At 44.1% G+C, this 139,869-nt stretch overlaps 1 protein-coding gene across 3 annotated transcripts; it reads left to right on the forward strand.

Moving 5' to 3' along the window:
- Positions 1 to 42,085: 42,085 nt before the first annotated feature.
- tnrc18 (trinucleotide repeat containing 18) lies at positions 42,086 to 120,905 on the forward strand. 3 transcript variants are annotated; one of them, XM_072676349.1, is made up of 30 exons: positions 42,086 to 42,295; positions 43,594 to 43,933; positions 66,856 to 67,002; positions 74,249 to 74,353; positions 75,053 to 76,768; positions 79,530 to 79,632; positions 81,185 to 81,390; positions 81,869 to 82,015; positions 82,305 to 82,492; positions 84,309 to 84,708; positions 85,442 to 86,425; positions 86,942 to 87,093; positions 87,692 to 87,825; positions 87,958 to 88,101; positions 88,192 to 88,372; positions 89,281 to 89,653; positions 89,987 to 90,247; positions 93,797 to 94,033; positions 97,008 to 97,396; positions 97,791 to 97,919; positions 99,937 to 100,081; positions 101,822 to 101,939; positions 107,904 to 107,979; positions 108,476 to 108,584; positions 109,258 to 109,374; positions 109,985 to 110,143; positions 110,447 to 111,753; positions 114,072 to 114,308; positions 115,837 to 115,911; positions 116,040 to 120,905. In XM_072676349.1, the coding sequence occupies exons 2-30, from the start codon at positions 43,723 to 43,725 to the stop codon at positions 116,244 to 116,246; spliced, it is 8,757 nt and encodes a 2,918-aa protein (XP_072532450.1). In that variant the 5' UTR covers positions 42,086 to 42,295; positions 43,594 to 43,722; the 3' UTR covers positions 116,247 to 120,905. The 3 variants fall into 3 exon arrangements, with proteins under 3 accessions (XP_072532450.1, XP_072532452.1, XP_072532451.1); XM_072676351.1 differs by having other exon boundaries at positions 99,940 to 100,081; XM_072676350.1 differs by lacking the exon at positions 42,086 to 42,295 and adding an exon at positions 42,417 to 42,928.
- Positions 120,906 to 139,869: the final 18,964 nt, after the last annotated feature.

Consider the following 139,869-nt stretch of genomic DNA (forward strand, 5'->3'; position numbering starts at 1 on the left):
AGATGGCACTGTTACACAATGATTCTGCTATGCTAGACACTTCACGTTCAGAGTAGGTTGAGCACAAACAGCATTATTATTATATTAAATGCATTTCTGAGTTTATTACACATGCTTCAGTTATTTTCACTCGGCCCCCTCCACAATTACCTCAGTAAACAGCAGCGTCACGTTGCATGAAACTGTTCCTTGCCTCATAATAAGATACATGAATAATGGATGCAGCTGAGGCATAGTGTGTGTATGTATTTATTTTCACGCTCGACGTGGCAGGAGGACATCAGAGAAGGCCTCTGCAGCTTGAAAACTGGCATATTATTCATACAGAGGTTTGCATGTATTGTCGACATGCCAGACTCCAGACTAGGCGATCCATTGCACAGTGTGCTGTATTCTTCTTTTAACCCCTTCCTCAGGTCCAGCATTGCTGGCTATGGCTGGACACTCTTTGTCACAAGTCCTGTCTTCTGGAAATACCTTTAAAGAACAGAACCAGCTAGATGCCTTCAGCTTGGCTCAATGAGTGGCCCAGTTAAGGCAGTTTAAAAGGGCCTACAGAACCAGATGGCCTGCTGTGTTTGTGCAGTGTGTACCTAGAGTATGTGCAGCTTTGAGTGAATTGGACAGCCCCAACACGTCGCCTGCTTTCCTCACTGAAGGATGTAATAAAGCGCAGCACCGTTGCTGACAGCACTAACCACAGATCCATGTGCATGGCCTTACTCACGGTACATCGGCGTGGAGCCACCGTGTCACACATCATCAGCAGGCCTTCCGGACCACACCGCGGCCTCTGAATTGTTCCATTCCACTGCAGTTTACTCACCGGAGTCTGGCCCATCGACATCAGAGGACGATGCAAAATCTCTGACTGGAAGGCATTAAAGCATAAAGCTTACAAATAGCTCTGGCGAAGGGGATATCAGTAGGATGCTTTGGCAGAGCTTGCAGAATCAATCCCTGTGCCTTAGAGGGTTCAGGCAGATCTGCCTGTAATTTATCTAATCTATTCCGCGATAATTTATTCCTCTGAAGTCTGCTGGGTTGGAGATTGGCACCTGTCCCGACTGGTTATTCTCTTAATAGTCAAAGTGCCATGAAAGCGTTATTGAGATTTACTTCAATGCTGCTGGAGGACAGTGATGGACATTATTAAACCATCTCAAAATGTCTGTATCCCGGGTTTTTTATCGTGTGAATGATGTAGGTGGTGGAGAAATTCGAGAAGTTCTTCAAGTGTTACCATAGAAGAACGATGCCAGAAGAATGAGGGTCTCGTTCACCAGTGTCTTCCTAAGAATTGCCTTTAATTAGTTCTTGAGAAAAGTCTTAATGTCTAAAAGTCTAGGTCAGATTCACACTGTGTTTTTGAAGTGCAGAACTGTTCGCTGCTCTGCTCTTATAATATTGGACCTCAATAAACTGAACAAATCCCAAATAAGAAAACACTGCTGAAGTAGGTTTAATTGTTGGTGAATGAGATTCAGTGTTTGGAAAAGACTGGAATTTGTCCTGGTCCTGCCTACTCTTCTGCCTGGGGTTACCCGACCTGGCCCTCCACTACCCCACTGCCCACTGCGATGCTGTCCTGCTCTGGATCTTCACACTGTTCCACTCATGCCTCACTGCATAGCTGTGCAACTGACTGTTTAATCTGCATGGACTTTCACATCATCACTGAGCACTTGTTCTATACACTCACTCACTCAAACCCTCATCATTTATGGCTGGATGTCATATTTGCTGTAGCTCTTTCTCACAATTTCTGTCCAGGTATTCTTATTTCTGGTATCAGGTCCAGTGCTATTAACCAGAGGAGGATGGGGTTCCCCTTTTGAGTTTTCCTCTTGCCACTGTCGGATCTCTCTAAAGCTGCTTTATGAATCGAATTTGGGAGTAAACGATAACTTTACAACCTTCGAAAGAACCTTTACGTTGGTTCTCTTTAAGTTTAAGGCTTTAAATGTTCTTTATATGCATGCATGGTTCTCTAAAGCAGTGGTTCTCAAACCAGTCCCCAGACTGTCCCCGTTTTCCACACATCCCACTCTTGAAAAGTGGCTCTTTAGGGTGACTCAGAAATGAAATGCAGCAATGGGAACTATGGTTCCAGAAAACAACATTTAAAGCTTAAATGGTTCTTGCTTGGTTAAATAGATCTTCTAATAAAAGGAAAACATCTTGTAGATGGTTCTGTACAGGATGATTTGTATGGTTCTATATAGCACCAAAAAGGAGGTTGTTTAGAGAATTATAGAAACCGTTTGGCTAAGAGAGTATGTGTGGACCACCGGGGCTTTCTTGAAAACGGTTCTGAAGATCTTTAAGAAACCAAACCTTGATCTTCTCTAGGACGGTGAGCCCCTATGGGACCCCTAAGTCACCTTTATGTTATGGATGTAGGCCTATTGAAGACTTTGTCACCTTTTTCCACAATATCCTGCTATTTTCAACTATAAATAAAAACGTGAGCTTGTGTGTGGACCACCTGGGCTTCCTTAAAGACCAGGACTGCTCTGAAGAACCATCCAATGAAAGATTTTTAAGGTACCTAAAGTGGATCTTATCTGGCACTTCTCTAAGTAATTTTTCTGGCATAGGCCTATGCAAGGCTACATTGATCAGCCATAACATTAGCACCACTGACAGGTGAAGTGAATAACATTGATTATCTTCATCTACAGTGGCGTCTGTCAAGGGAAGAACATATTAGGCAGCGAGCAAGCATATAAATGGGCCATCTGTGATGGCTAGACAACTGGGTCAGAATATTTCCAAAACATCAGGCAGGTCTTGTGAAGTGTTTGCAGTAAGCTGTGGTCAGTACCTCCCAAAAATGGTTCAAGAAAGGACAACAGGTGAAAAGGCATCAGGGTCATGGTCCCCTAAGGCTCACTGATGTGAACCGTGGAGGCCCACCTCACAACTTACAGGACTTAAAGGATCTGCCGCTGACATCTTGGTTATCCTGACACATACCACAGGGCACCTTCAGAGGTCTTCCGGAGTCCACCTCGAATCATCAGATCTGTTGTAGCATAACAGAAGGGGCATATTCAAAATTAGGCGGTGTTAATGTTATGGCTGATATGTCTATATGTCACAACAGTCTCCCTGCAGATAAGTGAGCTTAAGCCTTTGTCTCAACTGAACACACATTTACAACAGAAGCCTGTCCTCGTACCCCAATCAACCACTGACCAGTTCACAGTAACCGACTTTGAAAACTTGGGATGAGTTCCACTAGAACGTTCTGCATGATACATATCGTACACGCGCTCGATGCAGAGTTGGTCTAATTACAGCGAGTCCACTGGGGCACTGGATGGCTGGTAACTGGGTTCGGTCACAATGAAGGCGCTAATTCTGGCCTAGCCGCAGGAGGCTGTGCGCTGCCTGCTCGTCCTGTCGCTGATCATTTTTCACTCTGCTCCAGTTCCGAAGCGCCGTGCTTTGAGCAGCCTGTACGGCTCAGGAGGAGATGGATTGTCCCAGTGGAAGTGAAGGAGGCCAGGACACCCAATTCATCACCCAGACTCATCTTCCATCCCCGTCCTGTGCTGTAACCGTACACGGCCTCCTCCTGTCCCCTCTACACGATCACACGTAAAACCGCAGGTACCGAGGCTTCATGGCCTTCATGACCTTGGGCGAGAAGTTTTGTTGAGAGGCGTGTTAAAACAACTAGCTTCTTTGTGCCGCTCTCAGGTCAGGTCAGCAGTTGTGTTCGTTCAGTTGAGTCTCACCCACATTCTTCCACGTTTTTTTCCCCCCAGCCATTTGTTTGTTGATGTCTCTGTCGGGCCACTGTCGCTCTGCGTGTTGAGGCGTGCATTCTCCTGGAACCCCAGTGCATTTCCAGATAGCGATAGGGTGCTCTCCTCACCGAAACCTGGATTCCTGCTCCGATTTCTCACACACTCCCTGACAGACGGCAAGGACATAGCGAAGGACGGACACACACATCTTCACATACACACATACCGCTTTGATAGTGTCTCTCATAGCTTTCTATATCGGGTAAGTATCATTATTCTCAAGGCTGTGCGAGTTGTTTGGTGTCTATCATGTTCTGCTAACATTCATGTTCTGAAAAGACGGCTATCTGCTTCCTGCCGGGACATGTCCTATGTCCTATCTCTGTGTGACCACACTGCTCGTCCTTGTTCGGACCTACTGTAGAAGGAAAACAACTAAACATGCAGTGGCCAGGGGTGTGCAACCACTGGCAGTGCAGGTGGGGCAATCGCATCAGGGCCTGTAGCATCCAGTAACTTCCTAGTATCTTTCTTGGAATCTTTATCGCGCTACATCCTTAACAATAAGGTTGCTTACATGTGAAAGATTGGATGGGTGGAGCCTCATGAATATGACTATGAATATGAGTAGCGATGCTGGGCGAGGCTGGCAGCTGGCCCGGTGGCGATGCTAACACCGTGGTAGCGATGCTGGATGAGGCTGGCAGCCGGCGTGGTGACGATGCTAACGCTGTGGTAACAATGTTAATGTTGCAGTAGCAATGCTAACACCCTGCAATACTGTTGCTAAAACCATGATAGCAATGCTAACACCTCCATACCTATGCTAATGTCTTGGTAGTGATGTTAACACCACAATAGCAGCCACTTCTAGACCGGCCCACTAGGCGGTCTGAGACTCTCAATGACACTGACACTCAATGGAAATCAATGTCCATGTCCAAGTCATTTAGGAGCATTTCTATTGGTCCATTCATCACAACATTTTGACACAATTCCAAGACAATTCCTGACAATTATATTATTCCCGACAAAATAGAGATACCAGGTTTTTGTGTGCTTTTTGCTTTTAATTGAAGTTATGAAAATATACACCCATGCTGCTTTGCTCCAGGAAAGTGAATGTAGGCCTGTAGAACCCAGTTCTCCATTATTTCACCATTATACTACTTTATCCAAAGTCTTAGACTTGCTTTCTTGTACTTGTTGTTGTTTGCTAGTGTCGAGCAGGGGAGGATGAGATCCCCTTGGTTCCTCCCAGTCTTGGTTCCACTCAAGGTTTCTTCCTCTTGCTTTGAGGGACTTTTTCCTGCCACTGTCACCACTGGCTTGCATAAAACAGGCTCAGATCCGGATCTCGGTAAATCTGCTTTGTGAAAACATCCGCTGTGAAAAGAGCTGTGTAAATAAATATTGATTGAATTGAATTGAAAAGTCATTTAAGGAACACAGCTGGACCTTAAAGGCCACGATGATGGTATATTTACATTGTTTGTATCTTGGGGGACTGAAATAGACCCTGACAGAAGAGTTTCTTTTTCTGTGTACTCAGAAAAAAAGAAAGGGTTTTCAAGGTTTCCTTAGTAAAGCCAGTGATTCTGTGCAGAACTGTGACAGTTCAAAGAACTATGTGAAAGCACAGTCTACTGTACCACAATAACTGGCTAAGATTTTATTTGCAGCATCTTGTGCAATGCAATAGTCATAAGACCACTGTTATTGTGTACTGTGGGTTTTACTCTACACCACTTTCCTTCTATGCACTTCTATGCACTTCTATTCTAAAAGGAGGGTTTTCAAGGGTTCTTTAGTAAAGGCAATGGGTATTATAGAACCATTCAATTATACTGGATAAGGACAAAAGTATTGAGACGCCTACTCATTCACTTCTTCTGAAATCAAGGCTATTAAAATGAGTTTTCCCTGCATTTGTTTGAGTAACTGCCTCCACTTGGAGGAAGGCTTTCTTCTACTAGATTCTGGAGCATTGGTGGTAGGATTTGATTGCATTCAGCCACAACAGCATTAGTGAAGTCAGGATGTTGGATGATCACCACCCCACCACATCATCATCATTATCGCATCATCATTAACTCCCCAACTTACCCCAAAAGTATTGAATGGAGCACCTTTCATTATTTCAAGGCCCCTCTTTACACCCCTCTAGCTCACGCCTGGCATTATGCAGGAGCCGATAGGTTTGTGTGGATCTGCTCCAGAGAGTCCTATTCTATTGGCAGTACTTCAGTACAGGGACTAGTACTAGTAGACAAAGTAGCTGAATGCATGGATTAGAAGGGCTATCAGAAAAACCATCAGATGTTCCATTTCAGTAAATTCCTAATAGCGTACTTTACCCCCTGGCCTTCATTAGAACATCAACTTGTGTAATTTTGCAGCTGACTGAACTTCTAATCATGTAACTCTCTGAAGGTAACTGAACTGCAACTGTTTTTGCCCATAAGATCAGCGTTCCTCCACCGGCAGTGGAGGTGGAAGACCTGCCGAAACCAACCAGGTTGCACTTCACCGGAGATGTCATTGGCCGCTCTGTAGAAGCATCGCTGGGTTTCTCAGCGGCTGATGAATGTGCCACTCTGTTCAGTCACTGCGAAGAGCAGCTACCCATGAGCCAGGCTGGCTCTCTGACCTACATCCTCCTCATTCATCAGCTGCACTGATGCACACTTGCTGTCTGACATGGGAGAGAGAGCTTGTTCCACATGGGACTCTCTCTTGGCAGGGAAGCTCGCAGTGAGGATCGGAGTGCTGGAGCAGATAAGGTGCAGCGAATCAGTCATCCCAGCGCTGAGAAGGCCTCATCCAGGCATTGTTAAATGTTTAATGATATGTCAGACACCAGGGCACCAATATTATGACTTATGCCTTTTCAGCTGGCGATAAGGGCACGGAGAAGCCCCATTTTTAGCCTTTCCGATGGATTCTTAACGACCACAGTAAATGTAGCTGCCGCTCTCAGGCCTACAATATTAAACCGCATTTGTGGAAGGAATGACATTATGAACCTGTGTAGTTCACACAGAGCTGGATAATGTTTCAGCTGCGTTTGAACGCTTGTAGAGGGCTGAGAAACTGCGTTACTGCGCCCCTCAGTACAACATCCAAACGTCATTACTCTAACAATGCTGCTTTAGAGCAGTTTCAGTCATTCATTTGGTTTGGAGAGATAATCTGTACGATCGTTGTCGAATGCAGCCAGCAGATGGGGTGCTAAAGTTATTACGCTCTCTTTTACGGCGCTGGAGGAATGAAAAATATTAGTTTTAGGCCTGCTGAGTGAGAAGAGGCCTAACTGCTACCAAAAACAATGAGCCCAATTGCCCATTTTAGACAGAATAACACAATTGTTATTTTTCATTAATAGCAGTATTCTGTTTCTTTATAATTCAGAGTATTTTCAAAGCGGTTGGGATGGGATGGAATGACATGATCAGCAACAGCTGGTATCTTTATTCTGCTGTACTCAAGGCTGTGCGAGTTGTTTGGTGTCTATCATGTTCTGCTAGCATTCATTTTCTGAAAACAACGGCTATCTGCTTCCTGCCGAGACATGTCCTATAGGATATCTCTGAGAGATCACACTGCTCGTCCTTGTTCAGACCTACTGTAGAAGGGAAACAGCTAAACATGCAGTGGCCAGTGGTGTGCTGCACTGGGCAATTGCACTGGGGCCTGTGGTGCCCAGTACTGTGTTTAAGAGACCCTTTACAGCAGTATATTTAGGATGGGTTTTGAAGTTCTGTGGGTGGGCCCCTCCATCTGTTTATGGTGCAACGTGTTATTTTAGAGCTACAGATTGTGGCCTTCTGCAAATTCCTTGTGTGCATTACACCAATTCCACCCTTTACACTACATGTCCAATTGTTTGTGGACACCACTTCTAATGAATGCATTCAGCTGCTTTAAGTTGCACCCATTGCTGACACAGATGTGCAAATGCACACACACACACACAGCTTGTTTGGCCCCTGTAGAGAAGTACTGCCAATAGAATAGGACTCTCTGGAGCAGATCAACATGAACCCATTGACACCATGCTGCCTAATGCCAGGCATGGGCTAGAAGGGGGAAAAGCCACCCAGTATTGAGCTGTGGAGCAGTGGAAGAACTGTGTTATCTGGAATGATGGATGTTGGTGCTCCATCCAGTACTGCTGGGATGAGTGGGCACGTTCAGTATGATAACTGACTGATTAATTACTTTAATTAATTATTAAATAATAACGAAGAAGAAAGAAAGAAGATAAAAATGAAAATTGTAAAGGCGACTCAAATAAGGGTTTAAAATTTGTTTTAGTGTATTTTAAAAAACATGCTGCTAGCAATTCAATCTGGATGTATCAGATATGATACAAAATAAAAGTCATATATGCCAGGTGTTTTAATTAAGGTCAGAGGATCAATTGATTTTAAACACCTGTGGCAATGGGAGTGAATAAAACACCTAAATTCAATGATTAAGAGGTGCGTCCCAATACTTTTGTCCTTATAGTGTACTCATTTGAAATACTACCACAACTACTACTATGGGCTGTGGTTAGAGCACTGGCTCATTAATTACAGGTTCTATGCCCAGGTCTGCTAAACTGCCAGTGTTTGGCCCTTGAGCAAGGCCCTTAACCCTCTCTGTTCTATGGGTGCTGTAGCATGGCTGCCCTCACACACTCTGTCCCCAGCTTTCTGAGCTGGGATATGTGGAAAGAAGAATTGTAGAATATTACAATTATAGTGTAATCACAATAAAGGTACGTCATCCCTGTATTGGGATTTTACACCCATGACTCATGGATAGCTATGATAACGAGATATTCCTTGAGGTCGGAGCGGAAATATGACACATGGCGCGTACCTGTCTTTACTCCACTTATATTACAGTGCAATAAGTGTGGCTAAACTGGCACACTGACTCAACAGTATCTTAATCAATACAACCATGGCTCATTTTCAGCAGGACTAGGCTGCTTTGGTCAGTGCTGTAATACGACGCGTCTACGTTTAGTAACTCACCCCGAGAGCCAGGCATTCCAGAGCGCCAGTGCCCAATAATACTGCAGTGGACCGCATACAGAGTGTCCACCAACAGCCACCTCACACCCCACGCCAGACCTGTGAATCACACTGCAGTGCAAGTCAAAGTGCAAAAGTGCACTCCATGGTTGGAGAGCATTTCCCCACAACCCTTCCCATAACACAGGGTAAAAATATCTGTCTTTTAAACATGCTACAGTGATTGTGAGATCTCCGAGGAATTGGAACCACTCATTTAATTGGCTCCTACTCTGAAGTATTCCCGAAAGTGACTGTGCTTTCGTGTAGTTTCCCTCACAGTGACAGATGTAAATAGAGAAGTATTGGCCTGTCAGTGACTGTTTTGACTCTGAAGCACACTAAAGGGCTCATGCTGCTTGCACTCTCTCTCTCTCTCTCTGTCTCACTCACTTTGGCTCACTCTTTCCCTCTTTTTTTCCCACAGACTGTCAAATCCTGCCTTTCTACTTGTGGATTAGAAGATAAGCGCATGCAAAAGTTTGACTTGAAGCGGCAAATATAATCAGGATTATGTTTTACTTGTTTGGCTCTGAATACAAATCGAGTTCCCCGATCATAATTCAGGTGCTGTTCGTGAGTTTTCGAAAATAAAGCCCTTTATGAATAACAATGGCGCGGCATTGATTTGGGATATCGCTTTATTGGAAGTGTTCCGTTTCACTACACATGGCATTAGTCGTAGTTTATAGGCTTTGGTGAAAACTCAGGCTTATATGGGATTATCTATATACTTTTGTAGCGCTTCAGAGGCTGGCTGCGGGTTGGATTATGATTTGGCAACGGGAGAAAAGGGGTAGAGATTAGTATGACCTCAATTTTAACTCATGTGTGCGCAATATGGGATTGAATTTCTGATCAGAGAGGGAGCGGATCGTATTCCAGCATAGAACCAAGAGGCCTTTCCTTTATCTGGACTGGGGCCTTCTGTGCATGGCCACTGTCGGGAGATTACATTAGAGCATGCAAAGCCACACTGCGAGCAATGGGTGAATGGGATAGATTAGAAACGCTATACAATCAGAGAGCAAGTGAATGAGAAAGGTATACCTATAGAGCCAAGCTCCGCAGCACTGTGGAGAACGTCAGCCGCTAGTCCTGGTCCGTCGCTTCAGGCTGCAGGTCACTTTCATACAGTGCAGCAAAACAAAAACATGCCTATTTTCTTTTGTTAGACTGAAGGTGGTTTAATAAAAGCTCTAATAAAAGAGTTTTACAGCTGAAAGAAGCCGTTGCAGACAGGAGAACTGTAATTTTGTTTTTCAGAAAATTATTTTAAACCCATTGATTTCCCAGAAACCCAGTGTTATGCTCATTTCCTGCACTTGCGTTAAAGACACCCCTACTGTGAACCAGCTGGATTGCAAAGTCTATGGTTGTGTAATGTAGCATTTGTTTTTCCTTCTCTTTAGTTTCTACGCCAGAAGCCTAATGAGCATTTCGGATTTCTTCTTGCTCACTCTCTTTCCTAGACTCTGGCCTTTCCTTACACATTTACACATTTACTCAGCTTCAATGGTCTCTTTAGCCTAAAATGCCACCAGCAAGACAAGCCATAATTCAAAATGCTGGATTTTTTTGGTCTTACTATATCTTTACAGATATTTTATCACTAGCCTAGCCTTTGTTGATTTACATGAAATTTCTACTAGTGAAGAAAATACTGGTAAGAAGTTCAATTAAATATCCAGATATCTACACTGTAATTTTGACCAGTAGAATACTCATTTTATATTTATTAATAACACTTTTATTGGTCAAAAACTAATTATAGACAAAAAAAGCTATATTGTAAAGCTCTGAAACTGCATATTAATATAATAGTCCAAACTAAATTAGAGAAATCTTGAATGACACTTTTTCTGAATTACAGTCAATGGTGAAGAAATCTTTGGCTAAGACATTTTTGCCATTTTTAACATTTAAAAATGTAAATCCATGTAAGTCAATGGAAACATATGACTAGTCAAAATTACATTAAAAATATATCATCCTGAAAACATGACTAGTCAGAACTGCTTCATAAATGGACTTTTTTACTGGTAAAAATATCATTAAAGATATGAGAATTTGAGATTTCATGTAAACCAATGGTAAAATATGACTAGCCCAAATTACATTAGAATATATCGCCCTGACCATCAGATCTTTATAGATATGAAGGCGTTAGCCAAGGTTCTACCATAGACTAACGCTATGTCACCTTCACCTTGATCAATCATCAGCACCCACCTGTCTTTAAAAGACTCACACGCCTCTCTCTTCTGCTTTCAGATGCTGATGCTTCGTCTTCCCCTCCTTTTTTCCCACCGCCACCAGTTTGGTGCTGCCTGGGTACCCAGGGGGGTTGGCTCCATCCCTGCCTTCCATGTACGGCTGGATCTATGAAGGTCCAGATGTTTTGAAATCCAGGGCCGGGGCCGGGGGCGGTGCTGGGCCTATGCCCAAGACTTTAACTTACATGCATTGTTTCTTTTTACTGGTAACATTTTGGCCAGGTTAAAGGTTTGATCCCTGTGAGCTCACCTCTGGAGTCTTCGGGGTGAACTGTAGATCTGATATTTCCAGAATAAACTGCATTACAGAGATCTTCAATTTGAGATTTACTAGTAAAACTGAGTCACAGCTTGTCTCACTGGTGGCACATCCATTTGTGTGTGTGTTCCACACTAACAAGCTAATGAAACCTACACCCTGCAGAACACAATGGAAGCTGCTTCTTCCAGTAGCTCTGAAGCCTGAAGGACAGATTCGCCCGGCAGTGCCCGTCTGAAGGCTATGTGCTAGGAAAAGCAGGACAGTGCTCTTTTACTGAAATTATAAACCTGCTGACGTCACTCCCGCCGAGCCAGAGGTTGGTGAACGACTTTTTTATGAATCACAGTGGCTATAACTCATCTTGGGTCAGGCTTCACACTTCAGCTAATGTGCCTTTTATTATTCTATAAACCCTGTTTGCACTCCTTATTACCTGTAGTTTCCACATAAGTACTGTCCCTTCAGTTGCATGCCTGCCATACTTCTCGCACCACTATAATCTCTCTGAGCAGACTTCTATACAGCTGCTGGAAACCTGAATCCTGTCTCTGGGGAGTGCTGTGGGGCTGCACAGTATGTTGCCTGTTCATCAGTATTGTGATAAAAGCCTGTTTAATACTAACATACTAAGACTGCAGCATGCAGGCAGGCCAATTACATGCTGGTATCCTGTGTGCTGTGACCAGTGGGGCCAATCAGAGGTCCAGACAAGTGTTTCTAAGGGTGCTTTTGATGCAATATGGTAGTCATGCAATTTGGTGCAAATTGGTGCAAATTGGTGGACAAATTAGTGCAGAACAAGGTCCCTACAAAAAAAACCCAGTCTGGCTAGCTCAAGCTGGTCAAGCTGGTTAGGCTGGTCGACCAGCTCAGCTCTTGACAAGCATAGATTATGTGGGTATGTCTTCATTCACATGGGTCAGCTAGTCTACCAACAGACACTCAGCTAAGTCAAAGCTGATCAACCACCATGAGCAGGGTGATCGACCAGAAGAACCAAGCTGGTCAACCAGCATGACCAATGTGGTTGAGCAGTATGACCAACATCATCAAGCTGGTTGACCAGCATGACTAGCAGGACCAAGGTGGTCAACCAGCACGACCAGTATGACCAAGGTGGTTGACCAGTATGACCAGGGTAGTTGAACATGGTGGCTGACCAGCATAACCCAGCATGACCAGTTTGAACAGGTCAACCAGCTTGGTCAAGCTGGTCATGCAAATAGACCAGCTAAACCATCAAACTCAACATACAGACTAAAAAAAAATGCTATCCTGGTCAAAAGTTAAGGTAATCAACCAGCTTAACTAGCTGGTTGACCAGCTTTTTCAACCACCTTGACCATCAAAGACCAGCTTAGATCATCTCTAACCAGTGACCGGAAAAAGTTAGCTGTCATTATACTTGGGTCAGGGTCAGCCTGTCTATTGTACCCCCTGGAGCAGAGAGGGTTGAGGGTCTTACACAAGGACCCAACAGTAGCAGCTTAACGAACCTGGGTATCAAACCCACAACCCAGCGCTCTGATCACTGAGCCACCCATGCAGGTCAATGACATCATGTCACTTATTCACCCATGCATTTTTAATGTAGCCTAATGCAGCATACCACTACATCCATCACAGGTGCTCTATAGTAGCCTACAGAATCCCAGAACACAGGTGTTTGATCTATATTGTGCATTTCATTAGTGGCTTTTCATACAGTTACACACCTCTGTGAGCTCGTACATTTGTAAGTGTGCTTATGTGTTTTATCTACCTAATAAAAATGTCATCACAGTTATTATTAGCTACACTACAGTGTAATCTATGGGGGTGAAATGTGTGGAGGGTTTAGTTCTGGAATATCCTAAAGGTCAAGGCCAGTGTATTATTTACATGCTGTGTGTATTTGTGGTGGTCTCTCACACCTAAATGAAGTGCCTGTTGGTAAAAAAAAAAAAAAAGCTGTCCGTCTAGCAGGACAGCTCATGTTGTGACCTGTTCCCTGCAATTCTATGAAAGTATGAGTGGTGTGTCAAAATCACAATAAAATAAAAGTAAGTAAAAAAGGCTCAACACTTTGTACTGCAGGCTCAGTGTATCAAACTGAATTGTCTATTTTTGTATCAGGGGGGCCAGATACAGCCTTAGTCACCAGGGAGTGACTACAGTTGGTTCTACAGTTATGAGGTTGGTTAAGTGGTTGTTCTGCGAGCTCGAGTGGCGAGTGGGCCTGGGATGGCAGGCCTCACTGCTGAGCCTTCCGGATTTGTTGTGGGCTTGTTTCAGCAAACACTGACAGAGAGAGGTGACTACCTGATGACCCTTATGAAGACCTTACAAAGTAGTGGGTGATTAGAGTGTGGGTGAAGGGGCTGGGCCTTAAACTTTCTTCACAAGATAGGTCTAGGAGACAATGGCCGCTGCTGTGTCCTGCCTACAACAAAATGAGACTGAATGTTTGTTTACATTTTATTTATAGATATTAACATTTAATAGAATAAGAACTGTAATGTAATGACACCAATAAAATATAAAATAGGCACTCAGTGGTTAAGGTCTCATGAGAAGAACTTGTTTTATGGAACACAACTTTCTGTAGTTTGTATAATTGTTATATACTGTATGCTGTATTTTATTCTAATAGTTTTAGTGAGAATGAGTAATGAGTTTTTTAATGAATGAACTAAAACCAGTTAATATTAGTTTTTGAGTAATGAGTATTTACATGTAGTTCTGAAATGTATAGGTGCATATATATATATATATATATGCAAGTTTTGGGCACCTATGAATTTCAAAACTACATATTACTACAGTACTACATTCTATATATATTGCTAATGAATTCCAATTTCTGTAGCTGCTTCTGTAAACACCTCTGGATGAATGGACCAATAGAAATGCTCTAAATGACTCAGAATATACTCTTATTTTACATTGACTTCCACTCAGAGACTGGAACATTTTTGGCTTCTCCTGTAAAGTCAACATTTTGGAGATACGTCTTTTTCATTGGACAGCGACAACAACATATATATTCCATATGTAGTACTATAATATCTATTTACATAAAAAATATATAGTACTACATCCGAGTTGGACTGGTGAAATGAAAAGGATAGAATATAGAAATGATAAAAATAACAAAAATGCAAAATGTGCACAGTCACAAAACAGAACAGCAGCAAACTGTAAACAACATCAGCAGAATGTGAGAATGAGCACTGGGTATAAAGTGATGATGGAAGGCGTGCAGCAGCAACATTTAAACACTCTCTCTTTCCTGCATACAGGGAATACCTGGGCAGCCCCTCAAAGCACACTGACAGCCAGCAAGTATATTTCTTCCCATTTGATCAAATTCCTGAGAGAAAATATTTTTATTGTTATAAATAAGTGTCACTGATGTGAAACAGCACTTTTTTTCCTGTGGGTATTTTCACTACCTAAACAGTCACTTTTTTTTACGTCTGAAAAATGAAAATGACTATTATCTGATGTTTGAATAAATAAACAAATGCCGTGGTGAGATTGGATATTCATATATTCTAAAAACCTCCCCACCCCTCTCACTCCCCCCCCCCAGGTTGGTTTCAGACCTGTTGGAAATTCTGATACTCGAGTGTGTCAAAGTAAAAACTGAAGAAATGCAGTTTTCGTGTTTGAGTCATGGGCAGTCTCAGTGTACACTGATAGAAACTGATGTGGAATTTAAATGTGTGGGAACTCGAGTGACTGGCAAGAGAAAAAGATAAACATGCCCTGGCCTTTGAGATTTGTAATGAGGAATTTGAAAGTCTAAATGAAAATAGAAGCCTGACTCTGAAAAAGGTAAATAATTCTGCAACTTGCAAAATACCGCTGTGTGGCTGCTTACCATCTCCACCTGAGTGTCATCTTACTACACTGGTTATCTGTGTCTCACCAAATCACTTATAAGGTGCTACTAAGGTCCCATTAAAAACGCATGTACAAACCCACTCAGAGCCCATGCCCACCTGGAACCCACCTAACCCACATTCCACCCATGTGAGCTCCCCATGAGCATGTTTGAACAGGGGATGCGAATCGGGTCGCGACAACACTCATTTGATTAGCGCGAAACATGATGAGAGTTGTCTGTAATGTTTCCTGTTTGTAATCACTCATAATTTTTTAAATGTAAATGTCATTTATTTACATATTTTTTTACTATAATGGATTACAGTAACTGTTTTGGATTCTAATTATTCTAATTATTAACAATATATTCCACCACAGCCCAGCCTACAATGTCTACAATGGTTTTTTAAATTTTTTTATTTACTATAAATTCTTGCTTTTGATATTTTTATCAAATTTATCCACATTGGTTTAATACACTGTTAAGGTCACGCTAAAACCCTGAATCTCAAAAATGCTGACTTTACAGGAGAAGGAAAATGACTTAACTTTCAATGGAAGTCAATGTAAATGTTTTTTTTTTCAGTCATATTGAAGCATTTCTATTGGTCAATCCATCATGACTGTTATAAAAAAAACAATGGTCAGATTCAACCTATATCAATCATTGAAACCTGATACTTTACTTGTGCTACAAAGAATCATTTTAAAGGTTTCTTAAAGAACCATAAAAAAGACAGTTTCCTTCTAAACAAAGAATCGTTTATTTAATCAGATCAAGAATCATTTGTGCATTAATCTGGTTCTTAGAGTCATCGTGGTTTGGTCTAGAAGCGCTACCTTCTTAAAGAACCTCCTTGATTAGGTAAGAAGGTGCAGACACTGAGGTATTTGTGTGTGAGTGTCTCTGGAGATCAGCCACCACTTGAAAATGATCCAAACAGTTCTGAAGCCTAACAAATGTCGCTCAGCTTCAAGGAGCTTGAATCCATCCATGATGCCCTGAGTAATCGTGTATTTTTGGAAGAAACCATTTCACGGTAAACAACGATGAGGCTTGGCTACCTGTCTCGTGTACTTGAGGCTTGTTTCAATCTCGCTGCCATATTCAGTGTCACTATAAAGCACCTTCAAGGATGTCTGGGATTCCTGTGGAAAATTGCATCTGGCGCTGCAACTGTTCAAACAAACACAAATCTGGAGAAACGATTCGACGACAAGGACAACAGCCCAGCTTCCTCCTTCTCTCTCCTAATAAAACACGGTGATGAATCTTGAGTGCAGGATTTTGACATGCCTTTCAGGGTGGGGGCGATTTCTGTTTGCCATGTGCCATAGCTGTTCTCTGTGCTCTGTTAAAGAGAGTAAAGGCAAGGCTAGCATGACCCAGATTTCAGCCAGCTGTTTCAGTGATCTGGACACAGCAAACACACACACACACACACACACACACACACACACACACACACACACACACACACCCCAGAGAGGAGCAGCAGCAGCAGCAGGGATGGAACCGTTCAGTTCTGGGAGGAAACACAAGAGTGTGGTCAGCATCCTCAGAGACTTGGGCTTCACTGTCAACTGCTGGAAAGTCAAAAGTGTCCCTCAGCTTTCAGTTTTGACCTGAATAATCTCCCCATTTTCCCATTATTATTTTTTTCCCCCTGAAAACCATCATTCCACGCCCAGCGAGCCATTAAACTATTAGCGTATACAAAAAAGGGCAAATGTCTGGGAAGCCACAGCGACACGGGTTGGGATATTTTATTCATGTGAAAGAGCAGAGGGAAGGCGGGAAGGCAGGAAGGCCGGTCTGTGCCAGTTTGTGCTGGCCAGAGAGCCTCATATAGCAGCATGAGTAATGAAGATTTCCACCCGTGCTTTAGTATGACTGCACCCGTTTTAGAGAGGCCAGATCCAGAGAGGAGAAAACACCACGGGCACTGTCTCGGCGATGCCAAGTGCTATTTCCGTAGCTGCTTCAAAAACCGTACACGACAGCTAGTCCCTGCAGATAATGAGCTGCAATTAGATAATGTGTTGCTTGCATTAAGGGAGGCGAGAGCTGCAAAGTCCTGCGAACACTAGCCTCACGTTCAATCCCGTTTCGAGTGGAGAAGTGGTCGAGAGAGAGCAAGAAAGAAAGACAGAGACAGAGAGAGAGAGAAAGAGAGAGAGGGCCCAAAAAAGGAGCAGGGTGGTCACATAACTAAGACCCTGAATGTGTAAAACAGGCCATGGGTGAGAGTGACTAATGAGCCTCAGCCAGGGCCTCAATATAGGCCACTGGAATAGCAGCAGAAGCCTGCCGTCTCAACCCCCCTCACTGACTGAAGACACATCTGGTGCGACGGCGTCAGCTGGATATGACCCAAAGACAACGACAGTTTCATTACAGCCTTTCAAACATTTGTCTTTTGAGCCCCGGCTCTGTAGAACTTGATTTTGTGCCTAGCTGAGTGACGCACGGCAGCGGCCTGCGACAGCGTTTCCGCAGGGGAAGCTAATCCTCACGAAGTGCTGAAAAGAATGCACAGGTGTTAGCAAAGAGCTTTGTGCTCATAGATACGCTACATGGACAAAAGTGTTGGGACACCTGCTCGTTCACTGTTTCATCTGAAAATCAAGGCTATTAAAAAAGAGCTTATCCTTCTTTGTTGGAGTAACTGTCTCTTCTGTCCAGGGAAAAGTCCAGGCTTTCTGCTAGATTTTGGAGGAGCATTGCTGTGAGGATTGGACAAGATAGTTAGTGAGGTCAGAATGTAGGTTGATGATAATGATGAACCCCATTCCAACCTCACCCCCAACTCCCCAACTAATCCCAAAAGTATTGGATGGAGCACCATCCATCATTCCAGAGAACACAGTTAGGCAGCATGGTGCCAATAGGTTCATGTTGATATGCTCCATAGAGTAGTACTTCTCCACAGGGACTATACAAGCTGCGTGTGTGTGTGCTTTTGCACATCTGTGTCAGCAATGGCTGAATGCATTCATTAGAAGGGGTGTCCACCAACATATAGGAATATATTTGGACATATAGTGTGCGTGTGTTTACTAAAATTAGACCGAAACAACCAGAAGTTTTGCTTTTGCTGCTGTAGATGGTCTAAGCTGGTAGTTGATGGTCAAGGTGGTTAAATAGCTGGTCATCCAAGCGCAAACATATCCTTGTAAGCTTGTTATCCAGCTATGGCTCTTGACCAGGATAGCTGGTCTAACAGCAGGACCAATACCTGCTCGATATACGCTACAGTTTTTTCCTCTCATCAGAAAGGCAAATGCAGTGCAATTATACACACCCCTGCGGTGGGCCATTCCTTTCCCCATTTGCTCTTGACTGTCGACTGCATCATGAATTACGCATTTATGCATTACTAATAGAAAATGCACACATCTAAGTGAAAGGCTAGCTCTCTATGACTCAACTTTTACTACAAAATAACGTTAACTGATTCGCCACACCATGTTGTTTAGGTTATTTATGTAGGCTGTTGTGGGAAATAATGCTATCTATCTGCTAACTTTAGCTAGACAACATCTTTCCAGGTGGTTCCCTGTTGTTGGAGGTCCCTTGCAATCTCTTTTTGCTATTTGCTGTGACCTTCACTAGTAAAAACACACAGTTTGCTAACTGTGTATAAAAGAACTGAGAAAAGGCAGATAGCTAGTGAAATGAACAGACGTTAAAGAGGTTATAAGGCCTGCAGATCAGAGAAGGTAGTGGCATGTGAGAAATAAAGCTTGACATTTCGGCCTAAAAATAATAATAGTAACAGTCTTTTAATGTCAGCAATAGCCCAGTGCTCTGTTAAGTAATACTAAACCCACATTATGTAGCATTTTTACTTTAAAATAGCAATTCAGTTATTCAGTGATGGTTCTGTATCTTTCAACTTGCCCAAAAAAGCATGTGTAAAGCGTGTCCTGACTATAGACGGAGCCCCGGAGCAAGAAATGCCAGTCTCCCATATATTTCTGATTTAACTAGTCAACATCAACAGTTTGATTCGTAGTGGATGTGAGAAAGGACACTGTAATGCTCCAACTTTCTTAAAAGGCTACATCCCCCCCCTCCACCCCAAGATGAGCAGGTTCTCAAGTGCCTTGTAAAGTTGTAATGCGAGTGTTGTGCTCGTAGTTATGCTTGGCTCTGGGTGAGCGCTGTTCTTCATGCCCAATAATGGCATCCGTGTTGTGGTGGAAAGGAAGGCCTGCCATTCTCTGACTCCAACACAAACCACACGTGTGAAAAAAAAGAAAGTGTGTGGGTGTATTGAGAGCGAGACTGCCGAGCAGGACTTGTCCTTTCATCGCTCTTCTCTTGTTGTTTTTTTATTTTTTTGCACGTTTGCACAATAGCAAGCATAGGAGAAAACCACGTCCTGCACTCAGCTTCAGCAGATATGTTCAGGAAATGTAAAACATTTCCCAGACCGATTAATTATCTGCTCGCAAATGTGATCGATCATGAAAGGACGTTGTACAACAACGCCTTTTCTTCTGCGCTAATTACTGCTCACGCTGCTCCTAGTCTTGTTCTTATGTGGGGATTCAATAGCTGGAAGCCTCATTATATTCGACAGTATTTCACCATCTGAAGCGTCTCATTTCTCCGTATTCCTGCACCTGCCCTTAACCTCTTGACTCCACAGTTAATAAGGCTACCCGGCTCATCGTGGGAAAACGCTATCCTCCGTCAGAAACAATGAAACACTGAGCCGGTGTGAAATATCGAGCATTGGCGTGTGCATTTGAGATGTTTTCAAAAGCATCCAGGTTTACAGAGACTCAGGCATCCATCTTCCTAGTCATATAGCTTTCTGGAGATCAATAATGCAAAATGACACTTTTTATATTCGGGCTCAAAGCTAAAGCCTTCTATTTTCTGTGTGATTTATTCCTGTGGCAGGAGCTGTCACCTTCCATCACAGCAGCTTTTATCACTAAATAAAAAACCTGGATTATAAATCGTCAGCGTCGCAGGTCACTGCAGCGCAGCGCGGTACGCTCGTGCTGCGCAAAAGCAATTCTGCTCTTCATCTGACCAATTTATTCAAAGCACCACTCTATCATTTAACATGGGAGAGGTGAAGTGACCTCATAGAGGCAGGTGCCACTGAGTTAATGGCCAACAGTTGAAGCACATCAACACATCACATCACATTTCCCAGAATTCACGGCCAGCCCCTCTTACCATCCAGCTCTGAGTCACCCTCCTTCCCATAAAAGTCTGCTCTATGTTCCTGCTGGCTTTTATGTTCACAATTCAAAAGGGAGTATCATGTTTCTTTCATCGCCGTTCTTTAAAGAGATGTTTGGTTCCACAGTTTGCTACAGAGAAAACTCGCATCACACAGTCCTCAGATCAGCTGACTCTTGTTGGAATTTCGCTGGAAGGAAAACAAAATTGTCCTCGTAGTCCAGCTCTGTAGGCCCGGTGTGACTGTGACTTGGGCTTGGTTCAGTTTTCCACACCGCTGCTCTGTGGTGCAGGGCTGTTGACTGGAATGATGGCAGTGCGCTGGGGTTTGGGTTGTGATTTGAGACAACTTGGCAGTGTCAAAACAGGACAGTCATCTGTAATGACCTATATTAGTGTCCCCGTTTACATTTCTCACCGCAATTCAGTTCATTTGCATTTATTTGTATATCTCCTTATACAACTGCCATCGTCACAAAGCAGCTTTACAGGAATCCAGTAATCAGACAAGAGATGGAGGAAGAAACCAAGACTCACAAGGGGGGACCCATCTATCCTCCTCTGGTCAGAACTGTTTAGAAATGATTGATAAAAAGGTCACCGTACCACCAAGACTATGAAGACTGTGTCCGTGGCAGAGACTCAAGAGACCTGCAGTGAAACGCCCCGACTAAGCCCCACATTTCCATTCCAATAAAGCTTATTGATCACACGCCTCTGAAGTCTGACTTTCTGCAGCTTTACAAAACTTCTAGACAACGACTCCTCATATTTTCCTCCATGAAGCTCATGTTGATGCTCAGTAGAGCACAGAGACGCTCCTTTAATAGAGCTGATATTACTGAAATGCTTCATTTTCAATGGGCAGATCTGCAGCTGAAACAGGAGCCTAGTGCAGCCCAACATTTTTTAACATCAACATTTTAATAGAACATTATAATATCATGTATTAATATTAATATAGAACATTATTGTCATTATGGATTTTAGAAAAATGTGTTTTTGGAGAGGTGGGGTAATGCTCAGGTTATATGATTTTGCCAGATTTTTTTATTTTCTCTTGTTCTGGTATCACACAAATCATAAATATTGTTTCAACACACTTTAATGACTAACCCGAACTTTAAATGTTTGATGAAATAAAAAATATATATATTTCCATTTCTAGCAACTCAATTAAAGTTTTAGTTTGGGTGACTTAATTTTTTTATTTGACTAAATTCTCCCACCCAATTTTTTAAATTTCTCTGCAGCTAGCCAGCCAGCTTAATAGGCCATTCATAGCCAGTCTTTAATAGCTTAATAGGCCATAGCCAGCCAGTCTTTCATAGGCCATAGGTTTCCACACATATGTTTTGCTTTTGTAATACCGTCAGCTCTGCCAGTTTTGCAGTTGTATGTAGCTACAGTTCGTAGGCTTGAACTATTTGTTACCTAGGTAGCTAGCCGTGCTATCTATAGCTGGTTAAATTGAGTGAGTAATCATCCAGTAACTGTAATAATCATGATCCCACGTTCTTACATGGTTGTTTCAATTGTTTTACACTCCTGAGTCAAACAGACTCATAACTCATAACATCAGTGTCTTGTGATTGCATGAGTATCCTGTACTTACTGACTTTATTGAGCCGAGTGTGATGAAACAGTACAGAATAAACAGAGCCATATTATCCAATATTTGCTTTGTCTGACATTACTGGGAAAGAAGCTTGAGTTGGGGAGGAAAAGGTTTTTATTTGGGGTAGTGCAATGCTCAGAGTTACTCAAGAAACATTTAAATTAATCTTAGGATATGTTATACAGCTGTATTTAAAATTATTATATCTTTAAAAATGTGCTTTTTTAGCTTCAGTCAACTTAAACATATCTGTTCATGTTAATATTCATGTTATTTAAACATGACCATAAAAAGCTGTTTCATTATGTTTAAAATATTGTTTTGGATCAATGTTATACAGCTGGCATAGCTCAAAAAGACTAATGCAAAATGTTGCCTTCATATGTTTGGTTGGCTTAATTCTAAAAAGCTTAAAAACAACTTGATTTGTTAAGAATATCCTGTTGACTGTTGACAGTTATTAAGTTCATATTATTTCAAAACACTTTCTGCTGTGAAACACCACTTCACCATATATAAACACCCTGTGAATCAGAAGATGGCACAACTCAGGGACAGTTGCTTTAATTATTTTTTAGAGTGCACCAATGAGATCTGGAGTTTCTACAGTAAAACTCCAATATTATTATTATTATAAAAAGAATTATTGCTGTCAGACCTGCTTTTAAATAACATGATTAGGTCTCTTAAACTTGTCTCTCAGCACAGCATTTATATACATACATTATCTGAGCTGCTGCCTGGAATGATGGCGGTACACCGAGTTCATGCAGGCAGTGTTTCTCAACACGTGCAAAGAGAGCAAACAAAATGTCGAACAGCGAGTTTGCAAAATGTATTTGTCAAGTTTATTCAACTGCAAGCAATCATTTTCATGAGCCCGTGTCGTTGACTGTGATAGGCTGCTATTACCGGCTTTATGTGGTTTCTCACAAACGGCTTCTGCAGTTGTTCTTGAGACTTGAAGTGAGTGCATCAAACCAAATCACCTCTGTTGTATGTGATTGATGACATAAAGCACAATGAGTGCAAATCAGCAAGATTGATGGAGTCCAATAACAAAACCCCGAAATGACTGTCATTTGTCCTTTCCCTGTGGATCAATGAGCGAACAATGCTTTTTGAAAATGTCATTGAATGGTTTTGTTCGACTGCTCGGTTGTCAAGGCCCCAGTCACAAACAAGAAATACAAATGCTCGATCTGCTGGATGCGAAACCCGTTCAATCTCTGTCTGGTTGTCTTCGTCCTGCACTCTTGGCACCGCCAGGACCGCTCACCTTCTCGTTATGGGCTGTTAATGAGGTTCTCCAGCCCACTCAGACTGTTTTAAGCGAGTGTATCGTTCCATTCTGTGAGAGATTTAACGGCACGACACCTGATTTGTGAGATTGGGAGATTGAGTCATACTGTCTGTTCATTACATTAACGTCCGTCGATTTGGCTGCAGCTCACCAGCAAATGCAAGCAGCCCCTCTTTACTAAATTACTTCCAGTATAATCCTCCTCCTCCTCCTCCTCTGCTGGGTCAGTGAAGACTACGTCCACTGTCTTTACCTGAATGCTGAGTGAGAAGGAAAGCAAAAATGTGGGTGTCCTCGGATAGGCCCAACACAAAGGGACTGTTTAAAAAATGACTTTTCCTGAATTATATTGAACGTCTCGAATGTTGTGGTAAATGAGGCACTTCTACATATGCATGTCCTCTTGCCGAGCTAACTGGTAATAGGCTCCGTTTCTTAAAGAGGATCATCCGGGTCAAACTGAGTGGATAATTAACTTTTCCAGAGGACGAGATGCTTTCTTTGGAACTCACATAGCATTTTGCATTTCGAGCAGTTTCTCCGCTGACTGAGCATAAAGAACCGAGGAGCTGAAGAACTGCTTCTCAATTAGTGCTTTATCTTCAACACTCCATCTCACAGACAACTTGACCCCTTCTCGAAGAGTTAAATAAACTACTGAGGGAGATTGGGTTCAGAACTGTGCACCACAGTGTCCTTTGGTTACTTTCAAGAGAGTTATCTGGAATAACCCATATTAGGAGACTAATTAGTCATTTTTTGGTGTTGTACAAATTACCTGCATTTTAGTTTCTCACTGCAGTTCTACACTGTTACTGTCAGATTACAAAAAGAAAGACTTTACAGGAGATGGAAATAAACCGTCTCAACTTTCAACAGACGCCAATGTAAAGATCTAATTCCAGGACATTTTGGATTTGCATTTCTGTTGGTCCAATTCATCATGAAATTCTGATACAATGTAATGAACAACTGGCAGACTTCAATTATGTCAAAAGGTGAAATGGCAAAAATGGAGATGCAAGGTTTTTGCGTGACAGTGACGTATGAATCATACAAAAATAGTTTTAGAAAATTGGAGAAAATATTTGATCAAAGCTAGAGACTTTACAGAAGAAGGAAAAAAATGCCTTAACTCTCAATGTTGTCTGACGGTTGGTGTGGCGCAACAGATAACACCACTACCTGACAGTGAGCTACCACCATGTGGGAGACTGGGGTTCGACTATGCTGCGCTACACCAATAAGAGTCCTTGGGCAAGACTCCTAACACTACATTGGCCCACCTCGGTAATACGAATTACCTTGTAAGTCGCTCTGGATAAGAGTGTCAGCTAAATGCAATAAATGTAAATGTCAATGGATGTCAGTGGATTTTATTACAAGTCATATCGGAGCATTTCTATTGGTCCATTCATTATGAAATTCTGATACAATGTAATGAACAACTGCCAGATTCCAATTTTGTCAAAAAGTGAAATGGCAAAAATATAGATGCAAGGTTTTTGCGTGACAGCGACAACATACAAAAATACATATGAATAAATCATACATAAATAGTTTTTGAAAATTGACAAAAATATTTTATAAAAACAAGAGCCTTAGATCTTAACTCTAAATGGAAGTCAATGTAAAATATTTCATTACAAATCATCTTGAAGCATTTCTGTTGGGCCATTCATCATGTATTTTTGACAACTGCCAGCTTTACAGTAGGTCAAAAAGTGTAAAAATATGAATACATAGGTATATATATATATATATATATATATATATATATATATATATATATATATATATATATATATATATATGTGTGCCCATATACACACAGTACTCTACAGAGCGTCTAGGCACCTAATGACACTATTTAAAGTCATGTCTCTCAGCATTAAGAGAGTTCTTACTGTAGGAACTCTATATCACACTAGAACAGATGCAGTAAAAGGAGCAAGAGCTTCTCATTCTGAAGAAAGTAGTGAGATCTTGTCGGTGAGCTAGTCTGAAAAACAGAGCTCGGTTCCTCCAGGTTTCTCCTGGACGCCCCCCAGTCCAGTCAGCACAGCGTGGAGGATGTGTTCAACTCCATCAGCAGCAGCAGCAGCAGCTCACCTGATTTACCATCATTAAGCCCTGATTTACCACCAAACCAGGTGTTGATCTGAGGAGAACTCTAAATAACACTAGACTCCATGGGGAGAAGTTTGGAGATGTTGTAATGATGAACACAGTGATGGAGAACCACCACCACCACTTTCTGTAGGAGTCTTAATATTAGTGTTTATTTTGATATCAGTGTTTTAGAGAAAATAAACTTTTACTGCCCAGTTTCTATTTTTTAAAAGGGGGGCTAAAAACTGGCACAGTACTGTGTGTGTGTGTGTGTGTGTGTGTGTGTGTGTGTGTGTGTGTTCTACAATGACTGATAAAGCTGAATAACACTGATTGTGTTAGATAGCCTATGGTCCACCAGTGGGCTGGAGGTGTTATTACAAACTTCTATTACCAGAGAATAGCTCCAGCAGTTTGTACAGAAGTCCCTGTAGTTACTGAGTAACACGTCTTAGTGTGTGATAAGCCTTTCTGCATTAAGGGATTAATATAGTTTAATCATTTCTGCTAAACAGTGAAAAACAGCAAACATGGAGGATTCTGCACAACAGCGATGATAAACAGTACTTCCTCTATTCATACTGAGTACATTAAGACTACAGTCTCCTTCACAGACCGATCTCAGCTGCTCATGTTTGCTTTCAGGTCGATGGAGCATAAAAACTACAGGCTGCCCAGTCAAATTCATTTTTCTCCTTTGGAAAGTTAAAGTGAGAGTTTTACTGACCCAATGTAAAAGATGACCACCAGTTTTGAACAGACATGTAGAAAGTACTTAAAGAGACCCAGACTTGAGTAAAAAGTACAAAAGTACAGGTGCTCTATCAAAAACGTGACTTGAGTAGAAGTAGACGTGTTCTTTAAGCTCCAGACTTAAGTGGAAATACTAAAGTATTAAATAAAATGTACTTAAGTATTTTCACGTAGTTTATTCTAAACTGTACTACTACTGTAGTACTGAAACTAGAAGTACAAGTATTGTTCTGTAGTTCTTACAGAAGCAGTCAAAAGTTTGAGTATCAGTGTCTATATTAGTTCAGATGCTCCGACTTAAGCACTGTCTCAGTTCCTCTGGCTGTAGTAGAAGGACAGGACTGTAGAAGACAGAGTTCATGATCACGAGTCTTCAGTTCACTCTCTAAACAAACCAGACCTGACTCAACCCGCCACATACAAGAGCTTCATCTGTAAAACCAGTGAGGAGAGCAGCTCAAACCCCTGAGCTTCACTCTCTGTAAACTCAACTACAGCTGAAAGATCTCAGGCCATTCGGACACATACGAGTTTTTGCAGGAGGTGAAGATGGAGGTGGTTCTTCTGGTGGTTCTTCTTCTTCTTCATCTGGAGATAAACTAACAGAGCGCTAGCGGTAGTGTCCTCACTGCAGCGGCGGAGTGAGAGGAAGAACGGCAGCATGCTCGCTCACGGCTCGATGGCCTGTTCTGCTCAATGTTGAGGCGGCATCATCGAAACTGGTGACAGCGCCATCTAGTGCTGTGGTGGGGTGATATTGTGGGTTTTAAATGATTTGGATCGTTTTTATAATTGTAGCGAGTAACGATGCAGCAGGTAAACAAACAATGTAACGGAGTAAAAGGATTAAACTCATCCAAAACATGCAGTGAAGTAAAAGTGGAAGTAGGAGAAAACAATAATACTTTTTAGTACTTAAGTACAGTAGTGAAGTTGTTACTATACTGTTACTATACATCTCATGTCAAAAAGTGAAAAACTGCAGAAAATGGATATGTGAGGTTTTGTTCCGGCAAGGATGAACAGGAGGTTAGAACAGAGTGCAGTGTGGATACACAGCACACACACACCGCCAAACATCAAATAATCAGGATAAAAGCCCAAGCTCTTCAGACGGATCCTGCTTGCAGTACAATCCAAATATTACATTCCACAACTCAGACACCGATCAGACGCTCGCAATTAAGAGATCAATCGAGCGCATGTTGTTATGTTTTGAAGGGCTCGCTGGAAATGTGGGGTGTTATCTTGTCAGGAAGTTGTGGTCATCCTAAGTCGCAGCCTATTAAAACAGTGGGTGGTGTGAGCAGCATGCCCAGGCAAGCGGGAGGCCTTTTTTTTTGTCCCTCCTGCTAAGAATGTGGAAGAGGATGTGGTTATTTCACACCCCTCAGAGTGTGTGTGTGTGTGTGTGTGTGTGCATGTGTAAGGGAGAAAGAGCATATGGAACACCGAACCGAAGCTCTAGGGAAGGAACGTGGCTTTGAATTCTGCTGTGGGCACAGAACGCTCTGCAGGATGACACTTGATGACCAGGAGTCGGGGGGGTGGGGGGTTGGGGGGGTGAGAGAGCGTCTCTGGAGGTCAGTCACGCAGGACGACAGGGCAGGCCTGCTGATACGGCTGTCTGTGTGTAACCTGCTTCTGAGCTGCAGCTTTTTAAAGACAGGAATAGTCTGCTGATTGGAACAGAGCAGGGTCTCTCCCTGAAGGGCTGTTTGTGGAGCTGGCACGGAGGCCTCAAACACTTGGAACAGACATTTTTCACTTAGAGCGAGCTGCTGCTGGAACAAGACCTCACCTCTGAAGTAGTACTCTATAGTCAAACCCTTTTCGGTGCTGTGTATCCATATGGCATCTTAAAAGTATTCATATTCATTATTCAGGTAGAAGTGAGTGGAGATACTAGGGTTTAAAAGACTTCTATAGAAGCTGAAGTATCAACTTAATCTTTTTACTCCAGTAAAAGTGTAAAAGCACTGGTTTCAGAACGACTTCAAGTAGAAAAGTAAAAGTAATGGAAGGAAAACAAAGGCCGAAAGCTTAGGCCGCACCACAGGGGTCTATAGTGCACTACCCCCCCCCCCCCCCTCCCCTAAAAACCCCATTTCTCTAAAAGTCATAATGAGGAGAATGTTCTGTTAAAATGTTGATGTTAAAAATGTTGGGCTGCATTAGGCTCCTGTTTCAGCTGCAGATCTGCCCATTGAAAATGAAGCATTTCAGTAATATCAGCTCTATTAAAGGAGCGTCTCTGTGCTCTACTGAGCATTAACATGAGCTTCATGGAGGAAAATATGAGGAGTCGTTGTCTAGAAGTTTTGTAACGCTGCAGAAAGTCAAACTTCAGAGGCGTGTGATCAATAAGCTTTATTGGAATGGAAATGTGGGGCTTAGTCGGGGCGTTTCACTGCAGTTCTATGAGTCTCTGCCACGGACACAGTCTTCATACTAGACTACAGACGTCTGCTGTGTGCTCGCTGGAGAGTGACGGGACGTGTGCAGATGCGATGGATCACTTACAAACCAGTAGGGAGTCAGAATGGTATAAATGGTAGGTTTCTGGATGGAGTGATTAAAACAAACTTATTTTTTTATGTAAGGAGTAGAAAGTTCAGATAATCGGAGTGGAAGTAAAAAATCGGCTGAAAAATAAATAATTAAAGTTTAGATAACAACATTTCTACTTAAGTAAGATAACCAAGTATGTGTACTTCATTACATGACACCTCTGCTAGTATACTATATCAATATTTAGATTTAAATATGCAACATATATTACAGTATATGAAACATATACAGTCTATATCCCCTAAATCCAACATATTGTTGCTGCCACACAAAATCATGTGTCTCCAAAATTACAATTTTAAAAGAGAAGGAAAAACCTTCTTCACTTCCAATACAAGTCAATGTAAAAAGATTTTATTCCAAGTCAGTTTGGAGCATTTCTATTGATCCATTCGCCATGTAATTCTGACACAACAGTGAGGATGTGTTCAATTCCATCATCATTATCATCATCATCAGCAGCAGCAGCAGCAGCAGCTCACCTGATTTACCATCATTAAGCCCTGATTTACCACCAAACCAGGTGTTGATCTGTGGAGAACTCTAAATAACACTAGACTCCATGAGGAGAACTTTGGAGATGTTCTAATGATGAACACAGTGATGGAGAACCTCCACCACCACTTTCTGTAGGAGTGTTATTATTAGTGTTTATTCTAATATCAGTGTTTTACTGAGGAAATACACTTTTACAGATAAGCAGCTTTTAAAGTTTGTATTAGTTGCAATATAACAAAACTGATATTATTCATTTTAGAACAACTGCCAGATTCACATTACATCATAAAGTGAAAAAGTTAAATATACATGACATACAAACTTTTAATTTGGCCATATTTCAGTCACAAATCAACATATGCACTCATATTTGATAGAAAATCATTACTGTCACACATAAACATTAGATGTGCAAAATGGCAACTTTACATGAGAGGGAAAGATGTCAATGTAAAAAGATTTTTTCCAAGTAATTTTGGAGCTTTTCTATTGGTCCATCACATTTTGGCACAGATTTAAAAAAAAAGCGAAATGTGGGACAGCAATATTATTCATGCATAATTGATATTTGCTTATATTTGCACCTCTAATAATGTGCACATTATTACATTAGTGCATATATATATATATATATATATATATATATATATATATATATATATATATATATATACTGTATGTATGTACATTATACATACTGTATATATATATAAAGTATTCAATAATATATTTATCCTTTATGATATATAATTGATATTTACTTGTGTTTAGTGCATATATCTCAATTACATATGTACATGTATGTCATATATTCTTCATATGTCACAGTATATGACAATATACATTACATATGTGCACAATATATAGTGCATGTGTATATGTAATACATACATATACATAAATTGTTTATCCTTTATGATATGTGTGCATATATGGCCACATCACTAAGAATCTGGATTATTTCTGTTGGTCCATTCATCACACACACACACACACACACACACACACACACACAGGCTGTACAGCTTCCTTTCTTTTCAAATGGTGCAAATGCACCAGAGAAATCCAGTCAGCTAAAGCGATGATGTTAACAGTGACTATTTGCTCTCAAAATAACATCTGTGAAATCAGTGACTTCACTCGGTAACACTGCCTCACAGGCCGAGATAAAGAGTCTACAGTTTCAGGAAAGAATCCACTCAGATTTCTGCAGCAATGCCATCTGAACCGTGAGGTGAAGTTTTGAAACACACTCCAGCACTGAGATGAGCCTCGGGTTTCTCATGAAGCCAGAGATAATTAAAACATGAAACACCCCCCACACCTCCCCACACAAGCGGCCCGTCCAGCGGACCTCTTACTTCAACTGTGTTTCATTTCTCAGTGAAATCAGTTTGATTTTCTGAAGGCTTTCTTGTGCAGCGCGCATGCGAGCCCCATGTTAAGACCTTTATTGGGTTCTACTGTAAATTTAAGCCACAGCAAAAGTCTTATTCCACAAAAAAAGAGTCAGATTAAAGGTTTTACAAATGGATTTGCTGTATTAAAAAGTGGATTAATGCTCAGAAATTCTGACTAGGGGGAAAAAACAACATTGCTGGATGAGGAATTATTTTGAACTAAGAGTTTATGAGGATTACCGCACTTCTATTGTGCTGTGGAAATGTGCTGCTCATTAAAAGACTCTTTAATATGGCTGTGTTTCAGCGTAGATGCAGTGCAGCTTCCCACTTTCCGTGTTGGCGGTTTTGCATTGTTTGCTTTTCCGATTAAATGTCTTTTCTCTGTTCTCATTGTTGCCAGAATAGCTGGGAGCGGATTCGCGGCTGGTGAGCATTGATTTGTTTTGAAAAGATTTAATAATTCCTTTTGCTTTACATCAAAGGAAGTGGAGCGTTCCACAAAACTGCGATATTCCCACTGTCATTTTACCATAATCTTGATCCATAATCTTCTCGTCACAGAAAGAACTGCACCGCATGGTGTAGTCTGGATGCCACCCGCTTGTCAATCACAGGCAGGCCCAACGCAGGCCGGGACAACATAACATAAAAGGCAAACAAACTCATGAATAAAATAACCATGAATATTTGTGCCGGTGTAAAGTGGCCCGGGACAGTTTGGCCGAGATGTGAATATCCCGCGGTACGTTTGATTAAAGGCCCGTGACAGACAGTGCATGATGAATGGGGCCCGGAGAGAATTAAAATCTGTCAGGGAGGACGGGCCGCCACGCTGAGATTAAACCCCAGCAGGACCGGTCTTCCTGGGAGGGGCCCTGTGCTGGGTGGCAGCTTGTCTGGCCCGCCTGTCAAGTGCAGAGCTGTCAGTGGCCGCAAGACTGAAGGCAGTGAAGGGCAGCGAGTCAGAGTCCCCCGGGGACTCCACCAAGGATCCCTCCGAGACGACGGGATGGGGTGGGGGGGAGTGAAAAGTTCAATAAATTCTCTATCCCACGGCTGCTACTTCACTTAAGTGCTGCACATAAAAGGTGGACGGCGTTCAAGAGACAAGATGATTTGTCCCCTGTTTAGGGAAAGGGGGCGTGGGGGAGGGGGGGGGGTGAAGGCGGTGAGGGCGGTGTTGGCTTCGGTTTCAAAAAAAAGAAAAAAAAAAGATCTCAGAACATGCAGTTTGACTTCCAACACACATTGGAAGGCATTTCTGTGGCCCAGGCAGTGCAGTTTTGTCTCCATAAAGCGCAGAGAAGGCAGTAAAGCAGATTACATCTTACCCCTGGGATTGGCGTGAAGGATTCATATGATTGGAATAACAGCCACAGGGGGGGGAAAGCTCTAAATCAGAAAAATTCTATCGATTTTAAGAGGATGTTGTGACTTGTGGATGGCACTCGTAGGAAACAGTTGCTTATCGTGGATTTGGATTGACTGAAGACAAAAAGCTACATTTACAAACATCTCATTCCAGACGAGGGCTCTCCGAGGCACCGGTGATGGTATTCACATTCTCAGGGGTTTTTTTCCCATTAAGCTGACAGAGGACCCAACTAACTGAGTTTACCATCAACCACCCAAGACCAGCTTTTCCATGTGTCTCAAAATATTGTTTATGTCACACAAAAACCTTATATCTCCAAAATGGAGATAATTTTTTTTACTATTAATGGAAGTCAATGTATAAATATGTTATTCTTGGTCATTTTCAAGCATTTCTATTGGCCCATTCTTCATGAAATTTGGACACAATGTAAAGAACAACTGTCAGATTCAATGTTTGGCAACGTTTTAGCCAAGCCAACGTTCTGCCTCTATTAATATCACCATTATAAACTATCTGTTGTATCTGGTTTGGACATTTTTATCAATAATTAATAAATAGTTCTGACCAGAGGAGGATGCGTCCGGTCCCCCTTGTGAGTCTTGGTTCCTCCCAAAGTTTCTTCCTCCAGCTCCGAGGGAGTTTTTCCTTGCCACTGTCGCCGTTGGGGCTCACTGGGGGTCTTTGATCCTTCATGTCTTACGTTATTTCTTTTTTTGTCTCTGTCTTTTATTAATTACTAATTATTATTAACAGTTGTAAAAAGCGCTATACAAATAAATCTGACAAAAACAACAGCATGAATATTTGCATTGACACGTTTAGCTTTTTTTATCCAATTTCCTTTGTATGAAGCTGCAGCCTGATCATGTCCTGACAAAATGTCTCAAAGTGTCTCTTTTTAGGCTACAGAGGACTTAATGTTAAAGGTTAGGACAGTGACTGTAGATAACATGAACGCAGCGCCTCCCTTCCCTTCTGAGTTCAGCCTGCTTTTGTTGGAGTACCCATATCTACTGTTTAGGGAAGGTCCTACTAGGTTCTACTAGCATTGCTGTGAGAATTTGATAGCATTCTGCGACAAGAGCGTTAGTGAGATCAAGATATTGGATGCTCACCACCCCTCCTTATCCCCAAACCCTTAACATATCCCAAAAGTATTGAATGGAGCACCACCATCCATCACTCCAGAGAACACAGTTCCTCCACTGCTCCACAGCTCAATGCTGGGGGGCTTTACACCCCTCCCACCCCAAGCCTGGAATTAGGCAGCATGGTGCCAATAGGTTCATGTTTATCTGCTCCAGGTATTCCTATTCTATTGGCAATCTACAAGGACGAGACAAGCTGTGTATGTGTGTGTCGTATTTGCACACCTGTGACAGAAATGGGTGCAACATAAATGAGCTGAATGCATTATTAGAAGGGGTGTCCACAAACATTTGTATTTTTAGTGTATATGAAGCTTCAAATTTCAACTGACATTAAGAAAGGCTGATAACATCTACAGAAGCGTGTGTGGTTAAGACGACCAGTCACGTACACACTAGTTCAAATACATGACAAGCCTATTGTTACTGTAAGCAATGCGTGTCGCTGCATTCTGCATTCATAAGGGGAAAACCCGCTTTACACTCTCCTTGAAGTGATGACTAAAAGGTAGAACTTCCCACAAAGCCGGTCCACTGTGAGCATTTTATTTCGTCCTTGACAGAAAGCTGAACATACAGGTTAACAAGCCTCGCTGTTGCTGATGGGGAACAAAAGCCTCACTTCTGGACAGAGTCCAAAGCACTGTGCTTTCTTGCCCACATGCATAGTAAGCAAAGAGAGGTTGCTGGGCAGATGCAGGTGTTCGGGCTTCTCCTTGACTTGTCATACTTTCGCAAAGGAAGGTCAGGCCACTCCTGGAATGGTAGCAACTTTCCACTGAAGTAAACACAAGGCCGGGATGTAGACAATACCTTTGTCCAGCTGCTTAAATGTCAAGGCTAGAATCAGATGTGTTTAATTGGGGATTTTAAGACGAATATTTGAGAATTTCTTAGGAAAACACGAGGCACCAACCTTTAGTGGACGCTACTCATCACTGCACTGGTTGGTGCTGTACTTTTTGGTAGCTTTCCACCAAAATTGGAGAAGCAAGGTATTACACTGTTCCAGCAGTGCCATCACTAAGAGATAACTGACTAGTTAGTTAGTTAATGGTAGGTCAATCATAGGTCATTTTCCTGACATGGACGTCCTGCAATTGACAGGAACTTGATTATTGTTCCAGCTTTGGTTTGGATGAAGGGTGAAGTGTGGGGAACCCTCGCCCCTTAATAGAGGGGAGTGTGTTAACTCCGTATGTCCAATGCAGGGTCTAGTAAATGTGACCAGGTCCCATCTATTTTTAAATTTGGTCGTCATTCAACTACTTATACTGGGTTTGCCTGTCAAGGCTGGCTTAGCATCGGTTGCTGGGGTCTTGCAGACAGTAGCCATCATCCCAGTGGCTGTCTTTGCTGGCTGGTCTGCGCTTTCATTGCCAAGAAGACTGCAGTGGCCTGGGATCTGGGATCCAGCAAAAGACTACATCATAGTTCAGATATTTGAGTTGGTATGCATTTTTCAGCATTGCAATTATGGTGGGGAGGTCCGACTCAAGGGCTCTTAGTGCCTGCACACAGGATATGTGTGCATATGTGTAATTTTCACTGCAATGTGTTCTGGGCATGTTCAAGGGCCAATAGCAGAGTGAACACTGAGCTGTGTGACTGACTAATAACTCTGCTAAATGAGTCATTATCTGTTACCTAAAGGTTAACACAGAGAGAATGAGGAGGAGCTTCTTCCTGCAGGCTATCAGGGCCCTCAGCCAGGACAGTAGACGGGCCTATTTCTACACATATCCTGTACACAGAACAGGATGTCTACTTAAATGCACATGTACATAGTAATAAACGGTGAGTCATATTGGCATTACTGTGTTATGACTGTTTATTATCTCCTGCTTGTTGCACAACATTGGACTGCACCTACATGTCGGCACATTTTTGAATTTCTGCACCTTACACTCAACATCTCACCATATCCTCATTCTTCTCTTGCATTCGACACCCCCCATTGCGATGTGTCCATGTAAAATAGGCTAATTAAATCAAACACATCATGCTACAACCTTTTTTAGCTGCTTGATACAAAATGAAAATTTGCACTGTTCTCAATCTCCAAGACATATGCTTACAAAAGTATTGGGACACCTGTTTCATCCTAAATTTAGGGTATTAAAAAAGTTCCACTTGCTTTTGTTGGAGTAACTGTCTCTACTGTCCAGGAAAGGCTTTCTGTTAGATTTTGGAGCATAGCTATACAATTTGATTGCATACAGGGGTAAGAGCATTGGATGATCATCACCCCACTTCATCCCCAACTCCCCAGCTTATCCCAAAAGTATTGAATGGAGCCCCACCCATCATTCCAGAGAGAAACCAGAGTTCCAATGCTGGGGGATTTATACCCCTCTGGCCCACGCCTGGCATTAGGCAGCATGGTGCCAATAGGTTCTTGTTTAGTCATATTCTATTCAGTACTTCTCTACAAGGACTAGACAAGCTGTGCAACTGCACATATTTGTCAGCAATGGGTGCCACTTAACCCCTTAACACTCCAAGGCCTATCACACACTAAGACATATTACCTAGTAACTACAGGGACTCCCGTGGGGCTTTTCCTTTGTAATAGAGGTTTGTATTAACATTTTCGGCCCGCTGATGGACCGTAGGCTTTTTAATGGGTTAATACAGCTGAATACACTTATAGATTAGAGGGGGTGTCCGCAAACATTTGGACACGTAGTGTAGATACCAGATTAGTTCTTTTCTGCTAAAAATGTCTGGGTTTTTTTATATATTGCTGAAGAAAATATTACAGTGTCAGTTTTGTCTCAATATTCTGCAGCCCTACTCCTATATATTATATTTCTTATTTTAACCATTTCTATTTTGCATCTGGTCTTTTATCTTAGTTTTCAAATGATCAGTCAGTCATCAAAGCATTTCCTAGCTATTATTGGTATGTGACCAATAAACACTCTGATTTGATTAGTATAATGTACGCATCTACACATTTACTCTGAGTTGACAGCATGTGGAGAACCACTCTGTATTAAATATGGTTATATAGTGTTATACAGTGTGTTTGGCCAGGAAGGTCTGACACACCATTACATCAGACATCCTTCTTCCGCCTACACCTGTTTTTTTTATCTGCTGACACTCTGAATATGGTTTGAATTGCATCGTCCGTGACTGGGTTTATAATAACGTAGCCTGTACAGGACTTCGCACAGTATCACTCAGATTAAAACCAGGCACATTTCCTCTTCTGCTTTCACAACCCTGACACTAGTGTTTCTCTCTTTTTCCTTCTAACTCTCACATCCCTTTCTATAGGTATTTTAAGAACGCCCATAATTCTGCACTACGTCAGCAACTTTGTTCCGACACCATCTGGACATCTCCAGTTAGGTCGTAGTGTGTGTGTGTGTTTTTTTCCCCTGCACTGGTTCTTCGGTAGGATGGTGGAGTTTTATTTACAGGGTAACTTAAGTTATACAATGGCAAGCGCTCAGCTTTCGGCGTCGCAGCTGTTAACTTTCCACGGTGCGCTACAGTCAAGAGTTCAGGGTTTGGGGGTATGTGTGTGTGGGGAGGGGGGGTAGGGGGGTAGGGGGAGTCGAGTGAGCAGTGACAGAATGTGTATTGTTTCAGGAAACCAAAATGTCATGCAGTAACTCATTTCCCCCATGATTACGGGGTATTTTCTCTACCAGACATTTGTAAAGCTTGTTTAAGCCTGCAAAAACATCTCTCTACCCTGACTTTTCCCAAGGCACCCATACCCGCCTCATATCCATGGTGCGCTCTCCTGCCAAATAGAACTATTCAGAAATGTTCGAGCATTTGCCACGTTTCCGCCGCGATTTTAAAAGGATCTTGGTGGGCATTTTCTTCTTTTTTTTGTTGCATGCCTAGATAAAACATGTCAGCTGTTCCAATGCGCACAAAACCCATTTCCATGGCTTTCACTGTCCAGTCCACAGTACTGCCAGAGTCAAGCAGACAGAAAACAGACACCCTATCAAAACTGTCAAGACTCGGCCTACACAACCAGCATCTACTGGAAGGCATACTTTCGGGTCTGTGCAGCTCCATACATTTAATAGGTTGTGCTTTTTCGCTTTTCCTTCAGTAACCACCGTCCCCACCACTGCACACTCATGAACCGACTTCCAGAAAACCCTAATTCCTGGGGAAACTAAAACCAGTGCATTTTTCAGGCCGCATTTCAGGCCCAGCTACATGATATCCAAAGTTACAGTCCTGCAATTTTTGCAACAGTGCGTTAAATATAATGCTGACCAGCCTTTGCATTTTCTAGAATCTGCTTATCGAGTACTCCTTGAACCACTACAGCCACACAGGGAGGTAGAAGTTGGCTCGTATCTGAGGTAGACCGTGAGGGCACGTATCGAGTCCAGATCAAATAAGGATCACAGGGATTGAAAGATGACCATCTGTGACTAAAGGGAAAATTGCCTAATTTCCAACCAAAATCTGCTTCATTCTCTCCGACCAGCTGCCAGTCTGAATCCTGAACGCTCCGCACCCGCGGGTAAGAGAGGACTGTGATTTTAGAGTCTTGTATTTTTGATAGTGTCACTGAAAATACACTAAAATTATATAAAGGGGGGGGGGGGGGGTGCTGCAGCTGCCTGTGAATGATCTTTGCTGTGTCAATTTTTTCAATTTCAAGCTGTTTAGTGTAAAAGCTCAACGACATTTTGGCGAACAGTCTGTGATCGTACACTTTTAAAAATAAAGGCGGTTAAAAAGAAACAGGTCCTGGTTCTGAGTGATACCATAGAAGACTCACTTTTGGTTGCATTAGGAGTCATTAGTGTAGTAGAGAGAAGATTAAATAATTAAATATACAAAATCACTTGATTCTTTACACTCACTCCATAATCTCCGTTACAAACAGAGCTCATTGTGGGACCAGCTGCTGTGGTTCTTTTAAGGCATGGCTGTAAGAATGGTACACCTATGCAAATATTCAGCTCGTGGAGTTTTATTAAACGCTATGCATGTTCCAGTTTGAGGTGTCGTCTGAAGGTCCATATTCGGGTCCCAAACAGGGTATTTTCATTTGATCTGAATCGAATCTGAATGTGCTTCATTTTCTAACAGGCGCCTGGTCACACTTTTAAAGCACTGAAGTTATAAAACCGCTCCAGCTTGTTTCCTGAACGGCCTTCGACTACGCGTTGAGCAGCACTTCCCACCGTGAGGGAAAATAATCACCTCAGCTGAATGGCTACAAAATACTTGGACACAGTTTTACCCCCTTTTTTTATTCAGTGAAAGGTTACAATTTCAGTTTCTGCACATCTGAGGCCTTAAGTTTGAGCCTGAGCAGCTTTTTAAAGCAAATTCATCACTATTCAAGCATTTATAGATTAAAAAACAGACCCTTGTAGATTAAAAACAACTCAAATTAAATGTACTCCACAGATAGTCGCTCATAACAAATTAGCCTATATTTCCTCTGCCATTTTCACACCCAGATATGACACAGATATAAATTTAGCCACCTTAAACAGCTCATGAATTAAAGTTAGTCTACAGAGAAGAACGGAAGGAGCATGCCTTCATCAGACATGAAGGATCAGAAGCATACTTCATGAAACACCTCAGATCAGCTGGTTTACAGAGGTCATGGAGCGAAGCCTATCCGTCCTTAAACTACCTTGACCTTTCCCCTTAATTTCTACTTTTTATTCTGTCTATTTTCAGTGCAGATGAATGATATTTGAGACTCCTGTAGGTTTAACAACCCTTATTTTTTTCCTTTAAGGTCAGACTATGCAAATATGTGGTCCATTTAAACATAATACAGTTCTCCATCCAGCTTTTTCCACTGATGAAGTGTCTTAATGCTAAATTATTGACTGAAAAAATGGATTTCTCTGCACAAACTTCCACCTAAAACACAGGCTAGGCTGGACAGTGGTCTACATAGCTTGCCTATCAGCTTTGAGTAGGTTTATCCTCTCATATACAGGGCTGAAAGATAGGGTAGATTATTTCTATATATTATTAAGCCCGAAATTCCCTTATTATTTAAAAAAATAATAATAATACAGTATCCATCCAGCTTTTTCCACTGATTAAGCGTCTAAATGCTGAATTATTGATACTAGGTTGTCTGTAAAGACTGATAATTTGGTTTTCTCTGCACAAACTTCCACCTAAAACACAGGCTAGGCTGGACAGTGGTCTACATAGCTTGCCTATCAGCTTTGAGTAGGTTTATCCTCTCATATACAGGGCTGAAAGATAGGGTAGATTATTTCTATATATATTTGTAGCCCAAAATAATTAAAAAAATTATAATAATGCAGTATCCATCCACCTTTTTCCACGGATTAAGCGTCTTAATGCTGAATTATTGATACTAGGTTGTCTGTAAAGACTGAAAAAACGTGTTTTCTCTGCACAACTTAAACACAGGCTGATCTTGGACAGTGGTCTACATAGCTTTGTGAAACACCTCATCTCAGCTGGTTTAGAGCCATGAAGCCTTGCCTATCAGCTTTGAGTAGGTTTATCCTCTCATATACAGGGCTGATATATAGGGTTGATTATTTCTATATATATTTGTAGCCCCAAATTGCCTTATTAATTAAAAAAGTAATAATAATACAGTATCCATCCAGCTTTTTCCACTGATTAAGCGTCTTAATGCTGAATTATTGATACTAGGTTGTCTGTAAAGACTGATAATTTGGTTTTCTCTGCACAAACTTCCACCTAAAACACAGGCTAGGCTGGACAGTGGTCTACATAGCTTGCCTATCAGCTTTGAGTAGGTTTATCCTCTCATATACAGGGCTGATATATAGGGTAGATTATTTCTATATATATTATTTAGCCCCAAATCCCCTTATTAATTAAAATAATAATAATAATACAGTATCCATCCAACTTTTTCCACTGATTAAGTGTCTTAATGCTGAATTATTGATACTAGGTTGTCTGTAAAGACTGAAAAAGATTTTTCTCTGCACAAATCTTCTCCTACCACACAAGCTGGGCTCGGACAGTGGTCCACATAGCTGTGTTTAAAGCTTTTACTTGTATTTTATGCAAATTCACAGCCCAGGGCCAAGCAGCATTAACAATTGAAACAGACAACAACAAAGGCTGGAATATGTTGGTAAGGTTTATTTGCATAAAACGCGTTGATCACCCACCTGAACAACTGCAGTGATTGTCACCGTGAACAATAGCTGAAAGCGCGAGCGTTAGAGATCCCGAGGAAAGCGTCCAGGCTGGGGAACAAAGGCGCCAGTCTGAGAAAGTGTTAAACAGCAAAACCAGCCAACCTGACTCGCTTATTTAGGGTTTTTAGCATTAACGAAAAGGGGAAAAGCAGTCCTAACATTACAGAAAGTGAAGATTGCTGTGGGCTGCCGTCCCAGTTTAATCTAAGCCTCGAAGTCTGCAGGGTCGAGCTTCAGCAGATCTTACTGTTCCAGCGGTCCTGGCGAGGGCAAAACCATCCACAGCCGACGCTGTTGGCATTCCTCCCTTTACTTACAAGCAGCAATAATATTAACATGAATAAAAAGCAGAAGAAAGGCGCAGGAGCTTCCCTGGATGTGAAGAACTCGCTCTCGGCTCCAGCGACGATCTCGCCGGCTCCCCTGCTCGTGCTCTGCTCTGGAGAGAGGATGCCTTGAAACCGCCTCGCCGGGGCGCGACAGGGGGTAGTTTGAAACCGCACCACTTTCTTTTCTCCCCTTTTTTTTGGGGAAATCAACATTTTCTTCCTGTCCTAACACGATGAACAGCTACTCAGACATGATTTGGGCTGTTTTTATAAAGCCAAAAAAAAAAAAAAAAGAGAAAACTCACCATAAACACAGAGGATAAGCTTATATAGGAGACTTGTCTTATGTAAACAATCAGGGAATTAAAAAAAAATACATATTATATTATTTTAAAAGATTTAATGCTGATAAAATAGCAAAACGTGACTATATAATGTTCCTATAAGCATACATACATATATATATATATATATATATATATATATATATATATATATATATATATATACATGCACTGTTACATTGTTTACTAGCTATATTAGTCTGACTTATATTGCATTTTAAGTCACTTTACACCCCCCATAATTGCAATTGCATCTCTATGCACACCATATTGCACACTACACCACCAGTCTCTCATATATATATATATATATATATATATATATATATATATATATATATATGTCCCCATAGCCCATGTTTCCGTTTTTAATGCTTCTACACTGTGCATTTACCCATGCTACACCCTGCTACTATCCATCTGTCTAATCTCCAAGGCTCTCTGGAAAGATGAAGACGTACAGAACGAGCTCGAGCTCATCCACTCCATTAATTCCTTCTCCTTAATCAGAGCCTACAGGTCATGCACTCACCCTTGTGTTCCTTAAACAGGGTCTTAAAAACAACAACCCAAAACACTGACTGTAAAAAAAAAAACCTGCAAAACTGCCCAACAAAACTCAATCAGTGCTGCAGCAGTTCGACCTAATCGCGGAATAAGCGAGGGTTTCACGATCGGGCCCGCAATCTCGTAATCTGCGTCCATTGTGGTACAATCAAGCCCGTATCCGTCTATTTTAATCAGCAGAGCTGGAGCGGCCTTGAAACTGCCCTCCACAAATTCTCCGCTTGTTTTGATCATTCAGGTCTTGAAGGAAGGGGGGGCTTGAAACCGCTCGGCCTCCTCGCTCCATAATTGGTTTTATAGAGCTGGCGAGGAGCCAGAGTGTTTACATGCGGCTGACGGACGGCGCGGCGGACCAATCAGAGGCCGCGCTGTGGGGCGCGTCAGCTCGCGTTCGGAGGGGGCGGGGCGTGTTAAACAATGCTTGTTTCATTGCAGGAGAGTTTGCTGAGCGCTACGGTGGTGCGTGCGTGCGTGTGCGCGAGCGAGCGCGAGCGAGAGTGAGAGAGTGAGCGAGAGTGTTTGGAGGCCTTCCCCTGTCTAAAGCAATCCCCGTGCGCTGCTACGGATGGTCTGTAAATGGAGTGTAGGAGATATCCCACCCTGCGGACGGATTTGGGGAAGAAACGGGATTTTGTAAACTGAGTCGCCATTACAAGTAAGACCGGTTGTTGTTATGGAGGAGCAGCAGCAGAGGCTCCTGGGAAAGAATGCGGTCCTCTGCTGCTGCTTCTCCGGGAGGCGAAAAGGCGGGTTTATCGCGGTCCAAAAGTGTTTTGTAGGTGCAAATCCGTCCTAAAAATACTCCAGGAAATCCAGACAGCTGTAAATGCGCCTTATTTCCGCGAAAAAGGAGAAATAAAAAGTTTCGCTGCCGAAAATGGAAGCACGTAGGCTGAAAGTTTGAAACGTGGCCGTCGAGCAGGTCGCTGCTGCTGCTGCCGTCGCTGCTGCTGCTGCCGCCGTCGTAAAGCGTGGCTGAGCCCCGTGTCTGCGCTGTCCTGGGTGTGTGTTATTTCGAGCTGGGTCTCGTTTAAAGTGCTAAATCGTGCTAAATCGGGTTGATCCGCGTGTTATTAATAAATGTTGTTAACTAACTTGACTGACGGGAAACGCTGGTTTGGGAGCGCCTAGCGACAGCAGTGCTATAGTGAACCCCGGTAACAGCAGCGTGGGTCCGGGGAGGACGGCTGTAGTGGCCGTGCAGCTCCCGGGTGGGCTGCGAAAGCTCCAGATAAAGATATCTAGTGATCGCAGGCAAAAACACAATGAGGGGTTTCGACAAAACTGGGTAAGAAGTTTAAAAACAGTATTATTTTACGTTTTTCCTTAATTTTATTACTTTTTATTAGTACTTTGGCTTGTTTGGAGAACTCGGGTGTATGTAATAGTGGCTTTATTGCAGCGGGACGCAGTTTTACATATTAAATGTGCTCATTTTCAATGACCAGCATTTTATTTATTTTATCTAGATAACTAGTTGAACTACGTGGATAAGCTGTGTTTTTTATTAATAACAGCGTTGTTTACATTAATTTTCAGTTTTCAGTTTAATCGTACGCTGTAAGCAAACCAGCTATTTCCCTCCCTGCAGTGAGAGCTCCGCTGCCCCCTAAAAGCTGGAAGCGAGCGCCGGGCTGTCCCTTCTCGGCTGCCGCGGCCGAGCGTAGCGCGCAGCCGTGCTGTTGGAGACCTCCAGCTGCTGATCCTAGGATATCCAGATATCTACATAGCTAAAGTTTACACCACCCTGCTTTGCTTTCACTTCGCTTAATTTAATCGTATGTGGCGAATTCAAGCTCTCAGGCGGATTACTTTTATTATTATTAATATTATTTCTAATTCAAACTGCGTCATTGCGCGTTTCAGAAGCGTCCCGTGTTGTTTATATCTGCACTTTTACTGATATTTAGTATTTAATGCGCTGTGCTTCATGCTCTCCTCTTGTTTTCGTAGGTCGGCACCATGCCGGATACGGACACTGATTTGCCCTGGAATCTAGGGACATTATAGCCTTCGCAGGCTCCTTCGGAATAGCCAAGCAAGCCGTTTTCATTTTTCCATCCTCAAGTTTGGCCTTTGTGGATGATGGATGGCCGAGATTTCGGCCCCCCCAGGTCTGTTCACGTCCCTCCGCCGCTGCTCTCCGGACTGGCGATGGAGTCTCACCGGCTCGGCGCGGCCGCTGCGCCCGGCAGAGTGCCACCGTCCCCCGGCCACTTGGGCGCGGGCCACTCGGCGCCTCTGCACTCGGGAAAATTCCTCTCACCGGCCATTAACATACAGTCTCACCACAGTAAGTAAAGTAGCTAGCGCTGTAATTTCGCTAACTCGTGCTGGATGTTGTAGCTAGATGGCTTAATATAAACATTTTGTGCGAAACTTGGGAGCTGGGGGAAGTCGGGAGGCTGGGGGACGGTGCCGCTGCCGCTGCTCGGGTTAGCTAGCTAAGCGGCTACCCTTGTTATTGTACCCTTGTCTTGTATTCTGTATTTTTCTGCTATAAAAGCTTAATTCTGTGCTAGTTAGTCTAATTTCTAATTCTCGACACTCTTTGGCTTGTTTAGGGGTGAATAAATAGTGTGGCTAAATAGCTTCACGATGTTGGTAGTAATCTCTACCACGTAGCTTCGACTCCAGCTGTGTTTACAAAAGCATGGAGCTCTTACTGGAGCCCTACTGTCAGGAAAATAGCCCAGATAAGACTTGTTTTATGCCCTAAGTGCGATCTGGCTCATAGTTGTCAAGTGTACGTCCCCAGAGCCGTCCCCAGAGCCGTCCCCAGTGCTCCACCACCACCAGCAGCAGCAGCCTGGGCAGGAGCAGCAGCCTGTGCCCAGACCGAGCCAGTGGGTGCTGATGGACTTGCTGGATGGTGCTTGATGCAGAAGTGTGTAGTACTAGTAATAGTAATAGGGGGGATGCAGAAGTTTGATCCCCCTGATGTGGCTGAACGTAGCTCCACTCTTTCATTTAAAGTTGTCTGTGAAAGATCCCGGTGGAAATCGAGCTCCATCCAGCTGAAATGACTTCCATTTGTAGTCCCCCTTCTCCTCAGTCTTGGACCGGCACTGTAATTACTGCTCCGACGCCGAGCTCTCGCCCACTTTTGCTGATCGTTGCATTGAGGTGCTTACAACAGAACGCGAGAATTGGCTTGAATGGTGCTGCCGATCATCTTGGTGATGAACCACCACATTTTCGAGGCCCTTTTATCCTGGAATTAAGTTGGAACGACTGTCCCTGGACAAGGCTGTGAACTGATGCGGTAATGAGATGCGGCTGTTTTTGTCACGTATGTGTAAACCACTGTGATCTACTGCTGTAGAAGACTGCGAGAACTTGTTGGTAATCGTCATTTGGAGCTGGAGTTGGTCCGAAGCAGAAAAATGCACGCTTCGGTTTTATCCTGGTATCATGGAGGGCAAGGAATTGCCACCCAAAATACGGTTAAAAGTAGACTAAAATATTCCGAGTGGAGTAGAGAGGATAATCTGCTGGAAGAAAAATCCACACACTCGAAATATAGGTCCTGCGGTGGCCGCGGGCCAGCGAGGTGTAGGGTCGGATGGGTGAAACTGTCCCAAACGAGCCCGAACTTTTAATTTCTCTCAGTTGTGTGGTGTGAATATTCTTATTTTTCACTCATTTTAAAAATTATGATCTGTAGTTAGTTTATGGTGCAAGCATTAATGTCGGGCGTGGAGTTAAGGAAGGTCTGTGACAGCAGATTTGCTGGATTTACTGTTGTTTAATTTTTAATTGATCGTATATCTGAGTTGTTATAGCTGTCTGTGTTTATGTAGGGCCTTCAGACAGATGGGTGGACACTTTTATGTCGACTTTATTCCAGATCTAAAACTCCAATACTGGCTCAGAAACACGGGGAGGATCGAATCAATAAGGGACTGGTGTTTGCTTTGTAATCTATATTGAAGTTTGTAATGGAAACATGAAGAACATTGATTTTGTCGTTATTATTTTGCTGCTTTCCTGATATAAACTTAAATTAAGGGACTTCTAAGAAACTTCACTTTATGTAAAAGTTAATTACCAGTTAAGGGGGTTTTAACTTCCATCATTTTGACTATATATATATATATATATATATATATATATATATATATATATATATATATATATATATATATATATATATATATATATCTGTGCTTAAACAACCCTATATATCGCCGTTATTATTTTTAAGACTGTACTTTCCACCCATGTTTGATCACTTTTAGATTGGGAACTTGTGTGGGATGTATTTCTTTTTTCCATCAAGTTCAGGATGGTGGAAACCTCTAGTAGCATATTACAGAGCTGAGTTTTTCTCCACCTATATAGAGTTTATTCACACACCTGATTCAGAGGTCTTTCCATTTCTTCTAACCTGTTTGTTTACCTTCAGTCTAATCTGAACAAGCTCACTTTTAGACTTGAGCTGCCCTTGATTTCTTCTTCACCACGTTCTAGCGATGACCAGAGGTTTTGTCCTCACGAGCCCTTTTTCTTTATAATGTGATCACGAGGTGACCCGCCCTAAACTAAGCTCCTATTTGTAGTTGGTGGATACTAATTAACTAAAAAAAAACAACCGTGATGGCACAGTGATGTCGTGGATTGCCCCTAAAAATATGTGTTCGATACTATTGATTGTGTTCATAATGATAAGATAAGGTCTGGCCTGTCGGTGAATGTGGCCTGTTCCTTCATACTCTAAATGATTAACTTATAGGAGTGATTGTGTATTGCAGGGCTTTAATGACTTGTATGGTTTTTAAATTGGTGTGTGTTACTGTTTGTATGTATTTAGGAGGGAGAGGCAGTTTTGTGGTCTTACGGTTCCACGTTTGTATGCTGCTCCTGTGCGTTGGTGTAGTGGGTTTGCACTGTTTAGAAGAAAAGTAAAGTAAGAAAAAATATAGAAAGCTTTTGTCATTATTTTTAATGTTTTCATGATGAATGGGCTAATAGAAATGCTCCGAAATGACTAGGAAATTTGTAAAAAAATTAAAATATATTTTTGGAGGTGTATATAATATATTTATAGAATTTATTTCTATATTAAAGATTTATAGAAGCATGTCACAGTCATGCAAAAACCTTTTTTTGACATTTTATTTTGGTATTTCCATAATTTGACAATTTATTTTTGAATTTGTCCAAATGTTACAATAATTAGGCCAGTAAAAGCACTCAAATCTTTTTACATTGACCCCCATTGAAAGTTAAGAAAGGGTTTTACCCTCTTCTCCTGTCATTTTTTTATGTGTAAATACATAAACATATTTTCTAGGCTGTTCTTTAGCAAGCGTTTGAGCAGTTGAATTTCTTAGCTGTTCTTTGGTTGTCCAAGAATAGCATTCCCCCATTACATCTCCAGTGCAAAGGGCAACCTCTCAGCACAGTTCATTTTTCCCCCTCAAAAGCTTCCCAGTTTAAAAGGGAACTATTCTAAGGACTACTCCGCCAAAGTGGTCACAACCACATTCCTCACTTTCACTGAAGGACTGTTTGTCCTTCATGCCTCATTTTGTCATAAATGGGATTGGATTTAACTGAGATCGTCTTCATGCACAGATCCAGCGAGCAGCGAATGCATCATATGTTTGTAGAATGACTCAGTTTCCTGAGAACGGCTTGAGCCGTGGGTCCATGTTCGCACTAATCTCTCCAACAGCCAGATTTCAATCATCAAAAGGGAAAGCAGGTTTGGCCCGTCGTTTTGTTGGTCTTTCTCTCGAACCAGACTCCCTTATTATATTAAAGACGTAATTTCAGTGGCATGTTGGCAAGAGCCAGTGCATTTCTATTTTTTTTATTTTTATATATTTTTGTTCTTCCATGAAATGAAGCAGCTTGATAAACATACGGGTTAAAGGAAGGTTGTTAGATAGCAGTTTTTGTAGAGCCGAATTGTGGGAAATTAACTTTTGGATTGGGTTCGAATGGTGCTTTGTAATGTGGATTTTAGAGTAGATGTAAAAGAAGCCTCCCTTTGAACCCCACTCTCTGTGTCAGGCGGGGAAACGTTCGGCTGGGCTGGACTTGAACCAAGTCACATGCTGACTGAGTGGAAGGGCATGTGAGCAAAGCACCATGGCTAAACTTTTCAATGGATTGAAGTACTTGAATTCACATTCACCGGCATGCACTACTGTGCAAAAGTGCTTATCTGGGCTGTGAGGATAGATATTAGAATAAATACTAAACATTTTATATAAAAAGTCACTGTGTTCATCATGTAAAACATCTCTAAAGCTGTACTCATGGGAGTCTAGTATTAATTATAGTGATCATCCAGCAAATAAGAAATTCTGCATCCATTGTAATGGAGGTTTTGCAGCACAAAACTTTTATTGCTGCGATAAATGCTTTTAAATAAAGTGCTTATGTGCCTAAAACCTCTGAACAGTAGATTTGTATACAGTGTGTAAAAAGCATTCACTCACTTGTGTTTACCTGCTTTTCTTGCTTCTTATAAATGAAATCATAGTCAATATATTTTTTTATAAAACCAGAATTTACTTTATTTACTTTATTTAAAATCTCAGTGTCAATTATAGAGAAATAGGATGTAAAATAAAGGACTTGCCCGCTTTTAAAGCGACTGCCCTAATTTAACAAAGCTCCAGGCAATTGGGGCTAGTAGTCTTACAGTTTGTAAAATGCAGATCACCTCAGTGCTCAGTGAATGTAGTATATCAGTATTCCTGGCGCAAATACACCCCTGAAGACAAAAGAACACTCCACGCAACTCTGAGAAAAGCTTATTGAGAAGAAAAAGTCAAGGGATGAATCCAAGAAATATTTTCGAGTCACTGAACATCGCCTGGAGTTCAGCTAAATCCATCATTAAGAGATGGAAGCAGTATGGCCCTTGTATAAATCTGCCTAGAGCAGACTGTCCTCACAAACCGAGTGACCGTGCAAGAAGGAGAGCAGCGAGGGAGGCCACCAAGACCCCTAAAATGTCCAAGGGCGTTGTAGATGCAATATATGTGGGTTAACGTCAGTCTGTTTTTGCCCCTAATAGATTCTGAGGTACCTCAATATAGTTTGTTACACTGATATCTTCTTCAGCAGGTCCTCACCGTTTGAAAAATGGCTGTACGTTTTTTTTTTTTAAAGCCAGAGCCAACTCATGCAACCTTTAGGCAACAGACGAGCTGTTTCTTTCAAAACCGTTCAGACGGGAATCTGCAGCCCCAGATGAATGTTTTTCATTGAATTGAAATGGAGTTCTGAAGGAATTCTGTGAAGATGAGCCTCAAGCCCTTGCCAGTCATACCTCAAAGCTTATAAAAATCATGACTTGGAGCATCTTCTGCCTTCTGCCAGCCAACTTCCAAACACCCCCTTTCCTTCCCCTCAGCCTAGCTTTGACCATTTCTCCAGAACACCTGAACTGGCCTGTCTGCACCTCTTAGAAACGGACTCCAAGCCAAATAGTGGTGTATGTTTATCTGTTTGTGTTGTACAGCCACTCTCGTCCGCTTTCTAAATTCGTCATGTGCTTATTTGTAGAGGCATGAAAACGATGTTTTGTTCCATACTTTCGTGTTTTATGTGGCTTGGCGCCATACATGCTCTCAGCATCTGGTTTTATTTTATTATTATTGTTTTTTTTAAGCCACTAGGAAGTTGTCAGGACTGTAAAATGACTGCCACAGACTACAGTGTCCTTCTAAGACTACAGTACCTTCCTAAGCTATACTATATATATACATATATATATATATATATATATATATATATATATATATATCTCAATTGTATATCTTATTTTTTTTTTATCAGATAGTATTAAATTTGGATATTGTGATGTCGAAAATATTATTAGGAATGTCGGATATTTATTATTATTATTATTATTATTAGTGCTTACTGCAGGTTTCAGTTTAACAGTGTAATTAGACTGGTTAAATTGAACGAAGAGCAGCAGATGTTTGTGTGTGTGTGTATGTGTGTATGTGTGTGTATATATATGTATGTATGTATGTATGTATGTATGTGTGTGTGTGAATGTTTATTTTTAATGTATATTTTATGTATTTGTATCACGGACCGATCTTCGGTCTTGCCCTGGGCCTTGAGGCACTCTGTATTCAGCCGTAACCAGTGGTCACCTTGGTCACTAGCTAACAGACTGTGTTGTTTTTAGTTATGTAAGCACTCAGCTTGGCAAACGGTGAGCTCTGCCGTTTGCAGTGGGTGGATAAAGCTGGGATTGATTTTTGCCCTTATCTTTTATTAATTTTTTTTATGCACCTTATGTAATTAACGCTTTCCAGTCGTGGTCAATTAGTCGGTTGAACTTTGCTCGAGGTGCCGAGGCCAGCTCCTTTTTATTTGATTGTAACGTTTTGTGTGGACCGCTGTAAGATTTCATAACCGGCCTAATGGTATTAGAGAATCCACCGTCAGCCAGAGCTTTTGCAGCGCAGTTCAGTCAGACTGGGAACAACCTTAAATTGTGTAATAGTGAGTAACAGTGAGGGCATACAAATTTAAAATCTGTCAAACCGTATTAAACGGCGTGGAGTTCATCTGGCTTTCTGCTCCTCAGAGAATGATTCACCAAATTCTCTTGACCTGTTTTTTTCCCCTCCCCTTCTTCCCTCTTCTTTCTTTTAGATAATGATCATCCTTTTCTGTTCAGGCTGAATGCATTTCTGCAGTCTTTAAAGATCCTTGGCTCGCTCTTGCTTTAATTTGCACTGAAATGATTGCAGAGATGGATTGTTGGAGCCATGCTAATGGCTAAAGTTAATGTTTGTTTAATGCATTTATCGTGCACAGCATGAAACAGCTCCATATTTCTGCACCAAAGCACTCTCTCATTTACCAGGGCTTCCATGAAAGCATGAATAACTGGAGGACCGGGGATGGGTGGGTGGGGTTGTGGGGGGTGGGTTGAGGGGGTTGAAGGGGGAATGTAAATCTTGACTTGATATGCGTTTGAAGTGGAGTGCCTTTGGGAGTGTGCGATTGATCAGTTTTCATATGGTGCATCAGAGGATCCTGCAGTTCCAGCCCTGCTGGTGGTTCAGGGCCTGGTTTGAATTTGAGGATCCTGGTGTTTGGCCTGCAGACAGTGCTGACTGCTGACACCTCGCCTCCCTCCTTTTCCATACTCTTATCGATCCCCATGCACTGCTTCCAGAGCTCTGTTTGCCTTTTCCCATGCCACCCCCTACCCCCCCTCTCTCTATCCAGTATCTCTGTGGCTGTAGTCTGTATTGTGTGTTTGTACAAAGCTGAATATTATCTATTTATTCTTCTTCTTTTCTTTCTTTCTCTTTTTTCTTCTTGGGGGCCGCGGCTGTGACATGTTCATGATTTGTTGTGTAACCTCCACCGACACTAGAGACGAGCTCGCCCAAGGGCATCGAGCGGATTGGCAGACTAGCAGGCTGCCCAGATCAAGGCTCCACTTCCCCCGAATATGTGTTGGCGTTGATCTTTCGCTCCAGCTTTTCCTCAGCCTCTTGTTACGTTCGATTGAAAGCACCCGGGCTCTCCGAGTGGAGCTTTGCTTGGAGCACACATGAAGGCTCCCGTTCCTCTGCGCTCTCCCGTCCGCCTATTCCCTTTCAATTTGCTGTTTATTACGCTGCCTTTTGATGAGCGCTGTGAGGACGGCCGCCTTGCCTAATCCTGTTTAACTCTGCAGAAAAGGCACAGACCCCGAATTACGCCCTGAAGGCTGCAGGGGGAGAAATTGCTTGTAAAAACAGCCGCTCGGTCCAGGTGTTATCGTCTCCGTCCTCGTCTCCGCGCTCCGGGTTCAAGGTTATAGGTGTGTTCCTATAAACCGCGGGGCCGAAGCGCTAAACCCGTGATTTGTTGCTGTTTGTTTAGCAGTGTGTCACCGTGAGAGCTGAATTAATTCATGCTCGTCTTCAGCCCTTTCTGGTGCTGGCCTGGGAGAGAGGGGCTCTTTGGCTGCAGTCTGCCCCCAGCGTGGGCCGGAGCCGTGCTATTGTAGGCTCTATGAGACGAGACCCTCACCGTGATGCACTGTGACAGGCGGGGAGCAGCTCTGAAATAGTGAGCAGTGAAACGTGGGGGTACTCTTGTGGCCCCTCCCCATCCTGTGTGTGTGTGTGTGTGTGTGTGTGTGTGTGTGTGTGTGTGTATATATATGCACACACACACACAGTGTGTGTAACAGAGCATGCGAGTGTGTGTGTGTGTGTGTGTGTGTGTGTATGCCTCCCGCAGCCTTGACTTTCCTCTGAATTAAACATAGAGTGTTTAGTGTCCCAGTGCACGGACCCCATCCGCTCATCCTTCATGGGTTACGTACTCTGCACTTTTGAAGGGAGCGGCCTGACTGCTTGGCAGCTCTCAAGAATGCCTTTTCTGTTTTTATGGTGGAAGATGGTGGTGTCCTCCTAGAGGGCATTTGCAACCCCACATATTTTTTGTGCTTTAGCGTACGGCTAAATCTCGGCCATTAGCGAAGAAAGAGAGGAAGGATGCAGGCTTTCAGATCATATTTGTCTTTTTAATTTTCTGTGGTCCGTCTGTGTCTCTCTACATGGCAGTGTTTCTCTCTGTTAGGACCTTTTTGATCGTTAATTCTCCTTTTTTAAACCCACACACTGTTCGGGGTGTGATGGGGGTAAATGCATTTGAGAATGCACAGTAAACAAAGCCTATGGAGATGTGCAGAGACTGCACATCTCCAGAGATGTGCACAACTGCAGAGCTGTAAAACCCCCGTGAAATAACGCTGAAAATTCCCCAAGAAATTCCCCACTGCATGGTGAAAACCAGGCAGGGGGAGCGCGTTGACCACCTTGCCTTGATAAATCCCTCATTTAACATCTGCCAGAAATGGCTGTAGAAAAAGCCTTATTAAACTGTAATTTGATGGTAAGTGATTGGGAGCTGATGAGCTCGGGTTTCTGTGTGGCCTAGAAAAGCTACACCATGTCTGTGCTGTTTAATTCACATCCCTGTTCTGAAAGAGAATACCGAAACAGCCCTCTCTCTTCTGCTCTGGGAGGATCTCGGACCTGCTTAGGCATTTGTTCCTTCTTTGTGTTGGTGGTGGTTGTGGAAGTTTTCAGTAGTTTAGTAGGAAGTCACATTGTTTGGTGTTTCCTAACCGTTGTCTCGCTCTGCTTGATCTGTACAATGACACGGTCCAGCCTGGGTCTAGTACGTAATGGTGATGTTGGCCTTAGTGTTGCGCACAGCCAGCCATTGTTTTCATGTAGTCATTTTTTCCCTTTAGGAGTGGTGTGACTGCACTGCTGTTGCTGTTGCTGTGTAGCTTGCGTTTGTTGAGAGGATGAACAGGCGAGCACAAATGTACAGGAACATGGGTCTGAGGGGTGGAACAAAGACCATTGGCAAAGTGTGTGTGTGTGTGTCGGGGGGAAGGGCCACACAGAAGAGCAGTGACCTGGCCAGCGTGACTAGGATTAAACCATCCCTCTGAAAAGCTAACAAAGGATGTGAAATGAAAACCAGCCCACTGTTCTGCTCTCATATCTTGCGTTACAGTGCTTTCAGCAGAGTGCCAAACAGTCTCCTAACTATTTCTCGGCCTCCCACTTGTGGCACCAGGCCTTCTCCAGCAGTGTAGGCTATTGTTTACCTGAATGTTTAATGGAATATGCCGGGAATGTAATTGGATTGTTTTCCTAAAGCTTAAGTGCACTCCTTTTCCTCCACCAGGCAGTAGAACGTCTTACAGGGCCAGTATCCTGGAAAACGGGCCATCCCTCACTGTTTTATATTGATTTCTAGTACAAATAGTATTTATTACTACTTTTATTTTTCCTATTATTGTCTGTCTTCGCTGTAAGTAGTTTATTAGCTCAGTAAAACACTGATATTACAATAAACACTAATAACAACACTCCTACAGAAAGTGGTGGTGGTTCTCCATCACTGTGTTCATCATTAGAACATCTCCTCTCAAAGTTCTCCTCATGGAGTCTAGTATTATTTAGAGTTCTCCTCAGATCAACACCTGGTTTGGTGGTAAATCAGGGCTTAATGATGGTAAATCAGGTGAGCTGCTGCTGCTGCTGATTGAGTTGAACACATCCTCCACGCTGTGCTGGCTGGACTGGGGGGCGTCCAGGAGAAACCTGGAGGAACCGAGCTTCTTCAGACTAGTTCTTCAGACTAGCTCACCGACAAGATCTCACTACTTTCCTTCTTCAGAATGAGAAGCTCTTGTTAATTTTTACTAAATTTATGATCATACATATATATATAATTAGTGTATCGTGGCTATCGTCAGTGCTTAAGAAGCACTGATTAAGTGCACATTTCATTGCAAAGAGTGTAATCATGATAGAATATCGTGTTAGAAAACCATATTGCCCAGCTCTAATATATATGAATGAGCTGGGCGGCATGGAAAATATTTCTATCACAGTGACACTCTTTGTAATGTTAATGAGTTAATTTAAGCACTCTATAAGCACAGACAACATCCACGATACACTCATAAAAGCATATTGTGTCCCACCATAACAAAATTGATCATGATGCGATAAAATATTGTAATATTGCCCAGCTCTACAAATGATATAAACATGGAGCAGTCACTCCCTGATCCACATATAGAAACTAAGCAGCAAAAACCTGCCTGTTTTGAATGCTTTGTTTTTGTTTTTGTTATGTAATTATAACCAATACATTTACATATCTTGCCCTGTCCAGCCTGCAGCAGTTCAGTCACGCCTGTTCCTGCTGAAGTTGGTGTTTCAGCCCACACTGCTTTTTGAATAAGACACAATAGAGACCAGCACATACCAGCCTTAATGTCTTAAAGGCACAGTTACCATACAGCCTTTTTTATTCTGAGGAGTAAAGAGGGATCGGACAATACGCATAGACAATAAAACCACACACACACACATGCCCGAAGTGAGGGGTCCTTTAACTGGCCCGCCAGACAGCATATCCAGGACGATAACATGCTCCTCTCATAGGTGCTTCAGACTTTGCCACAGACGTAAGACAGATTGGGTCTGCTGCTTTTTCTAGCTGTGAAAGAACACATTTAGAAACACTTGCCGGCTTTCTTTAAGCAGCTGAACACACAGTAAACCTGCAGGAATGGAAAGAAAACAGTTGCTGAGTGAAGAACCTCCACAACTGGATAAATGAAAACATTCCTCATGTCTTTAATACATAAACATTGATCTGAGGACCACATGCACCCGAAGGTTCAGCCTCTCTGGAAGCTTCGAACATGTTTCGTAAGACCACTTTTTGAGGGAGCGAGCGTCTCTGCAGCAGATATTTCAGTGGTGAATTTGACGGATGAACTCGCAGGACCGTGTTTTCTTATGAACAATAATTCCAAGGGCAAGAAGTGACCTCCCTCTGAGTGATTAATCTCTAATGGATTTTGCATGCTAATTAAGTAAATTGGGTAGACGTTAAGGTATTTGCCAATCATTATGAGCCGGTAATGTGTGTGTGGAATTGCCGGAGCGCTGTAAAGTCAGCTTTATTGAGAAAACCTTGCATATAAATGGTGCTTCTTGTAGACCGTCAGACAGAGGCTGTCATCTAAGCGTACTTTGGCTTGGGTTAGCTTGATCTACATGTAGAGACGTAATTGCTTTCTGTGTGAACAGCTGACTGGTGGGGGAAAACCACCTGAAATTGAGTTTTCAACCATCATGTTATGGTTAAAGGGTCTCCTCTGGTTTATGGGAACTGCATTTTTAATTCTGTTAGATTTATCAAGCTGTTAGTGACGGTCCTTTCTTCCTCTTTTTTCCCCTTATTTCTGCTTCAGTATCTCCTCTTAGTGACAGTTTCTGACTGGTGAGCTGCCCGTGGTGTTTGTTAAAAAAGGAGCGGAGTGATTCATTATTGTTAGGTCTATTTGTTAGCTCGTCCTGCGTCTGTCATCATATGACAATTTTTCTGCAGATGGGAGGGTCAGGTGAGCATACAGCTGCCTGCCTGTCTTGAATGCTGAGGACTGTGTGAGCACAGAGATGTGATGTTTTTTATTTTTTTTATATTATAAACCCGGGCGCGCTTCTAATCTACACTAACGTCTTCTGTAGGGAATGAAAAGGTGGTGAAAAGCTTTTCTTCGACGCAGATATTGGTGTTAGAAGGGCAACGTGCGGCACGTACAGTACTGTGAACAAAGTATGCAAAATGGACAAAAGTATTGGGACACCTACAGGAGCTTTTACGTCACCCCATTCTAAAAACATTGGCATAAAAATAAGTCATCTTCCCTCTGCAGCTCTGACGGCAGCTCTGGAGCTCTGCAGTTATTGAGGCTGGAGAGTGTTGGAGACTTTTACATACTGTGCTTCTCCTCATGCACTCGGCAACCCTTTCTTTTATGTTGCGTGGTCTGACACTTGGGGGCTGTGGTGTTCTCCGTGGTTCCTCATAACGCTTCCACTGTTCAATAATACCACTCACAGCTGATGGTGGAAGATCTAGTAGGGAGGAAATTTCATCAGCTGGTTGTTTGTCGTTGCAGCGGTGTCTCCTATTACGTACAGAACCACGCTGGAGTTCAGTGAGCTCTTCAGAACCTCCCGTTCTTTCACTAATGTGTGGAAAGGCAGACTGCAGGACTAGGGGCTTGATTTTATACAGCTGTGGCAGTGGTCTTTCTTATTGTGGAACCAATATTGTGTAAAGAAGTTGTCAATTAAATTTCTTAAATGTGAAAAATTGTTGAATGATCTGAAACAAAATTATAAAAACAAAAATGCTAGTCTAGATAACTGTAGAACTTTTGGGTAGGGATGCACCAATACCACTTTTTCCTTTCCGATGCCGATACCAGATTTTCAAGTATCTGCTGATGCAAAGTACCGATAACAACTCTAACTTAAATACTCAATAGACGGCTATAAATCCTGACAATCCTTAAAAAAGCCATCATGTACTGGTTGAGTAACTGCACATCTGAAAACTTTCAGAGCTATGAAACCATGAAAATCGCCACGATGCAGTAAGCAAGTAGGGAAGCATAGTCTTTCTAAGCGCGACCAAACAGCTTTTTATTTGGTGTTTAAAATTCATATTTCATTACAAGAACACGTCTTTATGTTAAAAGATACTAAACTTCAGTGTGTGGCCTTAAAACAAGCTTGTAAACTCTTAAACTTTTAGTTTTAGAGCCAAAAACACCACACCATAAATTCTGCTTTGAGAGAATCCTGAAAGAGAATGTCCGTCCGTTATATAGTGGCCTAAAGCTCAAGCGCAGTTGGGTTATGCAGCAGGACAATGATCCGAAGCACAAAGGCAGGTCTACTTCTGTGTGACTCGAAAAGAAACAAAATAAAGGTCTTCAAGTGGCCAATCAAAGACCTGACTTGAATCATATTGAGATGCTGTCACCCCCACCTTCCAGTGTAGCCAAATTAAAGCGATTCTGCAGAGAAGAGCGGGGCAAAAGTACATCTCTGTGAAGATGTACAAGACTCATCACAAATGTCTGATTGTAGCTGTTCCTGACAAAGGTGACAAACCCAGTTATTAGCTTTAGGGGAGCAATTACTTTTTTTCCCCCATGGGTGATATAAAGCTTATTCAAAAGTCGTATTAAGAAGAGTTAGATGATCTGAAATATGTAAATGTGACAGATATGCAAATATAGAAGAAATTGTTGTATGTGCTGTTCGAATTGATTTCTAGAGTAAACTGATGCCGTCTGTCTGTCTGTCTGTCTGTCTGTCTCTGTATGTGGTGCTTGTTCCAAGCTTCATCATTTAAGCTTTGTCACATATTTGCAATCCAGTGTTGGAAATTTCAGTGCCGGCTGTGCAGCGCGTGGCATTACAGGCGTTATTTAACCGTGGCCTGGCGTCCCGTAAAACACAGGGCCACAGTGAATACAGCAGCAGGGCCTTGAGGAGGCCGAGGCTGCTAACAAATGCTACTTTAGAAAGGCTCCACAATGCAGCCGTGCAGCTCAAGCTTGGGCAGACGATCAGACGGGCAAATGTGTCTGACCAGTCTGGAGCTGGCTCATATTTCTCAGTGTAGCCAGCACCCGTTGGGTGGGGCTTTAAGACACGAAGGCCTTTATAGCATGACGTGTTTTCTTAAATGAAAATGTAGCAACTGTTAAAATCAAGAACAGGTGTGTGCATATGGGTTTTTTTTCTTCTTTTTTTCCCCGACATTGATAAAGCCATAACATTAGTACCACTAAGCGGTAAAGTGAAAAACACTGATTATCTTTATCTACAGTGGCTCCTGTCTAGGGGTGGATATATTGGGCAGGAAGTGAACGTTAGTTCTTGAAGTTCTTGAACATCTCCAAAACATCAGGCTGGGTTTTGGTCCTGGTACGCAGTGGTCCGTACCTACCTACCAACGTTCTCCAAGAAAGGCAACAGGGTTATGGACACCCAAGACTCATTGATGCAGTCCCTGGAGGTCCCACCTCACAACTTGCTGGACTGCTGTAGTAATCTGCTGTGATGTCTGTAACGTCAGATACCTCAGGATGCCGTCAGAGATCTTGTAGGGTGCAACTTTTACCCTGCAGTTTTATTACAGGGCATGTGGGTATTGTGCAGAGAGCTGTGGTGTTAATGCCTCTGCTGCTGTGTAACCCTTTGTGCTTCATTAAAATGGTCTAATGAGCAGACCTGGACAAGCTTTGAGGGCTTTCTCTCTATCGTGGAAAATTGACACTTCTTGGTCATTATAGGAATCTGGTAGTTCTTTACAATGTGTCAGAATTTCATGATGGAACGATAGAAAAGCTCCAGAATGACTTGGAATAAAATATTTTCCATTGTCTTCCATTGAAAGTTAGTTTTTTTTCCCTGCACATGAAACATTGCTGGTTTAGAGATGTAAGGTTTATGCATAAAGGCCTGGATTTGCAAAAACCTCCTGAATTTTTGTTGCCTTTGTTCAGACTTCACTTCAATTCAAAGGGCAAAATCTTCTGTTGGAACTAAACATTAACTACTGTACACAGAGGGGCTTAAAAAAGGCCCAGCATGTTATCTGATACCATTTCCTGACCAAATCCAAGTGAGACTCATTGTTCGAGACAGTTGTAGGAGCTTGGCGGCGTGAACAGACGGTGGCGCGTTTGGCTTGAAGCTTCAGAAGCTCCCTCATCTATTAGGCAGAGCTTACTTCAGCGAGTAGGATCCGCCGCTATATGCTGCAATTATTCCGTCACTCCCCTTTTGTCAGCGGAGCCGAACAAAAGTTTTGTGTTCGAGCCCTGCAGTGCTGGAGAGGTGGAGGAATTTGGCTGATTGTCTGACATCCAGGTCGACTTGTTAGAACGGGTACTTTTTGGCATGTTTTCGTCTCCTCGCAGGTGCTGCAGTGAGACGGGAAAGAATCCCAAATGCCTTGTTTTCCAGTGGGTGGTAACACTAGCAAGAGCAAAGACTCTGAGATCTGCTCCCTGCAGTTTAATGGTTTCAAAAATAGCTGGCCTTCAAGCCACCGTAAAAGGTCTTCTCAGAAGAGAATGAAGAACAAAACCGCGGACTCTGGAAACACTTCAGCTTTAAAGAAATTCAGCTGCATCCCAAGTTGCGATGATCTGTCGCAGCTTCTCGAAGACTGTCCTTCAGGCCATAGCTATTTTCTTCTGCAGTAGATGTTGGGAAACGCCTCAAATCTCCCTCTTTACCATGGATGTTGGAACTGCTGCTAAAAGCCTATTAGATGACTGTTGTGTGATGGGATAATTAACCTTGCTGCTGTGAAGCTGCATCTTTTCCCCACTAGTATGGACTCCTAACAAAAAAAAAATGAGGTGCTTTCTGAGCCGTGCCATCGAGATACAGCACCAGTGTTTGTAATGGAGCAAAACCATGTGCAAGTGTGAAGAACCATCAAACCATCATGATTGTTCTTTGGACCTTTAGAAGGTTCTTCACACACTCACATCTCTATTACAAACAAGTAATGGGCTACGGTCACACAGCAGGTGAAGTGGCCCGTATCTGAGGTTTTTAGGCCGTACATACCATCTTTATCCCTTTATCTGACATTCGTCTGAGCTAACACGTCAAGTCAAGCATTGTATTTTCCTTTGTGATTAGCAGACGCTCTCCTTTGGCAGTGTTTCCTCATTCCTTAAGAAACTTCATGTCAATAACCCAAAATAAATATTTGAGGTGTGTTGCCTCGTCATCCCACCACTGAAAACCCCCCTCACTGCTGTCCATTTTCCTTCCCCCTCAGTTAGCAGTTATGAGGACTGTCGAGTTGGAAAGTCTCATGAATTCTGATCTGGCTTGGAGTCTGGTCTAGGGGAGTCTGGTCTAGGGGAGTCTGGTCTAGGGGAGTCTGGTCTAGGGGAGTCTGGTCTGGGGGAGTCTGGTCTGGGGGAGTCTGGTCTGGGGGAGTCTGGTCTGGGGGAGTCTGGTCTGGGGGAGTCTGGTCTGTATGAAACTAAAAGTGGTTCTTCTGATGGTTCTTCACACTGATTCATCTTTGGTTTAACCTGACCTAGAGTAGGGATGCACCGATCCGATATTGGGATCAGATATTGGTCCCGATATTAACAAAATTAGCTGGATCAGGTATCGGATAAAAGGCTGATCCATGGAACCGATCCTTTCACTTTAATTGGTTGGTGTGAGACTGCAGTAAATGTGCAAATAAATAAATGAGAAATGGCAGTTCAGTACATTTATCTCTGTGTATATTTGTTTTATTATATAAAGTTATATTTAAGTCTTATGCCCTAAGTTTAGTAAGGTTTATTAATTCAGCAATGGTATCGGACTGGTAATGTTTATGTATCGGTATCATAACTGAAAAGGCCAGGTCAGTGCATCCCTTGCCTAGAGGGGTCAGGTCGTCTAGTCTAATCTTTCTGGAACCCAGATTGGTTGTTTCTAAGGTTCTTCACACTGAGAGTCTGGGCTAACTTTCTGGAACCAAAAGTGGTTCTTCTTAAGGTTCTTTACACACATCTAGTCTGCATGGAACCAAAAGTGTTTCTTTTATGCCGTCGCTCAAAGAACCCTTTGAAGCACCTTTATTTTTAAGAGTGTAGTATGGAGAGCATGTGCATGCTGGAATGTCAAGCTGTCGTGTTCTCCAGAAGGTCAGCTGGAGTCACTGTTTAGGCTCAGGTTTAACAAACGGTCTCTCCTGCATTTGTTGCGGACGTGCCTTAAACAGCCTTCACTTTATCATCCAGGATAGTCCCTTCTCACGTAGCGCGTCGGCCCTGCTTTCCGCCTCATGGTACAGTATTTGCATCACGACTAAGCGGCATGAACTGTAGGTGCCGTTTTCCTCTCCCCCGTTTATGAGTTACTGTGTCACTGGGGTTTGCTTTAGTGCTGCAGTGCATTGTAATGCTTATCATAACGCTGGTCTTTGTTGTATAGTACTCTGTTTTTCAGAGCAGGTGCTGCTGTGCTGTGCTTTGTAGGATCAGCTAAGAGCGGGTCTGAGTATTTTAATGGTCTCTTTTTGGGGGGGGGGGGGTTGTTCTGTGTCTTGGTTTAAGGTCTTGAATTCTAATTAGTGTCCCTCTTTTCTCTAATTTACAACAGTTCTTTCGGAATTGTCTTTAAGGGTCTGGCTTTAATTACAGGGGGTGTGTGGTTGAGGGGGTGGGCTTGCGAAAGCTTACCGCAGGGCCTGTGGGTTGCAGTCGAGTTGAGCAACGTGAGCAATTAGGAAATTCCTGGGCACTATTCAGCACGGCTCTGACGGTGCCCTTCGTAGCTGGAGGAGGGAAAAGCGCTCAGCCCTCTGAAAAGCTCTCGTGTTTTAGGAAGCTGAACTGTTCCTGACCTGCTGAACTCCGCGCTCTTTCTCATGCGCCCGAGACGACAACCGTGTCTGGCGTGGAAGCGGGCTGATTGGAAAAAGCCGAAAGCGTGCGGGTTTCCGAGGCAGCGGGGAGCGCTCGCAGATGGGCATATGAATATTTTAGTTGTAATGTGAAACAAATGACTTTGGTAAATTCTCTGCGAGGCCCAGTTTGGAAGTAGGTGGAGGTAAATGATCCCGGTGGAGAGGGGGAGCTGGAGGTCGTGCAGGTTTAGAGCGTGGCTGGGACGTCGGTCAGCTTTGGAGTTTTTTTTTTAATTTATTTATTTTTTTTTTATGTATTTATTTTTATTTATTTGACCGGAGCTCCCTCTTACGGCTCGGGCAGCTGAGCGGACATTGCTGTCTGTGCCATTTGAGAGGGTGGTGTTTAAACTGAAGCACTTTTAAAGGAGTCTAAAATGGCCTTCTGAGTCGGACTGCCGGTGCCGATGTGTTAGACTGTATCCTGAGATCCTGAGAGGACGGATTCGGATTCGCCTCTCCACGAAGTCCAAGGCCGCTTGATTTTTTTATGTGCTAGTTTGCAGTATGGAACTGCCAGTCTCTAAGTTGAAGCACATGGCTGTGCTGTCTTGGGATACTACCCCCACTCTGGTGAGGAAATGCTCTCCAGATTTGCCATTTTAGTGTGTGTGGGGGTGTGCAGGGGCCCACTCATACGGAAAAGGCTTACAGCTTGAAATGCATCACTACCCTTTGTCAAATCACCTGGCTAGTCCAGTCACTCGCCTCCCCAGGCCCTGTGTTGACCAGTCTTGCGTTTGAGTGCGTCCTGCTGTTGCTGTTGAAAGCCAGCGGTGTATTTTCTCCACTTTCTGGTTTTGTCGAGCAGGGCCTCAAGTTCACGTCATTTTATCTAGCTATCTATTTATTTATTTATTTGAAAGCTCTGCTCGCTGAAGGCCAAGCTACCAAGAGTGGATTTCCTGTGGATTTTCCTTTGCCTCCACATCCCCCTTGCACCCCCCCCCCCCCTTTTTGCTCCTTACACCTTGCCCCTAGCTGGGTGCCTAGCCCACCCCATGGTTAATGTTTAGATGCAATCCAAAAGGGTCACATCTGCTGCTAGCATTGGCCTCAGCCTGCTTGGCCCAGCGGCTCCTCGGCAGAGCGGGACCCTCTCCTCCAGCAGGTTAATCACATGCTAACCCCTGCTACAAAGGCCTCATGTTGCTGTTGATGCCTTGTTGTCCGTCCTCCTCTTCTCATGCTAATGGCCAGTTTACACATGCGGGAGGGGGGAGAGGAGGTGGAGGAGGTGGAGGAGGTGGGGGAGAAGAAAAAGGAGAAATGGGCTCATTGTAAGGGACGATGGACGCAAGTGTGTGTGTGTGTGTGCGTGCATGCACATCTATTTGAGAGTATCCATCTCCTGTTTGTGTAATAAGTGTGAAGGCTCCTCCCACGCCAGCCGCTGTCTGTGGGAAGGGAGGGAATCTGCACAGCGAATGGGTGAAGCGCTCCTTCATTTACATTCTGTGCTCCCTGTTCATGTGTCATGGTCTGATGCGTGTTCGTCAGAGCTTGCAGTTGACTGTTTAATTTGCTGCTTTACGTGCTGGGAACAGAGAGAGGGACAGTATGGCTTCCTTTGTACTGTGCTTAATTTTGATATGATGCACTTTGTTTTTTGGAGCATGCTGTGGATGTCGTAAGTGCCTAAAGCAACACTGTGTAGCATTTTTACCTTAAAATAGCAGCTTCCAAACCATGCTGATGCTCCACTGACCTGGAATAGGGAGGATAGCGTTGCTGGCGTTGCTATATTGGGCTCGGCACGCTACTAACTGCTCTACGGAGAGGGTAGGATGAGCGTCCCGTTCGTGTAAAATCCGGTAGTATTCCTCTGCCACCTCAGTTCAGCCCACATGCTTCTTACAGTTTAAGACTGCTCTGTAGATCTCGTCTCCTCTAGAAAAGTGTCCTGTAGTGGTGGATCAGAGCACAAATTACACTCACTGACTGCAGCAAGAAATGCCAGCAATTCATAGTGTTTCTTTTAAAGACATTGTTTTAGTATGAAGAGTGTAAATAGTTGGATTTCGTGCTGTAAGCCCTGAGTGAGTCTTGTACTGAGTCTGGGATGGTATTTGGATGGCAGTGTTTAAAGGCTGACCCTAATGGCACATTTTATCAATTTATCAATATTGCACATCACGTGGGTCTGAATCCATCTGTCCAGTTTTGGTGAGCCTATACTGAGCCACTGCAGCCTCAGCTTTCTGTTCTCGGCTGAAAGAAGTGGAACCCAATGTGGTCATTTGTTTTGTTGTGGCGCCGCCTCCTCCGCCTCCTCAAGGATGGATGTGTTGAGCATCAAGAGTGACGGTTCTGCTTTCCACAGTTGTACAGTGTGATTATCTGGGTTACCGTGGGCTTTCTGACCGCTCCAGCCAGTCTGGTCATTCTGTATTCACTAATCAACAATGCATTTGCGTCTGCAGAATTGCCGTTCACTGATTTAAAAATATATATTTATTATTGTTATTATTATTAACATTCTGAGTAAGCTCCAGTGATTATTGTGCTGAAAATACCAGGAAATCAGCAGTTCTGGAAATTTCCCCCCCATTCTGATAATTGATGTGTAAACTATACTAACTATGGTGTACTGGTGCATTTTGGCTGCGTGTCAAATATTGTGATAAATGTTGTGTACTTTTAAATATTGATATTATTATATTTTTACCATATCGTCCAGCCCTAGCTGGGAATATTGTTCTCCAGAGGCCAGAAGTTTCCTTTTCTCTCTGCTAGATCCAGATAAGGGCAAAACGGTCTCATCAAAAGCGCCCCCCGCCCCCTTTCCTCCGCTGTGTACCCACCCCGCCCGTATTTTTAAACGCTGCCCCTGATCTCTGCGGAGTAACCATGTGAGTGGTATGGCTGCTGTTTTTATCCGGGCACCTTTGCAAACCCAAGCAGGGAGGGGAGGGACCTAGCCCAGCACCCAGTCCTCCTCCTCCTCCTCCTCCTCCTCCTCCCCCTGCGATAGACGCGCCGCTGGCGAACGAAAGCCCGCTTTTATTTAGACATTCTCACTCGTGAAGCTGCACATCTGGTGGCTATTGTAATGACAGTTAACATAACATTGAGGATGACTAATAATTATTCATGACATTTGTTTACAAGCAAAAGCCAATTTGCGCTTGTGGTCTCTCTGCGCCTCTCGGTAAACATTCCTCTTTGAAAGAACATGAAGAGGCTGCTGTCGCAGTGGAACCAGGTTTGAGGTTTGCGGCCCTGCTGAAATTCAAAAGAAACCACAGCCCTCTAACCTCACCCTCCTCTGGGTAATCATTTCAGTTTTGCCAGAGCCCTTTTTGTCCTCTCAGGAATGCGATGATCTCGGATGACGCTGCGCTTCCACGGCGGTGTTGTTTGCAGCGGGTGTCTGCCTCGCTTAGGCTAAAGCCTGTAGGGCTGTTGTCGAGCCGAGAGCACGGTTAACTCCGGATCACAAGTGTACGTTTCTGTTTTGCCTCGGTGTCTGGATCGCTGTTTGTTTCCGTGTGTTCATGGTCGGAATTATTTTTGTGGAGCATCTAGATCTTCTCCTGGTTTGCTCTTTTGCTCTTTGGGATGGAGAGCTGACCAACTCCTGCTGACCAAGCCAGCTGCGTGGGCCCCAGAACTAAATGGCAACAGAGTTACCACCTTATCCTGACGTATGACCCTACTGTCCCTATTAATGTGTCCCTATTATATGTGCAGGTTTCCATGAAATACGTTCTGTTCATATGACTAGATAGAATTTAAGTACTTTACTGAAAACTTCACGCACAGTTGATCATCTGCCGGACTTTATTGTGCGTGCAGATTGCAGACGAGTCATAGCCCAGTTCTGGCCCACGCTGCCAGTCATCCGACCCACGTGCCCCCATGGAATGACTGCAATGACTTCGCCTGAATCTGGCTGCTGGAACACCGCCGCAGCTGGCTACGGTTGGACCAGTTTGGGGCTAAAATAGAAAAACTGGGCAAGCGTTGCACAGTGTGGGCTGCATATGTGACCCACATGTACCCAGAGTTCAAATGCCATGTCAAATCTAAAATGTGGCGCCTCAGCCGCAGTGAGCCTGCCGTCGGGTCGTATTTGGACTTGCCTGCTCTCTGGGTAGAGTAAGAGATTACAGCTTTTCTTAATTACTTTTTTCTTTCTTATCTACAACAAAACTGCACAGGTATTTCTATGGGCGCATGTGTCTGTGTGTGTGTGTTGGCATTAGCGTTAGCCTCCACTCGTCTCTGAATGGGTTCTTCAGTGCTGGTTTATAAACTGCTGGGAAAGTGCTGGTTCTCCCGCTGGTGAAACAGAGCGTTTTAGTCATGGTTTTCTAAAGGTGCAGATTGTTATGGTCTGTTTTTATGTTCCACTGTAGAATAGCTCCACATTGCAGAATCCACACTCCTTTATTTACCGTCTGAGATTGTCCGCGCTGCTGCCGGACGGCTGTGGGCGGTGTTTCTTAATGGCACCTTGAGGACACCAGATGGCGCTGTGGACACAATGGTTAAAACAAAGATTTGAACCAGATTGGGATTAAAATAGCCAGTACCCGATACTTTAAAATATGCCTGGATCGGCCCTGATCATGATCCAGGCATATTTCAAAGTATCGGGTACTGGGTATTTTAATCCCAATCTAGTTTAAATCTTTGTATCCAGTCTTATATCATGCTGGATCAGATTGGAACATCTTTAAGATTAAAATAACGTTTTCTGTCTCACTTCACGATTTATCAGTCATTCTAAATATTTGATGGTGTTCGAGGATTACAACGCAGGCTATCCCACCCTCAAATCTGCTGTTTTTAACATCTGTTTTTGCTTAAAAAAATGGCTTTAAGACAGCCTTCAGTTTTTCAGGTTTTTATGAGGCTGGGGGTGGCCTTTTTGTCAAAGAATTTGTTCCACCTCAACTGCAGTAGTTTCCGTAAATGTTGTTCTGGCAGCAGAATGGGTTGCAGTGTTTAAGGTGGAAAGGAGAATTTAAGCTCCATTTTATCATTTATTTTTATTTGTAATGCTTGATTTCAAAGCTAGGAAGTGAACTGCCCTAGCTCCTGTAATAAAATGTACTGCATACTTTCAGTGCCATTCCCGCAGAGTGAACCGACATTTCATTACACTTCCCTCGGGAATGCTATAAGGTTTATTCCCATTCCCGTGGCAACCAGGGGACAAAAATTAATTTTGTCCCGTACCCACGAATTACCGCTGTCCTCATTCTTGTGTAACTCTCTAGAGTAAACACACTTCTGCTTTATTAAGGAAACAGTGTGTAACACTTGTAGTTTGGTCTAATGTGGTTTGCTAAGCAGAACACTGCTATCTTGGTATTACAGTATTACATCGCAAGCGAACATGAGCGGCCCTAATGTCTGGTCTTTGCTCCTCTGCAGGTGATGCCTTCCCTGGTGCCTCCAGCTACCTTGGCGGCTACGTAAGTTCGTCCAATCCGCATGCAGGCCCCAGCGAGCCTGGCTTCAGAGCGCCCAATCCAGCCAGCCTTCAGATGGCCCAGCTCTGGGCTTCACATTCTCATGAAGGTAAGGCTCAACCACTCTGTCTCTTGTCTTTGTCTCGGGGACGGACAGAGGAAGCTCATGTGGGCGTTGCACAGTTTAAAACAAAGCAGGAGCCTCCTTTTACGTAACGCAGCTTCAGCAATTTTGAGCTTAGCGATCAGGTCAATTAACAGATCACTGGGCTGAGATACAGACCAGACTTACAGGCTGGGTGTGGCCGGCTTCGCTCGCACAAAGCCTTGTCGCTGCCCTCAGGGACTTCTTGGTGTCCTACCAAGCAGCTTTGGGATTAAAGCTAATAGGAATTGACTCCAGTTTGGCAGCGTATGGAACGAATGGAATGCTGTGCCACCATTGATGTGGTGGAGTGTGGACGATCTGCTCGTTTCTGACCAGGTCCGATTGTTTTACCCTTACTTTTTTAAGTCGATACACTTGATTTGTTTTGTGAGGGTTCTGCAGTTGTTGCATTAACTATTAATAGTCAGTGTTCTCAGCTTTGACTATAAAAACATATTTAAAGGGTAATGACCAACACTGTGTAGCACTTTTAGCTTAAAACAGCAGCTTCAGAATCATTGTGATGCTCCACTGACCTGTAAAGAGGATGTTGGCATCTCTTAGCATCCATGCTACTCCAGGCTTAGCACGCTGCTAACCGTATCAAACTCTGGTAGGCACCAAGGGGTAGAAAAATGCTGCGTAATTGTTTTAAATCCTGTAGTATTGCTCTACCCTCTCAGTTCACATGCTTCTTTCCCTTTCAGTGATTGTTCTGTATCGCTCAGCTTGTCCAGAAATGCATGTGTCCTTTAGTGGTGGCTCAGAACGTGAATTACACTTCCCTTTTAAACTGTAGGGGGAGCTCAAGAGCCAAAATACCAATTCTCACATAATGCTGCTTTAACTGAGAAAGTCTGGAGGTTTCTTTACCCTCTTTCTCCGATCGTAGAGTCCCTTCTACTCTTCTGCTCTTAAGCATTTGGACCGTGTAGGATGATTCCCAGTGTGGGGCGAGCTCATGGTCTGCTGATCTGACTCTGAGAAGTTTTGTGACGCCACTCCTTCGAATCTCAAAGCCGCTCCCACCCTGCCATTTTGAGCAGGCTCGCGATTTGAGCTTACAAAATGGTTCGCATGTGCGCCAAACAAATGAAAGGGATGCGACACGAGCATGGGTGTGGGCGGATTATTAACAAGGCTCGCTGAAGGGCCCTGCAGCCGCAGGCTTATGTTTCAAGTCTCTGCAGAGGAGCGCGCCGTACGTATCTGAAGCTTTGGCACCGATCATAATGTGCCTGCTCTTCCCACATAGAAATGTGATGAATAGTTGACATTGAAGTGTACTCGGTCACGGCGGCCTATGAAAATATTTGAACACGCGTGTTTATTCTGAAAGGCGCACCTGGCCCTTATTAACGGAGGGAAGTAGAAGTGGCAGCTGTGGAATTCTGCTATTTTTATGTAAGAAGTGCGAAACAATCATACCCCCCTCCTCCCTCTCTCTTTTTCTCTCTCTCTCTCTCTCTCTCTCTCTCTCTCTCTCTCTCTCTCTCTCTCTCTCTCTCTCTTGACTGCAGTGCAAACGGCACACAGAAGAACAGGCGCGGCCTCGCCGGGTTTATCTCTGAAGTTCACTTAATAAACATGAGTCGCAGCGAAGTGTGAAATATTGGAGTTTGTAGCACTGGCCTTGCTATACGTATGAGCTCTTTGTGCGATAACCCCTCAAGCGGCGGTTGACTTTAAAATAAGCAGTCTCTGTGTGTGATAATGAGATTTTTTTTTTTTTTTTAGTTTATATTTTATTCTATATTCCCAAGCAAGTGTTGCTCCATACCAGCAAGGCCTCGTGCACAACGGGTCTACAGAGCTTAGAAGCCAGCACCTCCTCGTCCTCATCCTCGCCCTCATTCGCATGCATCTACGCTGGCGGTCTGCAGAGCTGCTACGGAATTTGCCCACAGTGATTCTAAGAGTGATGCCGCAGCTTTCAGTTGTGGAGTCATCAAGCAATTAATACCGAAATGATAAGATGAGTGTTTGCCAACTGGCTTTATCTGCAGCGGTGCGCTGTGCGAGCGAGCGAGGTCTGCAATCAGATGTGCAGATAGTGTATGGCGCTCACCTTTGGACCGTGCGTAGGGGTGGCGTGGCGTGGTGTGGCGTGGCGTGGCTTGGCATGCCGTAACGGGGTGTTTGCAGCACTACTTGCCGTGAAGGTGTGATTGATAGTTTCCCTACTTGCCAAAGCTGTCACACACTGCGCTCTGGGAGCGAGGAATGCTCTGCCCCGCCTCCGTTGATGGATTTGTCGGGGCAGCGTGATGCTCCCTGCCGCTGACTGGAATCCAGATCACCCCTTCTGATGCTGACGCGGGTATAAAATAGGAAGCGTGTGATATTGCCAGCATGCGGCTGCAGGGGGCAGGCGGCACTAGTTGAAAGGCACTCTGAGAGGAAAGCCAGAGCCAGAGGAGTGGTCGAGCTGTTAATTGAGTGACTTGTCAAAGCTTGGTCCTGCCCCCCTTTCCATAATCCGCCTTATTATTTTTTTTCTCCTCCCTCTTTCCCTCCCCCTTCCCAAAGCCAGCGGTCTCCAGACCAGGAGGTGGGAGTAGGGGGTGGGGGGTGTTCCACAAAGCAGTGTTTCTCATCTGACTGGATAACTTTAGCCAAAAAGCTATTGGTCAATGTCCTCTAGTCTTGGCGTGGCACTGTCCTGCACATTGTAGTGATATTTCAAGGGAAGGGACTGTTAATGGGTTGACTAGTTGGGTCAAGTCTGGACCAGAGAAAACACCAGCATATGCAGTGAAGGGATACTAGGGTTGGGGACACACTGACCTAAATGAAGCCCCTCAAACAGCTCAACAGTCCCTTGTGCGTCCTCTGGGTTGCACAAGCATTACCGGGGGTTTGAAGATGGTCTTCTTCCCTCCCCTCAAATCCTATGCAGTTAGCAGGGGCATCTCCGTGTCCTAGCATCCATGCCTATGAATGTTAATGGCCTCCTTTTCCTTAGTCCCGAACCAGATTTCACACAGCATGGCCCACTTTAAACATAACCTTCTTCTGTCCTTAGTAATGCATCCCTGGAGATCGAGCTAGGTTAAATCATTCTCAAGCTTCAATACCCCCCCCCCCCCCCCACCCTGCCTGTATCTTCCCATTTCAGGATCATACTAGTCTAAACCCTCCTAATCTGTGGTCTGGATTATGCTCTTCTCTCACATTTTTTACTTCACTTGTCGTCTCCAGAGGTTCTCAGTTAGCTGACTGGCCAGTCTGGACATTCTCCTGCATCAAGGCCATTAGGTGCATTCTGGTGCAGGGAAGCAGAACCACTGCATAGGGCTATGGGCAGCCAAAACTAATTATCCTGCAGATAGTGCCGAGGCTGAGATTTGCTTACTCTCTCACATGAGAGAAACAGAGATTAGATGTGCCCTAAATTGGAAGAGTCTTGCTTACTTGCTCACTCGCTTGCTTGCACTTGCACTTCTCCCGCCCCTTAGAGGTGGGTTGGGGGGGACGGGGGGGCGTAGATGAACACAGAAATAAACAGAATGGTTTCCACTCTGTCCCTGTTGCTAAGGGTAGGATGTCTTCAATCCTCTCTTGGAATGGTGTCGGAATGCCATCAACAGGGAAGCACCATCATGTCATCTGAGAAGGCCCTATATAAAGAGAGGGAGAGCCTTTGAACCTCCCGGCATGTTGAAGGGCTTTTAGAAGTAGTGTCATTATAAATGCTCCTGGAGCTGTGTCTTAATTAGTACATAGCCTGATCATATTTGGGCTGAAGTCGTGCATTTTAATAGTCCATTTTTAACATTCTGCTCATTTTGAAGACCGTTTTAATGAGCTTGTAACTAGTGTTGCACTGGTATGATGATTCTCTTATTAAAAAAAATCATGGTTTTTATGAAATGCAGTATTTTGTCATTTTCTCTGCTGGTACAGTGACCCTTTAAAGGAATGAAAACAGGCTTTTTGGTTAAATAAGCAGTTTACTGTAGTTAAAGCTTGAAACTAGGGATGCACCGATACCACTTTTTCCTTTCAGATACGATACCGATACCAGATTTTCAAGTATCTGCTGATACAGAGTAACGATACCAACCCTGACTTCAATAGAAATGATAGATGGCTGTAAAGTAGTAACTGCACAGCTGAAAAGTTTCAGAGCTATGAAACAATAAAAATCGTCACAATGCAGCAAGCAAGTAGGGAAGCCTAATCTTGCTAAGATCGACCAAACAGCTTTTTATTTGGTGTTTAAAATTCACATTTCATTACAAGAACACGTCTCTGTAAGAAAATATAATAAACCTCAGTGTGTGGCTTTAAAACAAGCTGCTTAAACTCTTAAACTTTTAGTTTTAGGACCAAAAAAACACCACATGGAAAGAACAAGTGCTAAAAGTTCCATTAGATGTCTGTTTATGGTGATAACTTTTCATGATTGGCTGTTTACTGGTTGTTTAAACGTCTGGTTTAATTTTCTATGTTTAAAAAGTCAGCTTTATGGTATTTGTATTTGGCTCTCTATTGCTGAGAGCGATACTGTGTAGTGTAAGTGCATCGTGATGTCCATCATATCGCAAGGTTCTTTGGCCAAATACAGTTCTACATGTTATAAGACTGATCTTGGCTGCTTGTAGTTTCTCTAAAGGGTTCAGCTCTGATACCCAGGGCTTTATTCTTGCTGAAGAAAACTGCCCCTGCAATCTGATACAAGTGGGAGCTTCATGCCGTTTCCGGTTATTCCGTCCAGTTCAGATCCGTTCAGTTCAGCGCAGGAATACCAAACAGATGAAGTCTAAGTTTGGGCTGCTTATCTTTGAGGTCGGCCATACAAAACCATGCAAATCAACAGCCCGGCCAGTGGCTTCAGGGAAAGGACTGCGTAATATGACCACAATTGTGCCTCTAGTTGACACAATACTCCGTTTAAAGCTGTGCTGACCTCATGCTTTTAGCATGATTTGAAGGCTTACCTTCAGCACAGCCTCCTGAGGAGCTTCCTCCTTTACAACCTGAACGTTTCTACCATTTCACCCCCCCTTTCTCCCCCTTCTCCCCCAATAAACACACATTCAGGCTTCTGGAAACACTCATTAAGATTGGCTGACCCCTGACCTTGCCCTCGGACGACCCGGTATCTATTGTGTGTCAGTCTTTCTAAAGGGCAAGCATGCGGTGAAGGCTTCAGGAGTCGTGTATTGATGATGGAGTTAGATTTTAATCACACCGCTAGATGTCAAGCCTAATCCGTTATGTTTATAGAACCCTTCGGAGTTCAGAGAAGAGTCCTCGGTGCACTCCACAGCAGGGCTGTACGGAAGCTGGAATTGTGGGTCGATGCTATTTGAACTTTTTTTTCATGCATATACACTGCATTGCCGAATGTTTGTGGACACCCCTTCTAATGAATGCGTTTAGCTGCTTCAAAGACCCATTGCTGAGACAGATGTGCAAATAGTCCCTGTAGAGAAGTACTGGCAATAGAACAGTACCTTCGGGTACTGTTCTAGTGCTAGATCCACTTGGGTCCACTTGAACATTAGGGAGATCTGAATATATCGGATACCAAAATTATTATTATTTTTTTAAGCAGATGTTCAGTGTGTAGACTTTAATAATAGAGGTCCTAATAGAGGCATGGTCAGTTGTGAATGTTCAGGTTACTTGGAGTAATGTGAAGTTTTGATTGGTCCCATTGTGTCGTCTGCACAGTTGCACCTAATTAGACCTTATTAGACCCTTTTAAGGCTTTTTCCTTAGTGGAAGGAGTGTGCAGTGGAATGGTGAAATATTCAGTAGCCAGGAGTCTGGTGGTCCTCTGGTATAGAAGGACAAAGCATTGAATGTGACTGCTGCTTGACCTTTCTCCAGCCGTTTTTGTGGCCATTTGCCCTGAGGGGAGCATGCTTTCGGGGCCTGTTTAATTCTTTTCATCTGCATGGCAGACTTTTTCTGAATCTGCCCTCTCCTCCCTTCAGCAGTCCTGGTGCAGTGTGTATGGAGTGTATTCAGACCTGTCAGAATTGGTGGTGACTGACTCATCTCTTTTTCAGATTTCCTTCTGAGTCATACCGCCACCTCCTGACCTCTCTCCGGGCTCCTAGGTCCTCTGGTCGACATGGCCGTGAGGGCTTTGAATGATTACGAGCTTTGGAAGTGTAGGCTTGAGGCTGGGGTAAGAGGGGCGAGGGGGGTGTGGAGGAGGGGAACAAACATTTCAATTGAAGGTGTGCGCATGACTCCGAGCTCGGAGTCACCGTGGGTTCAGCGCGTGCCGGCGGCCAGGGCGTTTGAAGCCTGCTCTGCGCTGCCAAGTTTCTCCGTGAATGCTGCAACAGGTCGGGGCAGTGTTCTGTGTGTCTCTCGCTCTCTCGCTCTCTCGCTCTCTCTCTGTGTCCCACCCCCCCCCCCCCCACCCCCTCCGCCTTGGGCCCGTTCTGCCTATAAATACACGCCCACCTCGCTCACGCTGCTGCTTCATTCACACTGGAGCCTCGCACTTCAGAGCCCAGATTCACCCTTAAGCCACCCCTTCAGAATTCAGCTGTTGGGGCCAAGGAATAGAGGCGCTTGCCCGACCCTCTGTTTGGCAGGGGGTGTCGACTCACGGCTTCTGCTGCCCCCTCTTCCTCTGAGAAATGTCAATTATTTTTATGTTTAGGAGGCTGTTTGTTCCTAATGCCAGCAACCTTGTTGTGCCTCATTAAAGCACTATTTAAAGCAGAGAAATGTTACATCTCACTCCCGATCTGATCCGATCCGCCCGGGCCTGCGCGTTTGGAGCGCTTGTGCAATTGTGAGCGTTGCGCCTACTCCCCTGTCCTTGCTTAGGTCTTGAAATTCATGACGTCGGGCATGTCTGAATTGGCACTCCCTGGTGACCAACTGTGTGAAGTGAGAAATATTTTCCTGCTCTATTTTCAGTGCTCAGTTATATGATGCTCCTAACGGGAGTCGTAGCTCCAGGGTTTTAAAGCAGGCTGATGAGGAGAGATTAAGTCCATTGTTCTCTTATGAAAAGATATGAAAATGCCATTGAAACAGAAACAAGAGTGGTTGCATACTGATATGGGGGGGGGGACCGACCTATGGCATTTATGCAGTGAATTGCAATGACTGCACCCCCCCCTCCTCCTCCGCAGTCCTTTTAAAAGTGGTCATATCTCTGGATATTTGGCTTTGTTTGTTTGTTAGTTTGTTTTTGTGCACCCATCCATTCTTCCTTCTCTCTCCCTAGGTTTCTCACACCTCCCCAGCAGTCTCTACCCCAGCCCCTACCTTCCTCTGGGTCACCTGGAGCACCCGCAGCTTGGCCACCATGCTGTATTCGACTCCCAGAAAGGTCTGTCTGATGGGAAAAGCTGGGTTTATATAATTAATCTCCCTTGAAATTGCTTGTATTGTAATGGTCTCTGCTAGAAGGACTTTGTCAGTCGTGTTTAAATCTTAATAAATGAAGGAATGCGGCAGTAGGAAAGGTCAGTTAGCTGTGAATATAATAAGCGTGTTGGGCGTTATGTAACTTTTTGTAGTCTGAAATGGCAGAGTGTACTAAAGTAATTTAGTTTCAGTGTTCAGATATTATATTACTGCACTGCTATGAAAGCTGGATCTCTTTCAGCGACATAGCTGGGTGGAATTCCTGCTCAAGGCCAGGAGCTATGTGATATTGTTTCGAACCATGTTTCATTTTTTATTTATTTATTTTTAATACAAAATGTGATTTTAGTCCACTGGTGTGAGTGTGTTGTGATGAAACTTTGCCATATGAAGCTTGAAGCTGTTTCTATTTCATTTGCGGTGAATAAAAAGGCCAGTGTTCCGCTGTTTTCCCGTACTCCTGCAGCTTTTACATGCACTTTCATAAGCTGCTGAACAAGAATAAGGAGGGAACCTGATTCCGGTGTTGTGCTTTTCAGCCTCAACAGAACACAACACAGCACAGCGCATCACCAAGAGCATGAATAGAGGGGTTATGTTACATTGCAGCTGTCTTGAGTTCAGGTTTACTGAGTCTCTCTCTGTGCTCTTTTCTTTCCAGATGGGTTTTACCTTCCAGGCTCGGTACACTCCCAGTCTGCCATGGCCCGGAGTCTGGCAGCACACATACCCGGCTCCCTCTCCAGGGAGAAGGAGGCCGTGCCTCCTCACAAAACCTCCTCCAAAGACTTTGGCCGGGAGCTGGGGAAGGACAAGCAGTCCTGCAAGACCGACCCAGGCCACTCCGTCCAGCGTAGGGAGCGGGAAAGGAGCCGGGACGAGCCCCGGCCTCACAGCGTGGTGGACCTCACCCAGGACGTGAAGTCTGAGGACGAACGGCGAACGGGTAGCTCAGAGCGGCTGGCCAAGACTACCGAGCACACATGGCCTTTCTTTCAGCAGCACTCGCCCGTCACCACTGCTGCGGACACTAAGCTCAAACACCCCCTCCAGCCCTCCTCGCTCAGCAACTGCAGGAGTAGTAGTGGCAGCAGCGGAACGCCAGCCAGGTACCACAGTGCGGAGCAGGAGAGGAGGGAGCGGGACGACGAAAACGCCCGGCCGCCCATGGACAGGCAGAAACGATGTGACTCAGTAGTGGCCACCTCACTTGGCACTTTGCACCCGTCTTACGCCAGCCCCTCCTCCCTGCAGAGCAGCCCAGCCCAGCACCTCCCACCCAGGTTGGCATCTTCCGGCACCTACCCTCCCCCTCACCACATGCCATCCGGCCTGTACCAGCTCTACTCGGCCGCCAAAGAGCCGCCAGCCAAGGAACACAGAGTGACCGCTCCCACTTACGTGCCTTCTGTTGAGGTTTACGACGAGCGGAAAGGACCTATCCAGATCGCCTCGCAAGCTCGGGATAATAAGGGCGACAAGAGCAGGGACAGGGTGCCCTTGCAGGTAGGGGGTGAGAGGGCGCCTGCGGACCATGGGTGCTCCTCTCTCAGGAACGAGTCTCCTCCTGCTCATGGCAACTTTAAGAGAGACATTGTACGAGAGGAGGGCTCAGTAATCAGGGCCAATAATTTGGCCCTGAAAAGGCCACCGCCCTCAGATGTGTTTCTGGACAAATCGGGCCACAGCCCAGATGCCAGAGACTTAACTAGCAGCATGCCCAAACACATGATCAAAACTGGGTTGGAGGTGGAAGCCCGGAGCCAAGAGCGTGAGAACGTTCACAGGTCCGGTCCCACTTTCTCTGGCCTGGACCCCACCACTATCCACTCCACAGAGGCCAAGTGGAAGCCTTTCGAGATGGGCAACTACGCCACCAGCCACATGGCTGCTCTGGCTGCCCAGCACGCTCACGGGCCCAGGAGAGACGAGGAGGGAAAGCGCATGTACCTTGACCCGGCAGCCACGGTTCGACCTGCGAGCAGCAGGTGCAGCCCGGAGTCCCAAGGTGAGGTTTCTGCCATGCAGAGCCTCATCAAATACAGCGGGAACTTCTCAAACGAGTCAGGCTCCAGGCAGGTCTCGGATAGCCGCAGTCCGTTTGGAGGACTGGGCAACCTGAAGCTGGAGGCGGGTCAGCATGCAGGGTCCAAAGCTCAGCACCTACCACCACAGCACCTGGGAAAGCAATTGAAGAGGGAACCAGAGAGGCCCGAGAGTGCTAAGTCTTTTGGCCGGGACTCCTCTCAGGGAGAAGCTGAGGTTCGGCACCCACCAGTGGGCATCGCGGTGGCTGTGGCTCGACAGAGAGACAACAGCAGCAAGCCCAGCTCCGTATCGGACCGAGACAGACCAATTCTGGGTGGAGGCATTAAAGGTAAAGTAGCGTTTGATGATGATGATGATGATTATGATTATGATCGGATGAGCGAGGAACCATGCTTTTTAAACTTATTTGCTAAGCTGAACAAAACGCCCATCAACCTCGTCTGTGTTCTCATGGCTGTGAGAGCCTGTTTGTTTGGCCGTGCCTCAGCAGCAAGGTCGTTTTGCCCTCCGTAGGAAAGCAAAACATGTATGAGAGGCGGAGCTGGCGTGCTTTCATTCTTCAGACGGCTCACCAGAGATCCTGGCCATCAGCTGCGCTATCGCTTTGGCCCAAACTGCTTTCTGCTAGCAGCACGGAGTGTGTTAAACCTTTCACTGACTAAGACACAGCCTGCCTGCCCGCATTAGAAATGTAATTTACAGAGCAGAACTAAAAGCTGTAAACAAGCTCTGAATTCTAATAAGACTAGGTTTGTTGCTAAGCAATAGAATCAGCCTTGGGAGAAAGAGAAAGAGCAAGAGAGAGAGAGACCGAGAAGGAAAGGAAGGAGTGAGGCATGGGGAGAGAGGCATTAATTTATGTCCTTCTGTGTGCGAAGGGATTGTAGTAATAACATAACATTAGCCCTCTCGCGCGGAGATGTTTGAATTTACACAAGTATTTATAAAAAAAAGAAGAAGAGAAGAGAAAAGAAACCGGGGGCGAGAGAGCTTTACTCGACTAATCTGCAGTGTTTCTGATGCAAATGATAGCATGTTGGACAGGCTTTTGGTAACCTTGGAAACAGGCTGAAACCTTTCCCTGGGGGCTTGACGAAGATCTGTGGGCTCTCGCGTCCTGTCTAAGGTCGAAGAGCGTGGTCTACTCTCTGCCAGTGTCTGTCAATATCATGAGGGTTCAATAAACTCGCGCCGAATCACTCTGAGGCACTTCTGACCGTGCTCATCCTTGAGGGTCCATATCTTGATATTTGCAATATTTGTTGCATTCTTTGATGTTTTGTAGTACAAGTTTTTTTAAAGCTTCTAATGGTCGAGCGCCGATTGGGGGAAATGCCCGTCTTGCACATCAGCACCCAAATAGCTTGATCCTTAAGGTGATCTCCTGATCCTGAAGTTTTTATTCTGAATGTAGTGCAAGTGGGATCGGATCCGAATCCGATCCCAGTCTCTTAATGCTGACTATCGGCTGCATCTGATCCGATCTTTGTGTTTCTGTATCAATAATTGAGCCCCACAACTTAGATAAAGACGTGTTGATACACAAAAGTGCACCCCGGTAAAACCACTTTTCTGGAAGTTTCTAGAATCGGACTCCATTCTAATCTGATCTACTTTGTTTGGAGCAACTTTTTAAGCGACGGTTTCAAATTCTATATGGTTTAATATCATACAGTCCAGTCTGACTGACCTACCTGACCGTTCAGCTCCCAGCTCCTTTACTCTTAACTCTGCAGTCTGATCACTAATGAATGTGCTGCTCAGAGCTGGTTTACATCCAAAGAAAGGAGCCTGGTTCTCTCGCTGAACAGAGCGTTTCCACCATAGTTTGGTTTGTAATCAGGCCTAATTCAGGAGTAAAGGTGGGATGGAAAGAACGTTAGATCTTCCCAAATGAATCTTATGGAATAAAATAATGTTGTCGTTGTTCAACTACAACCAGACTCTGGTATGTGGGTTTGTGGGGGTTTTTTTGGCACTGTGCAGAAAATAGACCTACGTTTTCTGAAAGAGTGAAAAGAAGAGGTCCTCCTCTTCTGACAGATTAACTAACACGCTCTTCATCTGCTGCTCTCTGAGCCGCACGTTCCCTCTTCCCTGAACTTTCCGTTCCACCTTAAATAATGCAGCTGTTACGCTCTGCTGTCGACATGTACACGCGGTCACTGCAGCACTTTTTAAGGTGGAATGAAGAGTTCGGAGCTGTTACTAGTTGGTTCTAATTCACACTTATTAGTTCTGCTCTGTTTGGTTTTGCTCACCGTCTAGAGTAGCTCAGGAAAATTGAGAAGTTCATCTGCAGCAGCTGAGGATCGTGTCCATTAACGGCACTGAGGATCAGAATTGGATCGTAACCTTAAAAGCAGAGACCCAATCAAAAAAAGTCACTGGATTGGATCGAGACATCCCAAACAAGTGGTCTTAGGTAGAGCTGGGCAATATGATATTTTATTATATCGTGATATTGTGTTCCTCGATACAAAATATATGCTATTATGAGTTTATCGTGGATATCATCAGTGCCTATAGAGCACTGATTATCTGCACATTTCATTACAAAGAGAGGAATCAGTCTTATTTAATTGAACGGAATGAAGCGTATTTTGAGTAAAAATCCCAGTACTCTGTATGGGAGAGTAGTTGGACTGCAGTTTTTAGATTTTATCCTGTTGATGCATTTTGTCTACATGACAAAATATAGTGATGAATATCATATATTGTAAAATATTTCTTTAAATATCACATTATAATTCCCCCCCCCCTCCCCCATATCGCCCAGCTCTGGTTTTAAGTCCGCCATGTTAATGGCCAGTCGTTTGTGGCCCTTTTTGACTAGAGTCAATGTGAGATTAATAAGCAAGCTCATGACTCCTTTCTCAGCTTGTGTCCATCACAAGAGTCTTACAAGAGTAATCGTTGACCATCTAAGCTGACCATATGGATACTAGAAACCCTGGAAATGACTCATATGTAACATATGGGTGCCATCATGGCTGATGATTGGCCTTTATTATGCATTACCTTAAATGTTCCATGCTATGGATTGAACATTGTGTCCTTTGTTCTGGTTGGCTGCCTCACTCACACAGGCCCAGGCCACAAGGAAGAGGAGCAAGGAGACGAGCGAGTGCATCACCGTGACGACCGGCTTCTCTCTGGACGTCTGGAGCGCGAGCAGGAGAAAGTGTTGAGGTGAGATGTGAGCTCCTGACCGCTGGTGTCGAAGGCCCTGCGAACGGCTGATTGAAAAAAACCTGCTTGAGCTCGGTCCTCTTAACGTTTGTTGGTGTGGTGCAGCCGATGCTCTTGCGGGGGACTCTGACACCCTCCCCGTTTTTATATTTATGAATTCTGCTGTTTTTAATCCATAACTCTTTTCTCGAGAGAGCTTCCACTAACTCCCAGTTTCATGTTTCACAGACCATAAATTTAATAGTGTGATGAAAGACGCTATGTAGCTCTGACTGAGACGAGGGGGTTGAAATCACATTGGCCTTTGGTCATTTTTGTAGAAAGCCAGACATGCAGAGCAGAGGGAAATGTAATAGTAAAGAAACATTGGGTTATGTGGGGTTGGAAAAGGCATGCTCAGTAGTTGTACATTGAATTCCTGCTTTGGTGATATCAGCTGGGGTTCAGACGGGCAGTCTTTTGAGGTCCGTTATTCTATTAGCTCCGCTCTTTTGGCTTGTGTTTATAATATTCCGAACCTGAATATATTGCCACCCAGGCTTTTTATTTGATGATTATGATAATATTAAGTAAGCTATGCCTCGACGTTCACAGGTTTAGGTTCACTTGTGGTTCTCCAGACAGTGAGCCAGGGAGGGGGAAGGCAAAGAGAAAAGAAAGAGAAAGAAAGAGGCCATGCACTTATACAGGAACTCCTGACTAGGCCTGCCAAAGGATAGGGTGGTTCTTTTGAAGGTTGGTCATTAAATGAACCTAAACCATTGACGGGCGAATGTGCTCTTGCATCCTGTGCAGTTTAGAGACTGGTGCTAAAGCTTTGCTTATACTGGTAAGAAGCCAGAGGGAGGCGGCTATGCCAAAAAAGACATTTCCTTTTCCCAAACAAGCTGATACAGTCTTTAGAGAATGCCAAAAAGGACCGGAGTTAGTTAATTAAAAACATCTCATTATTGAAATGGTGGAGTTTTATTGCAAAAGGTCTGCGAGCACATCCGCTCTGTCCTGCTGCTTTGATTCTCCTCATAGGCTTAAGACAGCAACTTCTTTCTTTCTTTCTTTTTTTTGTATTGTTATTAGTCTTGCTCTCAGCATGGGCTTCTTTAAAGAGTAGATGGATTTAGGAGTACTTTTCCCTTCTCTTATGAGTCTATTTTCAAAGTGTTGCGGCCATTTAGAGTGGCAGCAAATGCCAGCCTCCCCCACTGTGGAAATTGGTGCGTATAAAACCACCCGTCTTTCTCAGCGTGATTCTGCTCTCAGCTTTGCACCCCGAGCTTAATTCAGAAACAGCCGCAGACTGCTGAGCCATGGTGAGACGTCTGCACTTTATAGCTCTGACCAACCTGAGCATGGCGGAGGGCTCCTTGAATTGAATTTTGAAATTTGCAGCTGCGATCATCTGAGATCAGCCCCAAGCATGTGGACGTGAAAGGAATTTGCCAGAAAAAACAACAAACAAACAAACAAACAGGCCGTTTAACTGACTGATTTAATCTGAAGAAGGTTGTGCATGAGCTTGAACACGTAGTTCTCTTTGGTTTCCGATCCCCAGAGAGAGTAAGGAGTTGGCGGAGTACACTCAGATGCATCCTCCCATGGTGTCTGCAAGCGGACTGAACCCTAACCTGATGGTGACCGGCGGACCAACCCTTGCAGGGTCGGGACGCTGGCCTGCTGACCCTACCTCCCATCTGGCCTCCCACCCCTGGCTGCCCCGCCCCGGAGCTTCTTCTATGTGGCTGCCTGGTTCTCCATACGGTACTTGCTTAAGCTTACCTACTTATACATGACACAAGTTCTAAGAACGAGTGTTGTTCGGATGTAAATGACACCAGTATGGAGTGTAACCTCTTGTAATTTTGATAGTATGACAAAGTGTGGGTACGAATGTTGGGAGTGCTGATTGATTTCAGCCCTCAGGCACTTACTGTCTAGGCCGAGGGTCGTGGAATTCTTGGAAACGCACCCAGGCCCTGCAAAAACTCTTAGTCCAAAAATAACAGCGAACAGCGCTGCCCTATTGCAGTTCAGTGACGTAGGAATTCCTGTCTAGACTTTACTGGAAAAGACCCAACAAGAAAATAGCTGTAGTTTAAAGTGCTAGGGATTGGGAGTCTCTAGGGGGGGGTGGGGGGGTTGAAGCCCCAGTGAGCCAAAGCAAATGGACCATCAACTCTAGCTTCCACAGAGCTTGCCTTTTCTAACCTAGTTGTCTTCCCCTCTGTGATGCATGCAGGTCTGGGCCCCCCTGCTCTCCACCAAGCCCTGCCTCCAGGATACCCCCCAACCTTGCCTGGATCTATTCCTCCACCCTACCAGTTTGCTCGGGACCCCCAAACAGGGCAGCTGGTCGTCATTCCCACGGAGCACCTTCCACACTACAGTAGGTCCACTCCGCTTTTACTTTGGGAGGCAAATGCTGCCGATTATTTTCAGTACAGTAGGCTGCATCGTCTAGAACAGCACCAGCAGCACCTCTCAGGAGGTACAAGTAGTGTCCAATAGATGGAAATCTGGATAACCGGAATCGGAGGAATTTTATACACCTTGTCTGATCGTGCTGTGAGGGCATGCCGTCCCGTACCACAAAGCATCACATTCCTCTTGTCAGGAGCACAGTCTTCCTCACATGTCTGGAATGTGCACCACTGATGTCTCCCCTTCTTTTGCAGCGACGGAGATGTTGGAGCGCGGACCCCCGCTGTGGTCAGCGGTGTATCCGCCAGCAGGCAGCACCCTACAGCACGCCCACCAGCTGCAACTCCTTTCCCACCAGCAGCTCGTACGCCAACAGGAGCTTTACATGATTCAGCAGCAGGCCGCCCAGGTCATGGAACTGCAGAGGAACGCACAGTTTGTGGTAGGAGAAACCCCTCCTCCTCATACAATATGTGGACAAAAGTATTGGGACACCTGTTCTTTCATTCCTTCTTCTGAAATCAATGGTATTAAAGAGTTTAACCTGGGAAGGTTTTCTGCTAGGTTTGGCATTTGATTGCATTCGGTGACGAGAGCATTAGTGAGGTCAGGATGTTGTGGTTTTGTGGTTTTACTGGATGCAGTGCAGACATTCTAGAGAACAAAGTTCTTCCACTGCTCCACAGCTGAATGCTGGAGGGCTTTATAGCCCTCTAGCCAGGCCTGGCATTAGGCAGCATGGTGCCCATAAGTTCATGTTTATCTTCTCCTGTTCTGTTGGCAGTACTTCTCTACAGGGACTAGACAAGCTGTGTTGTGTGTGCATTTGCACATCTGTCTGCAGTGGGAGCAATGCAAGTAGCTGAATGCATTAATTACAAGGGGTGTCTACAAACATGTGGACATGTGGTATATTTAGGGTGTGGCGTATAGTGGCGATGGGATGGGGATCATTAACATTCCACATCATTAAAAAAAAATACTCCAATAGTACTGGCTAGCCAGGAGCTCTGAGGATAGTATAGACAGTTCTGCATCTATTAAGTTATCTCAAATAAACCTACTGACGTGCTGTTATCTATAAAAAGACAGAGTTCCCACCCGTCTTGGAAAATCTGGAAAACTTTAACATTTACAGACTATTTTTCCAGTTGTGAAAACTCCTGGGAGATGAGAAATTTGCCAGAGAGTGAGACTCTAGAAAGGTTGAGCTATTGAGCCACCAGGATGTGTGAACAGACCTTTGAAAAATGCCAAAGGATTTACAGAGGGATTTGCATCTTAAGGAAAAGATTGTTTAGTAGTACTTTCAGTGACCGTGTGTAAAATCCATGCTTTTAATTTGCTCATCGTATGGATATTGTCATGTATGGAAGTCATAGGAAATGTCCTGAAAAAGTCCTGGAAAAATGTTTCCTTAAAAAGGCAAAAGTGCAGATGAAATTCAGCCTACAAGAAGGCCAGTCTATTTAGAAATGGAATTCAGTGTCCCGCTGGGTCTCTCCTATTACTGATAATACATTGAAATCCTGAACCAGCCTTTCTTCTTTAAAAAAAAAAAAAACCCAAAAACTCTGTCCTTAAAACGAGCTATTTTTAATTCTAAGCTTTTTTCACGCAAGATCTAAAAGTAGGCTATCATGCTCAAAACATCAGATCACACAGTGAGTGTGAGAGACTGTTTTTAAATATGCAGTGTTATTTTGTTCTATTACAGCATGTCAGAAAGCACAAAACCGGCCCTTTCGAGATTCCTTATCTGGATGCTGTTTGAGAGACGTATGGCTTTATTTAGATATACAGGTTTAGATTTGCACAATCTTTAGTTCCCATTACTTATAAGCTGCTTTGGCTGCGTTGTCGCTCCAGTGCAAAACTAAAGAAACAAACATGGGGACTTATTCACCATCTGTTCTTAAGAATACATTTCTTCTGAAAACCCATTTGTGCAATTTTTATTTTTTATTTTTTATTTTTTTATATATATATATACAAGGACTCTGACGCTCACCAATGTTTACCAGTTCAGGATTTGTTTCATTTACGAGGACAACGTGATCCATCATTAAAAGGGCAAAGCTATGAGCAATTCTGCTGTTTAAAAGCACATGAATTTTAAGAAATGTCTTAAATGAGGCCCTTTGACCCCAAACTTGTCTTGGCTGGTCAGCTACATTGGGTAATAATGGTCAAACACAACCACCGCCTTGCGCTTCATTTCCTGTGTCTCTTCTTTTTTTTTTTTTCTGTTTCTGCAGGAGAGACTTAAAGAACAGCGGGCCGACCTGGAGGATAAAGCAGAAAAGCGAGGCGGCGAGGGGACGAAAGCTCCAGTCCTGCACCCCCGCAGGCCGTCCCCGCGCTCCCCAACGCCATCTACTTCCTACAGAAAGACCCTGACGCCTCTGCCGGTCACGCCGCTGCCCTCCCCTGTTACTGCCCTTAAGTCAGAGGACAGGTCTAAAGGGGAGAGCACCTTGTCCCAGCAGTCCTACTCCCACCCATCTACCCCAGCCCCACACCCGGTCAGCCCTGCCTCCGCCTCGCCCCCTCCCCCCTCACCCATCCGCCCCAAACAGGAGACTGTGGAGGTGCCTGAAAAAGAGGTGCTGGATCTGCAGAAACGATCGCCTGCTTCCTTCCCATCTATATATCCTGGTAAGCAGATTATGGTTTGTATTGTGGTCTGTAATGAAATTGGTGTGCAATTTCAGCCGTGATGACTATTACAAACCCTCATCAGCTGTGTTGTTTTGCTGTGGGGTGTAATGGAATTTTCTTTTTATTGGCGTGTCGCTCCCCGTCACTAAGAATTTGCTGTTGAAGCTTCAGTCATGACTCTTTGGTGCTGTTTTTGCGTCTGTATTTGGGTGTGCACTAGCGAGCCACACAGGACAGCAGAGTGCTATTCTTCATGTCAGTGTGTGTGCAGCCTAGAGGAGCCTTAATGAGTAGGCTGTAAATATCCCCGCATATGGGATTACCAGCTGCCACTCCAATCAGAGGGAGACTTCTTACGATAGCAGCACTTTTGTGCCTGTTTCCCCTGACACTCGTGCTTTTAAAAAATTTCAATGCTTGGTATGAATAGATATTTACTCTCTCTGCAGTCTTCATGTATGAATATGAACATATTGGGCGCTGTGTGTGTATGTGTGTGTGTGTATATATAGGGCTTTTGGGATGCTTGTACTGGGGCCATTTGGCTCATGAAACTTTCATAAAGCCCCCATGCTGTAGAGTGTGTGGGGTGATTAATCATTTTGTCACTCTGTTGTGGGGGGACTAAGCCCCTCCATTCTTTGCATAAGCACTCCAAACCACTCAGACCCCTCTCTCTCTCTCTCTCTCTCTCTCTCTCTCTCTCCCTCTCCCTTTTTTTTTTTGGCAGAAATTCCCTCTGGCTACTCGTACCAATCAATAACGGCGCCGTTCAGCAGCCATTACTCCTACCTCCTCCAGCCGGCTGCGGCTGCTGCGGCGGATGCAGACGGCCTTGCTCCAGCTGTGCCGCTGCAGGCCGAGGGTTCTGAGCGCTTGGCGGGGCCGGCGGACGTCAAACCTAGGCATTTATGCTCTCCAGTGCCGGCAGATGCTCTTCGGGCTTCCAGGGAACCCGAGCCCATGGAGGACCGTAGCGTGCCGTTCAAAGAGGAGCCATGCCTGGAGGACAGCAAGGAAGGTCTGGGCCAGGATGGCTGTGGGCAGCCTCTTCACTCTGTTGCTCCCATCCCCAGCCAGGACTTGAGCGCTCCTGCTGAAGTGGAGGCCTGCTCTAGGGTGGTGGCTTCACCAGCTCCATCAGAGGAGAATGATGATGAAGAAGAAGAAGATGATAAACTGGATCTCTCCTCTTCAGGCCACTTAGAGTTGTACCAAATATCAGGACGGGACTTTGATAGGGGACCTGTAGTGGAAGCTGCAGAGAGTTCCATCACCCTTCCAGAGCCTGCCTATGCCCCCTCCTCATGTTACACAGACATTAACCCCGTAGATTGCGACATCAGTCAATCACTTTCCCCGTCCGTTCACACAAACAGACTCCTTTCAGTGCACGAGCTCCAAGAACCCATCTCTGACCCCTCAGAAGATCTCGAATCATCTTGTGACAATCTGCCCATACCCCACGCTCACCAGCCTTCCCCTACATCGCTAGCTATGCTGTTAGAGGACCCTATGGCAGGCATGCTCGCCCTGGTCACAGCCAGTGAGCTGCCGCAGGCTGGAGCCCTCGCCCTGACAGAAACGCCTTCTTCTGGAACGGCATGCTGTCCGGGCGTCAGCCTCCTAGAGTCCAGCGCGGCCGAGGGCATGGCCCTCCTCAGCCAGATGGCGGAGCTGGAGATGGAAAGGCACCAAAGAGACATCTCGCAGGGTAAGGCTCTGCTCTGAACCAGCCTGAAACATGGCTAAAATGAAGCGAATGGTTTGTGATTTGGCTCACTGTGGTAGCGCTTATCTGTGGGGGAAAGGGAAGGGGAAGGAAATGCGTGGATTTGTTCACCCTGGAGTTGGAAAGTAAAATGCGAGCAGGAACACAGGAGGAATGCTTTCAGCTCCAGTGAACGAGCACGGCACTCACTGGAGGAATGAGTAGTGTGCCGATGACTCTCCGACTCTCCTTTTATCAGAGACACTGAATGCTTCATGCATCTTTTAAAGTAAATAAGTAGATTAAAGGAGAAAATAGTAGCGCTACAAGCTACTCGTGCCCCCCCCCCTCCCCCTCCTCCACTTTCAAATATCACTCCAGATCCATTTAGGCATCTTGACACACAACAACCATATTTTCTGGATGCGTTACTCTAGGATGCCCTGCAGAAAAGTATGAGGCTGGATGTAATGTATGTTTGTATTGATTGTACATGTATGTATGTGTGTGTGTGTGCAGGCATAATGCACTGTGGATTAGAGAGCCTTCTGGAAGCTGGCAGACAAGTGCTCCTGGAGGCCATTGAGTGCCAACCACAAGTCAGTATCCGCCTCCCCAGAGAGCTCGACCCAAACAAGAAATACAGCTGGAGACAGAAGAAGGATGAACCTGTATGCAATTTTCTTCTTCTTCTTCCCCCTACCCCCTTCCACCACCCCCCACCACCCCCTCCTCAATCCTTCCCTCAGGCTCCTCATGCTTTCTTTATTCATGTGCAGAGGCTGGGCTTGACTGTTCATTCAAAGGCAGTGTTATCAGACTGTGGTATTTTACAAGACTAACTTGTTCTGTGTGTGTGTGTGTGTGTGTGTGTGTATATATGTGTGTGTGAACTTTTATAGAAAGACTGGTAAAATTAATATGCTATATGAAACACATACACACAAGGCACTGAGTGTCTGCATGGAGTTCCTTAATGAAGATGTTCGTTTCTTTATATGGATATTACTCATTCTTAGGCTGGGTGGCACTTTGGTGATTCACTAGAGGGATTTCAGTTTGTAAGAGGAATGTGGTGCGAGCTCCGGCTCCCGTGGGCTCCTCAAGAGTGAGGAGAGCTAGACCTTATTTAGTCCGGGTGAACAGTTACTGTTATTGAGGGATAACAGAGACAGAGTGTGGGATAAAGTAAAGTGAGTGTGGGTCTGCCAGAACTTGTATCACACAAGCACAGCCATGGGCAATAATGTAGCTTCCTCTTGCTCTTAGATGTTCTCCAAATCCTCTCTGGAGGGGATGGATGCCATGGAGGTGGACTATCGCGTGAGACTGGCTGAGCTGCAGCGGCAATACAAAGACAAGCAGAGGGAGCTGATCAGACTGCAGAGACGGAGAGACAAAGTGTAAGTCACCTTAAAACGGCAGCTTCAGAATGGTGGTGATGCTCCATTGACTGTAACAGGGAGAACGGTGTCTCTGTCATTGCCACTCTGGGCCAGAACATTTTAAAAATGTTGCATTATTTTGATTTTTAGAGAGAAGCTGCAGCTTCAGCAGCAGCAGCACGAAGAAAGGAGCAGGAACCTGGCCAGGAGAGGCCCAGGCCGGCCCCGAAAGCGCAAGCATGGCTTATGCTCGTTGCCTTCGCCCATAGGAAAGCTAGACACCAAGTGTGAAAAGTAAGTGCGCATGGGCCCAAACCCAAACAGAGCCCAGCTGTGCCACCAAATTTTCGACCCCCTGAAGCTAAGCATTGTGCTGTTTCGCAGGCTGGCCAGGAGTGCACTGTACTCCGAGGACTCTGAGAGCGGAGAGGTGCTCAGGAAACGCTTCCGTGGCTCCAACCGAGAGGAGGACGAGGACGAGGAGGCAGACGTCAGTGCGCAGAGGCCAAAGAACAGAAGCAAGAGCTGGAATGGGCAGGAGGCGTCTTCCAGCTACTCTCATGAGGTGTGTGTGCCTACATGTGTGGTGGTGTTTGAAGCAATGGCCAGTTTATGCAGTTTTGCTGTTCAGATATTCTTAAGTGAATGGTATAGGGATGATGATTACTGATATTAATAAGCACTGCTCTTATTTGTATGACTTTTTCTGACTGAAATGAAGAAATGAAAGGTTTATTGTACCTGGGTTGCATAAGAGGTTATCATACCTGCTTGTTCAGTTTTGTTAGTTATTATTCTTTGTTTTTCAGGCATGTGAGTCTTGCAGCTGACACTGTACTCTGTACCGATCTGTTTGTTTGTTTATTTAATTATTTTCACGTTTAGGTCAGGGTAGATGCTGCCATATGATTAACACGCAATTCATTAAATGCGCACACATCATTTTTGAAGACCCTATTACTAGAACTGGGCAATATGAAAAGAAATATATCACGTTTTTTTAAAGACGTTTTTTTATGTAGGATGGATATACGATATTAATCACAATCTTTTGTCATGTAGACAAAATGCACCAACAGCGTAAAATGTTAAAAACTGCAAATACTTCAAATACTCTCCAATACTAAGTACAGTGATTTTTACTCAAAATATGCTGCACTCCATCAAAGTAAATAAGACTGATTACTCTCTTTGTAATGAAACGTGCAGTGCTGCTGATATCCACGATATACTCATAAAAGCATATTGTGTATCAAGATAACCAAATTTATCACAATACGATAAAATATTGTAATATTGCCCAGCTCTACCTGTTAATCCAAAAAAAAAAAAAAAAAAAATCAATATCCGTATATTTCAAAAAACACACCCTCCCCTGGTTCCTCTAACCTCAGCCATTGAGCAGGTCTGTTTGTGTCCCTTGTAATATTCTCAAACGTACGTCTCTAACTGTGCGATTGTGCTTTTTATTAGGTACCTAAAGCGGGCAGTAAAAAGAGCCGAGTGAGCGAACAGGAGCAGCTGGCGTCAAAGCTGGACAAGGCCTTGTCCCTCACAAAGCTGGGTAAACTGAACAAGGTCTCATGTAAGTTTGTGGAAGGTTCCTCAGGGAAGTCCAAGGCTACCTCTGGGAGCAGGCTTCCCGTTCATCTGGATGTAGACGCGCGAAACAAGATGGGGAAATCCAGCCTGTCCAAAGACCTGGGTCTCTTTCACAAGTCCTCCAAAGGAGGTAAAAGTAAAATGGTCACCAAGTCAAAGCCTTCAGACCCGAGCCTTAAAGGGAAAGGCCAGCGGAAGTCCTCCTACTCTCCCATGAGGTCAGAGATCAGCAGCTACTCGAACAGTAAGTTGAACAGCCTTGGTTGCTTGTAACAGCATGTATAGCAGTGCTATTGTAGAACGGCTGTATTGGCTTAGATGGGGTCTGTTTTAATTGTATGGGGTTTTGATAATGAACACCAGTCACTGCGGGAACATTTTGCTAAGTGTTAGTGCTGGATTCCTGCTAGTCCTGTGCAGTCATCTGCCTTTATTGGTGTGTTTTGTGTTTGTGTGTGGATTTTTTTTTTTTTTAATCTCATCTTTCCAATGCCTGGAGAGTTCATTCATTACAAAATACCATTGCTTCAGAATTGCCAACATGAGTCCTAAGCTCTATGATATGATTGCAACACAGACACGGATTCAGACGAGGAGGATTCCATGAAGGAGGGCTGGCCGTCTCGCTCCGCTTTGGGCAGACCAGGGTCCTGTGCACAGATCTCCAGCTTATGCAGCACTCCGTCCAAGAAGAAACGCCCATCGTCCAAGAGAGCTTCTCTATCATCCTCCTCTTCAATCAAGACAAAACAGGCAGCGAAAGAGAGGAAACAGAAGCACTTTGCTTTATTGCTGCAAGAGGCAGGAGTCAGCTCCTCTGAGGACTCATTTGATCAAGGTTACTAAATAAGCCTTCACTATGCACACAGTTGCTTTCAGGCCCCATGTGCCTCCTGTCTCTGCCATAGCTATTGTTTGCATTTTCTTAGAAGCCATGATCGTGATTATGGTACAGTCTGCTACCTCACCTCTTGTATGATTGTATATAGTATATTATTGACTCTTTTTAGAGTCCTTTTTTTAAAAATTGTTTTATTTTTTTGTTTAATTTTTTTTTTATGATAAATCTGTCTCTTCGTCCGAGGCATCTGTAGCATCGTGCATTAAACTTGTGTGGTTTTGTGGAAACTGTTTCTTAATTGTATTGCAGTTTGGTACCCAAGCTTTATTAAACATGCTGATTTTAATTTTTACTGAATGTCTCTCTCGCTACATCTCCTGCTACAATATTAGATTGCAGTACGCTACACATTCCTCATTTCCTGCTTTTCAAATATCCCTTTTCACAAGCAGTCCTCAAACTGGGGGGTTGGGTTTGCAGGAGGGGGGGCTGGCTCTGACGAGGAGCAGATCAAAGATGCTCTCACTTCACGTCTTCATGTATCAATGCTTGGTGAAATTGGCCTGCAATTTGAGAATCTTGAGGGCAGTTCTTTGCCACATTCCCTTTTTAACATCTATTGCCATAATAAAGATAAATATTTTGGTATGTACATGCTAATAAAAGCCACTTCTTCATAGGCATAATCATGGTTTGTCTGCTGCTGATGGGGGATATTTGGAAACTGGGGTACTCTGTTTCACAAAAAAAAAAAAAAAAGAAAGCAAATTGAATAACCCTAGCTTCTGTAGACTGCTGGCTCTTTCCCTGCAGCTGCTTGGCCATCCCTCCACCTCTGACCCCTTCTCCTACCCATGACACTTTTGAATGTCTTTCGGTCTGTGCATTTGCTTGTCCTGCTGCAACACAAAAAGAGAAGCCAAGCGCTTGGCTCGGAGTAGGGCAGCCAGCTGTGCAACGTGAGGTCACTATCCATGTCACCTGAGCCATGGGCAATGTTCTGTAAGTAGGCCACCACCCTCTTTTGCTGTGACTTCTCGATTAATCTTTTCTACGAATTTGTGCTTGCATTGTATTGCAAAAAGGAAAAAAAACAACAAAAACTAATGAGGTGTCTTGACATGTTCTTACAAATTGATCTTGAATTTTGCGCCTAGAAGCCATGGTTATGCCTCCAGCAGGTTTCGATGGTTAGTTCTGGGTTAGTTTGTGTTTTTTATTTTTGGCAGCTTTTAGTCCAGTGGGTTCCAACCCTGCTCCAGGAGACCAGGCTTATTGGCTAAATCTGGTTTGTTGGAAGCAGGGAGGGCCTCCTTCAGGACCAGGGTTGGACCACAGGTGACCAGGTGGATTTACATTGGTCTTCTTGTCAGTTACTTTGGTTTTATCTTGCTCGAATGTGTGAGTGGGATCAATGCACACCAGTGCCACACAATTTTATCTAGAAACAGTGTTGCCATCCGGTGCGAGAACAGGAGATACTGTAAGAAGACCTGATGGTAGATGGTAGATGTGGTTGGTTACATAGCAACTAGGCCTCCATAGACCAAAAGCTTTACTCTCTCCAAAAAACATGGTCACACCGCCTGTGTAGGTGAGGTTAGAGACTCAATTCAGGCTGTGATTTCTATTTATGTATTTATTATTTATTTATTTTAAAATCTTTCTCACACTCCAGAGTTTTGGCTCTCAGCTTTCTTATCTGTCGTGTAGAGCAGATCTCTGCAGATAGCTGAGGGACGGCAGGTCAGGTCGAGGCTAGGACAGGGAAGGATATAACCATGGCTTAAGAGGCTAACGGCCCAAACCTCCTCGCTGTCCCTGAACGAGTGCGACTCCGCAGTCGCAGAGCCCCAGGAGCCATGGAGGTCTGTCCTCACAGAGCCTGCTTTGTACGCCAAGCTTGCTTCTACCTGTGCACGTCCTCTGCTTGCCGTTGCTGCGTGTACTCCACATGCTTAAGACTTTTAACACCCGTGGTCCAAAAGTGTGGCGTCCTTTTTTTTGTCTTCTTGTTCTTCTAACCTCTGTGTTGTCTGGGTTTTTTTTTTTTTTTTTTTAGTTTCTTGGCTACGTAACGAAGCCAAAGGTCCTTGTCTGGTTTGAAAATCATGCTTTCCCCCCCCTTAGCGCTTCCTCACACGTTAACCAGCTCATTCCTGCTGTCAGCAAACCTAACCACTCTAGAACATTCTGTGCGTCTTGTGTCCTCCTCTGTCTTCTAACGTGTCCGTCACCCTCCCTTGAAAGCGAGATGGAGATGGTTGGGGAGAGGGGGAGAGGTGGTGTCTGTTAAAGCGGGTACCTACTGTCTTACAGTTAGTCCTTGAGAATTTTCTCTCCCTTTATCAGTTTAGACAAGCTCCAGCGAACGGAGGCCGTTAATAATTGATGACTTTCTTAGTCAGTGTTTTTCTGCCTCTAACCCACGTCCAGCTTTCTGCAGAGCTGCTGGGTTATTCCCCTTCCCATTTTCCAAGCCATAGAGCCCTTTTAGCAGGAACGGTGCTAAGGCCACCTTGCAATCAGCTCTTATTTAGACCCCCTCCCTGTAATCTTCACCCCCCCCCCCTTTCTCTCCTCCTCTTCGTTTGAGGAAGCTGAATTAAATTCTGCTCCGCAGCTGCCGGAGTTTGAAAAGCGGCCGTTGCGAGATGCTGCCCACCCAGCCTAGTAGATCACTCCCTCATGAAGCCTGGCTTTGTCCCACCGCGAGTAATCTTATGTAGTAGTGGGCGGGTGCGTGTGTTTGCACAGAAACGCTTGTATCCGAGCAAAGTCGGCTGCGGTGTTAAGTCACAGGAAGTCCTCTGTGGCAGAGACAGAATGATGGATGAATGGCAGTGATTTGGTATTCACGGGCGCTCACGTCTTCCAGATGGTTTGTTGCGCACCTGGCTAGAAGAAAGACAATTTCTCCCTTTTTCTTTTTAAAAATACACATATGTACACTATATGGACAAAAATATTGGGACACCTCCTCATTTATTGGTTATTCTGAAATTAAGAGTGTAAAAAATCCTTTATTCTGCTTTTGATGGAGTAACCGTCTCTACTGTCCAGGGAAGAAGGCTTTGGAGGAGCATTGTGGTCCACCACCCCACCTTATCCTCATCATTCCAGCTCCACAGCTCAAAATTGAGGGGCTTTATACCCCTCTAGCCCACACCTGCCATTAGGCCGCATGGTGCCAATAGGCTCATTTGGTTTATCTGCTCTAGAGAGTCCTATTCTATTGGCAGTACTTCTCTACAGGGACTAGACAAGCTGTGTGTGCATTTGCACATCATTCATCAGAAGGGGTGTCCACAAATATTTGGACGTATAGTGTGTTTGTGTGTGTGTATAGTCATGGCTATGCATTGTTATTGTTATTCCGCTGGGGCGCATGGACCAATAGAAAGTGATGGAGGATTTTCCTTCTCCTGTAAAGATGCCTTAGGAGGTTCTTGCACGACAGTGACTGTTATTCAATTATGTTCAGTCCATTTCAGAAGTCTTCAGAGATCTTGAGCTGTGTACATAACGCTGCTCTTTTCACCGCAGAGTACTTCGCCGAGAGGGACGATTACGAGGACGAGGACGATGAAGAGGAGTACGAACATGAGCTGGATGAGAGTGATGGTCTGTGCTCGTCTTTGCTGGAGGAGAGTGGCTTGGGCCTCCTGGCTCGGTTTGCTGCCAGTGCCATCCCCAGTCCCATCACCTCCAACCCCCTGTCCCTCGTTCAGCTGGAGGCCAAACAGAAGGCCAAGAAGAAGGAGGAGAGGCAGAGCCTGCTAGGTAAGCCAACCCTGCTCTCTTTTTGTGTGTGTGTGTGTGTGTGTGTGTGTGTGTGTGTGTGGCTCTGAGGGCTTTCAAGCACATTTCATATATCTGTAATCTCTCCAACATGAGATCAACAGTATTTCTAAGCCCATGGGACATGAATGCCTTGGTGACTAGGCGAAACACTGTTATTGCCGTGCGTGTGTGTATGTGCGTGTGTGTGGTAAAATTGAAAAGGTGGCAGCAGATGAAAACACATCATGCTTGGAGCAGTCACTCAGTAGGGGTGTTATTGAATATAGACACACATCAGTTTTCTGCCACCTGGATACTGGAGCACCATTACCCTTCGTGTGTGTGTGTGTGTGTGTGTGTGTGTGTGTGTGTGTGTGTGTGTGTGTGTGTGTGTGTGTGTGTCTTTCTCATGCTCACCGTGAGCGTGACACTGACTGGGCTGTGCTTTGATGAAGTGTTGCTGTGGAGCTGTGATGAGAGGACACCCAGTGGAGCTTGTGACGGGCCTTCCAGCAGACAGCCTCGGCCCCTCATTAACACCCCCCTCCAGCCCCCCTTCTAAAGTGGCCAAACAGCATTAGTGCCTGATATTCTTCTCTGCATCTGGTCCCACTTATCTTTCTCCAGCACACATTTGCATGCTCGTACAGCTTAGAGCTGCACCAATCGGTTGGGGAAGTTGATGACACCAATTAAAAAAAGAATCCTCGTGGACTTTTTATCGCCGGCTCATTGTTTACATAAAGTGTGCAGTGATGTTCTACAGGGTTCATATGATTGTTATTCTGACGGATCGCTGTGCACTACAGGAGTCAGCGGGAGTTGATGAGTGGCGTCTGTTGTGTCATTGCGCAGTAAAAGATTGGTTCTGTGGTGGCGGAGACAGATATGCGAACCATGACGGCAGTAAAGAGAAGAACTGAAGGACGTAAAATTGTTAGGTTGGATTGGATTATGCAGAGGCATGTGCACGTTTGGGCACCCCTGGTCGGAATACTGTGCCTGTTATTGTGAATAGCTAAGCGAGTTCAAGATGAGCTCATTTGCAAAAGGTGGAAACTTAAATTTCTCTAATATTTAAAGCCAGATTATGGTCTAATTGCCAATGTTTACAATTGTAAAATTGCAAAAATGGAAAAAGACCCTAAAGCAAAAGTATGAGCTGCGTGCGTATATATATATATATATATATATATATATATATAATTAAAAAATCTGCTGTGTTGAGTGTTTGTGTTGAATTTTAAGGGTTCAAATTAGACAAATCTACTGGAATGCCTCTAGAAGTCGGGTTTCTTACTCTGAGAGTCTGTAGAGCCTCACCAACGCAGAGTTCTAAATCCGGGATGGCTGCACCGCACTTCAAGTTACAGTTTATGAGCACTTCTGCAGTTCGGCAGTACTGACCAACTGCCGTCTGTGGACGTGTTTTTCCACGATGTTTAGATTCACAAAAAAAATCATGTAGTGGTATCGCTAACCTGTAATATAAAAGTGGGGCAAAATCTTGGTAAATCTGCCATAAAACACAGGTTAAGGGGTGTCAGACCAGTTGTGGTAAACCCTGAGGTCTTTAGTTAACAGTTTTCTGGGAAAAGTTTGATTTATAACGTTCAGTTATTGGAATGTTTATGTAAATGTAACCCTGGTCCGCTCTGGCGCACGGGCGTCATTTCCAGCTCCATTGTCCGAGCTAAATGGAATACAGGCCTTTGGCAAGTGTCACCGCTTGAAAATGCTTTTAATTCTTGCCTGGGGGAGTTTCACCAAGTGTTTGTTGCAGAAAGCTTCTTGGCACCTTCATCTTGCATCTCTCAAAGTAGTTCAGTATTTAACGAAATACATCCTTGCTTTCCCACTGCCACTGGCCGCAAAAGCCCAAAGCATGAGTGATCCACCCCCATGTTTAACAGTTGGAGAGGAGTGCTTTATTTCTGCGGTTAAAGTGTATCAGGCTTTTGTCGATGTTCCTTTAAAAAAAGACTTCTGATGCTGAATTTATATGGTGAAGACACAGGAAACGTTTTCATGTGATGTCCTCCCCCATGAAGGTCATCTTTTGCAGGTGTTGCAGCACAGTAGACCAGTGCACCACCACTCCATACAGTCCTGAAAGTCAGACAGGAGTTTTGCTTTGCCTTCCTAGCAATCCTGCAAGCAGTTTTTTCAGACCGTGGTCTTGGTCTTGCAGTTCTCCGCTGTTCGTCATTTTTTAATTACATTAAAGACTGAGGAACCGGCTACCTGAAAGCACTCTCCAATTCTCCTGCTTACATCAACTATTGTAATTGTCAGAGTGCTAGGCAGCTGCTTGATGGAGCCCATAGCTGCTGATTATTGGGCCATGGTTTTGAAAAGTCAGATTAGCAATAAACTGGTAGCCAAGGCCTATTCTATAGCTGCAAGGAGCTAATTAGGATCTAAAGCCTTAGTAAAAGTCATCTGGGAGCTCCAGGCTGTTAGGGTGCCCAAACCCTTGCATGGTGCTTCTGTTCCATTTTCATTTCTTTCTTGTTATGAGTAATGCCACACCGTAGGGCATGTGTGTGTGAACTGGTATTTCAATAGACGCATGCCTGGCCACATTACAGGATAATTGGGCTGATTCTGAGGCTGATGTCCCTCCTGACAGTTCCAATTTCAGCCTGATCTTAAACGACTATCTTCTCAGATCAAGATCATAGAGCAATCTGTTCCTGGCTGTTGCCCGAGATCTCAGCTACTGATAGATGAGACCACTGAGCATAATATGAAGGTGTGGTGTTTAATTCTGGACAGATCTTGTACTGTGGCGACTGAAGGATATGTATGTATGGGATTTCTTACGGTTCCAGCACTGGATTAGGATTGACTGGTTAGGATTTAAGAAATCCTGCTGAGTGGGCCTGGCGTCTGAATGCCTTTTGTGTGTTTATTTTATTATTATGATAAAGAATATTAATATTTATTCAGTCTTTTGCTTTCTTTTCTCAAGGCACAGAGTTTGAGTTCACCGACTCTGAAAGCGACATCAAGATCCGGAAGTTTCCGTCCCTTCTGCACGGCAAGAGATCCACTCCAGAGCTCCCTCTGCTGCCCCCGGCCAGCGTGCTGCGCGAGGAATCCAGCCCCAGCAAGCGTGGCCGCAAGCCAAAGAAGCCCAAGCCCACAGCCGAGCTCAGCTTGGACTTCCCTGCCGACGGCAGCGACGAGGAGCGCTGGACCCGCCGCAGGAGCGAGCGCATCTTCCTCCACGACGCTGCCCAATCCAACCCCATATCTCCTTCCAAACCAACTCCATCCAAAGTGGCCCGCGTCCCCAAAACCTCTCCTCAGGGCTCCAAGGAGCTGCCTAAGGCCAAGGAGGCTAAAGTATTGGGAAAGGTGAGTTCTGGTTTATTTATGCACAGTGGTCCCTGCCTGCCAGTCCGCAGCTCTGCACGGCAGCAGGTGTCCCGCTGCATTTGTAGGACAAGAAGAACCTCCTGCTGTGAATGTCATGTTGTTGGAAGTGAAGGGATGACTGGAGCTTGCCAGGCTACAATTACCAGCCGTCGCTGTCCCTCCCTCCACATCCTCCCTCTGCCTTTTTATAGTGCTGTGAACAGGGTAGCCCATTAATGTTTATTTCCCCCATCCGCTGCTCTGTGATGGGCTGCGATGTCTGGGAATAACTCCTGCTTGTGTCCTGTCATGTACTTGTGTGAGGCCTTTCAGTCGGTGTGTGCTGGAGGCTCAGCTTATTTTACGTGTGCGCGTGTGTGTGTGTACATTGCAGAAAAAGAGGTTGAAGGAGAGCCCAATGCGACTGCCCTTGGCCCCGTTCTCCAGCACCCCTGCCGAGAGCAGCACAGCGCCCCCGGTCAGCCCGGGTCGCAAGAGCAAGGTCAAGCCCAAAGCCCGAGAGGTAAGCTCCACCTGGCACATGGCGTGTTGCTAATAACATGCTAATGATTATGAAGACGCCATGCTTTTCCCTACCCAGTTAGCCCCCACTAGCAACATTAAATTCTGAAATCCCCTAATGCAACTGCCCTTGATGCATTAGCCCATAAAATATATGATTCATGCGGCATTAGCGATCATTTTTTACAGCTCAAAGACAAAAGGCCAGATGATAAATATTTGAAAGGGGTGGGTGGGTAAGGAGCGGCCATTTCGTGAGGCACTCTGTATGGTGAGGGTCGGAAGAGAAAGAGAGAAAGAGAGAGAGAGAGAGAGAGAGAGTCAAGCCTGGGAGAAGGAAACTGAAAGGGATTAGAATAATTTTACCTGGCAGGCTGGAGGCCCCTCCTGCAGACCACTGGGAAAAGCCATGCATTTGAATGAGCTTGGCCAGGCCTGGCCTCCTGTCCCATGCTGTACAGCTCTGCTCTGAATACCCACTGCACGGAGGCTGCGAGAGAGAACAGCAAGCCTAATTAGACTCGGTGCTCTGTGGGAGGGGAGCAGAATGAACTAAAGGATGTCTCCCTCCATCCATTTCCCTGCCCCACTGCCTCATTTATCTGTTTCGATAGACGTTTATTTTCTGTTCTGCGAGAGAGAGAGAGAAACGTGGGCCGCGTTTTAAAATCCACCACAGTCACTCTTTCTCGTTTTATGTAGAAATCACATGTTCTGATGTGGCATCCTGAGGTGCGGGTGTTCCCCTGGGTGTTCTGGCGTTTTGAAATGGAGAATCCTGTGTCTGGCGTGTCGAGCTTGTCACTCATCTAAATGGGTTTTACTGAATCAATTCTCACCACACCAGCACATGGAATTAAACCAGCGATACGTAGGGATGTCCTGACCAAAAACTAAAAGGGTACCTACAGATCTGATATCTTTATTGAGTGTGACACTACACACACACACCCAAACACACTTCAGGAATCCAGTTTAGCTAAGAGAGGATGTTTTACAAGCTAGGGTGAGACAGTATTATGGTATTTTTCATCACAAACTGTGCTGTTTGCTGTATAAATAGTTGGTATGTGACCTTGGTTGGGGGTGACAAATGCTTAGATGTTGTTTAACACGCTATTTACAACCCTGCTATTTTGCATCTGCATGAAACGCCCTGATTCTCCTTTTATGGAGAATCAATAAAAACCAAGCTCTGTTTTTATTGGCTGGGTTACAGCACCGGCGGCACGGCAGCTCACAGAATCCAGATATTCTAGCATAAGTTTAACACTGTAACTATTCCTGATTGTACTGCTGTCCTCTCATTGTGTCCTCTCAGCCATGTTTGAACTCCCCTCCTGCAGACCACTGGGAAAAGCCATGCATTTGAAAGAGCTTGGCCAGGCCTGGCCTCCTGTCCCATGCTGTACAGCTCTGCTCTGAATACCCACTGCATGGAGGCTGCGAGAGAGAACAGCAAGCCTAATTAGACTCGGTACTCTGTGGGAGGGGAGCACAGGAAAAGCCAGGATTATGAGGCCTAGTTCCCGTAATAACCCGTATTCCCAAAACTAGTCTGGAGGTGATGAGCTGCTCTCCAGTATCTACAACACCATGTTCTTCCAAACTCCAGGTCACATTTGACTGCTTTATCAGCTTGGTTTAGCGCTTTCTAGGGTGGGTTTTGGTTCTTCTGGATGTTATTTTGAAGGAGAACCAGGGTTTAAGGTTCAGGGTTTGTCAGTTCCCGCTCCTGCCAGGGTATAATTAGTGTACCTGATTACATTTGTACTCCTATTTTTATAGTATTTGTTAAAGGTGCCACCTCTGGTTCATTTTTGTTTATTCTAGCTTAGCAAATGTCAGAAAAGTATTGTAGTGTGTCTCATAAAAGTTCACAGAAGCATCATGGTGTTGCCCACCCCTTCTAAAACGACTTTCTTTTGCTACATTTGACAAAAAGTGACACCCTGAATTTAATGTTCATTATGGCACACATTGACTAAGTGTGTGTGTGTATGTTTGAATTTCCAAAGCAGGCTCGAGGAAAAGGTGGGGCTGTTAGTAAGCTGATGGAGAGCATGGCAGCTGACGAGGACTTCGAACCAAACCAGGATAGCAGCTTCTCAGAGGATGAAAACCTCCCTCCCAGCGCTCAGCCAGAGAGACCCTGCACTCCCGGTAAGTATACACACACACACACACACACACACACACACACACACACTCTGCGTCCCAGTCGCATGCTAATTAGTAATGCTTACTGGTTTTTGAGTATTAGTATGTAATATAGGTAAGCGAGTTAAGTATGCTCAAGAACTGGTGGGTTTCTGAGTGTGATTTCGAAAGGACACTACTGTCCCACAATTCAATGCATGACTGAAGGCGAGTAGGCCGATAATGATGCAAGTGCAGCGGTGACTGCAGAAGGAGAGCTTGCAGTGATGTATGTTGGCATAGCAACGCTTCATCACTTCCTGTTATTACAAAACAGGATGGTATGTAAACATTTGGGTAACTAACCTGCCAAACCCACACTGTTAAGGTTAGTTCATAGTCTATTCTCTATAATATTAGTGTCGTATGCGAGTGGCACGCACCCGCTTTCACTCAAAGGCGCTCAGCCTTATTCAGCCTCCTCCTCCATCAGCAGGGCTGTTGAGCTCTTTTCATCAGCGCTCTCCCATTTTTAATTGCTGTTTTATGACCAAATCAGCCTTCCTTTTCCTGCCTGTGCATCACTGCTAAAAAGCAAATGGCTTTGAGTGACAGGAGGCAGGAGTCATTTCACGCCCACGCTTGTCTTAATCTGCATTAAAAATCTGACCATTGACTCAGCTTGATTGTGTTCATATGGTTACGCGTAGATGAATGTTATTGCACCTGGAGTTTACCTCCGACAGCACTTTGCTGCAATGACCGTATCTGGACTGGCTGACAGGGCTGTGTATGGGCGATAACCTGGTGCGATAGGTTACGTTTACACGCGATACAGGGTTAGAATTTATTATATTGTGATACTGTAAACAAAGCAAAGGGGTGGGTGGGGGGTGGGTGGGGGTGAGTGAAAAAGACTATGGCAGCCATATTCCCTGTTTGTGTTGGACACAGGGTTTGGCCTCTGTATTTAGTCATTAACCCATCTATACAGTGTAAATACACACACACACACTACAAACACGGTGATGCAGTGAGCACATGTGCTCGCAATGGTGGGCATCCATCGCTGCCTTGCTCAAGGGCCCAACAGTGGCAGCTTGGTATCAAACCCACAACTCTGTCCCTAATAGCCCGTTGCTGTAAACGCTGAGATTTGAAAATTAGGAAATTTAGGAAAACTGTCATAGTATATAAACTAGGGAAGCACCAATCCTGCATTTTTCATTTACGATACCGATATATAAACTTTGCATATCGGACGATACCCATTAACATTGCTGCATTAATAAACCGTTCACCTCACCATGCTTTATATAATATAACAAATTAACACATAGATATAAATGTAATAAATTGCCATTTGTCATTTATTTATTTGCACATTTACTGCAGTCTCTCACCAACCAATTAAAGTGAAATGATTGGTTTCATGGATCAGCCTAATTATCCGATACACAATCCAGCTAATTTTGTTCATATCTGGACCGATATCCAATCTTAATGTCTGATCACCATCTGCATGAAATCGGAGTACAAGAACAGTGGGATCTGAAAACTGAGTACAACACCGCCCTCTAGCGGTTGGGATTTAAACACAACACTAAATGAACCACTGTCTGCCACCAGTCCATGTATGTAAAAGTTGATGCTGGCTGTTTGAGCTTCGGTACAGCTTCTACTCCCCTACTGGCTGAGCGATTCTCTCTCTGTACTAAAACGCTGAATTTAGCTCATGGTCTCTGTGTGTCTCTCTCTGTTCAGCCCCTCGGAACTGCGTGATAGACAAAGATGAGCTGCAGGATGGACTGCGTGTGCTCATTCCCATGGATGACAAGCTGCTGTACGCCGGCCATGTCAACACGGTCCACTCACCTGACATGTAAGTGGTCACAAGGTCCCTGAAGGATTGGGTTTGGGGTAAATTTGTGGTGTGGTGATTTTTACATATAGCAGAGTTAATGAGCGCTTGTGAGGTTGGTGAGAAATGGTCAAGCGTTCCTGCCAGTGAGGGAATCTTACAAGGGTTTGTTTTATTTGCCGTATCTGGTCTCTGTTAAAGTATCACATGGTCTCTCACAGTCTGTTATAGGCAAGGATGTCTAGGGGTGTAATGGTATGTGTATTGGTACAGAACAGAACTTATTTTTTGTAATATATATTTATTTTATTTTTTTTTCAAAGCATGCACGCACACAACGCATACATACATAAGCATACTTATAGTTCTAGTGTCTGTATTTACATGATCCTTCACAACTGCCATCTGTCCAAATACTGCCAGTCTTTAAAGTAGCATTATGAAGCTAAGCTGTGGACCGTTCCAGAATCAGGATGTCCAAATAGTGCTGGAGCCATATCAGTCTCATAGCACTGCTTAAGAATGGACTTTATAGAGGCTGTCAGGCCATAAGAATCTTTTGGTGCAAAATGAAGACCAGAATCATCACATAATAATAATGTCCCGTTGTACCGAACTCTGATGTCCAAATCATGAGACTTGTATGTATAGGTATACTCCTAACCCCTGAAGACAACCAGCATGTAGCTCGAGATCAAGACCCCTTCCTACAAAGTGGAGGTGGGAAACCTGGGTCAGTAAAGACCCCACCCCTGTTTTTAAGGATTTTGTGTATTTATTTATTTATTGATTACATTTTAGTATTGTAGTTTATCTAGAGAGAGAGAGAGAGAGAGAGATGTATATATTTACAGATCTGCATATCTGTACTTACACATACCTGTGTCCTCACACACACACACATATCAGCCACGGCACTGAGACTGCTAACAGAGTATTGCCATGGTGGCGCTGTTTCTATCTGAAGTACTGAGTTTGTGGGTTGTAAATTGAAGGATCTTGAAGGATTGACTAATGGTTGCAGTGCTGCTGGTGAGACTGAAGCTGTGGAGTGGTGTTTGTTGGAAACCCAAGCAAGCAAACCCAATCCCTTTCCTTCCTCTTCACCATCGTCTATGACTGACTGCTGTTAAGCCGGAAGTTCTCAGCTCTGTTTTCTCCCTTTCGCGAGAAAGACAACCCAGACTTGTTTGCTGTTAGATTTTAATGAAGAGATGTCTGGGATGAGAAAGGGTGCTGTGAATGTGAAGTGGTGTTCAGCTCTGTACAGATTTCTTTTTATTGGTTTGTTTGGTGGTTAAGAGATGTAATGAGATGTAACAGTACCATTTGCCACGGATCTCTCTCTCTCTCTCTCTCTCTCTCTCTCTCTCTCTCTTTCTCCCTCACCCGTTCTCTCACACACGCATGCATTCACACACTGTGCCTGTGCTAAAAATACTCCCACCCTGCCGTGCAAGGTGCCTTTGTGCAGAGCGGTGTTTGATTCACAGGCCTTCAGCCACGCTCTTCAAGCCACGCGGTTAGTACGGCAGCGGGAGCTGGTTGTGTGGAGATTTAATATCCCCACCGCTATGAGAGTGAGGTGCTAGCGGAAGCGCCGGCTGGAACCGTACGCAGGTTCCGTTCTGCAGCAGCAGCAGCATTGTTTGCTACATGACACCTTAAACACATCCAGAGATTGAAGGTCCACTCGGAGGCCATCGGATGAATACGAGCGGCTGCTGTTTATATTCCCGTGCCCGTCTTCATTACCCTTTAGCCAGCGTAGGTGTGAATACACCACCCCTCCATCTCTTTTCACTCCGTTCCATTGTAGAGAGCCAGTGTCGCTACAGTTATCAGGCATGGCCATACCCAGAACCGCTCGCTGTTAAATGGTGGGGTCAGTAATTAAAGCGATCAGTGGTGGAAGGGGAAGGGAGAAAAGTGGACGGGCCGAGCCTCCCCTGAGCTGCTGCTTTCGTCAGATCTGTGCGGTGAGTGCAGGAACAGCTGCTGGCAGGCCCATTGTCATGCGCGTGACGTGAAGGCCATGCTAATGGCTCCAGCTCATTATTTATGGGTAATGGGAAAATAATTTGAAGCTTTCTCTTCACCCTTCAGTAACTTCCCGTTTTTTTTATTTATGTAGTCTCCGAGCTTTGGGCCGATGTGTGAAAACAGGAATTATCACCTTCTGCAAGAAAACGAGTTCCGGTCCTCAGTTCCACTCCTAATTTAAACATTTCTGAATATGTGGGAATTGTATATTGCAAATACTGTTTTGTCCGCGTACATAGCAAATAGCTTTACTTCCTCTTAAATAACTAGACCGTTTTCATTCACACTGATTTACTACTCCACACTACAATTCTACAAGATCAAGCCTGAAAGTGACGAATCCTCATAAACCTTAGCAGTTTACCTTTTCGACTGGGTTTATCTAACGACTTTTACATTAGTGGTGCATTAGTCAGGATTCAGGAAACACCATCTAGTGGTTAGGTAAGTAAATACAACAACACAAACTCTGTCTGAGGGCCTGATGGCATTTTGGCCTGATATCTGGTGCTACTCACTACCACGTTTAGCTTCTTGAGAGTGAATTTATTAACCTGTAAACACTGAGTGTTCAGCTCGTGATGATCAGCTGCTGTGAGCGTGGTCGAGTGAATTTGCTGTTCAGTAGTTCTTGTAATGAACTCTCATGAGTTTATTAGCGCTGTGTAGCTAGTTAGCATCCTTAGCTGCAGTTGATAAGCATTCGGTATACGCCATATGAGGTGCTGACCAGCTTTGGCCATGTTGTTTTAGATAAACAGACCGATGGGGTGGAATTATGGGGTGTTGAGCAGATGGGGTGGTGTGATGGGACATTAAGTGCATGGGGTGGAGTAATGGGGTGTTAAGGGTATGGGGTGGAGTGATTGGGCATTGAGGAGATGGGTTGAGGAATATTAGGGCGGAAATGAGGGCGTGGAGTGATGTGGTGTTTGAGGAGGTGGACTGGAGGAGTATTGAAGTGGAGGGGACGAATATTGAAGTGGAGTGACGGAGAGTTTGGGGAGGTGGAGTGTGCCAATGTTGGAGTGGAGTGATGGGGCGTTTAGGGAGATGGAGGAATATTGGAGTGGAGCATGATGGAGCATTTTTGGGAGGTGGAGTGGACTGATGGGGCGTTTGGGGAGGTGGAGTGATGAGTACATGGGATGGAGTAATGTGGTGTTGAAAGGATGGTGTGGCATAATGGGGCATTGATGAGGGTGTCTTACAGGCTGATTGGAGATCAGTGTAAACCCAGACAAGGAGCTGGTCTGGGGCCTCGGTTTCAGGTCATCGCTAAAATAGTCATTTATGATGATCTGAATATTTCACAGTTCTAAATTTGTAAGAAAAGGGAGGGAAAATCGACCAGTGCTCCTTTAAATCTGCAGCTTCTGTCTTTGATTGGGATCATATGTTCACACCATTTCTCTCAGTGTTCCATGAGCCAGGTTGGCTGTTTTTCCATGAATCCTCTAGGTCAGCTAGCCTGAAGTGTGGAGGCTTCAGTCTTTAACCCTGCTAGCAGCATCCTGAGCCCAGTCACACGCCCTCTCCCGTCAGGGAGCAGCTGGTGTGAATTTAAGCGGAGCCTCCAGACACGGGTGATTGGCTGTTCCCAACAATGTCCCTGCCCCCTCAGGCTGCCTCTCAGGAGAGTCTGCTGCTCGAGAGTGTGTCTGGGGCCGTGCTGGAGGAAGTGTTTTGGGGGAGGAGGGGGTGCCAGATCACCTCGCAGGCCCATGTCTCAGTAATAGGACTGCCACTCTGACGGACGTGCCTGACAGCTGGCTCTGGGCCCACGCTGGAGCTGCAAGCACCCTCATGCATCCAGATGAGAGCAGGTCAAACATCTGACAGTCTGGGTGTCTTTTATTAATTTATATATAAATATCTGCTTTTCTCGTACCGTCTGCAGGCCGGCATCTCGGAGGATAAACGTTAGCGTCTCTCTTTGTTACAGTGGAATATTTTTATCTTCCAAATCAAGCTCTCATGTTTCCCCTTTCTATGTCATGGGTGAAGAGCAGCTACAGTAATAATATCCCTGAGGTCTTAAAGCTCTCCAACTTTAGGCCCTTCACATCCCACACAGTAACTCAGCCTTGCACAATTTCCTTAACCCTTTAACTGCCGTTGCAACCGTGCAGTCAACCTTTTTCCATAAACAAATTGCTGTAATAAAAACTAAGACCCACTTTTGGCTGTTTGGCCTTATTTCTCCCATTGAACTGAGAGTGTAATGCTGATTATATCCATTGGTTAGATATGTTGAGTGGATATGTCGTAAAATAGAAGCGTATTGGAGTGACGGGGCTCGTCAAGCCAGCCGCTGCCTCTTTTTGAACTGCTGTTGATGCGGCATCACCAGGCAGCTGACACACTCTAAGGACCGCACCGGGTCCCCAACTCTGCCGCACCAAATGCCTGTGCCAGCCAGCATCGCTGGAGAGAATGCCATCTGCCCTTCCGGTGAGAGCATGGCCAAACATGCTCTTTCGAGCTCCGGCATGGCTCTGGATTCAAATTTGTCATTGTGGACTGCTGAGCCACTTCAAGCCCCAATTCTATTTTTGTTCACTGGCAGAAACATGTCCATAAAATGTGGCTCTCTTAACCCAAAAATCGAGTGTGACCGCGCGGTTGAGTTGCCCAGTTGGGGTTAACAGAATCGTGTTATAAAAAGATCATATTGCCAGATTTCCTCCCAAGACTGAATAAGTATTTTACCTTAAAACTGGCATATCCCCTAGTCATTTACTCTTTAGATAATAAGAGATGAGCTAGTAATACTCATTATTTCTGCCATTGCCATCATGGCTGACCCTCGTTAAAGGGTACTGTAATATTCACAGGGTTCTAGATAGGTAGGTAGATATAAACATTACGCTTTGACAAATATAACATGTAAACAAGGCTGTAATTGAAAGCTGGAGATATTCATCTATGTTTTATTTGGCACAGCAAACCTGATTTCAGTCTCTAGTTTTCTGTATGACTTTCACAATATGTGACAGTGTGTGTGATTGAGGGTTGATTATTTTCTGGTTCTGTTACAGTGACTGTTCTGGAATACTTGTTAATTCATGCCTAGAATTACCCTAATTGGGCAAGTCAACCGGCTGGTTGAGTTGCGTATCTGCTTCTTGAATTGGTCATCTGGGGGGGAAAAAAAGTTGCTAAATGAGGATCCATGAATACAATTTGACCAATAAATATTTATATATTTACTTTGACTTCTTTAATCACACACTATAAGAAGAAACTCTTTTTGTCTCTGTTCTAGCTTCCTAACAGTCAAAGAATGTAAAGAGTAATAGACGGGATGAACTTATCAGGACACAAATTTAAAAAAGCAAAGCTGCTACTGAGTCTGATCCCAGAGGAGAAGCTCGCTGTTCGAGTGAAAACAGCCTTTGGGTATTGGGGAATAAAGAGCAGCTCAAAGCCTTGTCTGTCTGTTTCTCTGGTCCTCTGAGGCACCCTGTCTTTGTTAGGACCGCCTCAGTTCCAGCTTTCTCAGCCCCTGTCCTGTCCATTCCACCCCTTTAAATACTCCCTGAAACAGTGTACTACACATGGCCTATTTCTGTCAACTGGTTTATTTTTATTCTGACATGCTGGTGGGGTTGATATCTTGCAGGCTAGGAAGATATGTGGCCATTCTTATGTAGGTTATTTCGTTGAGTGTGTGTGTGTGTGTGTGTGTGTGTGTGTGTGTGTGTGTGTGTGTGTGTGTGTGTGTGTGTGTGTGTGTGTTGCTTATTCAGGTGTTTCGAAACTTTTCCCGAAGTGCACTGTACTCATATTTGAATGCCCTGTAGGGGTCCTTGTCTTATGTCTGTACCTGCGAGTATTCCCTCTCTACCTGTGACTGGAGCAGGTCACTCAGCAGTGTCACGGCTGTCAGGGCCAAGACGGTCAGGTTGTGTGCTAATGACGCCGCCTCGTGTCTTGCAGATACAGCGTGGTGGTTGAAGGCGAGAGAGGGAACAGGCCTCACATCTACTGCCTGGAGCAGCTGCTGCAGGAGGCGGTCAGTACTTCTACACCCTGTCCTTCTACACACTCACTAATGAGGCTCGCTCACGTCCTAGCGCACAGCGGCATGGCCGGGGGCACGCGCTCTCTGCCTCGGCTAACAGGCTCTGGACATGCTCTAACATAGGACCTCTTTAGCACCTTCCACTCCCCGCTACGCTGAGGGCATGTTTTGCTCCACTAATTCTAACTGTTGGTTTAGGCAGTGAGGGCTCTCAGCTACTACCTCTCCTTTCTAATGGACCGTAGGAAGCAGAGGCCCAGCCAATAGCAACCCCGGCCGTAGCGCACGCACTCTCGGATGGATTATATACAAAAGAGAGATGTTGCGTTGCCAGAAAAGCGATGCATGAGTCATTCGGCTGTGAATTACAATAGACAGTAGTCCCTGTGCATTGCATATAGATTAAACACGTACAGCAGAGCTTGCAGAATGCAGAAATGTCTTGATTTAATTTTTCCCTGTGGCTCGCACCGCCTCCGTCCTCCAGATTATCGATGTAAAGCCCCCCTCCGTGAGGTACCTGCCCCAGGGGACCAGGATTGCAGCCTATTGGAGCCAGCAGTACCGCTGCCTGTACCCTGGCACTGTCGTCCGAGGTAAGTTGCGATATTTCTCATTCTCTCTCTCTCTCTCTCTCTCTCTCCCTCTCTCATGTGCAAGAGAGAAATATCTCTCTCTGTAGTTAAGTGCTTCACACTAACTGTAACCGCATCAACTGCCACGTTTTATATAGACTCACTGACTCTCTGCCAAACCTTTTCTCAGGTGCGAAAGATTAACAAAAAAAAAAGGGAAACAGCACAAATCTCTCCTGTCCTCTGTACAGCTAACCTTTCAGGCTAGAGGCTTGTTTAATTTCCTTTAATCTGAAGCTTTTAGCCAAGGCCAGCAGGCCTGCCAGAGGAGGTGGGGAAGTGCAGGGACTGAGGGATGAAGGATGATGTGGTTAGCTTCATGCAGCCCTCTGCTTCTATTATTATTTATTTTCCCTCCCACTAAGGCAGGAGGGAGCTGGAAGCTTGTCAAAAAAACTCTTAAAGCAGCGGAGGCTACGGGAGGCCGCAGCTACTGCTGCTGTCAGCTGACGAGAATAAAAAGGGCCCTGTATATGCAGCGCAGCGGCCCTCGAGACGCAGCTGAGAAATTGGTGCTTTTCGCCTTTTGACGGCCATTTGCATGGGAGGATTTGCCGTCTCGCTCAGTGGAAATGTAAATCGAGGTGATGTACGTTCTTGCACATCAATCCCTCTCCCTGTTCTGCCTCTCCAGGGAGCCCAGACATGGACGAGGCAGACGATTTGATCACGGTGGAGTTCGATGACGGGGACACCGGACGGATCCCGCTGTCGCACATCAGACTACTGCCCCCGGACTACAAGATCCAGTGTGAGTGCTCTGTGCGGCTTGGGGAGTTTGCGAAACGCCGGCCCAGATCTAAACGTTATGCTGATGGACTGCATGAACGCACTGTTTGATTTGGAGTCCAGGCAGTCGCTGATTTTGTTTGCTTTCGTGCTTGAGGTGTGATGATGGATTCGGTGGAAGAGCTGTTTTCTTTTAAATTGCCTGTGGATTGCAATTGGTCAGCTCTTAGGCTGACATGTCTGTATTCATGCGTAGCAGTTTAAGAGTGTTCTTCAAAAATGAAGAGTCCGGGAGGGAAGCTTGGTGTAGAGACCGTTCTTGTTATGTTTACAAGGCACTGCTACTGCTAAGAGTTTACTGGTATTTCCCCCATATCGTCACTGTAACGCTCCAAAATGGCAAATTTACAGCAAAGGGGAAAACCTTCCTAATTTTTAATGGAAGTTGATGTAAAAAAAAAAAGCCAGTTCATTTTTAAGCTTAAAATGTCAAAATTGGTTTAAATTTCATTAAAAAAAAAAAAAGGGCAAAAACGGAGATGCACTATTTCTATCCGACAGTAATGATGAATAGAAATATTATTTGGCTGAATGAATGATCCGGACTAAAGAGAGTTTGTGTTTCCGCACAGGTGCTGAGCCATCTCCCGCACTCCTGGTGGCAAGCACTAAAAGGCGTGGCAGGAAGTGCAGTAAGGATGTTTCAGAGAGCAAAGAGACGGGCTCCAAAAGCACAGAGGATCCTGCTCCAAAGAACAAGGGTAGAGGGAGAAAACCCAAACCCAAGCCTGGTAATTTACTAATCCTCACTCTCAACATACTCGTGCATTAAGATCAGTAAACCTTTGCTGCTGCGTTGCTACTTTTCCAGTTCTGTTCAGCTGGCTCTACTGGAATTAATGAAATGAGGCACACTGTGATTGGCCAAAGGTGGATATGATTGGTGGTTTCATAGATATTAAATCATTTTCTTGTGGCTGGAGGGAAAAACGCTTTCTGGCAGAACAGTGACGGCTTTTAGCTTCACTGCATTCCATGTAGGTCAGTGTTGTGCTCAGGCATATTAAACCCCTCCCTTGTGTTCTGCTTTCCAGAGCCTGAAGTGGCTCCGAAGGAGCACGAAAAAGCTGACACATCAGCCCCAACTCAGGTCCAGGAGAGGCCCCTGTCTGCCCAGAAAAGCATCTCAAGGCCAGCCAATAAGATCCAGCCGGCCACCGCAAGCAGCCCCTCCGTCCCTGTAACGACCGAAGGCCAGAAGAAAACCGCAATAGGCAAGCCCCCAGCCAAAGTGCGCTCCCAGTCCCAGTCCATCTACTCGTCAGCGCTTTATGGAAAGGTTCTGTCTGTGGATCTCTATAACGACCCCTCTGCATCCCTAGCTTCCTTTTTGTCCACCAATGAGGGAGGAAAGGCAAAGCCTGTCAAACGAGTGCGGAAGAGTGAAGATGAGGGCGCAGGGTTTGGGCTGAAAACCCAGCGCAAGCAGCCTCAGACCGAGATCCTGATCAAGCTGGACCACGAAGGCGTGATGTCCCCCAAGACCAAAAAGACCAAAGCCCTGATGATGATGGAGGGTCAGAACACCACCAAGAGAGACAGCAAGGCCGTGATGGGCGTTAGCTACACTACAGTCACTGCCACCACCCCTGCAGAAAAAACACTGAAACCCAAACCCAAGGTCAAGCAGGAGCCTGAGGCCGTGAATGTGGACGGCGTGTCAACCTACAGCATCCGGAAAATGGGCAGTGCGAGTGAGGGCCTGGTGAAGGTTAAAAGCTCTGGAGAAAAGAAGGAGAAGAAAGAGGCTCAGTCAGCGAGCTGTAGCAGCAGCAGTAGCAGCAGCTCGGAGTCCGAGGGAGAAGAGGAGAGGAGGACCTTGCAGGAGAAGAAAAAGGCCAAGCAAGACAGCAGTTCCACCAGCTCCCGGGCCTCCAGCCCCACCTCCTCCAGCTCCTCCACCAGCAGCTCTTCTTCATCTGCTGGGTTCAATTCCTCCTCCTCGTCCTCATCCTCATCGACCACCAGCGATGAGGAGTCCTCCTGCAGCTCAGACGATGAAGCTCCCACTGCTCCTCAGCCCTCTTCTCCTCAAGAACAGACTTCGCCACAGGATGATGAGGAGGATGTAGAGGTGAAGCAGGAAGTGAAGTCTGAGACCCCGGTCACCTCCACTAAGGTCCAGAAACAGCAGGACCCTCCCAAACAGCAGAAGCAACAGAAACAGCAGCAGAAGGTGAAGAAGAGCGTTGGTCGGCCTAAGAAGAGAGAAGGAATCCACTTGCCCACTACAAAAGAGCTGGCCAAGAGACAGAGGCTACCTTCTGTGGAGAACAGGCCCAAGATCTCGGCATTCCTTCCAGCTAGGCAGCTGTGGAAGTGGTTTGGGAAACCTACTCAGGTAGGTCACTGGATCACTATTTTTGTAGTATTACTAACTTTTAGAAGTTATTTGCAGATCATATCAGAATATTATGACCACCTACCTAATAGTGGGAATAACCACACTTGGCTTGGATGACACTAGAAAGGTGTTGTGGCATGGACTGACTGTATTCGGTGATGGAAGGTCTTCATTATAAAGGTTAGCTGCTCCACAGTGGTGCGTTGATTGCACTGTACCACTTGTCGGAGTCGTCTTTCCGTCAGGCATCAATGACCTGTGGGGCACCACTGTTATGTCATTGGGATGCGCTCAAGTCCATTCTCTGTACACCTTCACTACGATGGCTCTAGAATATCCCACCAAGTTAGCGCTGTCTGAGATGCTACCGTCCTGTGCCCGGTACCCTATAATAATGCCTTTTTAAACATTGGTCAAGTCGCTTCCTTTGCCCATAACAATAGTTTTGCACTCTGCTGCAGCTGACTGGTGTGCTCGCTTGTTTATACGTGCAGAAAACCCAGCAATCATGGTTTGGTTCTCATGACAGTGTTACAATGTAATATATGGATAATGGTACATGATTGTGACCAAGAGGCGATGTTACAAGGTTAATGACAAGGTTGTGACAATGTTGTTGAGAAAATGTAAACATTGTAAACTTAGGACAACATTCAAACCTAGCAATATTGTAAGAAAGTTGATGACGCAGTGTAGGGCTGTACCTGACTCAAAGTTCAGTATAAAGATTTGACTAATCGTTCATAATTTGTTTTTTTCCCTAGTAGTAACAGACTATTTTAAATTACTAACATTTGTGGAATATTGAGACAGACAGCAGCATGTTTTTTCGTTTATAGGAAGCTCTTATAGCCTATTCCATTTATTTTTATCAGTTTAAAGTTAGAATTGCTTCTCCAACAGAATCAGCCTACTACTTCTCTTATTTCTCTTTAAACATAAACACACACCAACTACATTTACAAAAGCAATGAGTCAATTATTTGGAATTATTTTTATGTTTAGAAGAAAAGATTTAGACCTGACAGAAATTTGAGAAATCTCCCGCTTTAAAATAATAATCATTTCTCATTTTCTACAGGATTATCTGTTTTTCATTAAATATAAATAAATCTTAGATCTAAACGAATAAATAATCAAACTAAACACGTTTTATTTAGTTTCCGAAATATTTAAGTTAAAAAATCTAACGTTTGTCTTCAGTCTTTCAGTTTTTCCTAAACCGTAAACAGCTAACAGGTCTAAAATGTAAGACTGGCCTGTAGAAATCATAAGGCAGATGCATAGCATGTTCCTGTGTTATGATGGGCTCAGCAGCGTTTAACAGAACATTTTATATTAGCATGTAGATAAACTTACTATCTGCATTAAGATTGTTGCCTACTTATTTCCCAGATTGTTGGAGAATAGCCCGCCCAGAGGAATTCACCCGTGTCAAGTGGTGTCGTGTTCAGTGTTGTTGAATGATGAGTGAATTCTCGTAGACGGAGCTCGCATTTAAGTTTCCTTCAAAAACACCTCCATACTTTAGACCTTTTTAGAAACATTGTTACTGCTGGCCTCAACTACCACCCCCTCGCTCAACTCCAGCGCATGCACTCTCACAGATTTACTTTTAGCAAGCTCACCAGATATTCAGCCCTGCTACAATATAAACAAATCTAAATGATTCCCGTTATTTAGAATTCTTAAATACGTTCAAATGTAATCCTCGTGTGTTTTTGTAAAAAAAAAAAAAAATTGATGAATCGGACGGGTCTCAGAGTGAACATTTGTCTGGTCAGCCCTAGTTGTGTTTGTACTGGGATACCCAGTCATGTGGCATCTGTGACGTCCCGGGCAGAGTTCATTCTAAACTCGAGGTGGTCATTATTCTGACTGTGGTGTTGTATGTAAATGTAACTACTTAAGGACGTACTGTGTGTTTTAATGGTGCAAAAATTGTGTAATGTAAGAAAAACACTCAAAAAAATACTCACAATAACTTCAAATTCTGATCTTCTTCTGCTTACTAACACACATCTGCACTGTCAGCAGTTTCTTCAGGTGCTTTCTGTGAGCTGTGTGTGACTAATGTAAAATGCAGTATGCTTTTTTTGTTATTGTTGGCAATAACGGAGACATCTAAGGGTTGCTTAATGTAACGTTCTTAAGCTGAATAAGCGATTACTCCACTTCCATCCATTGACTGTTGCATAGTCGTGGTTTAGGCACTTCCTTAGATGTTTCTTTTAGCTTCTAAATGTCTTTTAAAGCCACCTTGCGTTTTGATGAACTCCGATCCAGACTGAAAAGTGTTTAACTTTTGATTGCAGAGACGGGGGATGAAGGGCAAAGCGAAGAAGCTTTTCTACAAGGCCATCATGCGTGGGAAGGAAATGATCCGAATTGGAGACTGCGCTGTTTTCTTGTCCGCTGGACGCCCCAATCTCCCATTTATTGGTCACATCCAGAGCATGTGGGAGTCTTGGGGAAACAACATGGTGGTCCGTGTCAAATGGTTCTACCATCCAGAGGAGACCAACCCTGGAAAAAAGCTTCATGACAAAAAGGTTATTTTTCTGTTTGTTTGTTTGTAATTTGAGTGCTTTGCTTGAAGCTGTAACGACCGCACGTAACATTATTGCAACAGCATATTACTTGAGGTAAACTAAATGTCCAAATGTTTGTGGACAACCCTTTTAATGAATACATTCAGGTCCTTTAAGTTGCACCCGTTGCTGACACAGATGTGCAAATGCACACAAACAACTTGTCTAGCCCATATGGAGAAGTACTGCCAATAGAATAGGACTGTCCAGAGCAGATAAACATGGACCTATTGGCACCATGCCCATTCCCAATGCCAGGTCTGGGTTAGAGGGGTATAAACCCCCCAGCATTGAGCAGTGGAACTGTGTTTTCTGAAATGATGGTGCTCCATCCAATCAGAATCAGATTTATTGACCAAGTGTGTTCTCACACACATGGAATTTGTTCCGGCTGTTGGTGACTCTAGTGTTAACAATATACAGCTACTCTACATATTATTTAATACAATAACACAATACGTCCAATGTTGCTGAACGAAATGAAATCCTCACAGCAATGTGCCACAATCTACTAGAGTCTGAATCAGCTGGCTTCTTTATTTCTTTTTAAACATAAAGAAGATTAGCAAAAGAAATGAGTCATGATTGGAATTATTTTTAGATGAGAAGAAAAAGGTTAAGCCTGACAGAAATGTGCAGCATCGCTGGCTTTGAAATAATAATTTCTTGTCTTCTACAGGATTATTAGGCGCCTGTGTTTTTCATTAAATATGAATAAATCTTAGATCTAAGCGAATAAATAATCAGAACACTCATTATGTAGATTCTGAAATATATTTCAGATAAAAAAAAAAACAACATTTGTATTCAGTCTTAAAATAAAATCTAACGAGTCTAAACTGAAAGTCTGGCCTGTAGGCAGATGTGTAGACAAGACAACCATTTTTACCATTTGTGTTGGACACGGATGGAATTTGGCTTCCGCTTTTAACCCACCCGTGCAGTGAACACACACATACACACCAGTGAAACACACACACAGTGGACAGTGAACACACGTGCCCGAAGCGGTGGGCAGCCTTTGCTGCAGCACCTGGGGAGCACAGAGGGTAAAGGGCTTTGCTCAAGGGCCCAACAGTGGCAGCTTGCTGAGGCCAGGTATTGAACCCACAACCCTGTCATCAATAGCCCGGAGCTCTAACCGCTGAGCCACCACTTCCCCAAATGTCATAGGTTCCTGTGTTATGATTGGCCCAGCAGCATTCTACAGAACACATACATTGAATGAACCTGTGAAATACTTATTGCCTGCATTAAACATGCCCAGATAATTGGAGAATAGCCGCCTATAGCAATTAACACGTTTTAGTGGTTTGCTGTGCTCAGTGTTGTTGAATCAAATCCTCACTGCAAGTCTTCCTTCCTGGACAGTGGAGACAGTTACTCCGACAAAAGCAGGATAAACTCTTTTTGAATAGCCTTGATTTCAGAAGAAACAGTGAATAAGCAGGTGAATTTCAGAGCCTTCTGTCCTATTTTATCTCGACAGAACTGGGATCAGTTGTCTGGGAGGAGTCTTCCTGCTGTTCTACAGGCCTCCAACCAGAGGAAGGATTTCATGGAAGTAAGCAGATTCATGCAGTGATATAAAACTTATCAAATGACAACATAACAATGTAAAAATGTACATTTCAGCCAAAAAAATGCCTGTGAGAGTCTGTCTTCTAACTCAAGGTATGTTCCTTTCTGCAGAGGGCTCTGTACCAGTCATCTCACATTGACGAGAATGATGTTCAGACCATCTCTCACAAGTGTTTGGTGGTCAGCCTGGAGCAGTACGAACAGATGATTAAAACCAAGAAGTACCAGGACAGTGAGGACCTCTACTACCTGGCTGGCACTTACGAACCCACCACAGGAATGATTTTCAACACTGATGGGGTTCCCGTCATCTGCTGAGGAGGGCTCTCGACACCCTGCCCCTGAAAGTTTCAGCTCCGCAGAAGAAGAGTTGCAGCACAAGATTGAGCGAAAATCTTTGTACAAGATGAACAAGGGCTAGATAGTTGTGGAAGCCTTAAACGGATCTCCTCCTGGTTAAGTAGGTTTTCAAAGAAGATACTTGTAGGCCCAGAGTGAGAAGACTGTACCTCTGCACTGGATCAGATACGAGAGCTACTCTGATCCTCATCTGAGATTCAAGCACTTTGGACGAATCCAAGTCAATGGCAGCTCATGATCTGTCAGTATTGTTAAAGTACGTGTGTGGAGGAGCTTGGAAGGCGATCGTGGGGGACGTGTCTAAGCGGTTAGAAGAGCCTAGCTTGTTCTAGCTCTGATACAGTGATGCAAGCGTGGTGGACCAATCATAGCCTTGGATATTGCAAAGCTTCCGAAAACGAAAGTGTCTGAATTGTCTTTAAGGTCGTGTGTATCTGCATAGCTGAGCTCCTCCTCGGTCTCCAGCTGTCAGCAGCATATCTGGAACCGAGGCGACGCGACACAGTCCAGTGGGACCGAGTCCGCCGGGTGATTGGGAGGGGTTGGCTGCTGGGAACCGGCTTCGGGGGTTGAGGGACCAAGCTTCAGTGGAGGAAGAGATTCAGAGTGACAGTGAATGTCACACTTGCTACTTCAGTCCACCCAGAGAAGCTATCCGTACCAGCCCGTCTGCTGTCCACCGACCTCCCAGTTAAAAAAAAAAAAACGTGCTGCAGTTTAATTGGGCGACTGTAGGCCAGCTAATGAACTTGGACAGCTGATACAAGCCCGGACTCTTAAATCTGCAGCCCGCACTGACACCTCCACACGAGGATGTGTAGGGGAACAATCTGAAGCACTTAAAAAAAAAAATAAATAAATAAAAAAGAAGAAGAAAGGAAAAGTAAGAACAGTCTGCCACAGGGCTTCTGACCTGTGGACAGGTCTGTGGTCTGTTGTGCCGGAGCCCAAGCCGTTCCTGCACTCCGCACTGTTTATTCACAGGAAAGTGTGAGTCACTTTTCCAACGAGCAGCCCGAAAGATCTATCAGAATATTTATACGGCCCTGTCCTCCAACCAGCGAGGCAGAAAGGGCTCTTTGTATGACTCATGGGCTGCCGTGGTCTCAAACGTTGTTGTACAGATAGCTACATTTGTAAATACATAGACGTACACTCTATATATACAGTATAGACCCACATTTTATTTTCGTGTACCATAGATTTATGTGAAAGTAATTTTTTAAAGCGGTAGAAGAGGGGGATAAAAAAGCTTTAATAAAACTGTGAATAAGATCAAAGTTAAGCGAACATCAGGAAGTTCAAAAGTTTTCGATTATGGATCTCAGAAATTGCTATTGAAAGTCATCTCAGATGCCCACTACATTGACAGCGCAATGTAAAGTACTGAATATAATAATATCCAGGATACTATTACTGGACTTTGGGGTTTGTGGTGAGCGCTGGTGTTCAGAACCAGTTGTCCAGTCCTGCAGTTTTACAACAGAAAGCACTTAACTCTACCCATCAGTCTGTCTTCGGACAGATTTCCTTTGACAATCCCCAACTGAGGCTGTATTTCATGAGTATTCTGCCGGTTGTGCAGACTGATCAGGCTTTGTTAGCTTATAGCTTATTTAGACCCTTGACTGACATGCCTGTGTTGCTTGGCTTTCTGTCTATATATTTTTGGTGTTTTCTTCCTTCCTTTAAGCATTCCTGTTCTCCTCGCCCAGTCTGTCCTCTCCAAAAGCAGTGAAAAAAGCACTTTGTTAGACTATGCGACTAGCCAAGCAGCCCAGCACGGGGACGAAAGACCTCAATCAGAGATGTGTGGGATGTCGGAAATGCTCGTGCTGGATGCTGCAGTATTTCTGCTTTGCTTCTATATTTGCTTGCTCGTTTGCTAGCTCGCCCGCCTGCATCTGTCCCTCTCGCCCATTCCTGCATCCTGCTGGTATATTGGTCTACGGCCTTAATAGCCTTAACCTTGGTCCCCAGAGGCTGCGTAATGTTGGCCCAATCACACAGTTTGAATGTTGCTCTTTGTAAATAGGTCTTTCTGATTGATATTGTATTCCAAAGAAAGCGCCATCACTCACCAGAGGCACTCTCATCTACGCCGATACAGGACCAGGCTGTTTATTCGCTGCTCCTCTAATCAAGACCAATCAAATGTATTTGATTTCTGGCATCATTATGTGCTGAGAAAATTTTCAGACTCGCAAACACTCATGTTTAGTTTTTTTGTTTTTTTGGTCCTATATTTGTGCCTCCTCTTGTTGTGGTTCAATGAATGAATGGATGAATGTTGTCTAATGTCTAATTATCAGACATGTTTTTTTATATCCAGTCAGATGCATATATTTTGTGTTTGATGCTGGGTGGAAAGTGTTCCTTGAGAGCATGTGTCAAGCCTTTTAGGATGAGGTTTTAATGGGGCTGTTGATTTTCTTTCTTTGTTTTGGTTCCTTTTCTTTTTTCACCGGTTTATTTGTAACCAGTTCCAGCTGCAGTAGGTCTGCCCACCAATCTTAGCCACTGACAGACATTTCCTCCTATTCGTCTGAAATCTGAATGCTTTACTGTCATTTTGGGGGCAAATTCAGAGCTTGCAGTTTTCCTAGTGTCACTCTAGAAATCCCACCCATAGATGAACTATCTAGCCAGATCTTTTCATTGCCATATTTCTTTCTATGCCTCCCTTTTTCATTTTTAATATATGTCTTTTTAAAGCTCACCACAATCCTGCTTTCTGTTGCTGTCTTTATATTCAGCCATATAGTGAAGCTTTAGATTAGGCCCTGTATCGGCAAAAGTACACTATTTCAGGCCTTAACTCTGTTCTTTATTTTTTGTTGTTTCAACTCCGTTACTTTTGGCCAAAATGTTAGTCATTCATTGCTGTTTTATTTTTTTTATTTTTATTTTTTTTATTACTATTTTTCATTCTTTTTTTGTGTTCTTTCTAACCATCTATCAGCTGTTCTCTTTAAGGAAGGGATAGTTAGATAAATACATACATAAACACAACAAGAAGGGAGCAGAGGACACTAGAGACGTCTGGGCTTTGTAACCCAGACCAATTTAGGCCTACTCAGTATTTCAGAAAGTCTTTATATTGTAATAATGTGTTGACACTATTGTGTGCTATATTTGTGTGTGCGTATATATTCTGTATATACACACACACACATACACACAGAAAGAGAAAGTGAGTATATCAAGTAAATGTGTCTGAATTCTTTTTTTTTTGTTTTTTTTTTTCTCGTGTTTCATATGACATTGCCCAGCCTCTCTTACAGAGATGATATCTTGTTGATATTCAATAGGTTATTTCTTAACATGTTAATCATTATATGTGGTCTCGAGGTAAATTGTATATTCTGTCTCTATATCAGGTTTGGACTGTTTTTTCGGAGTCTTCTGATTTATTATTTCGGTCGAGGATTTCTTTTCAACATTACCCAAAGCTGACTAAAACGGTGCCAAATGATCTTTGACAAAAATCACCTAAAATCTGAAGCAACATTAAGCAAGCAATCATGGTCCAAAACTCTGAAATGTGCTTATTTTTGTGTTGAATATTCTACGTCTTTATCAAGTTGTACAATTTTAAGTGCCCCTCAGAACAGAAAAACGTTTACTTGGAGCTTGAGTCAAGCTGTAAAGCACTTTTTTTTATAGTGGTTCTGTCTGCATGTTGTAGAAATAGACTTTATGCCTCTAGTAATAAATACTATTAGAGCAGAGCAATCAATAAAACTCTATTTTGCTTGCTGTGTCTCAACACAGTCAACTCAGTGCGAGTTCTAGCTTAGTGCTCGAGTCCATCCCCTTACCCAGACCCCCCCCCCCCCACCCTCTGGTCACTGAGGGAGACAGTGGCCTCTGCTGGTAGCTGTCATGTAGGGTGAACTTAGTTGATGAGTGTCTTCTGCTACTCGTCCAGATCCGTGTCTGGACGTCTCTCTATAACGTACGAGGATTAACTGGCTCGTTAGAAACAGCTCTCGTATAGAAGAGCCAGACCTTGATGGGTTTTGCTGTTTGCATGATTCTGTTGGCCCTTTTCCCTCCCCCTCGTTTTTCTTTATCTAATCCGGTCAGGGTTTTTCTTTTCTTGTCACGTTTCCCCCTCTCAGAACAATCGTCCTCCATGCTTAATGTGCAATACTGCTGAATGTGGTTTCTGTGAGGTAGCTGCTAGTGAGGGACGAAGATTGTTAGAGAGAGAGAAAGAGAGAGCGAGCAAGAGAGAGTGTGGACTGGAGGCTGGTCCTTCACTGGTCTTTGTCTGCTGGTCCGTCAGCATCGGTAAAGTCCTGTTACAAAAAAATAATGATAAAATAATAAAAGCTATAGTTTTAAAATGATTTTTGAAATTTTAAAAAGCATCATGGTTTTGTAAATGGTCCTTTATGAGAGGGGGACATACACTTTGTACACACATTTAATCCTGTTCAAAATAATAATAATAATGATGATTATAATAAAGAGAATTTTTTTTTGAGAAAATTGAAAACCTGTTGTAAGATTGCTGTTGACCTGTGTGTAAACAGAAAACCAGCTTAATCAGTGTTCTTTCCAGTTCTTTTAGCAACTCGATTTTCTAGTTCATCAATAAACTGCATAAAAAAAAAAGATAATGCTGTGTTTTTATTTCCGGTCACACAACCTGGGAACCGCTCGAACACTGTGTCCCTCCACTGAATGCCGTCGCTATAAATCAGAGCTATAATGAACCAAGAAGCACCGTAAATACCCTGAGCTGAAGAAAACAGGGGTTACCTAAAACCAAACTAAACTAAACGGATATAGACACAATCACACAATGAGAAACCATAGAAAACCTCATTGGCCATGAGGAGGCCAAGAACAAAAAAAACTGAGAGATCTGCTCCTCTGCTGGCAAGACAGGAAAATCAAAACCAGCATGTAGAACCTGCATAATGGGCTGCTCATGCTCATTTCCAAAATGACAACTTTTCATGAGAAGACCAAATCACTGCTTATATTGTGAGTTCATTTAAAGATGTTACTCCAAGTACGATTAGACAATTTACTTATTTATTTATTTTTGCTGGTCCGTTCCTACTGAAATGATTAGATACTGTATACAGCAGATACTAAGTGTATTTCTGTTTTTTTTAAGGACTGTGACTGACAGTGTCTCACAGCTCCCCGTCATTGGTGCTCCTAGCCGTGAGGGACCAGAGAGTCTAGTAATAAGAGTTGGAGTGGAACTTGGTCTTTTGTGGTTCACAGCCATTATGCTGAAATTCTCCACCCTGGTTAAAGAAAATAAATACTTACCCTTTTCACTGCAGCTCAGAGTATAAAAAACTCTATATTGGAAAAAGCTAGACTGAATGCTCGAGAATGCCGTGAAGGTCTTCACACGAATGAGGTTATTATTGTTTCTTTTCAGAAATGTACCCTGCGTTCTTCACTTAGCCCAGTGAAAATGTTAACAGACCCACATTTTCCTTCCCTGGACCATTAAAGTGGCCGCAGTAGTGGTGTTTGGCCCTTCAGAAATTCCTTCTTGGAGTGGTAATACATCACCACCCTGTCACGGCAGCAAAACAGGCTTGTTTTATAAGTGGGCAAACCTGCTGTTACAGAGAGAGGAAAAAGGCCTCCCCATTATCAGTGGGCGAGAATGACTGGGGTCACTGTTTCAAACCGTTCAGCAGCCTTTTAATGGTCCTACCAGCCCAGACTCAATTAAATGCAGCACCAGAGAGAATGCTCACATTGTATCAGCGGCTCCTTCTTCAACTGAAACTAGTTATTTCCCTTCAACAGGGGAAAAAAAACCTCTCGGTTTCCAGTAACCATAAAGATGAGGTTTGAAAATGCATCTCTTTGATTTCCCTTGTAATGGCATAAAATTAGCATAATGCAATCAAATGGAAGTGCTTCTTAATTTTATTACTTGCAAACTGTATCCTGCATATTTAGCTCCACATCATCAATTCTCATAGATTCCTTTTAATGTAGCAGAAGAGTAAAGCGAAACACACTGTGATTAACATACTATAAGATGAAGGACTAACATTTTTCACTCTGAGCCCACAGACATGTTCTGTTTGTTAATAGGAAGCGATGCTAATGGCGCTGCTGCGGGATTGCCAGACCAAGAAGCAAAGAAAAAAAAAAATTCAACGCATTGAGAGCTGAAAGCCTGCCCACCAGATGCTGGAACTAGTAAGGTGCACCCATTTCAGACCCAGATGTGCAAATGCACACACACAGCTTGTCTAGTCCCTGTATAGAAGTACTGACAGTAGGACTTTCTGAAGCAGATAAACATGAACCTGTTGGCACCATGCGGCCTAATGCCAGGTGTGGGCTAGTAGAGGGGTATAAAGCCCCCCAGCATTGAGCTGTGGAGCAGTGGAAGAACTGTGTTCTCTGGAATGATGGATGGTGGCGCTCCATCCAGTACTTTTGGGATGAGTTGGGGAGTTGTTGGGGTGGTGATCATCCAACATCCCGACCTCACTAATGCTCCTTACATCCTTACAGCAATGCTCCTCCAAAATCTAGTAGAAGGCCTTCTTCTCTGGGCAGTAGAGACAGTTACTCCAACAAAAGCAGGATCTTTTATTTATTTATTTATTTTTTAAACACCCTTGATTTTGTAAGAAACAATGAATGCACAGGTGTCCCAATACTTTTGGCAAAATAGCGTAGCTTTAAAGGAGACATAAATATTAGAGTTCTACTTGAAGTTGATGTAGGAAACCCCTCCCAGTACAACCAAATCATTAATAATAATTGCTGCACAACGAGCCAGTGATCTGATTTGCATGTGTCTAAAATCTCAAAGTGTATCAAAGTGCAGATGCTAGCCACATGAAGTGACCGGGTGTAAACTGGGTCAGAAAGAAGTTCCAGCACCTCGGCATCAATCGACCCATCCCTAAGAACAAGAGAGAGCTTGTCCTACTTTCTGAAAGCAGAGCTTGTGTATGTTTTCAGAGGAGATTATGGGGTTAACAGGCGAGGAGCAGCAAATACAGACATATTGGAGTTGGAGCACTTTGATGTCGTTTCTGTAACACGAAGGAGCCAATAAAGCAGAGCGAGGGCTGCTTTCATGTCTGCCTCAGTCACTCATGGCCGAGGCGGCTCGAATGTAAAGCTGTTGTTTTGAAACCTTGCCTCCGTCTTTGAGCTCGACTTGCAACAACATGCAATCCGCTTCATCTCCAGCACTCGGCTTCCCACAACCCTGTGACTTCATTCAGAGACAACATTAGCTCTGGGGTGACGAGGGACACCTACTCCTACTCCTCCTCCTCCTCCTCTTCTTCTTCCTCTGTGAAAAAGATTCCCTCCCCATCCTGCTCCTTTATTCCTCTCTGCATCTTTTCAGCTCTGGAGAAAATAACATAACACACTTGCTTAAAAACAAAACACAGTTCTGGATCACTGAAATCATCATTAAAGAAATGAGACTACATCCAAGCTACAGGGTAGAAAGCAGCTTGGGCTCAGTGATGTGGCTCGTGACAATCCCCAGCATTGAGCTGTGGAGTCTGTAATAATGGATGGTGGAGCTCCATCCAGTACTTTTAGGATGGGTTGGGGATGAGGTGGGGTGATGATTACCAACATCCTGACCTCACTGACGCTCTTGTTGCTCTTGTTTTGGGAGTTTAGGATATCTTTTTATCTCTCCATCAGTCAGAAAATACTGTCAACAGCTGTAGAAACCCCATGTTTGTGTTCACAATGTTCATAAACATAAAATGCTATATAATACTTATATAACTAAATCTATAAATACTATATGAACAGTCGCCTCATTAAGTAGCTTCAGGTGTGTGTCAGTGCTACTGAAGCAGAGATTCCTGGCTCAGAATATCAGAGATCATCCACTATGAACTATTTAGTATTCACTATAAATAGTTCAGTATCCACGATGAGTTATTCCGTATCCACGATGAGTTATTCCGTATCCACGATGAGTTATGTAGCATCTACGATGAGTTATTCAGTATCCACGATGAGTTATTCAGTATCCACGATGAGTTATTCCGTATCCACGATGAGTTATTCAGTATCTACGAAGAGTTATTCAGTATCCACGATGAGTTATTCCGTATCCACGATGAGTTATTCCGTATCCACGATGAGTTATTCAGTATCCACGAAGAGTTATTCCGTATCCACGAAGAGTTATTCCGTATCCACGATGAGTTATTCAGTAACCGCAATGAGTTATTAAGTATCTACAGAGTTATTCAGTATCCATGATGTTATTCCGTATCCACGATGAGTTATTCCGTATCCACCATGAGTTATTCCGTATCCATGATGAGTTATTCCGTGTCCACGATGAAGTATTCAGTATCTACGATGAGTTATTCAGTATCCACGATGAGTTATTCAGTGTCCACGATGAAGTATTCAGTATCTACAATGAGATATTCAGTAATTACTATAAAACTAATACAGTGCATCCGGAAAGTATTCACAGCGCTTCACTTTTTCCACATTTTGTTAGGTTACAGCCTTATTCCAAATTGTATTAAATTAATCTCTTTCCTCAAAATTCTACACAAAATACCCCATTATGACCATGTGAAAAAAGTTTTCTTGAGAGTTCAGAAAATTTATTAAAAATAAAAAACTAAGAAATCACATTTACGTAAGTATTCACAGCCTTCGCCATGAAGCTCAAAATTGAGCTCAGGTGCATCCTGTTTCCACTGATCATCCTTGAGATGTTTCTACAGCTTAAATGGAGTCCCCCTGTGGTAAATCCAGTTGATTGGACATGATTTGGAAAGGCACACACCTGTCTATATAAGGTCCCACAGTTGACTGCATGTCAGAGCGCAGACACCAAGCATGAAGTCAAAGGAATTGTCTGTAGACCTCCGAGACAAAATAGTCTCGAGGCACAAATCTGGGGAAGGATACAGAAAAATTTCTGCTGCTTTGAAGGTCCCAATGAGCACAGTGGCCTCCATCATCCGTAAATGGAAGAAGTTTGGAACCACCAGGACTCTTCCTAGAGCTGGCCGGCCATCTAAATTGAGCGATCGGGGGAGAAGGGCCTTGGTCAGGGAGGTGACCAAGAACCCGATGGTCACTCTGTCAGAGCTCCAGCGTTCCTCCGTGGAGAGAGGAGAACCTTGCAGAAGGACAACCATCTCTGCAGCAATCCACCAATCAGGCCTGTATGGCAGAGTGGCCAGGCGAAAGCCACTCCTTAGTAAAAGGCACAAGGCAGCCCGTCTGGAATTTGCCAAAAGGCACCTGAAGGACTCTCAGACCATGAGAAACAAAATTCTCTGGTCTGATGAGACAAAGATTGAACTCTTTGGTGTGAATGCCAGGCGTCATGTTTGGAGGAAACCAGGCACTGCTCATCACGAGGCCAATACCATCCCTACAGTCAAGCATGGTGGTGGCAGCATCATGCTATGGGGATGTTTTTCAGCAGCAGGAACTGCCAGACTAGTCAGGATAGAGGGAAAGATGAATGCAGCAATGTACAGAGACATCCTGGATGAAAACCTACTCCATAGCGCTCTTGACCTCAGACTGGGGCGACGGTTCATTTTTCAGCAGGACAACGATCCGAAGCACACAGCCAAGATCTCAAAGGAGTGGCTTCAGGACCACTCTGTGAATGTCCTGGAGTGGCCCAGCCAGAGCCCAGACTTGAATCCGATTGAACATCTCTGGAGAGATCTGAAAATGGCTGTGCACAGACGTCTCCCATCCAACCTGATGGAGCTTCAGAGGTACTGCAAAGAAGAATGGGCAAAACTGCCTAAAGAGAGGTGTGCCAAGCTTGTGGCATCATATTCAAAAAGACTTGAGGCTGTAGTTGCTGCCAAGGGTGGTTCTACAAAGTATTAAGCAAAGGCTGTGAATACTTATGTAAATATGATTTCTTTGTTTTTTAATTGTAATAAATTTTCAGAACTCTCAAGAAAACTTTTTTCACATGGTCATAATGGGGTATTTTGTGTAGAATTTTGAGGAAAGAGATTAATTTAATACAATTTGGAATAAGGCTGTAACCTAACAAAATGTGGAAAAAGTGAAGCGCTGTGAATACTTTCCGGATGCACTGTATGTACTTTATGGAATTTGAGGGCAAGGAATAAAGGTATGGGCCCTCATACAGGCCTTTAGGGTTCAAAAGATTAAACATATCGACACCAGCCAATTAATTTTTTAATGCTTTTGGTTTAAATCCATCTTTTTTCTTTCATGGTTGTTTGCTGATAAAAAAAATTATATTTAGAAAACATTGCACAGGAGAGAAAGAGCTTTACAACCAGACCGGTGCTGACATTGCGGTGGACAATGGTCCCGGTACAGGATGCTGCGTTAGAATGCCAACTTTTTATGAATTTAGGAGAAATCTATGACACAAGTGCAGAAATATAAACACCTACATTTTTTTTCTTCCAAGACATGCTATATAAGCAATATCTCAAAATTGACAAGTGCATAATAAAATGATGGGCCTCATTCATCAACTTTTGTTTTATTATTTCTTGAGAAACGTCCTAACAAAACGTTACGTTACATTCTTGATGTTTTAAAGAGCAGAATTGTTCGCAGCTCTGCTTTTATAATGATGGTCCCCATTGTCCTCGTAAACCGAACAAATCCCAAATAAGAAAACACTGGTGAATGTCAGACTCTTTGTGAAAACTTAAAAGTGGGTTTTAAGAAGAAATTTCCTCATAAGAACACTTCGTGAATGAGGCCCAGTGTTTTTGCCTGCCATGTCTTGCCTTAAGAACTAGGCATACACTGTGTCTCTCGCCCACTGCTGTCAGCGCTCATAAAAAGCAATTAATCCCGCCAGTGCAGCCTCGTTCACTTACCGCCATGTTCCCTCACTAGCTGGAGGAGCCCTTCACACGACATCATTATGCTAATAATCCCCCCCCACCAAAAATAAAACAGACCATGCAATATTCATACCGTCCTTCATGATGAACGATTCAGGAGTCATTTAGCTGGAATGCTCGCCTAATGAACTGAGGCAGGGGACAATTAAAGTGCGCTGTGTGTGGAGACACCGTCCACTCCTTCTCGGCAGCTAGGGTCCATTTTGTGCGTCGTCATGACCATCCGGCCATGAAATGGCCTCTGTGTTTGAAGTGTGCTTGATGGCGTGGAGAGTTTCTGTCACAACCTCTCTCGGCCTGCTAGCTTTTAAACGGAGAGTTGGCCAGCGGCGCCGTCCTCTGAGAAAAGAGCTCCAGCTTGGGGCCCAGCGGGTGCTCTGTTCAAAACTCAGAGGTAGTGTTTGAATAGGGCATCCACTGGCTCGGTTTTTAACTGTGTGTCGTCCTGATGTACAGACACCTGAATGTATTATGGAATTCACTGAGCCTTACTGTTGCCATTACTACTGCTCAGCATATCAGTGCTTATGTCGGTACACCCTGACATATCGACTTATCATATGATGGACTTATGTGGTGTTAAGGTGTCTGTATACCCTTTACTAGTCATTTATAGGTGCTTTTGCCCAAAGAAGGATGGGTCCCCATTTGTGATTCCTCTCAATGTTTCTTCCTCCAGCTTGGAGGACCTGTGGTCTTTAGCTTTTTGACTTGGGGCTGCATGTTTTTATTTGTTTAATTTCTTCTTGTCTTATGGAAGGCCATTCCTACCACTTTAAATAAATAAATAAATAAATAAATATTTTTCCCATTCCAAAAGCATAATCATCTCAAAAAAGTGTCAAAAGAGCTTAAAATAACTTAAATAATTTAAGAAAGTTTCTACAAATACTGAGATCATTTCTAAAAATCAAAGAGGGCATACAAACGATTTAGTCTCTCGGTGCTATTATGAAATTGCTACATTTTGGGAGGAGGAACATACCTGAACAAGCTCCTTCTCCCAATCTAACATCCTATAAATTCAATCTGTTCGTTGCTCACGTCTTTGCCAAGTCTTCACAAACCTCCGCTATCCCATCATCTCCCTTTTAACCCGTCATCTTTCATTCCTAGCTCCACTTATCAGAGAGGGGGGACTGGCTTCCTACTACAAAGCAGAAGCCTGAAATCCAACCCAAAGTCCTCTGAATTTATCCCACTCCCAAGCGTCATAAGCTGCTGGCATGACAAATAATGACTTAGTATGGCAAAATAATAAGTGTATCAGAATAGTTTTTTTAGATAGTATCTCAAAATAAGTGCCTCAATGATATAACACTTTAAAATGTGATAGTATTCCAAACTAACAACTTCGTATCTAAAAATAATGGCTTAATATCTCATAATAATGACTTAGTATTTCCACATAATTAGTATTTTAATAAGAGTGTTTAAAAATAATAATCTCAAAATCTTTCTTAAAATAATGTATTTATATATCAAAATAAAATAGTTACTGAAAATAATTAAATAATATATGAAAATAATGACTTAGTATCTCAAAATAATCACTTAGTTTCTCAGAATGACTTAGTTTCTCACAATAATGACTTAGTATCACAAAATAATGACTTAGTAATTCAAAATAATGACTTAGTTTCTCACAATAATGACTTAGTATCACAAAATAATGACTTAGTAATTCAAAGTAATGACTTAGTTTCTCAGAATAATCACTTAGTCTATCAGAATAATAACTTAGTTTCTCAAAATAATGACTTAGTATCTCAAACAGAATATCTCAAAATAATGGGATAGTATCTCAGAATAGTGAAAGTCTCAAAAGAAGGAGGTTATATCTCAAACTACTGCCTTTATCTCAACATAGTGAGAATTTCTCAGGATAATGCTAATGAGTATCTGACAATAATGAGTGTTTTAAATAATGAGAAAATAATTACTTAGCATCTCATGACAATGACTTGGTATCTGAAAACAATGAGTGTTTAAAAATGAGTTTCTCCAAATATTGTCTTAGTATCTCAAAATGACCTGGTGTCTCTAAATGAGACAATCTCAATCAAAATAATGATAGTATCTGAAAATAATGTGTTATTAAAATAATGAAATCTCAAAATGATGGCATAGCAGTTCACCTAATAATGGGTTAAAAGGGCTTTTTTGAGGGATTTTTTACATTCCATTATAATGTAGAGACGACTGCTGAGGTTGAAAACGGCTGTTTCAGCAATGCGGAAGACTAAGCCTCCGGGGAGAAGCTGCTTAAGCGATCACAGAGATGAAAACTATGCTCTGGCCCCCATTCTCTCACTCTTTCTACCTCTCCTTCAAGGCCAAAGCTTCTCCTCCTGTTTATGGCCAGCGGTGCTGACAGCATGCAAGGGGCCAGTCACTGTTTGGGCCTGGAAGGCCTCTGTGGGGCCTGAGGACCTTCTCATATCTCTCCCCGCCCATCCACTGGCCTCCTGCGGGGGAAAGCAGAATTTATGGCAGCGCTACAGTCCACAGCAGCAGATGGATGTCTCCGACCACACTCTTCCATCCGAGGCACTCACCACAGGGCAGAAAGCCTCTAGGAGGTCTCCGTTCGTATCGTAACCTTGCTTGGGGGAATTGCAGTTGCTTTCTGTCATTAAGGCAGTGGAGGAGAATGAAGCTCAGCCTGGATGTCTGGAAGTGGGAGTGTGCTCGTGGATAGAGTGTACAGCAGAAGGCAAATTAAAGACAGGGTGTGTATGTATGTGTATGTATGTGTGTGTGTGCGTGTGTGCAATGGGCCTCGTCTCCTCACCAGAGAGCCATTTACCTTGTTGTTCCAATATCCCGCCGTGTGGATACATTAGTGCCCAACCCCCTCATTCCGGCTGTCACTGAGTCTCCGGGCTCCCATTGAGGGGAGAGGAGAGACACACAGAGCACTGCTAATGTTGGACTGTGTCATTCTGCTTCAAACAGCAAGCTGTGTGTAAAACGCTAGGGCGTCGCTGAAAGCCAAAATGACCGGTTGTATGATTTCCCCCTTTTTTCTCCCCCCCAGACATTAAGGAAATGGCTCAAAGCGGAAGTGCGAATGGTTTGTACTGTCAAATCACACCATGCTCTAGCATGATGGGAATCAAGCACAGCCGATTTGGCTGACATAGTATCTGTGCATTATTCACCCCTCAAAGCACTGGCCTTATCAGCAGACTTCATAATGAAATCTGCAGTCAAGCGCTTCCAATTTATTCCTCAGCATTTCCTCGAGGAGGGGGCATTTATTCAGCTATACTCTGATACATACACGGATGTGTTGACCACGGCGGCGTGCGTATGAACTCACGTAGGCTATCTATTAGCAGCATATGTTCCCACAGCAATTTAGTAGGCAGTGTGGCAGGCGGCGAAATGATGTTTGTGAAATGGCATTGGGTTCCCCTTGGTTTCCCATTAAGTGATGACTGCAGCCTGGCTCGTTTTTTTTTTTTTTTTTTTTTTTGCCATGTCTGTGCGGCCACAGCTGCATACTGGGTGATTAATGGTGCGTGCTACCAGAGCTATGCAGACTCACTCAAAGTTTAACAAAAGGGCACCTTTTTCATATGAGTACGCTCCCCTTGAAAGTGTTGGGGATCACTTATCAGTTACTAGCAATTTTCGTTGTTTTCTCTGCAAAATGATACAACAGTTACTATTCGGCCACGCAAGCTGATTGGTTGAGAAGCGTTGAGCTGTGGAGAAGTGTAATGATTGATGGTGCTCCATCTAATATTTTTGATACTTGGATGAGCTTGGGATGAGTTGGGGATGAGTTGGGGTGGTGATCATCCAATATACTGACCTCATTAACGCTCTTGCCGCTGAATGCAATTAGATCCTCACAGCAATGCCCCTCCAAAATCTAGTAGAGAGTCTTTCCTACTCTACCGAAAGCAGGATAAACTCTATTTAAATACCATTGACTTTAGAAATTATGAATGAGCAAGTGTCCCAATACTTTTGTCCAAATAGTATATTAAACTTTGTAAAAATATGCAAATGTTAACATGCAGTTAAAATATTTAAATTCAAATATAGAAACACAGTAATTATGTCAAGCATTTGGGCACCTTTTTTTCCATGTGTACGGGCCTTAATTGACTTGTCAGTGCTGGTTACGCCGGTCAAGAACTGTCATTAGGAATTGTCAGCTGGTGTAATAAATTCACTGACTCTGCAAAAACACAACCACAGACTTCTCTAAGCAGTTGGCTGAGGATCTGAAAATGAAGCTAATTGAGGCCCACAAAGCTGCAGAAGGCTGTTAAAAGATCAGAGCGCTTCCACCTCACAGTTTCCGCTGTCCAAGATGTGAAAGAACTGTGGAGACCAAGAACGCTCTCAGATGGAACAGCTCATATGCTGACCAAAAGGAAATCTTCCAAAACAGGAAGATTTAGCTGACAAATGAGCGCTGCTGCACTATCCTACTGTGCGGCATTGCCTGTAGCGAAAGGGTTTGGAAGAGTCATCAGAGGGAAACCTGACTCACAACCTCTCTGCAAAGGTCAGAACAAAGGCAATACTGTGAGCTGAAGAAGTTAAAAAGGAACTCTCTTTAGCCGCAATTACCCAAGACATACCTAAAGAGGGAGAAGCAGTATTTATTGAAAACACTTAAGAATGGGTGGTGGATCTGTTCTTCAGAGTTGGGTGGGATCAAACCAGGGATGCAGGAAACCCTGCACAGGTAGAATGGATTCCACTGAATTTCAGCAAATTATGGAAGTAGATATGACTTATCCAGTCAAACAACTGAAGAGAACTGCTTCTACAACAGGACAATGATTCAAAACATGCTTCAAGAAATCAAGCTAACGCTTTTGGAGTGCTCCTCATAGTCTGTTTGAACATCATTGAAAAACTATGGGTAGATCGTCAACACACTGTGGATGCAAGACAGCTCGAGAATCCTGCAGAATTAGAAGTGTGGGTGAAAATCCCTAAAACAAAAATAGAAAGTACTATTTTAGTAGGATGTCCTACTAAAATAAAACTTTTTTGGCACATGCCACCAGTACTATACTTACTATACTGATCACAAGCTTACTGATCGGTTCTTTGAGCAACTGCCATAGAAGAGCCATTTTTCTAAGAGATGTGAGTGAAAAGAACCTTCTTCGAAAACCTCAAAAGGTTCTTCGCACATACATCCCTAGTACAAACAGGCTTCTCTTGTACTACAGCATTGCTCAAAGAGCCTTTTGTAGCGCCCTCATTTTTCAGAGTGTAGTTTGCTAGGGCTCAGTGGTCCAGTGGACTAAAGCACTGCCACTATGATCTGTGGATCTGAGGATCGCTGGTTCAAATCAGCATCAGCAGCCCGAGAGAGCACATGTGGCCTTGCTTAAAGGCTAGGTGGTTGGTGTGTCGCAACAGATGACACCACTACCTGCCAGTGAGCTACCACACCATGTGGGAGACTGGGGTTCGATTCCTGGTCTGGGTGACTGCTCTGTGCTACACCAGTAAGAGTCCTTGAGCAAGACTCCTAACACTACATTGGCCCACATCTGTAATACGAGTAACATTGTAAGTCACTCTGGATAAGAGCGTCTGCTAAATGCAGTAAATGTAAAATGTAATGTAAATGCTCTCTCAGGAGTGGGTTCACAGGGGTGTCTGTTTGCTGTTGTATGCATCAGTGTCAGTTTGAGAGAAGACGGTGGCTGACTTCATGCGTGTTGGAGGAGACATGCTAGTCTTCACCCTCTTAGTGTTGGGGCATTGCTAATGATAGGGGGGTTTGGGTAATTGGCCCTGGTAGAATTTTTTTTTTTTAAATGTACTTCTTTTCACTTCAGTAAATGTAATTTAACCTCTTAAACTCTGGAAATGAGGGCTGGTTCTTATTTTTCCCCACTATTATTATAACTTAGAAACACTTCAGACCGAACTCAGCATTGCTTTGCTTGTAGTTACCGATTAGTAACGCTTAGGGTGTAATAAAGGTCACAGAGCGAGCATGATTAGGGCAGGGCAGCAGTGGCTCAGCGGTTAGAGCTCCGGGCTATTGATGACAGGGTTGTGGGTTCGATACCCGGGCTCGGCAAGATGCCACTGTTGGGCCCTTGAGCAAGGCTGTTAACCCTCTCTGCTCCCCGGGCGCTGGAGTTGGATGCCAACCGCTCTGGGTGTGTGCCTCTAGTTCACTAGTGTGTGTGTGGGTGGGTGTTCACTACCACAGATGGGTAAAATGCAGAAGACACATTATTATTTTTATTATTATTTATAAGTTAATCCTGCTTTTGTTGGAGTAACTGTCTCTGCTGTCCAGAGAAGAAGGCTGTCTACTAGATCTTGGAGGAGCATTGCTGTGAGGATGTAATTGCATTCAGCGAAAAGAGTGCTAGTGTCAGAAGGCTGGATGATGATCACCACCCCACCTCATTCCCAACTCCCCAGCTCATCCAGAAAGTATTGGATGGAGCACCATTTCCAAAGAACACAGCTCCACAGCTCAATGCTGGGGGCTCTCCATTACCCTGCTTGCATTGATTCATCCACACTACATTGCATGACTATGCTGGTGACTGTTTATCTGCATGGACTTTATCATCTCGCTCACGGTTTCCCTTTTGTATGGCTTGACACCGCTTCCCTTTGCCACTGTTATATATTTAAATATTTTTTAAAAGACCCAGCTCGGACCCAGCATTCATTGTGAAAAGCGGCATATAAATACATCAGATTTTGAATTTGATGCTGCATCAGGGGCAGTTAGAAAGGAGGCGGTGGCTGGCTTGACCTGCAATAGTTTTTTTCAGTCCTATTCTTTTGGCAGTACTTTTTACTTTCTATAGGGACTAGACAAGCTGTGTGTACATTTGCACATCATATCAGCAATGGATGCATATATATATATATATATATATATATATAAACGTCTTGCTAGTGTCATTCGAGCCAAGGGTGGTTATTCCCAATGTTAGGTAGGTGGTCATAATATTCTGATATGACTGTGTATATTAGTAGTAGGTGGTCTGTCCACAACTGTTTGTCCACATTAAATAGACACTTTAAATAGACACAAATACTGAATACTGCCCCCACCCTTCTCAATTGACTACCCCAACAACAATGTTAACAATGTCATAGTTGGCTTATAGGGAATATTTGAAGTGAGGAGCCAAGTTCTACCTCAGCGATTTCCTTGAAGGAGACTCTGTGTGAGGTCGAGCCAGTCGAAGAAAATCAAAGCAGGTGAAATGCAGCAATGGCTAGAGGGAGGGGGTGGGTGATTGCAGTGGTTTGATCAAGAGCCATTATGTTCTCCAATATGGCTGCCTTTAAATCCTGCAGGGCACTCAGCCCGGAGATTGCCAGAGTACACGGGGAGTGAGGGGAGGCCGGCTGGGGAGAAAATAGAACCATCAGAGGGGAGGATTGCTTTTCTCCCCTGCCACCCCGTCGGCTCGCCGTTAACAAATTACTGCCGATCTATATAGAATTAGCAGCCGGGCCCTGCTGTCTGCGGGTCGGTCGTGGCGATCGAGGTGGCAGGCCGAGGTGTTAATAAAAGCTCCTCACCTCCCCATGGTCGAGGTGGTTGGGAGGGAGAGGGCGTTGAGTGGTAATCAGATAGTGACAGGCCTCCTCCGTGGAGGCGCCGTCAGTGCTGCAAATTCGGCTCCTGCGGGATCCGCAGCTCACCACACACACACCAGGGAGCCCAAGGTATGGAATGGAGATGTTTAGGTGTAATTCTGCTACTGTGATAGAGAAAGCAGTTCAACAGCCAGCAGGGGTGAGCTTCTAAAGGCCCCCACACCTTCTTTAGAAAGACCTGAGGAAGATGGGAAAGTGTTGAAGGCCCTAGATTGGCCTGTAGATGGTTGGGAATGGAATAACGGCAAGCGCTGATGCTGGGACATCGCCTATCCTTTTGAAGAGCTCCATGTTCGAGGGATCTTTGAGCCACACTTCATGTGTTCCATGCTTGGGTGATCTCCAGCCACTTTTAATTCACATCTTAGTTGAGAATTGGGTCTGTTTCAGAGAGCGGTGGCACAGTATGCATGCGATACTGTACAACCATCTGTCAGCCGAAAAAGAGAACCACACGTTGTGCGTTTGGAATGAAAATCCTGAGGCTTTATTATAACTGGCCAAGTGAAGAAGCAGGGGGTGGGTGCTGCAATTCAGTTTTCCCCATCTGAATATTTTGCTCGCTCTTTTTCTTCTTTTTCCACTTTTATGACTGCTTCACTCAAATGATCTGATTGTAAAAATACAGTTTTCTAATAACAGTTAATGAAGAAACGGGTGAAATGCATTCGTCTGCTTCATTTACATGACGCTCTCCAATTATGAGTCTGACAAAAGGATCCCAGAAGAAAATCAAATGAACTTCGCATTGCACGTGCAAAAGCAAACGACAGCTCCGTTGCCTCTAATGATGCAGCATGTGTTTCTACCCGTTCCCTATCTACATAATAACTAATGTGCTGATTCGAGGGCATGCAGACAGTCCACACTTAGGAAAGCTGTTAAAATGATTTTGAATTTTAATGAAAACCAGAGTAATACTCCTCTAACCCGAGGAGAGCTTTGTGAAGTGGATGGGGCTGAAAAGTGCTGAGAGAACGCTTCGTAGCAAGGGGCTACGATTTCGGCTTGACTGAGCGACCGAATCAATATGCAAATGAAACTGGGGGCATGCAAACAACAAGCTGTGCGCCGACCTCCTCTCCATTACTGCAGTCCTGACTCCCAGACCCCCTGCATGCCAGCACCTGATGCCTCCTTCCATTCAGAAAGAGGTAGGAGATGCCCCCAGTCCAAGGTAACTTGGGGCTTATCAACCTTGCAGGTCTGGTTTGACCTGCCTCGGAGTGTGTGGAAGCAGATGCCCTTCCACACACCTTCTCTTGCAGCCTTGCTGAGCTCCACATGACTCCTGGGTCTTTTGTTATGCTGCCAAAGAGCTCCATCACTAGAAAGACAAGAGCAGGTGCCTGAGCCCTTTTGCTTGCTTGAATAAAAAAGGTGCAGCCCATCGGCGGTGTGCTCAAAGGCTTGAGCTTGATCCTCTGGACTTTATCCATCTGCTGTAGGCCAGTGTTCCCAACCCTGTAGATGCTGGTGTTTTCCCTGTTGTAATACATCAGCATTAACTCAGGAGAGGCTTGAAAAGTCACTGATTAGTTGGATGAGAATCATAGAGCAGGGAAAATGCCCAGGGTACACCAGAACCAAGAAAAATATAAATCCTAAAAATTAAATAGAGATAAAATTCAGATGGTTTGCTAAAGTGATTGAGTTGTTGTGGTGTTTGCAAGTGTTAAATGTGTGACGGTATAATAGAAAAGCAAATTTACCGCTGAATAAAGGTGCCCTAGGATTCTGGGCCTGTGAATTCCACCAGGAACTATGGAGGGGTTTCCATTCAAACGATTTGCTTTTTTTTTTTTTATGCAGATTTCATCCATTTTTTTCATCATATTTCTGAAGATAAGGTCACATGCTTGCTCCATATGACACAAGACAAGAATCTCAATCACCTCAATCACTGTGGGTAGTGAATACAATGGAGGGATTTGAACAGCCCTTTGTCAGTTGTACCTGGCTGTAGCCCCAACATTGGGTGGAGCCAGCAGGGTATTTTCCCTGGTATAGTTGAATAATGAGTGTTTGGTACATGGTAATGATAGTCCTACTGAATGTTCTCTGCAGCATCAGCATTCTTCAGCCGATCACCAGCCTCCACCTGTGTTAAAAGACTTTTAATTACACGTGTTTTTTTGCTGCTTTCAGAAGTGACGTCACGTCTCTCCTCAAGGCCACCAGTCTGGTCCCGACGGCTGCCGGGTTGTAGGCTCCGTCCCCTGCCTCTAAGTGCGGCAGGATCTGCGTGAGTCCTGATGTTGCAAGACCTGTGCTGATGACGAGGCCTACAGCAAAGCTTTTAGCCATCAACACACAGTTTTACTTGCTAATATTGTTTCCATCTCATTATTAGTCAAGATTAAATTTAGGCTTTAATGCTCTAATGTTTCCAGTCTTCTGGTAAAACTGACATACCGTAAAACTCAACCCTCGAAAATCTAGCATAACCAAAACAGAGCTGTTAACCTGGCCAATTCCACAGCCTTCATATTTATATTTCCAGTACGAAAAAATGGAGGAGACATCTATAAAATGTATAAAACCTCCTTGATGTGATTTGAGAGAAGTGAGGTTTATGCGTACAGATTACACAATGCTAACAGATAAATTACGGCTTCAGTTAGTTAGCTAGCATTATCTAGCTACGTTAGCCTTAGCATTGTTGTAGAACAAGAGTAAAGGAGAGAAAAAGAAACCATAGCCAGTCTATCAGGTTCACAGTCCTCTGTAAGAGGAGAACCAGCGTGTTTCACTGTTTGAACCAAAATAACAGGGTTGTAAATAGGTTTATACCATTGCATCTGGACATATTTACATTTATGGCATTTAGCTGATGCTCTTATCCAGAGCGACTTACAAGGTTACTCGTATTACAGATGTGGGCCAATGTAGTGTTAGGAGTCTTACCCAAGGACTCTTATTGGTGTAGCGCAGCATAGTCACCCAGACCGGGAATCAAACCCCAGTCTCCCAAGTGGTGTGGTAGCTCACTGGCAGGTAGTGGTGTTATCTGTTGCACCACACCAACCACATATTCCGGCTCATTTACCAAAATCAAATATATTCACTATTTATACATCAAAAGACAACTTAAAACATGCAATAAATGCATTCTTCAGCACTTTTAAATGGGCTCTGCTGGCTTCACCCAGTGTTGGGGCTACAGCCAGGTACAACTGACAAAGGGCTGTTCAAATCCCTCCATTGTATTCACTACCCACAGTCATTGAGGTGATTGAGACTCTTCTCTTGTGTCATATGGAGCAAGCATGTGACCTTATCTTCAGAAATATGATGAAAAAACGGATGAAATCTGCATAAAAATATGCAAATCGTTTGAATGGAAACCCCTCCATAGTTCCTGGTGGAATTCATAGGCCGACAACCGGTGCCAGGGAATGAAAAGGAAACTGTCTCTCTGTCCTCGGGGTGGGAGGAACTGTCTCCCTGTTCCCTGCCACTAGACGGCCATTGTGAAGCTCAATCATCTCTTGTATGGCAGTGCACTTTTACCATTCGCACAAAGGCCAATCCATCACCGGGTCTATTGCTTTTTAATCGTTTCCATCGTTGCACAGAATATATAACGCTCCCGACCGCGGTAATAGCAAAGCACTTTTGTACAGGGCGTGAAATTTCACAATAACTCTGCCTCTGCCTCAGTCTTGTCCAGATCAATGCCGGTGACTGAATGAATAGAGGGTGGCAGAGGCACGGCGGTCCCTTGGAGCGCATTAGGTCTTTTCTCCTCCCACCTCCAGCTCTGTTTTGTCCCTACAGGATGATTGATGAGTTGGGGAGTGGGGAGCGCCGCATCTGGAGAGCAGCAGGCTCGCCACGATTCTGTTGTAGCGCGGGGCCCATTAGAGACGGTGTCCAACTGTTCCGTATCTGTGGAGCTGGAGTTTACGGTGCTCACAGGCTGTACTCTTGGGTTTTCGTAAGCGTGGGGGTATGCAGATCACTTTCAAAGGCTGGAATATTTCTGACAGTTTAATACGGAAAGTCAAATAAAGCAGCGATCTGTTTCAGGGGCCCCCCATCTGCTGAAGCTGTGCTGTGGGAAGAAACACGGTTTTCATCATGTATAGAACCTGCATGCCTGCATATGTACCTCCAATGGCACTCGGAGAGAGTGCCTCTCTCTCTCTCTCTCGCTGTCTCCCTTTCCATTATCTCAGGGGAGTTCCTGCTTAGTTCCACAGGTGTCACCGGCAGGGTGGCATGGTGCGCTGCGCTTGGATAAGCCCATCTCCTTCCTCTCCAGCATGAATGTGATGTGTTAGTTAGCCACGATGCCGCCTGGTTTGACAAAGAGCCTATTATTTGCCTGATAGCTTCTGTCTTGTCATTTCCTCTGCAAATGTCAAGCGGCAAGGGAGTGACAAAAAAAAAAAGAGGCTGACGGCTGAGCGAAGAACTGATCGTGAAAGCATCTGGCGGAGGCTGGGGTAAAAGGTTTGCTTTACCTCTCTCTCTCTCTCTCTCGCGCTCTTGCGCACACTTTCGTGTATCTTTCTGCTGCCATTTACAGACAATTCAGGATGCCTGTCTCATGGCTTTACTGTAAATGTCTCGAGCAAGGCTCTGGACACTCCACTCCACCTCTCTCCTGTGTGATCTTTGTTTGTGTGCAAACACCAACTGTCACCTCCAGGCCTTTTGGACGGGCTGAGTCAGGCACACTGAGGAGAGACTGTAAAAACGGAGGCACTGCAGTCAGTGGAACAGAGGGTGTGTCTGACAGCGGTTCTGGCCTGACTTCCAGCAGTTCACTCTGGTTCATTAGTAGAAGCAAAAGCATCCTACCACATTTAGCTGCACCAGCAATTTGAAAGCAATGTCCAGCTGACACTCATTCAACCCTGTAACAACCACTCAACCCCGTCACATTCAGAAGCGTTACGGGGTTGATTGTGACGGGGTTGAAGGTTTTGTGCTAAAATGGCTAATGCCTTACTATGCTAGCGAACGCTGTTGTACAAAATGGTGTGTTCACATCAAACAGATATTATTGCATATTTCGGATTTGGATTTCTGTACTTGGCACTATGCCAAATGTTTTGTTTTATGTA

The sequence above is a fragment of the Salminus brasiliensis genome, chromosome 3 (genome assembly GCF_030463535.1).
Source record: "Salminus brasiliensis chromosome 3, fSalBra1.hap2, whole genome shotgun sequence".
Lineage (NCBI taxonomy): Eukaryota > Metazoa > Chordata > Actinopteri > Characiformes > Bryconidae > Salminus > Salminus brasiliensis.

Coding starts and splice junctions, on each gene's coding strand:
- tnrc18 (XM_072676349.1), top strand. CDS start 43,723: ATGATGGATGGCCGAGATTTCGGCCCCCCCAGGTCTGTTCACGTCCCT. Junction 82,493..84,308: donor AGAGGAACGCACAGTTTGTG/GTAGGAGAAACC, acceptor CTGTTTCTGCAG/GAGAGACTTAAAGAACAGCG. Junction 89,654..89,986: donor GATCAGCAGCTACTCGAACA/GTAAGTTGAACA, acceptor ATTGCAACACAG/ACACGGATTCAGACGAGGAG.